The 115,514-nt window shown below is 43.3% G+C and overlaps 3 protein-coding genes and 4 long non-coding RNA genes across 10 annotated transcripts; all 7 read left to right on the top strand.

Annotated features, from left to right (window-relative positions):
• The first annotated feature begins 775 nt into the window (after nucleotides 1-775).
• Nucleotides 776-11,617, top strand: TCTN3 (tectonic family member 3). Of its 3 annotated transcripts, XM_062496831.1 has the most exons (10): nucleotides 776-891; nucleotides 965-1,083; nucleotides 2,189-2,224; nucleotides 2,561-2,635; nucleotides 2,739-2,864; nucleotides 3,998-4,093; nucleotides 4,322-4,419; nucleotides 4,993-5,158; nucleotides 5,866-6,003; nucleotides 8,926-11,617. In XM_062496831.1, the coding sequence occupies exons 1-10, from the start codon at nucleotides 831-833 to the stop codon at nucleotides 9,145-9,147; spliced, it is 1,137 nt and encodes a 378-aa protein (XP_062352815.1). In that variant the 5' UTR covers nucleotides 776-830; the 3' UTR covers nucleotides 9,148-11,617. The 3 variants fall into 3 exon arrangements, with proteins under 3 accessions (XP_062352815.1, XP_062352817.1, XP_062352816.1); XM_062496833.1 differs by having other exon boundaries at nucleotides 782-1,083; nucleotides 2,796-2,864; XM_062496832.1 differs by lacking the exon at nucleotides 2,189-2,224 and having other exon boundaries at nucleotides 782-1,083.
• A 7,707-nt stretch (nucleotides 11,618-19,324) lies between these two features.
• On the top strand, nucleotides 19,325-45,379 carry ALDH18A1 (aldehyde dehydrogenase 18 family member A1). Of its 2 annotated transcripts, none has more exons than XM_062496326.1 (18): nucleotides 19,325-19,422; nucleotides 22,100-22,223; nucleotides 24,986-25,209; nucleotides 26,686-26,835; nucleotides 26,926-27,030; nucleotides 28,336-28,488; nucleotides 29,046-29,136; nucleotides 30,781-30,905; nucleotides 32,945-33,089; nucleotides 34,164-34,237; nucleotides 34,881-34,980; nucleotides 36,066-36,286; nucleotides 38,958-39,095; nucleotides 39,205-39,400; nucleotides 39,540-39,661; nucleotides 41,934-42,120; nucleotides 42,999-43,094; nucleotides 44,002-45,379. In XM_062496326.1, the coding sequence occupies exons 2-18, from the start codon at nucleotides 22,130-22,132 to the stop codon at nucleotides 44,181-44,183; spliced, it is 2,403 nt and encodes an 800-aa protein (XP_062352310.1). In that variant the 5' UTR covers nucleotides 19,325-19,422; nucleotides 22,100-22,129; the 3' UTR covers nucleotides 44,184-45,379. The 2 variants fall into 2 exon arrangements, with proteins under 2 accessions (XP_062352310.1, XP_062352309.1); XM_062496325.1 differs by having other exon boundaries at nucleotides 28,336-28,494.
• A 2,414-nt stretch (nucleotides 45,380-47,793) lies between these two features.
• Nucleotides 47,794-72,739, top strand: MSH4 (mutS homolog 4). Its single transcript, XM_062496872.1, has 20 exons — nucleotides 47,794-48,056; nucleotides 50,020-50,184; nucleotides 50,970-51,133; nucleotides 53,081-53,191; nucleotides 53,946-54,061; nucleotides 54,694-54,867; nucleotides 57,058-57,230; nucleotides 57,995-58,062; nucleotides 60,687-60,761; nucleotides 61,163-61,227; nucleotides 61,787-61,956; nucleotides 62,769-62,905; nucleotides 63,313-63,416; nucleotides 64,253-64,377; nucleotides 65,204-65,404; nucleotides 67,609-67,727; nucleotides 68,235-68,363; nucleotides 69,805-69,979; nucleotides 71,661-71,749; nucleotides 72,093-72,739. The coding sequence occupies exons 1-20, from the start codon at nucleotides 47,801-47,803 to the stop codon at nucleotides 72,276-72,278; spliced, it is 2,802 nt and encodes a 933-aa protein (XP_062352856.1). The 5' UTR covers nucleotides 47,794-47,800; the 3' UTR covers nucleotides 72,279-72,739.
• Nucleotides 72,740-84,285: 11,546 nt separating this feature from the next.
• Nucleotides 84,286-88,712, top strand: LOC134046073 (uncharacterized). Its single transcript, XR_009933348.1, has 3 exons — nucleotides 84,286-85,001; nucleotides 85,795-85,859; nucleotides 86,459-88,712. It is a non-coding gene; the product is annotated as an uncharacterized LOC134046073 (long non-coding RNA).
• A 4,732-nt stretch (nucleotides 88,713-93,444) lies between these two features.
• Nucleotides 93,445-97,428, top strand: LOC134046068 (uncharacterized). Its single transcript, XR_009933346.1, has 3 exons — nucleotides 93,445-93,724; nucleotides 94,517-94,581; nucleotides 95,175-97,428. It is a non-coding gene; the product is annotated as an uncharacterized LOC134046068 (long non-coding RNA).
• A 4,733-nt stretch (nucleotides 97,429-102,161) lies between these two features.
• LOC134046064 (uncharacterized) lies at nucleotides 102,162-106,187 on the top strand. The gene is made up of 3 exons (XR_009933345.1): nucleotides 102,162-102,441; nucleotides 103,234-103,298; nucleotides 103,892-106,187. It is a non-coding gene; the product is annotated as an uncharacterized LOC134046064 (long non-coding RNA).
• Nucleotides 106,188-110,920: 4,733 nt separating this feature from the next.
• LOC134046069 (uncharacterized) lies at nucleotides 110,921-114,607 on the top strand. The gene is made up of 3 exons (XR_009933347.1): nucleotides 110,921-111,200; nucleotides 111,993-112,057; nucleotides 112,651-114,607. It is a non-coding gene; the product is annotated as an uncharacterized LOC134046069 (long non-coding RNA).
• Nucleotides 114,608-115,514: the final 907 nt, after the last annotated feature.

Below are 115,514 nucleotides of genomic sequence, written 5' to 3'. Positions count from 1 at the left end.
AGGACCCACAAGGATCATTGAGTCCAGCTGCTGGCCCTGCACAGGATGCCTCAGCAATCCTACCCTGTCCCTGAGAGTGTTGCCCAAATGCTTCTTGAACTCTGTCAGCCTTGGGACTGTGACCATTCTCTGAGAAGGGACTCTCACCTTTCCCTGAGGAGCCTGTTCAGTGCCCAACCACCCTCCACAGGAAGAACCTTTTCCTGATATAAGCCTCCACTGACACAGCTCCTAACAATTTCCTTGGGTCCTGTCCCTCATCACAGAGATCAGTGTCTGCCCCTCAGGAGGAAGCTGCTGGATGCAATGAGATCTCCCCTCAGTCTCTTCCAGGCTGAACAAGCCAAGTGACTTTAGCCATTCCTTGGCTTCCCCTGGAGAAGCCCTTCACCATCTTTGTAACCCTCTTTTGGATGCACTCCAATGGCTTTATGGCTTATGTTGTGGCACCCAGAAGTGCCCTTAGGGCTCAGGGTGAGGCCATACCAGCATGCAGAGCAGAGTGGAACAATTGCCTCCCCCTAGCAGCTGGTGATGCTGAGCCAGATGCACCCCAGGACACAGCTGGCCTTCTTTGTTACCAGAGCACATTGCTGAACTATTTCTCTCTCAGTATTCTCCATTCCTTAGGTGTATAAAATTATTCTGGTCAGTTGCCTTGTATGTAAGTGGTTGGACAGCCTTTTAGACAAAACTGGATCCAAAGAAGTATAGATTTGTCTCTTGTCCTTGGCCTTAGTGTTCCGCTGTAACTTTGTGATTTCTCCAAATTGTCTTTTCAGGCTGGTGATCCAATCCTAATCTACTTTGAGTCATCATCTGTATTGAGCATGCTTAGACAGCCAGTAAAAATGGGACCCAGTGGACTTTGCGTTGATGGAAATCCTGCTGGTTAGTAAAGGGGGAAGAATATTTTAGGGTGTTTTGCTTCTGTTTATCTGTTGTCATGTCTTAACTCACCCAGGCTTCCTGGACAGTAAAAGCACAAGCTGTACTCGTATTTTTGCCAACTTGAGCAAGAGCTGCATGACTGACCCTGCCCTAGATGCTGCTTCCTACTACCGTGACTTCACTGTGCTAAAGGTGCATTTCATAATTCTTGCTTTTGTTCAAAATCCTAGTTGTTTGACTTTGCATTGCCTTCCACTGGGACCTCAGGTAAGCATAAAACTGAAGGTCATCTGATATGTCATTCCTCATCTCCCAGTTGCTGAGGCCTTCTTGCTGAGAAGCCTGTTAAAAATGTCATGCATGACTAGTGATAATCCTTCAATTCAAACTACTTTCCAATAAATTTCCGTTATTAGCAAATTCTTAATGTATTTAAACTGGTACTTTATTTATAGTTCATAGTTCTTGTGGTTTATCTAAAATTCTCTTGCATTTTAAACAGATGGTTTATGAAAGTATTCCTGTCTGTTCTATCAGCTTGATCAACCAAGGAGTACGTGTTCTCAGTAAAGAATTAGGGTGGTTTTTTTACATAAAGTGTTACCTCTAAAATCATTCTGAAGGGCCCTTATTAATATTAACTCTATTTATATCCATATCAGTTTCTCTACTGTTTATCCTGACAATAAATTCGAAGCAACCAATTTATTGTTCAGGGCTATTCTTCTGGTCTTACTGAATGCTTATATGAAAATGTCTCCTCTCACCTTGCAGAATTTTTCTGGTTTTCCAAGAGAAAACCACATTGTAAATCGGAGTACTTATTAAGGCTGATGGCTCAGTTTACCTTTATACTGGAAATCTAAATCTGCTTAACTAGCAGACAATATTCTAGTGATCAGATTTAATTAATATTTTCAGGGATTTCTTTGTCACTGTTGCCAAAATTCAGTTTTTCCTTAACTGGATGCTGAAGTATTTATTTGATTGCAGAAGATGGAGTTTCTGGAATGGATCAGAGATGTGACACTTAAGAGTACCTGCATTCTGCAGGACATTAGTAGGGCCAAGCTTAAATTTGTCTTTTGGTATTTTAAAATGCCTTCTGTGGAATGTGTCTCTGATTTATAGATTACAAAATGATAACAAGTTTTCACATCTGGAATAAACAAAGTAATTTTGTCAATATAATACTCAGATTCTTTCGCAATTATTTTATGGCTCTAGTCACTTGCAAGCACAGCAATTTACTTAGCTTTTTATTGGTATTGTAAAACAGTTTGTTTATTTTCCCCAGGTCCCAATTAATGACGCTGTTATGCAGTCCGTGAAGGTCAGTCTCTGCTGCCAATGAAAAGAATTCCTGCTTCTGAAGGGAAAATGGGAATGTGCTGTGTCTGAGACTAGATTTTTCTTAATAAAAGTAGGACATTAGAGAAAAAAAAGAGCAGAAGTAAGGGTGTATTTTTAAATGAATGGGCATAGATAGGAATAAAGTCAGGGAGGGAGCCTACTTTCCTGGAAAAGATTTGGGATCTGGAGCAGTATGATGTGCCCCTAGATCACAACTACAGCAGGGAGGTGAATCTGACTTGCATGGAAAAGCAGTGAAAAAGAGTAAAAAATGCACTCTCCTTTTAAACAGTTACTAACTGTTAATATGCTCCAGGTAAATGTCACTGCAGTCTCACCACCTGGGTCTCCCCAGATGAAAGACAACACATGCACCAATGTTGTTTCTGAGGTATTGTGAATCTTCTTTAGTTTTAGAGCAGCTTAACACAAGCTTGAAGTCATCAATCACCCTATTACCTTGCCTCCTGTTATTCTCTAAATTGGACTTTCAGGTGATCTACGAGTTAGAATATAGTGGCACAAGTGGGATTCAGAGTGTTTCTGTTCAGTTCAAAGTGAGCAACATCTCTGGGAACTCCAGATCCTCTCTGCAGCAGCACTTCACTGTTCACTTCTGGGTTAGTATCCACATCATCCCTGGAATTTTACCAAGTTTGTAGTCTGTAGCTTGTGACTCATTTTTGTACAGATGAAAAAGTTAGAACAGTGTCACTGTGGTATAGTAGTAACAGAACCCTGAGGTGTAAATGTTTGAAGACAGGAAGGGAGGCACTTCTGGTCTGAAGTAAACCATGCTAGAGGAAAAATCCAGGCTCAGCATTGCACAAATTTCAAGGAGCTGATTATTTTATAACTGTATTTGCTCTTGGTTTGGTGGTTTGGGTTTAGGTGTTTTTTTGTTTGTTTTGGGGTTTTTGACGCTTTTTCAGGTTTTTTGTCTTGATTTTTTGGGGGGGGGGGGGTATTTTTTTTGTTGTTTTTGTTTAGGGTTTTGGGGGATTTTGTGTCGATTTGGGTCTTTGTTTGTTTGTTGGGGTAGAAGGGAAGAGGATGAATTAAGTCAGCAGCATGGTCTTGTGAAGGAAAGGGTTGAAGCTAGGGCTGTGTCTGATGTGTTTGGTGTTTGTGGCCGAAGTTACTAAGTTTATTCCAGGTACTTACCTAACTTTGCCTTTGCAGCAGGAAAGAAAGGTACTTTGAAGGGGGTAGAAATCTGGGAAATACTAATGTGTGTAAAGTTCACATAAATCATGCCGTAGAGACAATGTAAAATTGGGTAAGTGGTGACCTGAGGAGCTGGTGAGTGTGCAGTGCAATCTTGTTGAAGTTATGCCCAGAGGCTCATGCCGTACAACCATTTAGAAGTGGAATGGTCCACTAAGAATCAGGGTTAAGGCAGGGTTTGTTCTGCAGTTCTTTTGTAGAACTGGCCCGACAGATCTGTTCACTTCCTCAGAGAGGAATGTTGAGCAATAGCAATTCATTGTATTGAGAGCTTTCCTGGTATTATCCACATTTCAGGATACTGACATTCAGGTTTTTTTTAACCTCCTGGACTACAAATGAAATTGGCCAGGTAGGAAACAGACCTTGGAATCAAGTAGTTTTAAGTTGTGTATAATAATCAGTCATTCAAAAACAGCTTACATTTACATTTTTGAGAATGCAAATTTGATCTTTGGAGATGAATGGATGTCATGGGTGCTAATATTTTCCTCTTTTTCTGTTTCTTCCCTTTGCGACTTTGTAGACCAGGACTCTTTCTCATATGTTGCTGAGAAGTGGAAACCCTGGCTATATCACTGGAGCACCACTGTTGATTGCAAACAGTGGTGCCGTGCAACATGTATCCTTATCTGCTATGAGTTTTTGTTTATCACTGGGGTTTTTTTTTGTTGGGTTTTTTTTTGTTTGTTTGTTTGTTTTAATTTCTGGTACTACACTGTCTGGACTTCTATAGTGCCCTGATAGGGCTAAGGAGGAATACGGGGCAAGTGGATTGTTAAATACAAGATGAGTGTTGTATGTTGTCTGTTTATACTTTTGTTTGTCTTCTTGATGTGTAATCTGTCAGATGAGCATATTAAGGAGTGAAAGTGATGGAAGTTGTTCACAGTTCCTCAGACACATGGTACAATTTGGAAGGAATATGAGAACAGGCTGCAAAATCAGGTAACAACACACTCTGCAATCATCCTTTCTGACAACTGGAAGTTGTGGACTCCCTTGGCATGTTTTTCTGTAGTCTCTCATGTACTGCTGGGGAGCCAGGGTCCTTCCCTGAGGTCACCAGTGGATCTCTACAGATCTTTCATAAACTCCTGAGAGAACTTGAATATAGGAAAGATGGTGGACTCCTAGAATAATCTGAACATTGTGAAGGTCTTCTGAGACATTTTGAGGCTCTAGTGTGGCAATATGTCTTGGGCAAGAGTTGAGTTGAGGAGCGAATCTTAAAAAGTGGTTATTTTGATGATTTGGATTGTTCTTTTGACAGGGCAAGTGTAGGACCACTGAGGAGATAATACAGCTAAAGAGCTGTCAGTTTTCCTTATCATGCATTACCCTGCTATATTTTTCTTCTTCCTTACTGCAGAGAAGATTGAAACTGAATCTGTTTAATACCAATATTTCTTGACTCAGTTTAAGAGGAGAAGAAATAGTGCAAAAAAGGATGTTGGTAGTGGTTTGGGTTTTTTTTGGTCCTGGAAATCACTTTCTAAAAGGTTATTTTCTCATTTCCAGCCTATCCCCAGTACTGGAAGACAGTAACTGTAGTTACATGCAGCAGAAGTTATACAAGGCTTTTTGGGGGATGAACAGAACAGGAGACTTTGCCATAACCGGCAGTGCTCATTCAACCCAGGCAGAAGAGTGGATGACTGTTCTGATTCAGAACTGCAGTGTGCAGGTAATACGAATGCAAGAAGACCATTTGTAATTATTCTTTCTTTCGTGTCTTTGTATGGCCTTGGGGAGGTGGGGGTATCTGGACTATTTTTATATAATGATCCTATGACTCTCAGGGGTCTTCATATGTGTAAGGAGTCATTATGGTTTGTATTATTAGAGTACTTAACAAAAAAAAAAAACCTCAAAAAACTCCAACAAACCCTCATATTTCCTATCTCTTTAATCTTTTTGCTATTTAAATGGGCAAAAAGAGTAAAATACTGAATCCAGTGTTATATTACATAGTTTTCTAACAGTCTTTTGGAACTGATAGTAGCTGGTTGCTTCTTATTAATTATTATTATAATCCTTCCTTGCTTTTCCAGCATAGGGAGTATTTTTATAGGGATATTTATATCCTATTATATTACCTAATAAGGTTAAAGTTTGTGAGCCAATTGTACTGTAATGATTGTTAATCTGTGGGGGAATGTCTTAATGGAATGTGAAATCCAAGTGGTAAAGCTGAGACAAATTCTAATTGGAACTGAGATGGCGATGAGATGGATGTAGCTCCAGAATGGGTGGTTGTTCTGACCGGTGCTGAAGTGACTGATTCAGGTTCTGTGATTTGTATTATCCAAAATATTAGACTTTGACCATAATGGTCCTTTATTACTTTTAAAATACTATATTAAGTTGACTGGGGTATATTTTATTTTTCAGGCTGTGAATTGCACTTCCTGTTGTATGGTTCCTGTGACCCTGGAGGTACAGATACTGTGGACTAAAGTGGGCCTCCTGTCCAACCCACAGGCTCAAATACTGGGTGCACGGCACTTTTACCAGTGTCACCCCCTCAGGGTATGGAATTAAAAACCCTCCCTCACACACAGAGATAATTAAAGGGGCATTACAGATGATATAAGAACCAAGGAATCAAACGGTCTTGAAACTAAGTTGAGATTCATTGAATTTTAGCAGTTGTCTGGCTGCAATGGTAGCCTTTTATAGAGCAAGCTTGTTTTGTGGTCTTTTCAGTAGTTGTCCTCACTCAGTTGCATAACTGGAAAAGGTACCTTCGTTCCAACCCTAAACCACTTTCTTCCACTTAAGGACTCATCTTTAAACTTTCAGTTATGGTTGCTGTAAAGTTGTAGTTACAAACATTCAGTAACTCCATGTTAATTTAGCTGTCTCTTAAAGCCTTGATGTGGAATATGAGTTGAGTAATATTTCACAGACTCCACAGAATGCTGATCATCTGTGCAAGAAGATATTTCTGTACCTCTGTAGCTTCTGAAATCACCAGCAGGTAGCTGAGGAAGTGACTAATGCTGACAGCAGCATATTTGGAGAACTGGGGAGGAAGGCTGTAATATAGAGTATTCAAGACCAGGTTGGACAGAGTTCTGAACCAAGTCTAGTTGAAGGCACCTTTTCTCATCGCAGAAGGCTTGAACTAGGTGACCTCTAAAGGTCCCTTCCAGCCCAGACCATTCTGTATTTCTGTGACACCAGCAGGAATGTGTCAGTTCACAAGTCCACAGAGGACAGTGAGCAGTCTTTTTCAAGCATGTGTCAGTGGATCCCATTGTGATTTTTTTTTTGTTTGTTTGTTTGTTTTGTTTTGGTTTGTTTTTTTGTTTTTTTGGGGTTTTTTTTATGAATCACATAGTACTTTGGGCAGCAGATATATTTCAAGGTTTACACTTCTATGTAAGGGCTTGATGGCTGTGAGGTGTGACATGGAATGTGTCTGTCTGATCTGTTAATACTCTGAGCTTCAGACTCAGTTCTAAATGAGATTTTACACATTTGTTTGAATGCATCTCGTGGAACCTCTTTGTTCTCCCTTCTTGCAAAATACATGAAGAAAAGAGGGTAGGAAGATGTTAACCATGTAAAACTTACACTGCCCTGAGGCAAACTGATACTCCCCTCCCATGAAAATATTTTTTAGAATGGCTTCATTAACAAAATTTCTGTCTGAGAAAGAAGACTTGCATCCTAGTGGAAGTGCAGGGTGCAAATCTCTCAGGATTGGCTAATCAAGAAGAATGAGATTCAAATTTGATTTGCTTGAGCATCTGATGCTAATTATTTTAGATCTTGGAGGCATATTGCAAAGCTAATGTTAAGAAAGCAAGTTCCTGGCAGCAAAAAAGCCCCTATGCCATTAAAATCAGTACTGATTTCATCAGTGACAATCCAAAAATTAGAATTGTTAATAAAAACCTTTTAGCAAGGGACCTACTTCCTCTATAGCCAGCAGTTAGGAATTGCAGCTATTTGTAAGCATACTAGGCTGCACATTACTTTCAAATGATGTTGCTTCCCAGCTTTAGCCTACAGATTCTCTATCTGAGAACTATCCTTTAGTTCCTTTAATTATTCTTTAGAGAAACCTTTTTTTATTTAGACAACACTGCATCACTGGGAAGTTACCTAAGTAACTGACCAGAAAACACAGAACACAGGGAACCTATCCACACTATCTAATCACAGTTGTATTTGGACTTTATGAAAATACAGGACATTGTAAAATGATGTAGTGCTCTCCAAGAGCATGCTGGAAGTTGCTGATGGTTGCATTCTCTCTGATGGTTGCTGTTCAGGAGGGGTTGTGTATGGGTTTTTTTCTCTGCACTAATCTCTCTGATTTTAAGGCAGTTTTTGAAGGTCCAGACACTTAAATCAGTCATCTTGAGGCTTCATGTTGACTAGAGCGACTTGGCCTATTGTCTGTTTACTCATTGATAGGAGAACCATGATGCCTCTCTGCAGACTCCATGTAGAACCTGGACTGTGCCCAATTCATTGTTCATTTTCTTTTTTTTATTTAAGCACAGAAGTATTTTTAAATTTGCCTTGAGGATTACCACAAAAATCCCCAGTAAGAGTCACAGTATTTTTTGTCTTAAGAGTCATGAACTCTATCTTGCAAATTTTTTTAATGCTTCCTACAGAATTTTGCTCTAAAAGCAATCTTTGAAATTCTTCTCAGGGAAGTGAATGTGGTGGTAGCTTCACAAGTTGGCTTAACCTATGCAAGCACAGAAGGCATGCTGCCAGTAAATACCCTCTCAATGTTAGCATTCAGAGCTGGGGAGTGGGGCAGGGAGCAAGTTTGCTTTTTTGGCAGCAGCATGGTGTTTAATCAGCCCAAGGTAGCCATGAAACTCCACGTAGCTCAAAGAGCTAGTGTATTAGTTTTCTTGCAGCATTCTCTTAAAACAGAAAAGAACTGTGGCCTTAGAGGTTCAATCCCCTGTTTGATCTTCACTGATCTGTCTCCTTCCTGGAACAACATCCTAAAATGTGAGCAATAAATTTATTATTGTATTGGGTCCCTGCTTTAATTTATTGACATTTATTGATAGGATTGCATCTTGTGGCAGTTCTATCTGGTAGCAAGCCCTTGTCCAAAGAGCCAAGTGATCTTTTATAAAAAATAAAGCTAGTTTGCATCTGTTCTTATTACTAACTAGCTGGTATGAAGAAGGCTTACTGTAGCAGAACTAGAGTCACTACTGCCAGTTTGGAGATCTGTAGCATAGGATGCACAATAGCTACTGAGCTTTACTACACCCTCAATTTAACTGCTAAGTATCAGTTTTGGGAAAGAGAGCTTAGTCCTCTGAAAACTTAGGACACTTAATTCCTGCCGTGCCAAAGAATCATCCTTACCAGTCATCTACAGTGAGTCCCCTCAATTAGAAAATTGAGGAGGGGTATGTCTTTTGTATTAAGACTGCTAAACTCTTTTTGTTTCCCTTGTTGCAGTTTCTAAACATGAGCACGGTACCTGTGGCAACTGTTGTTACCTTCACTGACATGACAGATTGGCCAGAACCTCCACGAGGCCAGCCCCAAAGGCACTGGAAACTCCCATTTGACATCTTTTTCCCATTCAAGATAGCCCTGAATGTAGAAAGAAGTTACAGAGGTGATCTGGCTGGGTATTTATTGTTGATTCTAATAATATATGGTATTTTCTGCTTTTGAAAATAGATGGAGCCTGTATTTAAAGTTTAATTAGTGAATTAATATATTCAGGATATGATCCAGATAATGGACTTTGGTCATTAGGTTTTTATACCATGTCTGTGATACCTGCTTGCCTTCTGTTCTTGGATTAAGCCATGCGGGCAGCTTGTCCTCTCATGTCCCTGTTGTCTGTATGTGAACCATCTGTGAATGTCACTGCAGTGACATACTTGAGAAATGTAGAGATCCAGGGACATTGCATTAATGAAGGACAAGGAAGAGAAGGTTAAAGCGATTAGTTCATGTCCCCAGAAACCAAGAATGCTCTGTAAACCAAGGAGTATGGAGAGAGAAGCAAAATTCATTTAAAGCATTTTGAAACTGCTTTCAGTTAGCTCCCTGTTGGAGAATTTTTCTCCATGGAACCAACCGAACATTTAAGATACAGGATCTCTCCCGGGGGGTCTGAATTCTTATTTTATGAGTAGGCATGTGTGCTGGTCACCCCTAACCTGTCTTTGTAAGATGACAACTGCACCTCTGTGACATTTTTTTAATTTTGCTTTTCTGTGTCTTTTCAAATACAGATATTCCATTCAAATTTTCATGGTTTATTCACTGCTCACGTTAGCAACAGTGTTGCACACAGCAAAGTAATTGTAAATGCCACATATTCTGAAATAAGTTGAATTTTAGTAGTTTGTCAAAACATCTTCCTTCCTGATCTTTTTTTTTTCCCCTGGAAGAAATGGGCCTGAATAGAGTTTTTTCTAGATAAGAAACATTCTCTTGCTCCAGACAGGAACTGAACTGAAAATGATAACCACTAAAATTCTAATAGCACATCAGAGAGACTTAGTTCTGAATAGTTCTGAAGCTAAAACATTGAATATTTTAGGAAGATTTGTAGGTGTATTATGAGACTGAAGATTACTGCAATACCTTACCTCTGGCTCAGTCTCTGGGACCAGGAAATAAGTTTATTGTTTTTGAAGTTAAAGGTGATGTTCTAGTCTGCTCTCTACCATCACACAGGAAATCTGCTCAATTGTTCTAGGAAGCTGTTGGATGGAAGTATATTTTTTTTAACCAAAGATTTTATTATTTATCTTCTTCACATTATGGAAAAATATGCCCCATCTGATGCCAGATACTCTAGTGGAATCAGTAAGGGCCAAAAATGTCTGAGCCTACTTTTAATAAAATTTATTGGTTGCTTTTGTACCTATTATACTGCACATAGCAACTCTGTTGCTCCTCTTCATTACAAACCTAAAAAACAATGCAAAAATAAACTGAAAAATTTGAAATTAGTCAGGATATCAAAGGAGATAACAGAAGTAAAACAAAACTACAACCCATATAAAAGCTTCTGGGTTAATGTCACATTATCTTTGTTTTTATGGTTTATTAGCTGGGAATGAATTCCGTGCAAGTGTCTGCAGCTTCCATTGATTTCTGTTCTGTGGCAGCCTAACCAAGCTGGTGAGAACATTCAGAACTGCGTGCATTCCAGTATTACAGAGGACTGTACTGGTACACAGTACAGCAACAACCTTTGATTTTTAGACAGATGTGGCTTCTCAGCTGTGCCTGTAATACCTTTGAAAAGCTTTCTCAGAACACATTTGTAGTGTATCCCATATCCTCTCATTTCCCTAGTTTGTGAAGTTCAGGAAATTAAATTAGAGGTGACAGTGACTGAATTACAAATGGTTACTTGGAGGAACTTCCCAAATGTCACGCGTCAATGCTAACTGTGTTGGGATAGGGCTTGAATGAAAAGGATCTGGCATCCTTGTTTTTTTACCTTATTGAGGTAATTCACTGAGGTATAATCATAGAGATACTGCTTACTCTTTGGGCTGCAAATACATGAAGTTCTGTAAGAATGTATCACCTTATATTGTAATTACATGCCATTAATTACCTAACCTCAAACGTGTCCTATTTTCTAGCTGGTATTTGGCTCCTTTCACATTTTGTCATAGCAGGAAAATGAGCTGGAAAGAGCTTTGTCCATAACCTTATCCAGATTGAATTAAGGCATATTCAAATTCTAGACATGCGGCAGCAGTGCATGTGGGTTTAGAATCTGCAGTTTCCTATTGCAGTGTATTTCATGTCTACTTTGTTGAGTTTTTCCCCCCCCTCCGCCTGATCTGAAATAGTCCGTGTTGTAATTCGGTTATCAGGCAATGTTATGACAAATGTCACACACAAGGCAGACTTATATGTCAGATGTACAGGAATTGAGTGTTTGTACTCCATGTCAAAGGGCAGAGAGAAAATTCTTAACTCTTCTGCTGCCAGCATTCTAGCTGGGGCCATCTTTCCAACATCTCCCTTTTTTGAGGCAGTAGGTCTATTTTTACAGTGTCCGAGTGGAGACGATCTTTACTAAATAATTTTTAAAGTCCGTTCCAAACATACCCCTGGATTCTTTGGAATGTGTAGCTGTAGATTTCAAAGCAGGAGCAATAGTAGAAGCCGCGGGCGGGGCGGGGCGGGGCCGGAAGCGACGCGCCGCGGCGGTGACTGAGGCAGCGGGCCGGGGGAGCCGGGCCGAGCCGGGCGGGTGAGTGGGGGCACGCCGAGCCGGGCAGGGCCGAGCCCAGCTGGCCACAGCGGCCTCGGCCGTGCCCGGAGCGGCGACGTGGACTGGGCTGCGGGCTCGGGGTTGCGGCCCGGCCCGGGTGGGCGGAGGTGGCAGAAGGGAGCGCGGCGGTCCCTTCACGGAGGGCGGTCCAGTGCTGGGTCGTGCCCGCTCTTCGTCGGTGCAGCTGCTTCCCCTTCCGCGTGGAGAACCGGGAGCGGCTGCTGTGTCGCTTGTGATAGAAGGCTGAGGGCTCTGGAGGGAAAGGAGACGTGAGCTCGTCCTTACAGCTGCCGGGGTGCGCCCGCACGCCGCCGGTCTCGGGCCCCGCACGCTTTCCAGAGCCGTTCAGGTTCGCGGTCGTTTCTCGGCGGTCTCGGAGCGTTACTGCTGCGGGGAGTTACCGCAGTGTGAAATCGCAGTTTAATCCTCTGCGAGCACCAGACGAACTGGTAAGAGCTGCACGCACCTCATCCATCTGGAGACCTGCGAGAGCAGAGCTGTTACTTCTCTTGAGGTTTCTTTTTCTTGACGGTCTCTTGTGCCTTCTTAAAAGGTTTCTCCATGCCCAAAGAAAATACTTAAACCCTCCTGATAATTGCATGACAGCTAACAGTCACTCGCTAGGTTTTGACCCGACTTTGTGATAAGCCTGTGTTTTTCACATACTGTTTCTTCACAGTAGACAGAACAGGATCAGATTAGAGGTTTTTTTTTAAGTAACCTGATAGTCGTCTGAAAAGAGTAATCAAACTCTAGATAATGGAGACTTAAGCAAAGCTTACTTGGTTTAACAAAATCATTTGGCAACTGTTTCCATACTACGAAGTCAAAAGTTTTATTTTTTTCAAATGAAAACTAACTCAAATATTTTCATATGCTTATAAAAATTTTCGATGTGCTTACACTTGTGCTGACTCTGCACCCTAAAGTTGATGGATACTTGGACTGTTTACCTTCTCAGATTTGCTCTTGAGGATACTGAGAAGAAATTTACAAAGGGTTAAAATATTTTTTTCTTTTCTGTTCTGTAGTAAAGTATTAATGTTTAGTTACTTCAGAAACTATATTACTTGTTCCATATTTGTGTCAGTGAATATTTTTTGTTGTGTAAACTGCTTTGCTGATTTACTTTTTTGCTGTATTTCCTTGGCCTTTCTAAGCTACTGTTTTGTCACAGTTCTCATAAAAATAGTGTTCAATAATAAAGTAAATATCTTTCAGGCTTAGCTTCAGTAATTCTTCAGCTATTCTTATTGCATGTTGTGTTTCTGGGAATGCAAAAGCAATGATATTTTTATGTTTTTCTGCAGCATCTGGGGAAGAAAACATCTGAGAGTCACTGTGCATGATACTCTGAAAAGTCAGTTCATGATGTAGTGGAAAAAAAAAAGTAAATAGAATGGTAGAAATTATCGCTTAAGGAATGAAATGCAGAATAAAAGACCATATTATACCAGTATATTAATCCTTTCTTCATCCAAATTTGAGTACTCAGTTCTCTACTGCAGTTCTGGACTCTCCCTTGGCTATCATGCAACACTGTTTGGGCTGATGAGGGAGGTAGACGAAGAGCACTGGAGATCATTACAAATATATGAAATAGCCTTGATGTAAGGAAAGCAAGAGCATCCTATGCTGATGTATTAGTGGCAGTGTAGTCTAAGGAATTGCTGTGCTTCTTGCTGCTGCTAATACTCACCTGTATAGGTGGTTGGGTCAGTTAGTCTCTGATCAGAACATTACCATGATCAAGCTGTCTTGCCTGGGGACAGGAATTGCTGCTTTGATCAGAAGGGGTGGCAAAACCAGTGCACCTCTGGTACTAGAATTGTTCAGGAACAACTTGAGCATGACAGCAAATAGATGAATGAGGAGGTAGGTGCCCTGCAAGTCCGTAAAATCATTGGTGGTATGAAGGTGAATAACCCCAGTCTCCACAAAGCTGGAAACTAGGAGAGTATTCAGCTAGTTTTGATTGTCTTCTTGCCCTACCCATGTACTTTACCTGGGCATCTGACAGACTGCTGTTCTACCTGTGAGTTTTGTTTTACTGTATTTGCTTTCCTGAGTGATATCTGGCAGTTGTACAACCTTCATTTGATGGATGTAGGGAAACTGGAACAGAACTGGGATGCTAGTTGTATCATCTTAACAGCTGGTGGAACCTGATGTTTTGCTGCTCAGTGCACAAAACAGGTGGTGGAAGAAAGTAGCAAGACTTGATTGAGGCAAGAGTGAAGAGATGTTAGGAGGAAGGAAATGCTTGAAAGATGCTAATGAATCCTGTCCTGAGGTTTGTTAGTGGTTTAATCATGTAATCATGCTTGATTTAAATTAACCTGTCTTTATGATTCTCACTTAGAAAGTGTGGTTATAGCAGCTACTCTGTGTGATTTTTTTCTTTTTTGGTCTTTTTAATTAGCTGAAGAATAAAATATATGCACAGAGATGTACTTGTGTTTCCTGCAGTTATGTCTGGGATGCAGGTAGGTGGAATGAAGCATGTATGCCTACATAGATGGTTATTACCATCAGGATAGTTCCATGCTTTTTCTTGAACATGGAACACTCTTTCAGATTACTGAAGGTTCACTACCTTAACCTATCTGAAACCACAGGGTTATGTTGCTCACTTCTCAGTATGCTTGTGTAGTATACTGAGGTTAAGTAACTGCTAGCCATGTAGGAAATCTAGTATTCCCTGCCACTAAGGATCCTTCTATAAAAACTACTGGTTTCATGTGGCAAATTAAAGTACCAATTTATTTTGTACACATTTTCTCTTACCAGTTTGATGTCTATTTGAGTATCTGAAAAAGAAAAGCAGCTTCTCAGTATCTGCAATAGTTATGGGGAACCTGCCGCTTTTTATTTGGAAGCACAGTTTAAAGAAGTTGCACATGCTAAAAATTGGCCAGGTGAACTTAAAATGAGAGCATTTCCATTTCTTATTAATTATTCAGAATGAATCACAGAATCTTCAGACCTGGAAGGGACCCACAAGGATCAGCCAAACCCACCTCCTGCAAGTCTTGACTTACTATTAAAAAAAGCTTGTCTTAATTAAAAAAAACCCAAAAAACAACAAAACAACTGCTGTGATATACATTTAATCACCATTCTGTGTTTTTTTTTTGTGAATGATCAACATTCTGGTGGTGTCATTGGTTTTCTGCAGTTGCTAATAATCGGAGTGGGGAGGAGTAGAGAGCAGGGCTTTACATGCACTATGATGATTAAACCAAGTTCTACTTCTGGCAAAGTAAAGATCTCCAAGTAGTCTTCTAATATAGTGATGACCTTATTTTTGGGGTTTGGTTTTTTTTGTTTGAGGTTTTTTGGGGGGAGAAGGATGGGGATGATCTTGAGGTTTTGGTATTTTTTCTTCTTTCTAGGGGGATCTGGGGGAGTTAATTTTTATTGTATGGGGAGAGCGATATGTTAATGTAAGATAATTGTGAGGAGTTGGATTTTCTGTTAATTCTTGAGACACTGAAGGTTTTCCAAACATCTTGAACTCTACTTCCCACCACATGAATATTCTTCATTCTTTGTGAAGATTTCTTCACAATTTCAAGACCTTAATTTAAGATTGTTTCCTGCTCCCAGAAGGTGTTAACAATTTAAAAACCAAAACAAAAGTAAAAAATAAACAGCCCCCCAAACAAAGAAAAATAGCCCACAGAACAACTCCCTTACAACACTGTGGGAATTGATACTGTTGGAATTTATTTGAATTCTAATTGGAATATAGCAGTGGTAATACAATATAGGTGAGGACAGAAAACAGTGTAACTAGTGTTTAAGTTAAACTGGGCGACTACTGTGGATTTTGTGGTGACTTTGAAGATGAAAAACTGTAGATTTGTGGTTTCTACCATTTGCAGTGATGAGTACTTGCAGATGATGCTGAGTTGGGCAGGAGTGTTTTATCTCCTGTTGTGCAGGAAGGATCTGGACAGGCGTCATTGATGGGTCAAGGCCAGTGGTATGAGGAGGGTATCATAGTTTATGTTTGTCAATTTTAATATATTCATCTTCTGTTGTGAAATAGAATCAGGAGCAAAAGCAAAGCAGGCCTAAAACTTAAAAGGGTATAAAGAAAAACTTCTATTATCAACACAAAGAAAACAATAATAAATTCAGACTAGATCTTCAGACCAGTCCCTCCTTCCCCTTTTCACACCTTCTTAACAACATACAGAGAGACTTCAGTCAATTCCTTACTTAATCTTTTTCAATTCACTTTAGGGAGAGGAGTTTCTTCTTTTTCAGCCATGGGGAGCTTTTTTAAGAGAGGAAAAAAGCCAGTTCTCTCCTGATTTCACTTTTTTCACAAATAGCAGCCACCTGGGAATCCACAATAGTGAAACTCCCACCCTCACAGCCTTCCTAGAGCTGTGCTTCTGGGCCATGTCAAACTCATGGGGTATTATTACTTTTAAGGATGAGCTGCTCAAAAGCAAAAGTTCTTTTCTCTCTGTTCATACTTCATTCCCAGGAACAGAGATCCCCTTTTTCCATCGGGGCGAAGGATCTTCTGAACACTTAAAAGCCTCCCTACCTTGTCTTTTTCTATGGTTTATAGGAATTGTAGTGTATTACACTTTACCCCTGTAGCTTACAAAAAGATTCTTCAGCCAACCTTCATGGCATCTCCTCATTCTCCTTCCATCTAACAACTTAGCTCTTGCTTTACTGACTTTGGTGTATCCTTTCTGTTCTTTTTCCTCTCACCCAAGGAAGAATCAAAGGTCTGTAAGTCTTATCTGAGCATTGGATATAACTAAAATTTCACACAGCAGTTGCAAGGGTTGGGCCAGGCCATGCTGGAGCTGTGTCAGGATCTCAGGCCTCAGGCGGCGCTGGGGGAGGCCGGACGAAAACTGCCAAGTTCAGCCAGAGGAGAAATCGGTGACAAGCTTCTGTCTCCAAGGCTGACCTCCGGTGCCAGCTGAAGCCAGTTCCAGCTGCGGGCCGGGGGTTCTCCCTCTGCCCTGCCCAGCACACAAAGCCGTGGGAGGCTCCCCAAACCGGGCCCAGCTGCCTCCCCCCAGGCCGTGAGGGCGGCTGGGCGGGCTCGGCCACCCCAGGGCTGCTCCGAGCCGGGGCAGGGCAGGGCCCCGCCGAGCCACGGCCACACCTGGGAAGGGCGAGGATTTTAACGACGGGCTTTTCTTCTTTTTGTCTGTTGGGGCCCCTGGTTGGAAATGGGGCCCAGCAGCCTCCTGATCCCACCCCTGCCTGGCCCGGGCCGCATGGGAGGGGGCCCAGGCCAGGTTGGTGTTACCTTGTGAGAGGCCAGAAATTAAAGAGAGCTTTTCCTGGCGTTTTCTTGCTTCAAATGTGATTCACTGAGCGAACTAACGTCTCCAATTGGTTTCTCAGGCTGTCAACAACTAAACCAGCTTCCAATTGGTCCCGTCAATCCACAGAGGAAGTTCTCATGGAGAACCAGCACAGAGGGTCAAGGTGAAGTGCTGGTCCTGCCTGTGGGTGACAGCAACCCCATGGAGTGCTCCAGGCTGGGGGAAGAATGACAGGAAAACGCCCAGCAGGAAAGGACCAGGGGGTGCTGGTCGACAGCGGCTAAATATGAGCCCAGGTGACAAAGAACACCAACGGCACCTGGCTTATATAAGCCATGGTGTGGGTACATGCCCAGGGTAGTGACTATTGGCCTTTTCTGGGTACTGATGAGGCCTGCAGCTTTAATCCTGGAGTCAGTTTTGGGGCCCTTCACTGTAAGAAGGACAGTGAGGGACTAGAGTGTGTCTGGAGAGGGGAATTGAGCTGGGGAAGGATGTGGAGCACAAGTCTCCATGAGGAGCAGCTGAGGGGGTTCAGCCTGAAGAAAAGGAGGCTCAGAGGGAAACTCTGCTCTGTACAACACTGACAGGAAGATGCTGCCTGGTAGGAGTCTGGCTCCGTTCCCCAGGAGCCAGTGACAGGATGAGAGGAAATGGCCTTAAGAAGCACCAAGGGAGGATTAGGTTGGACATCAGGAAAAAAGACCTTCACAGAGTGGGTGGTCAGGCACTGGCACCCTTTCACTGCTCACAGCAGTGCTAGAGTCACCATCCCTGGGGGGATCTAAAACACCTGGCAGTGCTATCCCTGCCTCTGTTGATGTGACACTTAGGGTTGGATTAGGGCCATCCGGGGCTGCTACAGGCAGGGATTGGTGGACTTGATGGTGTTAGGCTTGTGGTTGGACTCGGTGATCTTAAAGGTGTTTTCCAAATTCCTAAATTTGTGCAGTTCACACCTACTGTGTGCAGTTCTGGCGCTATAACATAAGGAAGATACAGAGCTATTGGAGAGCATCTAAAAGAAGGCTGCAAAGATGGTGAAGGGTCTCCAGGGAAAGCCATAAGAGTAGCTGTTGAAGGCACTTGGCTTGTTCAGTCTGGAGGAGACTGAGAGGAGACATTGCACTCTGCAGCTTCCTCCCAAGGGGCAGAGGACCTCTCCTCTCCTCTCTGCGACTAGTGACAGGACCTGATGAATCCGCTGGAGCTGTGTCAAGGGGGGGGCTTAGGCTGGACATCAGGAAAAGGTTCTTGCCCCGGAGGGTGGTTGGGCACTGAAGAGGCTCACCAGGGCAGTGACCGAGCCCAAGGCGCCTTTGGACAATAGTCTCAGGCATGTGGTATGATGGTTCGGGCTGTCCTATGCAGGCCTGGAGCTGATCCCTGTGGGTCCTTTAGTGCTCAGGATATTCTGTGGTTCTAAATTACCCTGATTCTCTTAATTTAGAAGTGAATTCAGATGGGATAGGGGAGGTGAGTGGAGAGTAAAGCCAGCACTCTTGCACTTTTGAAGAGGTTTTGGCTGCAGTGGAGAAAAGAAAATGTAAACAGCCTAAGGAGGTAAAGGCACTCAGAAGATTGGCTGCAGATCCCTTTCATCTGCTGTCTGCACCAGACTGCAAACACGTGACAGCGAGGAGAATCCAGGTTAAGGGAGGCCGCTGTGGGAGATGGCTCAGCAGCCTGTGTTGTGGGTAGGGCTGTCTGGACTAGTATGGGGCCAGACCAAACAGTTGTTAATACTGCAATTTACAAAGGCCAGGATTTTGTGCTGCAACGTGGAGTGGAATTACATCATCTGCCGGTAGCGCGGGGGGAAGGAGCGCGGGCGGGGACGTGACGTGGCTGCTGCCGCCGCGGCCGCGGATTGGCTGCGGCCGAGGGCGCTCCGAGCGGGGATTGGCTGCGGCGGGTCAGCGGGGCCGCGGTGGCGGGAGCGCGCCCCTGGGTGGTGCGGGGCCGGCGCGTGCTGCTGTGCGGCCGCTCTTGCGGTGCGGAGCTGATTTACAGGCCGGGTCTGGCAGGATGGACTAACACCGAGCTCCTGCACGTACTGCCCTCTGAGGCGCTCGGTAGGGTTTCGAGGCCAGGAGGACAAGGTGCTGCTCTGCCTCGCCGGTGCTGCTGCCGTGACCGGCCTGTATCGCTGGGATGCCTTCTTGAGAGAAAGGAATCGGATGGTACTCGCTGCTTTGAATTGCCTTTTCTCTCTGCGTATACCATCTGCAGACCCCGGGTCTAGAAACCATTTATTTGAAATTTTCCTTTATTTTATTCAGTTATTCTGAGCTGACTTCCCTCGGGGAATGTTTCTCGGGTTAAAGTTTGCACGAAGAGCTGCAATCGATTTTTTTTCTCCTTGCAGAAGTTTCAGTTGCTAAGGTAATGAAACGGTTTAAATAGTAAAAGCCTCTGAATATTACAGGGGACTCAAAAGTTTCTGTTGTGGGGAAGACTTCGTAGAAATTGTGTGCGTTTCCTTTAAAGTTACCTCTTTTTCTCTGCTTAAGTATTTTGCAAGTTAGTTCTATCGATCAGAGTTTGATTTCCAGATTTTTTTGCTTGTGGAATGTCTTAACACTCAGATATTTGCCTTTATATCTAAAACTGTGAAACCAGTTTATTTAGTTTAATTTAATCAATTCACTGCAAATAATTGTTGACATGCTATGGCTGTGCAGCCAACAGACTGGGAAAGCAGTGACACTTGTTTTTCAAGGCACAATTTTTAGGATTTGAGATTGCTGATTGTTTTGGAAGGTAGCTAAGTCTCTTTACACTGATCTGAAACAGCAGCTAAATATATTGTGCTACCTAACAGCTGGTTTTATGATAATAAATACATGAAAACTAGGTTTTCTATGAGCAATAATACGAGGATAACTTTCTTTATTCAAAGAGATTATAGGAAAATAGTATTTTTAAAGGTCATGTTTGGAGACTAGTTTTCAAGAATTAGGTTTTTCTGGTAGTGAAAAAAAAAAAAAGCTAATGCTAGGAGGAATACCTGAATAATGCATTTTGATTTTTTAAAATTGCTTCTTCCAAGTAAGACAGGAAAGTTTTACTTTAAAAAAAATTTTTTTTTTAGTTATATAACTTTTTTTTGTTTGTCACTGAATGTCAGAACCATTCCAGCTATGGAAGTGGTGGAAATGTGAGTAGAATGGAAAATGGGGGTTGAAATTGACCTTAAATCCTTGATTAAGTGAGAGGAGAGAAAGGAGTTTGATTAGCCTGAAAGAAGGCCTGTAGTTTACATCATACTGTAAATTGTTCTCTGTCTGTACTTTCTGACAGCATCCATTTCCATTTCACATACTGATACCTGCTGCTGCCTTAAACTCTGTTTTATTGTTAACTTGGTCTCCTTGCCATTTCTCACAAGCTAGTTCAGAAACATGCTGTTTTCTCTAATCTTTTCCTTCAAAGGATCCACACTGTCTGATGCTTCTCACTGTTCATTTTCTGCCTGCTTCTAGTAAAGTTGTCTCGGGCAACAGAGTGCCTGTTTCTATCCCTTAAGGGGCATAGTCTGTAGAGGGAGCTGAAGGGAAATGGGCAGTTTCCACTCAGGGACTGTACTGGAAGGGGTTCTGGATAAAGAACCTGGTGTTTGCCAGCTCATGTCAGGAACTGCCGGATTTTGAGCATCTCTCTGAGACCCAGCTAGGGCCCTCTTGAGAAGACAGTGTCTGGCAGTAGAGGTCAAGGCAGGCTTCAAGGTAGAAGGCTGAAACATGAATAGTGGCAATTGTGCAACACTGGAGGCAGGCGCATGAGGTGCCTATAAGGGTTCAAAAGGGGGAATGTCTAATTAGTACTCTTCCCCTGCTTCTTTAAGCTTACCCTGTTATGAGAAAAAAACTTTGACTACTTGCTTAGTTGCATGATCTGCTCAGAGTCCTTTGTCTGCCTCACCCTGCCAGTGGCCAGTTATTGCCATTTCTGATGAGGGACATTGCAGATTAATATTATTAAAATGCCATGCAATGTAAGCTTTACTAGACAGAACAGGAGGAACATTATGTGCTGGTGGCTGCCTTGTCTAATGTAGAGATGTATATTTTGGTAAGAATTATAATGAGGAATAATATTACACTGATGCAGGGTAATGAGGCCCTTTTAAGTGTTCATGTGTGCCAGAACTGTCAGTGCTGTAAATGTCCTGGTATTTGTAATAGCAGTCTTCCAGTGCAGTTACTATAAGATCTCTTTGTCCTCTTTTCAGTGCTTTCTCTGTACCGTAGTTTGTGCAGTTTTGTTTGCCTTATTTCAATGGTGCTGGAAAATGGATTGAAAGCAAGTAAAGGAAGTGAAGTTTTGTAAAAGGGAAGGAGAGGTTTTGTAGTTTAGATACAGTCTGGGAGAGCTGTATTCTTAGCCTCATTTTGTTTCCTTGGTGAGACTAGATGCATTACTTGAACTAGACCTGTCATAGGAAATGGCTAATTGTGTATTCCTTATTTGCTGTGTATTTGCTCTAGTGAATTTTAGAGTTAGAAGAATCTTGAGTGTTTACAGGTTCAGTCAAGGAAAGCTAATGCCAAGTGATTAGAAATTGGTGTCCTTACTTGTAAGCATGGATAAGATCTTGTAATTTGATAATGCTCAGGGAAAAGTGAATGAGCATATTTCCTATATTGAATAGGGCTGAGATTCATGAGAAGTATAGTAGATGCTCTGTTGTAGGGTGTACAGAGAAATCTGTATGATACCACCTCTCTACTTTTTTCTTTTTCCTTCAGGCTTCTCCATGAAAATAATGCTACTTTTATCCATTGTGGGTACATTCACTAATAGTGTTTTCTCTCTTCAGGGAGCCATGTTTTATTCTTACCTTTAATAAAGATCTGGCAGCAGGTAGGGAAGAGGGGCTTCAGTTCTTCTATATCATAGTCCGTGTGCGTATTCTGCAAAATGGAGAGTGGGCACAAGGAAATTGTATTAAGATGGTACAGGAAAAGAGGAGTTGGACTGGACGAGGAGGGAAATACAGATAGAAGGTCGTTGATATTTAACCAGTTTTTCCACTTCCTCCCTTTGTTTTAACTTGCAGATACCCTTGATTTGCAGAAGGCATCTCAAAATGTTGTGTCGAGCTGCTCTGAGCCCTCTTGTCCGTTCCCCTGGATGGTGCTTTGTGTTACCGCCACATGCCATCGCAGCCATTTCCCGTTTATGTATGTATGAGAGAAAAGCACACGTTTCTAAAATGTTGGTCAGTATGTGTCTGGGCATGCCTATGCTCTTTCCTTTTTGTTGAAAGGAAAATCATCTCATTAACATCATTCAAAACTTAAAACCTCTGAAGTGAACTGCAGCTGAAGCTCTGCTTTCTCAATGTTGATTTCTCCCTTAACTCAGTAATATTCAGCTGGATGTCTGAGTTTGTGTATTTTTCCTTCTGACATGCATTTCAGGGAAAAAAATTAGTTGTAAAAGTACTGCTGCTGTAGAAGTTCTTTATTTCAACCTCATACATTCCTGAAAAACAAGATCTGATTATGTCTGCTCCCCCATCTGCCTTTTCAGATGTCTTGAGTAAAGTAAAGAGCAAAACTCAAATTTATGTGGATTAAATTCAAGTGGAAAGATGCATGCAGGAAACCTAAGTGTAGATACATAGGTACCCAGTAAACAGTTCTTCCCTGAAAACCTAATTTAAGAGAACCGTTCAGTGTCTGCTTGATTAGTGGTCTGAAATACAAAAGCCAAGGATAGATAAACTCCATTAGATCAAGAGAGTATCTATTAACCATTGCATGCAAGATTAATTTCCCACTGGTCTGTGTATTAACAGTTCTTTTTTATTAATAACAATATGAATTAGTTGTTAAATTCTTGAAAATTCTAAACTTTTTATTTATGAGCTACAGCTCTGTTGATTTCTGTATTTGTAATATTTCTAAATATTCCACATTTTCTGAAGTCAGTAATTTTCACAGTGCTAACTATGAGAAATTTGTTCCCAAGTATTGGCAGTATCCAGCAGTGGAGCAACTCTTGTCGCCTCATCAGTTGTGATCTAAAGCTGGAGTGGTCATTTATCACGGGGATTTTTTTTTTCCTGCTGTTTTCTGTTTGTTCTCCACATTTTTTTTTTCTGTTCTATTCCGCTTGTGTATTTTGAAATTCTGCTTCTTTACTCCTGAGAAGCAAGCCTTAAGCAGGCTACAAAGAAGAATCTGCAGTGTCAGATAGTTAAGTATGTTTGATACATGTGTCTTTCTTTATTAAGGACCTGTTAACTGTTATTTAAACTGCTAGCAGGTGTGGGATATAAAAACTGGAATGCCTTTAAGCCTACTTGTCCAAAACCTGGACTGGATGGCTATGTCAGTTCCTCTGCATATGGAGCAAGTTAATGGGCTTGCTTCTCCAGAAATGTTTTGCATGTCTAATGTGGGAGCTGATTTCACATCTCAGTCCAGTGTAAAAATAACTAAAAAGATTTATGCAGTCACAGAGCAAGATTAATGATTAGGACTTTAGTGGCGATGAATTGAATACTCTGCTTGTTCTAGAACTGTTGTCTTTTCCCTTATTGTTCTTAAAAAAGGAAATGGTTTCTTTTCAAATACTGGTTATCTCTCAACAACTACCTTCTTGTAACCTTCTAAACCCTGAAGCCAGGAGAACTGGAAATAAACTCCTTTCTGGTTATACTGTGTTGGTTAGGCTAGTGCTAAATAGTAAGGTGTAATGGTGGAAACAACAGTCAAATTGTACTCCTTTGCCCAGTCTTTCCTATGTATTGTAGATCTGTTTTAGTTTGCAAGTATTCCCTCATGAAAACTGGGGCAAATGAAATGCCTCTCTAAATTCCATTTTCTGTTTTTATATGTGACATGTTAGTGCAGCCTTATGATTCGTAACTTAAACTTTTTCTGTGTGTATAATGAGCGAAAGATGTATTAATTAAAGCATTGTTAAATTAAAAGTGTTTTTTTTTTAACGTAGCACATTATTAATTCTTGTCTTTCTCCAGTAACACCAAGAATAGTCACTTTAAGTTATAAATGAATCTATTATGTATTACAAAGCACCAAAATTACAGATACTGTACATATGAAATATAATTGGGTAACTCTGACCATGGCATAGGATTCAGTTCACTGATTTGTAAAGAAGCCTCTGCATCTTCAGATGATGTATTGGTTAGGATCAACTAGAACAGAATAGTTCGTTGTAAGACTCTTAGAGTGGTCACCTAGTCCCAGAGCCTGATGCTTCAGGACTGCCCAAAGCTAAAGCGCAGTTATGGGCATTGTCCAAATGCCTCCTGAGCACTGGCAGTCATGGAGCACAAACACGTCTTCAGGAGGCCTGTTCCAGGGCTTGAATGCCACCATGTAACTTCGAGTTCGTATGTCTGTTGTGTCCCTTCAGTTCTCCCTAGCTGAGCAATGTGCAAAAATACATGGCTTGGAGATGTGGTAAAAGCTGTGTTTCTTTTCTAACAGTCAGGCTTTCTGTGATACTTCTGACAGGAAAACTTTCTTAACTGTATCTGATGAGGCAAGGCAAAGGAGATTGTTTTTAAAACTAGTCCTTGAGATGTGAGCTATATAGGCTTTTTTACGATGTCTTTCAGTTTGGTCTTCTAGATTCCCAGAGTCAGAGCCCTGTGATGCATGAGGTATTACCCTTTTATACCTTAGGGATGGTTAGTGCTGCTCAGACACTCCAGTTTCTCACTTTGTTTTGGTGAATTGGAAGCTAGCTTCTTGTTTTCACTTACTGGGAAATGTGTATTGTGAAGGGTTAGAAGTCTGAAACACTTAAAACTGTTTTTTTTTTTCCTTTCTTTTCTGTCTTTCTTTCTTTTCTGTCTGTCTTTCTGTCTGTCTGTCTTTCTGTCTGTCTGTCTTTCTGTCTGTCTGTCTTTCTGTCTGTCTGTCTTTCTGTCTGTCTTCCTTCCTTTTTTTGTTTTTCTCCACAGATCTCCCTTGCCATAACCAAAGATTAAGGAATGAATCCATCCGTTGTTGGAGCAACATTCCATTTATCACTGTGCCACTGAGCCGTGCACATGGAAAATCATTTGCCCACCGCAGTGAGCTGAAGCATGCAAAACGGATTGTAGTAAAGCTGGGTAGTGCTGTTGTTACTCGAGGGGATGAGTGTGGCTTGGCCCTTGGGAGGCTGGCTTCTATTGTAGAGCAGGTACTTCTGTGACTGAACATTTGTGTTAACTTCAGGTACTTGGTGATGGATGCTACAGAAGATTGCTGTAAAACATGATAAAATATTGATACTCTTTGAAACAATGTGTTAACCTTTCCCTTTTCAACCCCCTATGCTGCAGTACTATAAACCATGTAACTCTGTAAATTTTTTTTTGAGGATGTGGTGGGTTGTGACTATCAGCCAAGCATCCACACAGATTTTTGTTTGCTCCCCTCACCTCTGCCCTACCACCAGTGGGATTGGGAAGAAAATGGGTAGAGCAAAAGTAAGAAAACTCATGGGTTGAAATAAAGGTAGTTTGATAAGTCCAGAAGAGTGGGAAAGAAATCAGTGATGGCAATCACCGCCTTACTCAAGCACACCAGTGCCCTGCTAGTTCTTGAGCATTGGCACCTTGGAAGACAACCTCCTGCGTTTTGCTGTTCTGCAACTCTGTTACTGTGTGGGATGTTATATGGTGTGAAAAGTCCCTTTGACCAGTTTAAGGTCAGCTGTCTGAAATGTGTCCTCTCTGAACTTTTTGCCCAGCTGCTAGCCTACCTGCTGGGATGGGACATGGTGGAACAAGGGAAGCCTTGATGGCTGTGCAAATGCTGCTCAGCATGGGGGAAAGATAAGGCTTTGATGCTGTGCAAGCACTATTTAGCAATAGGCAAAACACTGGAGTGTTATCAAAACTGTTTTGGAACTGAAATCTGAAGCGCAGTATCCTACAGACCCCCATAGAAAATGTTGACTCTGTCTTGGCCAAACCCAGTATAGAGGGTGAGATTTGCACAGTGAGATTTTTGTGCATTAAGTAAGACATGGCTGGGGCATTAGTTGTCTCTAGTGTGAAGGTGGTACTGAAGTGTGTGAACTCTGCAAAACGAGTCAACCATTCTTGATCACCTGAGCATTTGAAGAGTTCTTTCAGAGAAAAGCCTGAAACCTCATTACTTTTATGAAAAACCGATGGGATCAACTCAAGTATTACTTCTCCAAAATGAAAGGGTTGTGTTGGTGGGCGCTGGACATGTCCTTTCTGGCAAGTAAAGTTAATATAATACATTAAATTCATGTAAGACATTTAGCTTTGGGGCTATGAAAGTAATCTAGCCAGATACATGTAAGGAGGAAGTAATTGAAAGCATTACTATTGAGAGTTGGCCTCTTTACTTCTAGAATTCAAAGTTACTGTATAATGGTAGCTTTGGGAATGGATGGATTCAAGCATTTTTCTGTCACAAAAGCTGGTATTGTGAAAAGAAGGTTTATGAGAAATTATAGATTGCGTAGCTTCCAAGTGGCTAAGAAGGTGTGCAGAAATACCGTGAAGGGTGATTGCCTTTCTTTGTACATCCATAGAGAAATTAAAATGCTTGTGGTCAACAGGAATTGGTGAGCAAAAGGTTGTAGTAGCCAGGGGCTGTCTTGTTCTCACTGATCATACACTGTTTCCTTTACTTACAGGTCTCAATGCTGCAAAATCAGGGCCGAGAGATGATGATTGTCACCAGTGGGGCCGTAGCTTTTGGAAAGCAGCGGTTGCGTCATGAGATCTTGCTTTCTCAGAGTGTGAGGCAAGCACTTCATTCAGGCCAGAGTCAGCTGAAAGATATGGTGAGAGACTGATGGCACTCCTGCTTTCCCTTGAGTGTTGGGTACTACCTGTTCAAGTCACTGCCTGACAGCTGCTCTTTGTCTTTGTAGGCCATTCCAGTCTTGGAGGCCCGAGCCTGTGCAGCAGCCGGGCAGAGTGGACTAATGGCTCTGTATGAGGCTATGTTTACACAGTACAGCATCTGTGCAGCTCAGGTAAGGCATTCCTTCATGCCTAGACTGACTTGCTACTTTTGGAGCTTATTATTGTCACATAAGTGGTAGCTTATACAAGAGTGCCTTGCTAAATATTTCTGAAACAGAGTTATCTATTGTCAAGATAAAGTGAATATGCTATTTCTTTTTGGAGTTCAGGTGTGTCCTCTCTTTTATAGCAGGGAGGGTCTGTTAAGATCTCTTCACAAAAGCTGAAGTTGGTAGTCCAAAGTGAGGGTTTAAGAGCCACAAGTGACTAAATTGTGACACATTCTGTAAAGTTGATGGAAGTGTATAACTGCACTTCAGAACTTGCTGTTCATCTGCTCTTCTAACCTTTCCAACTTGTGGGTGGTGGTATCCCTGGCCTGGGTCTTATACTGAAGGCTGCAACTGCACCAGCTGAACTACTCCTAAACAGACTTTGCTTATCTTAAGATACTCTGAAAATACAGAATTGCTTTAATGGTAAGGCCTTATTTGTTTAGACACTATTAATGTTTCTAGGAGCCTAGCATGAAATCTTCTTGGAGGAACTTCTTACTGTAGTAGGGTGGAGCTGATATAGCCAAATTACTTATAATATAGTTAAAAATTGCTATAGATCATGCTGGATTGCAATCTTGTTCAAATCTGTAGACAACTATCACTCCTTTGATAAAATAATTAATTGCCTGTGCCAAAAAACTTAGCATACACATTGATGCCAAGTGCTATTGTACATTTGAGCTGTAGAGCTTTTTGCTTAGTTCTCAAATGTCCAATGGCAGAGTAAAACCAAAAAAAAAGTCTCCAGAGCAGACATTGAGGGTGTTTTTTGTCTTAAACACTAAAAGAAAGGGGTGCTATCTGCGTTCAGGGGACAAGATTGTTTCAGAATAGCGAGTTCTAGTGAGTGGAAGGAAGATTGATATAAAGCATCCCTTCTACTTGCTAGAAGTAGGAGCATTAAAGTGGGAGCTAAAACTGGAAAGGCAGCACCTTGAGCAGACTGTTGGAATTGTCTAGGGTCTTAGTAGTTATTATGATCATCTATGTTCTGATTACAATTTTATTTCCAAGTTTGTTCTTGGAATGTGTGACTTACCAGCTTGAGGTAGGCTATTACAGGCTTCAGTGGAATAAACCTGATAATATCGTGTAAAGAATATTTCTCCCTTTATTCTGTATCTTTTAAAATGTGGCTTTTGTTTCTTTAGTGACCCAAAAGGCATGACTGCTCTGTTACAATGTGTTAATATATAAGTTTGTATGATGTTCTCATAGGAAAGGTGGTAGGCCAAGTAGTTTCTTTCTTCCTTTTAGATTTTAGTCACCAATCTGGATTTCCACGATGAACAGAAGCGTCGCAACTTAAATGGAACATTGCATGAGCTTTTAAGGATGAATATTGTCCCTATAATCAACACTAACGATGCAGTTGTTCCACCTCCAGAGCCAAACAGTGATCTGCAGGGGGTAAATGTGGGTAAAGTATTGTGGGGGAAGGCAGCGGGGAGGGCCCTGCTTGCAGATGGTGCAGTGCTAATGTGTACTTGACTAATGGCATAACCAGGGACCTCTGTTTACAGCAGAGAAACAAAGATACAGAATTAGTGGGTGGACAAGAGGGTACTGGAAGACTGTGTTGACTTGTCTGTTATCTGGCATGATACAGTGTTGTGGGACGAAACCAGGCCAAATATTGTCTCCTTTACCAAAAGCAAGCATGCCTCTGGAGGTCATCTAATCCAGCAGCCCTTCTTAAAGTAGCATCACTTAGTGCCTCTTGCCATGTCACTGGGGCCTTAGGTGGAGAATGCAAGTAGTGATGACACTGCTTGTCATTTGGATACCACTTTACTGAAGCATATGTACTTTCACACAAAGATCACCTTTGAAGCTTCTGGTGGGTGTGAAAAAAGTAGCTCAGGAGGACTTGTTAATGCTAAGCTAGATTTCTTTTTTATGTTGGCACTAAATATTTATTAGTTCCTCACACTGCTCACTGCTTCTGATATGCATGTGTATTGCAGGTAATTAGCGTGAAGGATAATGACAGTCTGGCAGCACGACTGGCTGTGGAAATGAAAACTGATCTTCTGATTGTTCTTTCAGACGTAGAAGGTTTGTGAGTAATTTCATTCATTTATGATTTTAGTGAAGCACATCAGATTGTTAAATCAACCTCTTTTCCTGTTTTACTGGTCTCTTCAGCTCATCTCTTTTACAAAGACAATTGCAATGTACTACAATAGTTCCTTAAGGCCTATACCTGGTGTTGATGCTGTGGCATTAGCTAAACACTGTCTGACACACTGTTGAATCTGGGTGGGTGAGCATGCATGTGAACCTGAGACCTGTTCCAGATCCCAGAATAGCACATGTACTATGGTACTTCTGCTAGCTTCTCAGAGTTGTATGATAGTCAGGAGTAGTATGCAGGAAAAAGCTACGTGTCTTGAATCAGGAGTATAAACAAATACTATTCTATGGTAGGTTGTTTCTTCTGGCAGCAGGTTTGGTCAGTGAGTAATTGGTGTACTGCAAGTCCTGGTTATTGCTCTCCAGATACCTGGCTATTGCTAGCTCTTTCTGTCTCACTTACTTTTGGTTTACACTGCTCTAGTCTTCTGAGCTGTGCTGTTGTGACATAAGCCTGTCACCAGTGAACGTTGAACCTCCTTTTCTAGAGAGAGGAGGATAGCGGGTACAGTTTCAGATCAATGCAGTCCACATCACCTTAAGTTACATACTTTTTCATCTTCTCCAGATGGGTTTCTTTTAGTAGATCCTGGTCTTCAGCGCATGCTTGAGGCCTTGAGGAGGAAAGAGGTGTCTTTCCATAAGAACAGTTTCTTTTAGCAGATGCAGCTGGTTTTCATGGTTAATTCTAATCAAAATTACCGTCTTAGACTAACTCATAAAAGCAATAATCAAAGGATTTTGTAAAAAATCCCCCAAACCAGCACACCTGTCCTTGAAGCTTATTAATTCAATGTCACAGCTTGTTTATGGAAAGATGTCCTTTACTTCCCAACCTATCAAGGGCAGGCACAGATAGACTGCACTTGTGCTCTCTTAGTTTGTTGTGGCAGTATTTGTGCGTATATAGAATTTCTTGGAAGCGTAATGGTAGAGTTGAAGTTTAATATGTTAGTTAACCAAAGTGTCATTAAGCACCAAGTGCAGTGACATTAAATTACTTGATTTAAAAAAAATGCTAATAAGAGTATGTCTCTGTAGTGTTGTGTTCCTCCTTAGTAGAATTCAACAGTTACCCTTTTTACATGTTTCTGAATTACCTGTGTTTTCACTGTGCAACCTGTCATTCAAGAATATCATCTGAGTCTTTGGTGAGGAGGACTATTCTTCGTCTGTTCAGCTGGGGGGTTGTGTATGTAAACCCTGATTTTGAACATCTAAAAACTGCAAACTAACTAAAACTTCAACCAAATGTCATTACCTCTCAGCTTGCTTGCTGCTATTCAGCGTGTTGGTTTTGGTTTCTTTTAGGCTTTCAATAAACCTATACCTTTTGGGTCTGCCAGTTAAGAATTTTGTGCTTTTAATTCTACAAATAGAAGGGTTCAGTGAAAGTTTTGAGTTCTCCTCCTGAAGGATTCCTGCTGCAGAATTCCTCCTGCTCCTGAAGTGGAGCAAGCTTTTTAGCCTCATATTGGTTGTTTTGTTTTTTTTTTTCTTTTTCTTTTCTTCATGGGTGAACTTTGGACATGAGGGTATATAACTGATTTTTATTATTTATTTCAGGACTCTTTGACAGCCCACCAGGGTCTGATGATGCAAAGCTTATTGACATATTTTACCCAGGAGACCAGCAGTCTGTAACATTTGGAACCAAATCCCGAGTGGGAATGGGTGGCATGGAAGCCAAGGTAGAAAGCACTAGTGAAACCACATCTGTAGAGTTGTGTCTGGTTCTAGACACTGCAGTACAGGAAGGACATGGCATGCATGGCATGCTACAGTGACACCAGCAGAGAGCCATGAATATGATTAAAGAACTGGAGCACTGTCACACTGGAAGGCTGAGAACTAAGATTGTTTACACTGGAAATGAGAAGGTCTGGGTATAAGTAGCTGTAGGAAGAATTTGGAGAAGGCAGAACCAGATTCTTCTTGGTGGTATCCAGGGAATACACAAGAGGCCATGGGCACAGAAAGAAATACAAGTGACTAAATTGAAATGTAAGAATTTTACAATGAGGTAGCTGAAGCATTGGAGCAGGTTGCCAAGAGAGCCTGTGGATTCTCTGTTTGGAGATGTTTGAAACCTGACTGTATGGTGTCTTGAGCAAGTTGCTCTAGTTGACCCTGCTTTGAGCAGGCAGTTGGACTATATGATTTCCAGGGATCCTTTCTAGCCTCAGATATTCTTTGAGTACCCTGAAATGGTACATGGGTTCCTTTTGCTTTGCTTTTAGGTCCATGTGAATTGAAAAGAGCAAGTTAAGAATTACAGTCCAGTGTATTTCAAAAGATGACATTTGGAACTGTATTTTAGTGTTTTAAATTAAAATAAGAGTCAGTCCTCAGTTCTTTCTTATGTGATAATTCAAAGACTTTGGGAATCCCCGTTGCTTAAATCTGATATGGTACCTTCCTCTCCTTTGAGTTTGTACAATGTACTTCTGAAGGATATATTGGTGGAGACCAAGGTACTTGAGTTTTTGAGTGAAAGATTAGTGGAGGTGGGAGGGCTAATGTGTTTTAGTGCTGTGTACGGTCAGGTGGTCTCAGTATTCACTGCTGTGACTACGTAAACATGGGTGTGTTGTGCGACTTCAGCATATGTCTCTCAGGCAGCTGAGATACAAACTGCTGTAGTATTAATTGCTGCAGGTTTCCCTGGCACATACCTGGAAGGTTGTCTGTAAAAACCAAAGCAGATCTTGACTAAGCAGGAAAATACCAAAACAAAATTCTTCACTAGTTATGTTACTGATTATTCCCTTTTCTGAAGAATCAGTTAAGGCATACTCATAAGTATCAGAGCATGGACTGGAAGGTGGCAAAAGGAGGAGGCATTTATAACTGTGGGATGTACAAAGCTTAGTCTGAAATAATTTTCCCTTATCTGGTTTCTAGTTTAAACTATTCCAGGTATTGTAGGTAAAGCTGCCAAGGTCAGAGAGTACTTTTATTGTAAAAGTAATAATCAGTTAGAGTTACTTGGTGTCTTTTGAGTCATATAGAGGCAAATCTTGATGCAGGTGTCCTAACAAAAATTTGCTACAGTTGAGAAGGTAGGTGACATTTTTGAAAAACCATAGCATCAATAAAAAAAAATGGATGGTACCTCAAAGAACAAATCTCAATTTTCAGCATGAAATTTGAGCAATAATGAAACATCTGATAGTCCTTCGATAGCCGAGTATGATGTGGTAGGCCTGTCTGGCATTTGTGTCTTATACTGACTGTGGACTGTAGTACCAAATTGTAGAACTATATTAGGAAAGCATAGAAGTGAGTAAGCAGAGACACTTTTGCAATTACATAAATGACATGTAATTAAGTATAGTAGTGGATAATATTGCCCATACCTTGATTGGGAAAATGAATGAAGGAAACCACTGGCAGTACCTCTTCAGCAGGTAGCATATGGGATTTGAGAGAAATCATATTCTGCTCAAAAATGTGCAAAGAGGCAAATCTTAGGACCAGTCAGTGCACAGGGATTTCAAATGACCCATACTAATGAGCTAATCCTGGTGTAAACTTAACATGCTGTAGAAGGATTAAGCAAATATCAGTATTCCAACACTGAAGGTCAGAGATACCCAAAGTGTGTTAAATGCTCTTTGAAATTATAAGAGATCAGTCTGGGCATCAAAGTGGACCAAGAAGTCTTGTTGAGAGTGGTGATTCAAATAACCAGTGAAACTCTTGCAACTAGTTCTGTCCTTTCCTATAGGTGAAAGCAGCTCTGTGGGCCCTGCAAGGAGGCACTTCAGTAGTAATTGCAAATGGAACCCACCCAAAGATCTCAGGTCATGTTATCACAGATATTGTAGAAGGGAAGAAAGTTGGAACTTTTTTTTCAGAGGTAAAGCCTGCAGGTGAGTACAGAGTTAATGTGTACCTTGAGAATTGTAGAGTTAAAATTTGTCTAGAGCTGTGCAATAACTGGGAAACCACCCTCTGCTTGCAAAATGGATTTTGAAAGGTGTTTTCTAAAGTAGGGATAGAAACTGCTGAATTCTCTGCTCTTCTTCCCTCCAGCTGATAAACTGGTGCATCAGACTTTTATTTGAAGAATGCAATGAGTAGAGTAGAAGTTTTGCCTTTTATAGTCTTAAGAGTTATCATCAAGTATCCATGATTTCAGTGTGAAAATATGGATATAGAATGTGCTGCTGAACTACGGTAGTGTTTAGGTTTGTTTTTTATCATTAATTTATTTTATGACTCAGCCTTCTGATATGGTAGGTAGGAGTGTTTTCCTGCCAATGCATTGCTGGAACTGTGTAAAAATTGCTGGATAAAATCAGGCCAAAGATCCATTACCTAGCAGAATAGATACTGGAGTGATACTTTTGACTTACACTTTAAGCCAAGTGAATTTCTTTGTGTATAGTAATCCTTAATGGAATTTTTGTATAAATATGTGAAATCATCTTTGCATGCACTCAGTGTTATTGTGCTTAAGTGCCTTTTTGGTTAGCCCCACTATAATAAGTTGGTATCAACAGTAAAGCTTTTGATCTTGTGATCCCATTCCAAGTCACAAGTATGGTAAGTAGCTAAAGTCTGTCCCTGTGGACTGTCAGCTGGATACTTGAACTTTTCAAAGTTTTCCTCTTTTCTTTCAGTAGGCTACTGTGCCCTAGAGACTTAGCTATTCTGTTGTTCTTTTGCCCTTTGTCAAGTTCTTTTGATACATGCTGCACACTTGCTGTGACATGGAGGCAGAATCTTTGTGGTGATTCTTTATGTAGGGACCATAACAGTATTTCTGTGTCAGGTACAGACTTCTCTGTATTAGAATACAACATTTTTCTTAAATTTATTTGTTAAAAACTGTTACCAGGTTTCATGCTCTGAACAAAGAATTGGAAGACAAATGGGCTAGTGCTCACTTCTGCCTATGGTGTTTCTTTGTCTGCATTGCCTATTTTTGGGTTGTTTTGCAGGCCCTACTGTAGAACAGCAGGCTGAAATGGCTCGAGCTGGTGGCAGGACCTTGGCAGCTCTGCAGCCTGAGCAGGTGACAGAACAATATGGGCAAATTTTTAATACTGTGCATGTGTGGCAAGTTTTACAACACAGACTTGTAAATAAATGGGCCCCTTGGGACAGTAATCTATTATTTCTGTGCCAGATCCACTGTTTCTATTGTAGCCTGCTTAAAGATGAGAAAAGCAAAAAGATAGTGTTCCTTGGGGCTGTGAAGTAATATGGGCTTTCATGTGGGGTTTATAAAAATTTTGATTGCATCAAGTAATACACAGAATTGTGGTCAAAGCTGCTGAAGAATTGACTGGAATAACTTGCTCCATTCACACCTGTGTGGAGTTTAGCATACAACATATATGCAAAAGTGGAGCTGTAGACAATTACTACTCTGCAGCTGCGTGGGTATGATGTGGTACAGGGTACTCTTGAAGGATATGAGTTTGGTGAAGAAGACTGGGCAAGGAAAGCAAGATAATAAAAAGCAAGATAGAGGCTGATGTGGTGTTTGGTCTTCTTTTTCAATGTGATGCAGGCTGGAAAAATCAGCTGGCCAAGTATCGGGAGAGTTAAGATAGTGAGAGGATGTGGTCAGCATAAATGGGCTGTAGGAGCTATATGTCAAGCAGCATGGACTTTGAATAAGAAGTCAGTTCAGAAACTGTTTTCTGTTTCAGAGAGCAGAGATTATTTATCGTCTTGCTGACTTACTAACGGACCAGAGAGAAGAAATTCTCTTGGCAAACAAAAAGGACTTAGAGGAGGCTGAAAATAAAGGTACTGTTTCAAATCCTTCCACAGTCATACTATCATCTTGGACAACTTTGGGCCTCAAACGAGCAGAACTAGAATCTTCTGTCACCTGGGATTGGGCAATATGGCTGATACACATTACTGAATCCAGGATTTTGGGAGCTTGTCAGTGTAAACAGCTGCAGCCTCATTCATTGCATAAAACAGATGCCTTATCAGTGAAGATACTGAGGCAGTGCAAAACACCAAGTGGTGTATTCTAAAAAAAGACCAAACAAAAAACAACCGAAAAGAATGGAACAAATACCTCTGTTACTGTAATGCATAAAGTGAGTATTTTTGGGGCTGGTTAATGTAATGTTTGGTTCCTGAAGGGAAGACTATTATCTCTACACTTAAATTGATGCTCGCCAAAGCATCAGTTGTACCCCTCTGATTGGGGAATGTTCTCTTTAGGTGGTTCAGCTGAAACCTGTTCTTCTGTGTTAGACTGATGCAGTCATTGAGAAGCTGGAATTGGGATGTGTATGTGTTGTGTTGGCATAGCAAGTACATGAAAAGGACAAATCATGAATTGTAATACTCTCTGGAATGCACCACTGACCAGAGTATTTGAGGGGACATTGCTGGGTTAACTTACTGTTTGAACGTGTTCAGACTAGAAAGTTCAAGTTCTTCTTGCCCAGTCTGCACAGAAAATGCTATGCATGTGTCAGCACTGATTTAACAGTGAAACAGAAAGATGAAATTACTGCCTGGACCTTCCAGAAATACTGCAAGGTTAGCAATTTGTAAGAGACTTAGTTACGCATTCAGTGCATTAAATAGGACAAACCTTATCTTTCTGGATGATGGTGGTTTGTGCGGTTGCTTTGTATACAAAGCACTTAAACCTCATTACTTAAAAATGTGGTGCATGAAATCATCATATTTGAGGGGTTTTATTGTGACTACCAGATTTTATGCTGTGCATTTTTAATGTCAGGTAGATTACTTGCTAGGGTGTGGGAAATACCTTAATTTTCTTTATGCTCAGCACTCATTGAAGTCCCTTCTGCTTGAGCCTAGGAAGACCAATCTATCTTCAGCACAGTTTTTTCTTTTTTTAGGGAGATTAGCACTCCCTTTGTTGAAACGCCTAAGTCTGTCTACTTCAAAGCTGAACAGCCTGGCTATCGGTCTGCGTCAGATTGCAGCATCCTCGCAGGACAGCGTCGGCCGTGTAATTCGGCGAACTCGAATAGCAAAAGACCTGGAACTGGAGCAGGTGACGGTGCCCATTGGTGTCCTTCTCGTGATCTTTGAATCTCGTCCTGACTGTCTTCCACAGGTTTGTAAGGAAGGTAGATTACACTATTGGGTAGCAAGCAAGAGACTACAAAAAGTATTGTTTCAAAGGACTCTTGTTTGGATTCATCTACAACCGATTGTGTTGGCATCCCTATTTTTTATGCAGAGATGTTTTCAGAACTTGCTTCTGCAGTGTTCAGTTAATAATTTGTCTTATGCCAGGAGTAAGGCAGGTATGTTAAGGGCAAATGCCTTCCCCTGCAGCACTGTGTGGAAGTGTTCCTGTAAGTAAATGCTGTTATAAAATGCATGAAAATATGGGTGCTGAACCAATGTTGCAGAGGCAACACTGGTCTTACTTTCTAACACCCAACTACTTTACTGTGCAACTGAAGTAGATTTTAAAATGAAAGCAAAAAGATGATAAACCCTGATTAGCAACATTTTCTTCCCACAGTTATCATTAGGTATCTAAGAAGCTTGACTGAGAAGTTCTTTAACATATGAGCACAGGTGTTTGAGTAGAAAATGGTGGGTACAGCCACTTCAAGAAGGTGTGAGGCTCTGTGGAGCCAGTGGACAACTTTGTATTTCATGCCAGATTTTTGTGAGTAGTCTCTATTTCACAGTGAAAAGGAGTATGCTCTAAGAAAAGTTCATGTGAAACAAAAAAGCGCTAGTCTCCCTTGACTACCAGCTCTGTTTGTTGCAGATAACCAGTGTGGTACCTTTTTGAATTTGCGTCTGCCTTCTTGGACTTCAACCTAGATCCCTTGCCTTGCATAGCTTCCTCTCTCTCTTGACTGTATCTTAAAATTTATAGCAGACTGACTCCTGCTGGCTTCCCTGCCCTGCCCTCTCTTCCCCTGCTTTGTTTTACAGACTTAGGATAGCTTGTCTTGGTAGTTGCTTTGCTTCTTGCCCACCTCCTGTCCTCATACTCACATCAGGCTTCCTCATGAAATTTCAGAGGTTCATCTTTGATAACTGCATTTGAATTGGATCATTTCTGTCCCATCCTGTACCTGATAGTAGGAGGGTTTCTGATGGAGAGGAGCAGTTCCCTCTTCTTAGTTTACTACTGCATCTCATGCTTTGTTGGGTTAAGATTTAATAAGCTTCCATGAGCTTATACAAACAACATGTTTGCCTCTAATACTTACAGGGTGAAATTGCAAGCATCCTTCAGAGACTGTTTCGTATAGATTCCACCAAATCCAGTTGTTGCTCTGAAGTATAGTCATGTTTTACTAGTCTTTGAGACTGAACCATTTTGAAACCCCTTACCTTGTCTTCTACTTTTAATCACACAAGTTTTTGATTTTTGAGTCTTAATTCTTGGTTTTTTTTTTCTTTTCATTTTTTTCTAGCCAGGTCAAAACATTTCTTTTTATCTTATGCCTTTTTACTTAAATAAACTTATTTCTTTAGCTTTCCGTTGTGATACTGATCTGGAGGGGCAGATACTTAGAAGGTACTTTTAAAATACAATCAGATGGGTTTTTAATGTCTAGCAAAATAACTTAAAAAGACACGTGATAATTATGTAAGGCAGACTTCCCAGACAGTTATACTTCAGTGTGTTTTTCTGAAGTGTTTCTTATTTTTCAGTATTATTTTCAAATGAGGTAGAATACCAAGCATTGTGATTATTACTACCCATTTGATACTAAAAAGGGAAAGATGTATATGGCTGGTTATTTAATGAATCAGGATCTAGAGTGTGCCACCAAGGTAGCTTCTTGTTAGGTGTGAGTGTGGCTAATTTTGGCATCAACATGTCAACAACATACAATAGATATTCTAATGAGCGTAGGTTTGGTGATGACATATACGGGTGATGATAATTTTATGTATAATCTTTCCCAGAAAATAGTAATGCAGCAAAATAACTTAAAATACTGAGTTTGTTTATTCTAGAGGTTCTGGAGAGGAGGTGATTTTGTTTTCTAAAGGAGTGAATGCTTTTAAACTTTAAAGTAGGTGGAAAAATTGTGACGCCATAGTGAATGATGTTGGGATAATGAATAAAAAAAAGATACAAAAGTAAAATAGGTTTAGAAGGAGAGTTTTATTGCGTCTGACATTCTCTGAGGTAGAAAGGAATAAAAACCTCTTGCCTTGCTGGACTTAAATGGGTGAAATCTGATACCTTAAACAGAAGGGCAGCAATATATATTGATTTCTTCTGATGATAAACATGGAAGCAAAGATGATGCTGAGCCTATTGTCTCAAAATTTTTTTTCTCCACACTTAGTGTTACCTATTTATGACTGTTGTTTTAGACAGCATGATGAAAATGGTTTTCCTTCCTGTAGGAAGAATTTATTTGCCTCTCACTGCTGGAATGGTTAGGGACAAGAGACCTTGCTCCTAAAATTATTCTCCTTGGGGTAATTGCACACACAGCAGTCCAATTCATATGAAGCCCTATGTCCACAGTTTCCTCTGACTTGTTCACTATAGCCTCTCTGTGGCAACAGTGCCCTGGAAACTCAAGTTTGCTTCTGAGACTAGTACTTTTAGTTTCTGGAGTTAAATTTGCTACTTGTAATGGCTTTTCAGAGCCATGAAAAGAAAACTGTAGATTAATATTGAGTAAATCAACTGAACAAAAAATCCTGCTTTTGTGTTATTGGGTGTTACTCTGACAGAAGAAGCAGATTACATTTAAGGGGCTTTTTTTCCCCATAATAAACTCCTTTGACAGGTGTCTGCTTTGGCCATAGCCAGTGGAAATGGCTTACTACTTAAAGGAGGGAAAGAGGCAGCACATAGTAATCAAATCCTTCATCGTCTGACACAAGAAGCACTCTCTATTCATGGAGTCAGAGATGCAGTTCAACTGGTAAGTGCCTAGAGTTAAATCAGCTATTTCTTTGCTATGGTATGCATAAAAAGTGCGCGCAGAACTTGAGAGTTCAAACTGTAAACCCTTTGTATTGCAACTACCACAGGTGAACACAAGAGAGGAAGTAGAAGATCTCTGCCGTTTGGATAAGCTGATAGATCTCATCATTCCACGTGGTTCATCACAGCTAGTCAGAAATATCCAGAAAGCTGCTAAGGGAATCCCAGTGATGGGACACAGTGAAGGGATCTGTCATGTCTATGTTGACACAGACGCCAGTGTTGAGAAGGTCACACGAATTAGTAAGTTGTGGGAGGGTGACTTGAATCTCATGGGTATAATTGAACTTTGGAGCATGCAATGTAGTTATGGTAATTTATATAATATCCAAAATCTTTATTGCAAATATTATATAACCAATTATCTACTCTTAAACCTCAGTCAGAGACTCAAAGTGTGAATATCCTGCTGCCTGTAATGCTTTGGAAACTCTCTTAATTCATCGAGACTTGCTGAGAACCCCGTTGTTTGATCAGATCATAGACATGTTGAGAGTAGAACAGGTTAGTCACTCATACTTGTGTTTTGTTTTGTGTTTTTTGTCTGTTTTTTTCTAAAACTTTAGAAGCATTTGGTCTGGCTGGTGTAGCCCTGTTTACATAGCATAATATTTTAGTTACCCATATGTGTCTTTGTAAATATCAGTGAAATTTGCTTTGCCACACAGCATCAAGTGTTTCTGTAGAAATTATCTGAAAGCAGCTTATTCAGGAGAGCTACGGGCTGTTACTGGGATACCTTTGCTATATACTTCCTTGTATATAGCAAAAATAATCTTCTGCCATAAAAACATGCACATAACCCTTTCTCTACCCTTTCAAATTCAGCCAGATGCAAAGCCTCATCTTCCCAAATCTATACATTTAGCTTCTTAGCCAGGTGAATTCCCTTTTTAATCCTTTCTGAATTTGCTTCATAGTGGGTTTTAAGAATTTTCCTCTTGCATGCCCTTTATTCCCACTCATTTTCCCTCCTGGTATGTCAAAGGTTATCAAAAGGCCAGTGTACGTATTAGTTGTCTAGACACGAGCAATGTTTTTTCAGTAAAGATAGCAGAGATGCATCAGGAAGAAATAGTCATGACATAGTATGAATTACACATAAATCAAGGGTTTTCACACGGTACTGTGTATTTGACAAAATGTGCACAGGCAGTGATTAATGCACGATAGAGAGATCATAGATTTTGATGATGTTAAAAGGGTTATAGTGAAAGAAGCTGATAAGTAGTCAAGGAACAAGTTCTCAATGTTTGGGGCTTTTTAATATCTCATTTAGTTATTTCTTGGGACGGGTAGAGTGCAGGGTAGATGTTTGTATTTTAGATGGAAGGAATATGAGTACTAGTGCATTTCCACTACTAACGCTAACCCATCTTCTTGTACAGTGGGGAGGATGTTACCTCTGTCTAATCTGTCCTGACTACAAGAAACATGCAAATATTGGGCAGGATTATGCAGTTAAAGTAATGTGTAGTTGCACAAGAAAATGCTGCTTTACAGATGCCGTCTTAAAAGCCTTTTAGTAGACTTATGCCTTATTTCCCATTTGTGTTTCATTTGCATGGAATTTCTGAGCTGTATCTTTTCTAAATTATCTCTCATTGTTTAGGTGTTTTTGCAGAGGTTGATAATGTGTTAAAATCTTCTTTATAACAAATGAAAAATATCTGTGAGTTTTTTTGGTTTTGGACCCAGTAACCCCTTTGTGTCTGAGATGTGCTTCAGAGAAGGCTGGTATCAATTTATAAAGTAGAAGGATAAAAGTAATCCAAGATCTTAAAATTTCTATAGGTGTATACATGGAAGCATTTTTTTTTTTTTTGTTATTCTCTGCATTGCAGTTGCTGTCTTAAAACAAAGGCTGGCATGAATATTTTAGCTGTGTTCCTAGTACTGGCTAGGACTGTACTGGCCTTTTCTGCCTGGTGACTAAGTGATGCAATTGCTTTAAATAATTTAAATAATTTTAAATGTGTCCTGAATTAGGAGCTTGACATGGTAGGTAGCCAGCCTAGCATGTCAGTTATTGTACTTTGTAGCTAATTCACCTATTTCCCAAGTTTCCCAAAGTATAGGTGTATTTTTCTTGCACTGCCTGCATGTTGTGGATTAACTCCACTCATTGGCTAAGCACCATCCAGGTGCCTGCTTACTCTCCCCTGTTCCAAGTAGGACAGGAGGAGAATAATAGAGCAAAAGCAAGGAACTTTTTTGGTTGAAAGATAGCTTGATAAGTGAAGGAAAGAGGAAGAAGAAAGGGGACAAAGAGGAGGAAACAACCCAGTAAAAGTAAACCCCAAAACAAAACTAAAAACCCTCCAGTCCCCCAAAACACATAAAAAGCAAAGCTAATTACTTGCTGTCTGCCACAGAAAAAGCCAATACCCAGCCAATCTCTTGAGCAATGGCTACCTTCTTCAAAAACCTGCTGCCCTCAGTTTGTATTGCTGCACATGACACTATATGGCATGGAATACCCCTTTGGTCAGTTCAGGTCAGCTGCTACTTGTGTCCCCTCCCGACTTTCTGTGCACTCCCAATCTTCTTGCTAGGGGCACAGAGATGGAACAGGGGAGAACCTTGATGCTGTGCAAGCTCTGTTCAGCAGCAGCCAAAACACTGGTGTGTTTTTAACACTGTTTTAGTCAGAAGTTCAAAACATAGCACCGTGGGGACTGCTATCCATCCCATATTGAGTACAAGAAGCTATGCTTTGACCTGAAGGGCTCTGGTGTGGTCAGTAGCCACAAACAAAATGTTTCTGGTGTTGCAGGTGAAGATTCACGCTGGCCCAAAGTTTGCATCTTACTTGACATTCAGTCCTTCAGAAGTGAAATCTCTGCGCACAGAATATGGGGACTTGGAGTGCTGCATTGAGGTGGTGGACAGCGTTCAGGAGGCTGTTGAACATATCCACAAGTATGGAAGTTCCCATACGGATGTTATTATCACAGAGAATGGTTAGTGACCAGGCCCCTTCTTTAAGCTGCTGTTTTGGTATGACTGCTAATTCCTGGTATTAGTGCAACATTGTAGTAGTTTGTCTCTTGGGTCTGTGCCAGTTCAAAACCTTACTCGGGCTGTGCCAAGACAAAGGTTGACTCTCCAACCAAACCAAGTCCAGAACTTCTGAGAATCAGCTGCAGTTAAGGTCGTGTTGATCTATGTCTGGCCAGTGTGAGTCAAGTAGGCTTCTGTTTCTCTACTTCTTGCTGAGCTTAAATGCATGTCACTAAAATGCATGCATTTGATACCATAACCACTGCCACAGGACCTGGTGAATTAGTGATCTATACTGGAAATAGAGTTGCTCTTGAATGTGTCTTTTTGATGAGGGCTACTGACCTCCAAGTTCACACACTTGCATGTGGCATTTCTGCATTGTAGTTTTCAGATATTGCCTGCAATAGCATTTGAGTTTAGGATTTCTCAGTATTTGGAACAATTCCATGTTTGAGACTAATGGAGAGCTGACTATAGCTTAACTGTCTCAGTTTGAATGACAAATGCTGTTTGGGGCAGCTGTTCTTTCTCCTCAGTCATGCAACTGAATCTCTCTGACTAAACTGAATAAAGTTAGAACTAGACATCTTTTTGCTTTTTCTAATCTTTGTGAGATTATTCTAAGATTTGCAATTGTGTCTACTTGATAAGCATACTAGGAGGAAGGTAAAAATGAGCATGGCTTAGCCCAGACTGTTTAAGTACTGTCTGATAAGGTTGCCTGTGAAAGTTGTCTTGTTGTTTATGTATGTTCACTGTTTTATGCTGTGTTTATTGGAATACATGATCTGTCTGTATGTAATGAATTCTATTTTTGTCTCTGCCCCTTTCACAGAGAAAACAGCAGAGTTCTTCCTCCAGCACGTGGACAGTGCTTGTGTTTTCTGGAATGCCAGTACCCGATTCTCTGATGGCTATAGGTTTGGACTTGGTAAGAGGGAAAATATTTCAGGGTTGTGACTTCAGAATTATCTGGTGTGTGAAAAATGTGGCAGTATGAACCTTGGAAGATAGGATTAGTCTCTTATCTTACAATCTAATAAAAGGTTTTCAGGAAAGGTACTGTATGAAAAGTTGAAGCCTAGAAATTTCATCCGCACAAACATGTTTTGGATTCTTTGCAGCTCTATGCAGTTGCAGTAAAATATGCTGCATGCATATAGTGATAGAACAATGCAATACAGGATGTGAAACTGCTGAACAGCTTTCCTTTTGTTTCTCTTTCTAATGATGTTTTAAAGAATGCAATGCTTCAGTCCTGCTGGGCAGATTGAGATGCTGTCCAGTGTGCAGAGTTAAGGAATGAAGGGCAGGAACCAAACTGATTAAATAAACAGGTGCACCTACTGTGAATTGCAGAAGACAAGGGAAACATTCCTTGATGAAGTAGAAAATCAGAAGTCTCCACTACATGCTATTACTGTGCCAGCTGAAACAGTGTTCCATGTGACTAAAAAATTCCAGTTGCCCTCCAATATCTCCTTAATATGATAAAAAGGATGTAGGATCATAATCTTTACTAGTTTAGTTTTTTTCTTTTTTTAAAAAATCGTGCTCTTAGATCAGTCTAAAAGCAATGTAAGAGATACTTTTCCTTCTCTTGCGTCTTCCTTTTTGAAAGTAACTATAGCAGCCAGAAGTATAAACATTGCAATTTTTAAGGTAATAGTTAATCTCCTGGAGCTTCTCCATAAGGTAAATGGAACTGGTATTTGGAGAGGAGCAGAGATTGGCAGGTCTCTGAAAGGCAGCTTTTTTACTTAGAGGTGCAAAAACATTTAGTATGATGTGAACATCGTCAGAGGATTAACTACCTTTATCTTGGGTGTTTCCTACAGGTGCTGAAGTGGGAATTAGTACTTCACGTATCCATGCACGTGGACCAGTGGGAATTGAAGGACTCTTAACTACGAAGTGGTTGCTGAGGGGGGACAATCATGTTGTTTCTGACTTTTCAGAGCATGGGAGCATGAAGTATCTTCATGAAAGCCTCCCTCTCCCTCAGAGAAATGCCAACTAAAAACACTGGGGAGAAAACCCAGGGGTGTAATTATTTCCTGAAAATGTTGAGGCTTCAGGATAATCTCTGGTGAAGGAGTTTGTTTTTCATCTTCAGAAACATTCTCCTTGGTCATTTTGCAGTGCAATGAATTCAAAATGATCCCATCAATGAGTAATTTCCCGCCCCCCTTTCAGTTTCCTTAGAATGTATCTGCAAAGTGACCTCACTTCTCCCAAAGACAGATTTTTTTCAAATCATACAGGTAACATAAGGAAGGATTTCAGTATTGAATACGTTCCTTTTTTATTCCAGTGCTCCCTGCAGCAAATATGTTTTATGGTAGATGGAGCTTATTTTTTTTTCATGAGTTTTGTTTTATTCAGGTGTCTGTTCTGGAGAACAGACTCGGTAGTTTTGGTTTTGAGGGCTTTTTCCTTCAGTCTTAGGATCATGGCATCTTTTGAGGGCCAGAAATCTTTATGCTTAATTTCTTTGTATTTGATCATTCTTGAGATAGGGGGACAGATGTTCCAAATGTATAGTAAGCTTTTGACCAAGGAACCTTTTATATCTAATTCTTTGTATTGTTGACTAATGTAGATAAATAACATAATTGTCTGCTACATAAATTTTGTTACATATTTGTATCAAAGGTTTATTTTTCTTCAGTTTTATATAAAACTTACCCCAACAGCATTTCGATGATGGCTTGTTGAGAATGAAGCTCTCCACCTGCCCTAGTGTTTCCCGAGGTGCACTGCAGCCCCGCCACATGGGTGGTGGTCAGAGCTCCCCACCAGCTGCAGGAGCTCTTGGTTCGGTGCTGCCGGAGGGTCCTGGTGTTCTATCGCCTCATTGGGGCACCATTTCCTTTCCTGCCTGCTGCTCTCTGCTGCTGTCCTGGCGTGCATGGTGGACTCACTGTGCTTGGGATGCTGTGCTGCTGCACCCTTTCTTGGTCACAGGGGCATCACGATGGGGTGCAGGGTACATCTCCCCTCTGAGCAGATGCGAGGGCCAGTGGACATGGGTGAGGCAAGTGAGACGCCTCAGTAGGTGTGGATGGCTCCTGTCGCTGAAGGTGGCACCACATGGGGACCTCAAATCGGCATGGGAGGCCCCAGAGCAGGGTGGTGGTACTGAAACTTGCCTGCTTTGGCTTGCTGGAGAGTAGCAAGGAAGATGGCTTCAGAACCTTGTTCCTCTGAAGTGAAAGTGAGGGAAGGTTGCTGAGGGGGGAGGCCTCTAGGGGGGAGGGAGCAAAGTTGGGAATTGCAAGGAGGGGGTTTAAAGTCACTGCAGGGGAGAGAGCTGTTCAGGAGCCATTTTCTTGGAGCAGGTCAAGGGAGCGGGTTCCATCTCAACACGGTGTTAGGACTGTCCCTGGGAAGGCAGTTCCAGCACACGCCTGTGTTGTGTAAACTCTGTCTTCTGCATTGTACACTGTACCTTCCTCAGGTCTTGATGTCTCTACAGCTCTTAGTGATCACTAGGCACCTTGGTAGCCCTCCTGCAAGTCTCTGTGCATTTCCACATAAGCATAGTGTCTGTTGAGCCTTTCTTATCTTGTAATTCCATCTTAGGTGTGGAGCTGTCTGGCATCTTTCATATTGTATGTTTCTCATTGGTCATCTCTCACAGTGGTGAGCTGGGTGGCACCTTAAGTTCCACTTAGGTGAGATCTCTTTGACACAGTTGTCTCTGGAGATTGAATTCCCATGTCCATAACAGTCTTTTGTCTTAAAGCTTGGCTTCTTGCTCATCTGTCATTCTGGTGTTGATGACTCTCATCCACATCTCCCCTGATGGCTGCAGCAGTCACCACTGCACTGTCATGGCACTGTTGGACCTCTCTGCTGGTGGGTGTCATATTCCCTATGGAAGTCACTGTTGCTCATGTGCTTATCGCATCTCGCTGTCATGATGCTTGCGGTGTTGGGTGTCCATGTCACAGTTGGAGCTGCCCTGCCCGGGTGTAGCAATACTAAAGACGGGGTAGCACAGCCTCAGGGTGGTGTGGTAGTACGTTGATCTATCTAGATACTTTTGGCAAAGACCGTACACTTCATCTCTGGGCTGTAGACAGCTGGCACAGTTACCTTCATTGTCTTTTGAGGGTGACAGGCTCTGGCCTTTAGGGAGCAGTAGTTTGTGTAGTAGTGGAGTGGGCTGGGTCTTGAGTGTGCCTTGGCTTTTACAGGTGGGGCTCAATATCTAGGTTATTTTAGCTGTGTTACTGTAGAGTAAGGTAGAACTGGAAAAAGTCAATATTTGAGAGACTTTTAATTGTCATGGATTTCAAAAACAAGATGTGAATTGGAATGCTCAAACATTTTTAATGAATTTTTAAAGCCTACAGGCTTTTAGATGAGGTAGAAACTCTCTTATATGCACACTTGCCTGATGAATTCTTTGGTCAAAGCCTGGAATTTTATTTTTCAAGATTTGGAAAAAAGTTACAATAAAAAGCCTTACAAAAAAGGGTTGGTGTTGAGTGTGAGGGAATGAAAGCACTGATAAGGTTTTATTTAACTGTAAAGGTTAACAAAAAGTTTTAAAGTAATTATTGTTTTTTTGTTGTGGTTTCCTTTGCAAATACACTTCTTTTCACACAGGAAAACAAACACTGTTTAGTTGATAGAAAGTTGGTATTTTTCCATGTTCTGTAAATAAAATGGAATCGTCTTCAGAGTTTCTAGTCTCTTACAGCCTGGCACTTAATATGTGGGTGACATTGCATAGCAGCATAGAACACTTCACTTTAGATTGAAATCCTGTTAATATTATTGGAAGTTTGGTCAATGTAACTTTTTATGTCGGCTGTGATTTCTAAAGATCTTTTAAATTACAGGATAAAAAAAGGTGTGAGTATATGGAGTGTTTTATAAAGTGTGTTTAGTTACAGAGACAAAATTGTGCCTAGTCAAAATGTGAATTGAAACATTTTAGTGGTGTATGTTACATGGTGCTAATATGCAAAGCAGTGTTAGTGCTCTAAAACATTCTTACAAGCACGTGTTTGAGACAACTACAGAGGTAAACTAGTTTTGTGATTATTTCGGGGATCTTTTTGTATCCAAACTCCTGAGCAGGAAGTAAACATTACTCAAGCTCCTCCTAAAACAGTCTGAATGGTGAAGAATTGATGCGGGATGAATTACGTTTAAATGCCGTAATCCTGCTTTAAAGAGCAGAGCACTTTCCTTGCCTTCCTGGGGCCCTTCCGTATATACAATGAAACCCATTGCAGGGCCAGCAGCTCTGTGTAATGCTGTATCATTTATAGCTGCAGCTCGGAAAACTTTTACCAGCAGGGCCCATCCCGGAGAGTGGAGGTTCGGCCCCGGGCGGGCGCCCCGACAGCCGGGCCCCGAGGCGGCCATTGCCGGTGCCGAGGGCGGGGCCGGTGGCGGAAGGGGGGGGGGCGGTGGCGGAAGGGGGGGGGCCGGTGGCGGAAGGGGGGGGGCCGGTGGCAGAAGGGGGGGGGCGGTGGCGGAAGGGGGGGGCGGTGGCGGAAGGGGGGGGGGCCGGTGGCGGAAGGGGGGGGGGCCGGTGGCGGAAGGGGGGGGGGCGGTGGCGGAAGGTGGGGGGCGGTGCCGGAAGCGGGGGCCGGTGCCGGAAGCGGGGGCCGCACTATGGCGTGCGCGCGCGGGCGGTTGGCCACCTCGGAGTCTTACACAGGCCGCGACTCTTCCACGTCCCGTGTGGGCGGGCGGATGGAGCAGACGCCCCGCTACACCCTGGGGCTTCTGCAGACGCCGCACAGCTCGGAGCACACCGGGGCTTCTTGCAGCCGCGGGACGCGGCCGGGCGGCTCCAGCGGGGAAGACCTCGCAGCCGGCCGTGCTGCCGGGACCACTGCGGAGAAGTCGGCGGTTTCCGAAATGGGAGGTACGCTCGCTTGCTCGGACCTTTCTCTGTTCCGTTATTCTCTTTCTCTCTTTGCTCGTGTCGGGTTCCGAAAGAGCTGCTAAAAGCAGTGCTTACTGAGATGGAGCAGCAGCGACTAGCCGTCAGGGCGACTTTTTTCGTTTAACCGGCCAGAACAATGTAAATCGTTCCTTGCACTTCTTTAAAGAAATCTCTTATTTTCTTTAGATAGTAGTAGCTGAATTTTCTGATGGGATTAATGAACGTGTTTGAATTGCTGCGCAGGGTTTGCTACAGGACAGAACCGAAATATTGGTTATGAGTTTGGGTTTGTGTTTGATTTGTTGGTTGTTTTGGGAGGTTTGTTTTTGTTTTTTGGTTTTGCTTTTATTTTTTTGCCTGGCCTTTGAAATAGTTTTAAGAGCCTGTCGGTCTCGATGTGTGGTAAGAATATTCTGCTTCTACAATGCAATACTGCTATTTGCCACCCTTTAGAAAAATCTACTATCAAAGTCTGTATCTTGGTGCACAGCAAAAAAAGGAAAAAATGTGCTGTTTTCAGACGAGAAGCAACTATGAAAAGATTAGGAAGTAATTTTAACTCTTCCTGCAATGAATTCTGATGTCTCTGTATCCCCATTATATATAGATTAGAAATTAGATAAAATGGGTTTGGGTAATATATATGATTACTGATGAATCCTAAAAAAACCCCAAACAGAATGCTAATTAGAATAGGGCATGACTTAAATGTTGGGTTTGAGAAATACCTGTGTATGATTTGGTTCATCTGGTCTTTAAAATTACTGTTTTCCCCTTTACACCAGATTCACTGCCTTCTACAGGAAGTCTCTTCTGTCAAAATTCTGACTGAACTTATGCCAAAGTCTAAGGGAATGCTGTTTTTTAAAAAATATCAGTATGCATTGGAATGCTGATGTGTCCACTCTTTAAAAAGTCCCCAACTGAAGAGTCTGAGCTAGTGTTTTTATCACTTAGTTGCAGTCAAGATTAAAAAAACTCTTACCAAAGTCCTACCTCACCCTCCAAAAAACCCAAACAAACCCCAGAACCCCAGTACTGTAGATGTTTTTGTACCAGCCAACCTTGATAAAGAGTCATGCAGTTAAGTACTGTTTTTAGATGATCAATTAACTATTTTGTCTTGTCAGTTTTTAATGTACTATAAAAAACAGAAGCATTTGTGTTTGCATGTTTTATAACACCTGGAGTTTTTTATGTGGATCTGCTGTTTATATTTTCATTCATCTTTTTCATCTTAAAAAACAGTTAACTAAATAAAAGATGTCTTCAGTCATCTCAAGATAATTAAAAACAAGTAAATTACTCAAATAATTTATTGGAACTTAAGTGTTCAGAGACAAAGATTTTGCAGGATTTAAAAACATAGGTAGATCGTAAATACATGTATAAAAGAAGATAATGTTAGTAAATACATTGTAGATAATGATATGATTTCTGAGAGTTGATCCCCATAAATTCAAAGGGTTAGCATTCCCAAATAGTTCTTTGTCTTTTTTTAAAGGGAATGCTCAGCTTCAAAAAAAAGTTTTTCATAAACACGTGTGCAGTTTTAGGTAATGATTTTTCAAATGATGGGAAAATATGAGATAAAGTTTATTTATAGCATTCTTTCATAAATCTAGAATTCATTAGAATATGAAATGGTCCTTAGTAAAGTGATTTCTGTTGTAGTAATTCAACAATGTAAATAATTTGTTTTATTGGCACTGCACATACTCTCATTGTAGAAAATAATCATATTAATGCAAGCTTGTTTTCAAAACAGTCTTTTATTTCATTTTATACTCCAGAGAGCTTTCACAGAATGGCATTTTGTTTGGATAAATCTGTTTCTGCTAATAAAAAATGAAGTTTTGTAAGTTGTTTTTTGTATATTGTTTCCTGAATAAAAATTTGTTGTGGCTGTTTTAATAGTTTACTTATTTTTCTCTCCCCTCAGAATCCTATTTTGGGGACAAAAGTTCTTGTGTAGAAAATGCTAATACATTGAATCTCACTAGTTCTTCCTCTGTGCGAGGGCTGAATAGTACATGTATAGGAAAAACACCTCTCTCTTCTGGTAGATCTGGTTGCAGAAGCCATACCCCTCTTATAGGATATTCAGGTAAGATTAACAGCTCTTAGAGGAAACAGTTCAACTTTTCTGACATTATTTTATTAAACAGTTGAAATTTTAATGTGGTATGTTAAGATATTAAAATAAACTCAGAACAACCACAGAGGATGCTGCCAAGGAACAGTTCTCCAACCAAAAAATACTACTTTACTTACTGAGAAGATGTTTTGGTATTGCATCCTCTTGCTAGTTACTTTGTATTCATGTATGGATTATCAGCATTGTTAGAATTCAGACTTTTTTCAAATTGTCCAAAATCAAATTGTTTGTGGACATGTAGTATGGTCACTAAAGAGCCCAAATTCATGCATATCTTATAATCAGGGTTTATTTTTAGGCTTGTAATGGATTGGACATCATATATAACATAATTCTCAAGTTTCTTGATGCAAGTTTTATGTATTTTATGTTGGCATATTCAGAGGTGTAGAACACTAGTTCTTCAGGACACCTACACAGTAGCTGATGTTTTTTGATTTTGCAGTGCTTCGAATGAGCAAAATGGTGTTAGAGGGTAGTGATGCTTTGTGCCGTGTTACATGTATCTTATGTGCTCTGGTAATGCAAAAGTAATGGGACTTAAAGTTAGTTCTTTCACAGTCTGACTAATCATTATTAATTCAGTCTTTAGTGTTCTTAAAGACTGAACTGATAATGATTCTTTCATGCATGTATATATTTGTTTATCCTTGCTCTGTGGTTTGTGATGCTCCTTGATCAATCTTTCATTGTTCTGCATTGAATGTAACTGAATATATCCGACTGTTTTACAGTTACATCCTCCTCTGCAATTTCTGCTCATACTGTTGCATCAGTTATTGTAGCTGTAGTAGAAGGAAGAGGCCTTGCCAGAGGTGAAGTAGGAATGGCCAGTATAGATTTAAAAAATCCTGAGATGATATTATCACAATTTGCAGACAATACAATTTATGCCAAGGTACTTTATTGGGCTAATTATTGTGACTTACTTTCTTGAACAATGCTTAATGACTAATGGGAAATTAAATTTCTGGTGTGTGGAAGAGATTTCTCAAAAGTGGGAGTGACAAGTTCTAGAAAATGTGCTGCTAAAAAAAAAAGACTGCTATTTTACTTACTGTGCCTCAGATATTAAAGAGGAAAGAATGTTTTTCAAAAGAAAAATAGGCTTTCTGCAAAATACACTGTTGGTGGGACTGAGATACCTTGTTTTGAAGAGCATTGGGCAATATATGGTATTAGAACTTCCAAGTATTCTTCATCAGGCAAAAGTTTTGAGATCAGAGCTGCATAAATACGTATTTGTGTGTGTGATAGAGTAATGATAGTTCTGGTGTTGGTTGCATAAATATTCCATTTCAGTTTGAAATGAAACTCACTCAATTTACAGCCAGCACTGCATATTCTACATTAATTTGGTGAGTAATCTCTGGTTTATGCAGCAACAGCACTAGTGAAGCAACTTATTTCGTGGTTTTGTTGTAGTTATGCGTGCTGGAAAATAACGTGGCTTGTAGCATCTTCACAACATTCAAAGAAACAAAAGCCCTGTTAGGACAGTAAATAGCTCTGACTCAGTATATAAACAACCATCACATCTGTTTACTAAAGTCGGTCTTATATAATGTTGTACAGTGTATGTATGTTTTATAACACTGTTGTACGTTACAGTTGTTGTATAATGTACAATGTCATATAATGGATTTCTTTGTTTTATTTTTAAGCTTTGGTGCTTTTAAAGGCTGTTCTGGTCTTAACACACACAGCTACATATTGAACATTCTTTATAGCTGCCTCTCAGGCCATGGTCAGATTGTTCATTATTTACTGCCTTGCCATTATAAAATCTGGCATTTTTATTTGTTCACATACGTTCCTAATTTTTCATTTAGGTAGCTGAATTCTCTGTTCTGTGCTCATACCTGATAGTGCATTCATCATCCAGTCAAAAAAGAGAGATGCTAGTGTACAGCTACTTTTCCCCTAATGCAGGAAACGTCCTAACAGCCTAATTTCTTGCCTTAATCTCTCCCTCCTTTAACAATGTGTGAAAAAATTCCTGTTGCCAGAGGTTTATGTCCACGGAGGAGACAGAGGAGTCCTGTACCTTTTATTCTTGATCAAAGGGAGAGGCCATGGGGCATTTCCCCCTGGGGTCTCTCAAGTTGTTTGAGGACTGCAGCCTCCTTTTGATCCTAATCTCCCTGGCTGCAGAATCTTTGCCATTCCCTATTGGCTGAGATACTTGGGAGGTACAGACTTTCTGATCTGCCTGATAAATGCGCCCCTTAATATGTTCCCCCCTGTATAACATATGGTACATGACCATTAAATTTAGCTTTAAGTCCACTCTGGGTGGGGAAGTTAATATTCATAACCCTGTGAAATCTTTTAGTTCTTCTCAAAGTTCAGGAGTTGAGCATGATCTTGGCTAAGCAGCCGTCCATGTCAACTAGTAATATTTTTTGAAGTTGATGTTTTGTCCCATTACTTCCTTCTCTACAAGGTTAAAACAAAATAAAAAACTAGTCTCAATCAAAAGTTTAGTAGTATTCAGACATGTTGCATTTCTTCATCATCCACGGCACCAGTAATCTTCTGCTGCAACCCCAGAAAGATGCCATCTGTTGAAATAAGTCCTTATTGCCCACCATAGCCATGGAATATAGTTTTGGATATTTATCTCTTGCTTCAAGGACAAGCATGAATCTGTGTTCAAATCTGTTTGATTTGAACAGCAGATGAGCTCTGAATTTTGTTTGTTTTTATTTTAGTTTTGTGTATATTTAGATACACATGAATTTGAATCATTATTGTAGAAGGGCTCTGTATTTTGTTATTGCTGTTCATTATTATCTAAAATAGATATGTTTTTTTATTGAGCTATTTTGAATTTTTTGTACAGGTTATTACTAAACTCAAGATTTTAACACCACTAGAAATAATAATGTCAAACACTGCATGTGATGCAGGGAATACAACGAAATTGTTCAGTCTGGTAACAGAGCATTTCAAGGTAAGACTTAAATTCCATTCAGTGTTTTAGAGTTCTTGTTGATCATTTGTATGATGGTTGATTTGAGAGTTTTACACAACTTTTAAAATCTGAAGTGCAGACAATTTTGTTTTCTATGATTTTCAGGTCTAATACTAGAAAGGTAATGAATAAATGAAATGCAGCTCCCATGCTGCTGCTTCCAGTACTGACAATTACAGAGATAGGTATAAAGCTGATGAAAGCTGAAAGTTCTGAATTGTGGCATTGTGTAATTTGAGTAATAGTGAACCTAGGAAAGATACAGAAATTAAAAAATCAAGCATTCTTCTTTGCTTCTCCCTTGTTCTCTCAGCCTGATGAGTCAGTGGGGCTGATGTATCATGGAACAGGAGAAAGAGTGTTATCAGGGTAAAAGAGGATGAGATGTACTGGTATAAGTAATTGATGAGTATTATAGCCTAGAACCTTTAAATAAATTATTAATTGCTACCTGAATTTCTTCATGCCTGCAGAGCTGATGGCTTCTTCCTGACTGCTCTTCTACTTGCTGACCTCTCTCCTCCTTTTCTCACATGTGCATCTAATAATTCGTGCATCACACTCCTTCAGTGACATTGACCTGCTTGTGCTTATAAGCTATAATGAATACTTCTATGAGGACAGGTCACAGAATCAGTTGTTAGATTTATTGGAAACACGTGTCCCTAGAAAAATACAGAGGTCTCTCTAATGTAACTTCTAAAACTATTTGCTTTCATCCCCATCTTCACAGAATGTGACTTTTACTACTGTCCAGAGAAAATACTTCAATGAAACGAAGGGTTTGGAGTATATTGAACAATTGTGTGCATCGGAATTTAGCACCATTTTGATGGAAGTCCAATCAAAGTATGTTTGAATAAGGAAAAGCGTACTACGTCTAAATAAGTTTTTAACAAAATCATTTTATATACTCATTACATGTCTGTGTCATGTTGCAAAAGTTAGAAAATCATAGCAGAGCTGTCTTTTTTTATTTTGCCCTTCAGTGTTTCTATACATCTAGAAATGTAAATAGAAAGCCTGTTACATGGTTGGTTATTCTTTTGGGTTTTCACACTTTCTTTTTCATTCTTTCCTTAAAGATACCTCTCAGGAGCAATGATTGCCTTTCTTACTGGCCTCAGTAAGCATTTTCTATGTATCAACAATTTTAAGTGTTGCTACTCTGTGTCCAGGGTCTTCAAGTCACACTTGTGTCTGTTGAAATATGTATGTTCACAGTACCAGTGACACAGTACAGGCTGTCGAGTGTAGAGAGACTCAGACATTTTTGAATATTTGATTTGCGTGGGTATATGCTCACTAGACATGGCTTTGTGCATATTTGAAATATACTGCTTTTCCAGTGCTCTCAATCACAGGAGTTTTGCCGAGCCACAAAGTGACTAGTGTGAATGTTGCTCCTATAGTGAACTCCATTTGTGGTATTTCAATAGCAGTATTCAACATTCATAAAAGATTGTTTTTTTTTTTTCAAGATATTACTGTCTTGCAGCTGCTGCAGCTTTGCTAAAATATGTTGAATTTATTCAAAACGCCGTTTATGCTCCTAAATCACTCAAGGTGCGTTTCCAGGGGAGTGAGAAAACAGCTATGATAGATTCATCATCAGCACAAAATCTTGAACTAGTGATTAATAACAGAGATTCTCGGTAAGAATAGTTTTTCCAAGTTATGTTTTGATAAAGATGGATTTCACTGAGTTTCCTTGACATTTGTGTCAAAGAGCTAACCATTACATTTCTTTCTATATAAGAGAACTTGCATCCCATTCAGAGCTTATAAAAAAGTGTTTTGGCAGAGAAATATGTTACAATTCAGCACAAAATTTTTAGCACAGAAAATCCTAAAGTGAATTGTAGAAAGAGATGATGCATAACCATCTTGACATTGATGTGTATGTTTCATTCAGACTTCAAAATTTCATTTATGCAAAATTTGGCAGACTATGACATGAAAGGGGTATTATTTCTGCAAAGTTTCTTACGTTGGATTAAAACACCCACCTTTGACTCATTTTACCCAAGAGACATGCTTCAGCCTTGAAAGGGTGTTTTGTTTTGTTTTAGATCTAATAGTGGGAAAGAGAGGAATTTCTGTAATGATGGGAATGTGCAATGTGGTACTTGAATGCATGGTGGTTTTCCACACTGACATTGATGCTTGGGACACTTCCTTCATCGGGAGTTGGTTGCCTCGTAGGCAGAAAAAACTTCAAGGTTTGCCTTCTCCAGACTGTTGCACTTGTGGTTAGCAAGAGGAATACTTGGAACTTGTGTTTGGCTGCCTGTCGGTTTCTGAGATACACCTCTGTTTACATGTTCACCCTGATATGAAAAGGACATTGCTGATTCTCCAAGTACTGTTCACAAGAGCTTTGTCCTTGGGGAGATACAGTAGAACCACAGAATGACTTACATAGGAAGGTACTTTTGCAGCAATATTGTTCTGAAAAAATATGTTTCTGTTCCTAACTTCACAGATGGTTTTGAGAGGAAGGTGTTTTACAGGAGGAGCTGAGCAGCAGTAAATGAACTGCTTGAAGTTTCTCTAGGGGCTTTTTTAGCATTATCGATGCAGAATTTTTGCTGATCCATTGGCAAGTTTGAATCAGCCAAACATATCTATTTTTGTTACCTAGATTTTCGCCCCAAAGCCTGGTTACATATCTTTGTATTAGGTAGCAGCAAGTAAAAATGAATAGTACAGGCACACACCGGGAACACCTAAGTCAAATTTGTGTGCCAGTCTTAATTCTGGGGGGACTTGTCTCTCTTCATTGAACTGTGCAGGGTTAGAAGTCCTCAGCTGGCTAAAGATAGGCACTGTGGATACTCTCCTAAATGTAGAGTTCCACCGAAGTGTTGTCACTTAAGGGTTGCATCATACAGTAAATGCACCCTTAATACAGCTGGGTTTGAATTTCAGCCTCCCCCCCCCCCCCCACTTTTTTTTTTTTTTTTTTAAATTCTCTTGTCTCTTGCTTTGCTTTTTTATACCATGGTATTTCAGGGTGTTTCTGCTCACTCTACCTACCTGCCTACCTGTCTTCATGGTGTTTGTTTTGTGTACTTGTATCAGGTTTTTCCTATTCAAGTTCTGGTTTAAAACACTATGTTATTATGGCCCTGGTGTTTCAGGGGTCTTCTTCCAGCCAATAGCATAGAAGATTTCAGGTTTCTAAAACTGTAGAACTGTGTAGTAGATGTAAATGTTATAGATGGTTTATTTATTCTACAGAGATGCAATCACCCTTAAGTATGAAACCCTGGGATACGTAACATGCCAAAGCCACAAAGATGAAACAAATACTTAGAAATTATAAGCATGTTATTTGTCTCCGGTATTGGCTGAAATATGTTCTTTAAAAGAATAAAGCCAAAAATTATTTCTCTTGTTGACTTCTAAGTAGATTTTAAATTATTTTCAGAAATTTATTTCAAGTAAATTGTTCTGATTAGTATTTGATCTCTCTGATTATAACTTGATAATTTGCCTCCTTGTGTAGGGTTTGTTCATTTTTAGTTAGTTTAATGGAGAGGGGAAAAGTGAACTTTACCACTGCAGTAGCAATGGAATACTACTACAAAATATGAATAAAATACTAAGTACAAATGTATTTCTGTACTGATATAATTGATTAATATTATATTAAATCACATTAAATTTCCTAGCTTCCTAAACTGCTGTAGTTCATATAATAGACGTGGCAAACAGGGAGATGCTAAGCATGCCAAAGCATGCCTCAGATTTGTAGGATGCCCTTGCCTGTAAATGTCTCCTGACACTTGCCATCTCTGTTTTTGGTGTGTGTGTTCTTCATATCTATTTTATTTTCAAAGGAATGGTCACACACTTCTTGGTGTTTTAAATTACACTAAAACTCCTGGTGGAAGTCGAAGACTTAGATCTAATATCCTGGAACCTCTAGCTGATGCTGAAACAATTAACACAAGACTGGACTGTGTTCAGGAATTACTCCAAGATGAGGAGCTCTTTTTTGGTCTTCAAGCAGGTAGTAGGTTATTTTGTAACCCCAAATACTCTATTTCTTTTTAAACATTCTTTTCTAATATAGGAAAGTATGGACTGTGACTCAGTATGCTTGAAAAGTATTTTTAATGGTTTGTTAGGTGGCATAGTGAACATTTAATTTTTTTAAGTAATCTGTATTATCATAGTGATACTTTTCTCAAGTATTTTGCTTAGAAGAGTTGAATTTCTCTGATCAAGTATGTAGAAGTCTGTGAGCCAGTAGCTTTTTGAAAAAGTTGGAATTTGTCTCTTTACCACCATGGCTGGGTATGCATTATGTTTGATGTACCAGTATATATAATGCATCCATGAAAAGGCAAACACTACTTAAATCATACTTGTGTATAAATATTTTTTCCTGTTGCTTCAGAAAGCATATGGTGCAGAGAAAGGTAAAATGCAATACTAGAATTAGTCTGCCTGAAACTGGGTCATATAATCTTTATCTGTGTCACAAGAGAAATATGACTCAATCTAAGAAAAAGCCGTATTTCTGAATTGACAGGAGTCTACCCATACAATGATCACTGCATGCTTAGGTATAGTAAGTTGTAGGTATAGTTGTGACAGAATGACTCAGAAATTAGCTATTTTTAAGCTAGTTTTTAATAATGTCAATAATTTGTGACAATACAATGTAAGGAAGATATTAGCATTAGTATAGCTAAGTAACTGTGTGCTTTCAAAGAAAATGCATCTTACAGTTTCAGTTTAATTTCTGATGTGTATACTTTTGTTTTACAGTTATCTCAAAATTCCTGGATACAGAACAACTACTTTCAGTTTTGGTACAGATTCCAAAGCAGGATACAGTAGGTTTCAAAATACACCTTGGAAAATCAATTATTTGTCTATAACATGCAATATATAAATGTGATATCTATAATTCATCTTAGTTTATGCAAATGTACTTCCAGAAATGTTTACTCTTTCATCGCTCCCCACGTTTATTCTTCCTAAGTGTACATTTTATTCAGCAGTACTGAGATGAGGGGAATTATCTTCACATCAGCATAAAAGGAAAAAGCATTTAGTGACTTACAGTCCTAGACTGTTTTAGACTGTTATGTCTAAAAGCAAGATTGTTTTTTCATCAGACCTTGCCTCACATATCAGTCTATATGTTAACACATGTATAACAAATATCAAAAGGGAATAAATACCTGTAGTTCACCTGTGAATCTTGGTTGTGACCAATATTTAACTACAGTGAGCTCAAGGTTACTGAACCTCAAATTTGTTTGCTCTGAGCATATTGAAATTGTGGTGTTCAAAGTTACATTTGCCTTCTGTACTCGAGTTAGATACTTCTACCACTGCTCTTGAGGTTGATGATTCCATATGTTTATGTTTGTGTGTCAGCATCTTAGATACACACAACTCTTTTGCTTCTCAATATCTTCTCCCACGCTGATTTACCTGCTTAGCTAAAGGATTTGTCTAATTGTAGTTAACAAAATCAGGTACAGATGCAAACAGGACAGTCGTAAATGCAGATAAATCTCTTTAATGACATAGTCAAAAACCAGCATAATTACTGCTCCCAGCTTTCCTTGTAGAAATGTGTAACATAAATTCATGAGTTCGTCTGTATGACTAAAGCTGGAAAGACACAGGATACTTTTATGCATGCATAGGAGAATGTACACCAAACATTTTTACTGCAGTGTTTTCACCATTGACTGGTTCCAGTATAGCAGAGCTTACTATTCATGCAAAATACATGCTTATTCAAGTGCTAGCTCAGTTGATTTTATCAAATGCTAGATTAGGCAATTCAGTATGTTTCATTCCTACTCTCCGTAAAAATTTTCACTGTAAGCAGCAGATGAGATGCACATCTGAGAAGCCTACAGTTTCAGTTACTCAAGTGTGTGAGTGGTATGTTCAGCATGAGCATTCTCTCATCCTAAGGAAGTTGTCGATCACACAGAATCACTAGGTGGGAAGAGACCTTCAAGATCATGGAGTCCAAGCCATGCCCTAACACCTCAACTAAACCATGGCCTCAAGTGCTGCATCCAGTCTTTTTTTAAATACATCCAGGGATGGTGGCTCCACCACCTCTCCAGGCAGACAAGTTCAGTACTTTAAAAAGTAGTTTTGGAAAGGTCAGCATTTTTTTTAATAAGCACTCTCCAAGCTATGTCATGCAGTTACAAAGTAGTTAGGAAAAAGCATGAGTTTCTGGGAGGGACTTACTGTCTTTCTAAAAAAAGCATTCCTATTCATTGCTGTTCATTGATTCATTGATGTTATTTATAAATAACATCTGGCACTTCAAGGGGACTCCAAGGGACAAAAGCCTTAGACTTCAAAAACTGTACTTCCTCTGATCTTGCTGCAATGTGGTACTTGAAAAATCATGTCAATGGTGAAATCATGTACTGCCTTTGGGCTTAAGCATATCATGTACAGAAATTCACTTTTAACACCAGTTAAGTTAAAATTTCTGTAATTGCTAATGAGTCGAAGATCCGTTCCACTACCACTTTTTCATGTGTGACCACATCAGTTCTTTTGATTTCTGGTTCCTTCATGGGACCTAGACCCCGTATTTATTTAGAGAGTAGTATTCTTCCATTCATGCATTTAGCACTGTTTAGTTCTGTCTTTTACAAAAAAACCCAAATCATTATGTGACTGTAAGATAAGACGTGCTATCAGTCACAAGAGTAAAGAGATATTATATATATGAATGAAAAAAGATTTCACATGGGGTCATGCTCTTATGTTCATGTGCTTATATTTGTGTTTATCTGTGTTATTTCCTTAAAACCCTCTTGCACAGTGCATGTGTACTTCACGTGCTATGCTCTAATGTCAGCCACAGAATTCTTTATCCTGGATATAAATGGGGCATACAAAACAAGGTCAAGCCATTCTGTGAATGAAAGGTTTTAAGAACAGTCATAATTGTGAGAAAAAGTTTGAAATATTTACTGGATTTTTTTATTATCACATGTACAGATATTTAAGGATGTGCATTGTGTATTAATGAAAGAACAATCAACCAAACTGCATTATGTTGTGTTTAACAGTATTAATGGAAAAGGTGGTGTGCTTCATTATAATACATCATGTATTTGCTTTGAAAAAGTCTACAAATTGTGTAGAGCTTTACAGAGTTAAGTATACATAGAAGATGAGAAGTTTTCACAGCTTGGGCTAGCAGGGTGTTCTTAAAGTCAGTCATCAGTTCAAACAGGAAAATCTTAACTACTGATGGACAGACTATCACAGCAGGTAGTGTAAAATTTAGGTAAACATTTTTTGTGCAGACACGAAGTTGTCAAAGTGAGCTTATGAAGCATTTCAGGAATTTTTGTTAAATATATAAGCCCGTTACTGTTAAGAATATGAGTTCTACTAGTTCTCAGATACTTTTTAGAACAGTCATACAAACACCTCCAATATTCAGAAAATCTTTCAACAGGTTAAAACAGCTGAATCAAAAATAACTAATTTAATCTACCTGAAGCATACCTTAGAGCTTGTGGAGCCTCTGAAAGTAAGCGGTCTTTATTCTTCTTCTTCTTTTTTTTTTTTTAATAAATTTTGTCCTTACTTTTATGAAGTGCAGTTTATTACATTTCATAGGATATCTCAAGCTGGAAGGGATCGATAAAGTAAACAAAGAATAGAATTGCAGAACACAACATTGCCAGCATAGTCCATTGATTCCTAACACCAGTCAGCAATAGGCATTTGTGTCTGTGCTGTGAAGAGCAGGGCTCCTGCCTTTCCCTGAATAATTGATTATGTAACAAACCTTGAACAGAAACTCCTGCTCGGATTCCGCAGGCTCTTTATACAAGTGCTGATTAGCTTCACTGAATCTGAAAACTTTCAGTCCTTTAAAAAGGCTGCAAAAAGCAGTAACTGTCATATTCATATTTTAATCTTCAACAGGCTGCTTTAAGAAGCTGTAACACACAGCTGCTAAAGGCTTATTACAGTTCTCTTGAAGATACAAGGTATTTATCATAATACTTAGCTACTGTGTTAGAAACTCTCATTTCAAAAGTACCTGTAAGATAAAAGATGTTGCATCTTTGCTTGTTCATAGTTATGGGCATAGCTCAATTATTTTGCTTCAGGCTGTTTTAATTGTCAGCAAATCTAATTTTCAACTAATGAATCCAGGGATAAAAGCAAGAGAGCTAGCTGTGATAGTGGAGTTGCTGCTGAACTGAACTCCCTTAGAAATAATTCTGAAATGACAAGAGTAATGGTTTCCATGAATCTCCATAATCATGCAAAAAATCAAGTGTTATGTATTTGAAAAAAAGTATATTTGAGAAATAATTTATATCTCCCAAAGATGTGAGTAGTATTTTTAGTCAGACTTTGGTGCAGTTACAGTTCAATCTGATATGAAAATAGAAATGAAATGTAGTGTTTTGTTTTAGCAGTAGTAAGTTTAAAGATACCTTCACTGACTCGTAATACTGCTACTTGTAATTTGGGGATGATGATGTAAGTAAACAGTGTGAAGTATTATGTTTCTAATTAGTGATGCAACTGATATTGCAGATTTGGAATTATACTTGAAAAGATTACAAGTGTAATTAATGATGATACAAGATACACAAAAGGATGTCTGAGTATGAGAACCCAGAAGTGCTATGCTGTTAAGCCTAACATCAATGAATTCCTTGACATAGCTCGTAGAACATACACAGAAATTGTTGATGACATAGCAGGTATTTCCAAACTAAAATTCGTGTGTATTTGGAGTTGAACATACGTTGCACTTGACATATAGAAACTATGTATGTTTTATAATCTTCTCATACATAAAAAGTCTTTAGTGTTGGTATGAATTGATTGTCATTGATAAACAACGGAAGTTCTCCATTTCCAGAGAAAAATTCAGGTTTTTTTAAATAAAATTGAATAATTACATGGTGATTCCTGTATTCCAAACTGTTAGTCCTTGTCCTCTTAAAGTGCAAAAAAGCTGAAGTAATAGAACAGAATTACTAAACCTAGAACATTCTGCATGAAACATGTAAATATTTGTTTTAGCTTCTTCATTTAAAATATCTGAATTCTTTGTTCTTTATATTTTAAGCAGTCTTGATCTATCGGTTACCTATCTTTTAGCTAAGCTAGTAAGAGTTGGAAAATACGAACAAAATGAGTTTTAGCATGATGTGCATTACTGTGTTTCAGAACCTTCCTGTTTTTCATTATGTCAAAACAGAAGAAAAAGTTCCTTCTGGAACTGATTTCTAGTGAAAATTGTTGATTTCTAGCTCAAGGAGCATTTTAGTTTAGTCTATGGTGGGAAACCCAAAAGAGCATCAGAAATTTTAGCACCTGTCATATATAATGAAGTTCTGTTTTATTTTAATCCTATGTTCATACGTAGTGAAAGATGCAGATGGTACTGGTTTGTATTTCTGAAAGCTTCCATTAGCAGTTTCCATCTTTGTGGCAGCACAAGTGGGTGGGAGGGGGGGAGCCTGTGAATGTTTATAACGTGGGTGCAATCTTTGTATGTGGTGTGTAGGTATGATAACGCAACTTGCAGGAAAGTACAGCCTGCCAATGAAAACAAGTTTCAGCTCTGCTCGTGGATTTTTTATCCAGATGAATGCTGATTGTTCAATATTACCTAATGGCCAACTTCCTTCAGAATTTACAAAGGTATCTGCACAAATTATGTTTTAGCATAATATATTTGTATACTTTGTGATATATAATACATTATTAAAGCACACATTATACAATAAACAACAATACAAATAATTTCAGTGAAGATATTTAGAAGTAAATGAAGTTTTAATTGGGATGCTTTTATAACTACCCTATATTCAGTTCTGTTATCAAAAATGTGCATATACATGCAGTTATGTTCTGTGTAAGAATAAGGTTGTATATCTTACTAATTGTTATCTTAAATGTAATTTTCCTAAAAATGATACAGTAAAAATGAAACCGGACATTGTTTTTTCTCTTTTGTTTCCCCATATGGTTTCCAGTTTGGTTTTTAGAAGCTATTTTTCCTTCTGATAATCAAGCAAGCTCTTACTGTTGGTTTCAATTCCCCATAGATCACGAAAATTAACAACACATACAGCTTCACTTCAGCAGATTTAATAAAAATGAATGAAAGATGTCAGGAGTCCCTGAGAGAAATATATCACATGACCTACTTGTAAGACCTGTTAAAACTATTTAATGTTTGCGAAGTAGGGTTATTTTCTACAATTTTCAGCTAATTACGTGTGTTTTTAAAGCTATATTTCTGTTAAGTTATAGCTACTTACAGAAGCAGTCAAAAGCAACACTGTTCAAGTGTAGTTCCTGAGACAGAAGAATCCCCCATAAATTGAATTGTATTAAACATGATTGCAAATATATTGGCATTTATTAATAGAAGTGGTCATCGTGTAAAATTTTTATGGGTGAATTATCTGCAAAAAACGGCACAATAAATGCATTGGTTTTGTATTAGTAATGCAGAATTGTTACTTTTAGTCACTTCCTTATATTTAGAGTAGAACTGTCTATTTCTGTATCTTGTCCTTGCTGCCTGTCATGTTGCTCTCCCCTCTGATTCACAGCTTAGTAAGTGTAATGTTACCTGTCAATTGAATAGAAATTCTTTTTAGCAACCGTGTAGGGTTTGTTTAACATTAAGGTCTGAGGGAATTCGAGTCACAATGCACTAGTATGTTAATGAAGCATACTTGATTTAATAGCTATATTTTGAGCTCATTCTCCATGTGAAGCTTTCATATGAGTTGTTGGTATCTGAGGTGTGTGTCTTGTGTGTGAGCAGCAGAATGTTGGCTGAGATGATGGTACAAGATCTTAATTTACTTCCAAGAAATGTATGCATTTGCTTGCATCTGGTAGACGTGATTGGGTTTTCTGAGTGACCTTTTGTTCTCCTGTATGCAGTATGACCATGATAGTTCCTGTATTTCTGTAAGTTGTATAAAGTGACAGGATGTGCTGTGCAACAGCTAAAGCAGTGTCTTATTTCAGAATAGTGTGTAAACTGCTGAATGAGATTTATGAACACATTCATTGCCTGTACAAGCTGTCCGACATTGTGTCTATGCTGGATATGTTGCTTTCATTTGCCCATGCCTGCACTCTTTCCGATTATGGTAAGTTTCTTTTTTGATTCTCTTCTGGGGCAGAGAAAGACCCTTCTGAGGGAGAATAACCAGGCTCTTTTGTCTGGTTCCATTTCTTTTTCTGTGTCTCAGTAGTCTGTAGGTGAGTGTCTCTGGTCTGTCTTTGGCAGTTTTATGCTGATGTTGTTTCTGCTTCCATCCATCGAAATTAAATTCTGCTAGTTAGCTGCTATAAGCCTTCCCGGTCACTCTTCTCAAAATAATGACGCGTATTCTGTTCAAAAGCATGAAGTGTGTGGACATTCTCTGTTTACGCTTTTTTCTGTTCCATTAATGCTGGTGCATAAAGAGGAGCCATATGTAATCAGTTCAGAAAAGAGCTGTATTCTGACAGAAATCCATAGAGAAAGTACCAGCATCCAGTGGATATTTGTAGGCATGGTACATCCCCAAATAATCAGTATGGTAGCAAACAACAAAAATAGAAAGAATGCTACTTTCTTGTTTGCCATGCAAATACAGGGCACAAATGTAGAAGTAACAGAAGTCCATGGCCCTTATACTTTATAAAAATGCTTCAGCTCTTTGCATTTTTATTATTAGAGTCCAGCCCTGCTTACTAGGGAACAAAACCACAGAATGTTAATTTAGAAATAAAATTTTAGTTATGAGTTTCTTTTTGTAGTCTAAAATTTTGGAAGGCTTGCATGATAATCAGAATTTGAAAGTGGCTGGTAATTCTTCCCAAGAGCTCTGCTCTGGAAGAATTAACTTTTTCTCAAAACATACTAGTTTACTAATGTAAAGGTTCCCACACTAACACCTCAGTGGTTTGCATCTTTTTTTTCTCATTTAGTTCGTCCAGAATTTACCGATACTTTAGCAATCAAGCAGGGATGGCATCCCATTCTTGAAAAGATAGCTCTGGAAAAACCTGTGTCTAACAACACGTACCTGACAGAGGGCAACAATTTTGTCATTATAACAGGACCGAACATGAGTGGAAAATCAACATACCTGAAACAAATTGCTCTCTGTCAAATTATGGCACAGATTGGTGAGTAAGAATGTACAATATTAATCATCTTCTGCAGCACATCTTTTTTTCTGGTTAAAAATATTTACAGTTGAATTATTTAGCTTCCAGAATAATGTTATATCTAAATAAAATATTAACTGGTAATTTATAGTCCATTTTCTTCTACCAGCTCTTGTGTTGCTGACAGAGGCAACTGTAAGGTTTTTGATCTGCCACTGGAAACTTCTGGGGCCCCATTTGTGTATCCTGAAGCCTTCCCAGCCCACCTTCAGAGAAGCACAGTTGCATGCCCTAGTTCTTTGGAGCACCATAACCCAGTTTAGCACCTTAGGCTAGATTGATAGTGAGTTTACCAGTGTTAAGTGTGCTGGTCAGACACATGTGTTAGTCATCCAAAAGGAGCACGTGACCTTGAGCATACCTAAATTACATAGAGAAACTTGTTTCCAGACAAGTACGATTATTAGATAAATAACCAACTATTTCAAATAAAAGTAGTAACAAATACTGCAAGGTTCTATTAGTAATGTTATAAAAGGAAACCAACTATTTGTAAGGTCCAACAGACTTATTCCTATATTCAGGAATTCCTCATTGCTTTTTTCTTAAAAGTAAGTCTGGTAGCACAAGTCAAAGACCTAACTCTATAGAATGAAGCTACTTAGCAGTGGACATTAAAATGTATTCATCATTCATTTGTGGGTTCAGTCCCTGATAACTGCAAGTTATTGAGGAATCACTCTCAAAGACATGAGTTTAATATGAATAAAGCAGACTCTGAAGTTTTTGGCAAAAGGTTCTTGTTCTTTCCTGTTGGGTAAAACTACTGTGCTTTGAAGTCTGATGAAGGCAACATCATCTTGATTTTGGGAACCTTAATGTTTTTGGGGATTAGTAAATCAGTGACCACAGAAATGTAAAACAATCCTAGAGTTCATTGTTTTTTCTGCATCCCTTTAGACTCACAAGCAGGTTCAGGCATATGATTTTGTAATGGTTTCAGTGATAAGCTGTGGAGGCCCATGGGCCTGCCCCAGCTCCACCCATGGCCTTGCCCTTGAGGGATGTCCTTTTCTATTTAGAGTTCCAACAGGTACACCACCTCCATTTTACCTTGTACAAGTTCATTCATAGCCGACTGCATTCCTAACAGCCACTGAAGTGCCAGTCCATGCTGGAAAAATAAAATCCCTTTCCTGACTCAGTTTCCTGACAAGCCATGCCAAGAAAACCTCACCTTCCTTCCTACCAGCTCCAAGATGCTTCAAAAAATCTGCCCAGACAGTGGGGATTAATGGGATGGGTCTCCTCTTTGCTAAAGGGTATTTTGTGGATTTTTGTTATAATTCTGATTGTGCTGCTTATGTTTTCATGCCTTTTTGTTGCTTCAGAAGAACTGTTAGGCCTTCTTAGTAAATTCAGAAGGGGGAGTTGTGGAGGCCCTATGGGCCTGCCCTGGCTCCTCCCATGGCCTTGCCCTGGAGGGATGTCCTTTGAGTGGGCTGTGATTAGCTTATCTCAACCCTCCTGGAAGGATGCTCCTTAGGTTGGCTCACCTTTTCTTATCATGGTGAGCTATCCCACCATGCCATAGTACCCATGTTAATCCTTTGCAACCCATTGGTCTTTCCCCCTTGGTACCACCCTTGCTCTCCCCCATAAAAACCGCAGTATTTCCCCAGTTCTGAAGGGAGCAGTCGTTCCTGGCTCCCTTCACAGAGCTGCTGCATAATAAAGGAATCTCTGTGGAATTTGCCATGTGACAGTTCCCATCTCTCTGTCCCTGAGTTGGCCTGGGATAGCCTCGTAAGCAGAGCTGGAATGGCTGAGATGAAATCACTGATCAGAGCTGATCACTGGTGGCCATGGCCATCGCTTGCTGAGGCTCATCTGGCAGCTAGGAGACCAGCCAGAAGACCCCCTAGAAGGCAGCTCCTTGCAGGACTCTTTCTCTCTGGGAAGGTTGGCGGCTTCTTGGGTCTGGAGCATTGGATCTCCATGGACCCCCTAGCAGCCAACAATAAGCTTCTTTAATTATCCTATCTGTATAATAACCTTTTTCTTATAAATTAATGGTAGAACATAATCTTAAAGACTTTATAAAGTAAGAAGCATTCTCTGCTGTGCACGAAACCAAGTGTAAAAGTAATTTTTTTCCCCAGTGACCTATTCAGGCAAGTGTCACAATAATGAGACAAACTTGTATTTTACTTGCTTTGTAGGTTCTTATGTCCCAGCAGAGTATTGTTCTTTTCGAATTGCAGAGCAGATTTTTACCAGAATAGGTATGGATGATGATATTGAAACAAATGCATCAACATTCATGAAGGAAATGAAGGAGGTATGAAGTACAGTTGTCCAGGTCCAAGGGCCATTTTTACTGTTGAACTAATAGAAATTGTACTAGTATATTTCCACTGAAAGAGTGTACTTTGAAAAACAGTAAATATTCAGCCTTCATCTGTTTTATAGGAAACCAGGCATCTCTTAAATAGAAAGATATTCCAGTGTGAGTAACATTCAGTGCTTTGTTGGACAGTACTTTCAATATTGTTAGGTTTGCTTAGACTTTAAATTATCATTTGTAGGGGCCTAAGCTCTCTCAATTTCCTTTCACAAACTGATACCATTCTGAGGTTAAGTGATATGTTCATTGGAAGAGTGCTGTAGTGTGAGTCTTTGCTTGATTAGAATTGACAGCTGTTTGAATGGTTTGAAAAGGTAAAATTGCTGTATCTCAAGAGATTTTTTTTTAAATTTCTGCATTATGTTCTGTCTGAATAACAAAAACAGTCCTTTTAAAAATACACATTTATAGGAATTATAATATTTTCAATGTTTTTTCTAGATAACGTACATCATACAAAATGCTAATGATAAGTCACTCATCATTATCGATGAACTTGGCAGAGGTACCAGTGCCGAAGAAGGTATTGGCATTTGTTATGCTGCCTGTGAATATCTGTTGAATTTAAAGGTAATTCTGTTTTGAAAGAAATTTAGGCCTTAAAATTGTTTTGTCATCCTGAAAGTAAAGTATTTTCTCTGAATTTAATATGGGTCTTCCAAAGATTTCTTGGGTGAATATGGTATTTTTCATAACCAGTGAACAATAAGAATTACGGTGCTAGAGGAATGAGGTGCTGACATAAGCTGCAGTTCTGTTCACTGGCTGCTGTGATTTAACCCCAGGCTGCTGCTAAACTCCAGCCAGGTGCTCACCTACTCCCCACAGTGAGATGGGGGAGAGATCAGCAAGGTAAAAGCAGGAGAACTCGTGGGCTGAGTTCAGTGAGTGAAGGAAAGCCATGTGCAGGAGCAGAGCGAGGACTTCATTCCCGGCTTCCCAGGGCAGGCAGATGTCCGGGCGTTTCCTCACAGTGCCTGTTCCCAGGCAGGCCGAGCGACCCTCCTCCTTGCTCCCGGTTTGTGGTGTGGTGGTGCAGTATGGTGTGGGACACGCCCGGGTCAGTTTGGCTCGGCCATCCTGGCTGTCCCCCCTCCCAGCTCCAGGAACACCCCCGGGCTGCTCGCTGGTGGGGCAGGTGAGGAGCAGAACAGCCCTCGGTGCTGTGCAAGCGCTGCTCTGCAGTGGCTAGAACACGGGGGAATTGTCAGTACTGGCTTGGTCACAAACCCAAAACAGCACAACACAAGCTACTGTGGAGAAAACTAACTAGTTAATCTAAAACCCGTACCCATCTTTCCAATTTGCTTGCAAGCTTGTAACACTGTCTGGAAAGAGAATAACCCAGTCTGTTTAGTTTTGCGTATTTAGTTAAGTATTAGTTTTGCTTTATGCCTGAATGTTGAAGGTGAACCTCTACCTGGTGGTTGCCTGGTAGCTCCACACAACTTAGGAATTGGTCACAGAGGTTAGAAACTTGTTTAGAAAAGTGGAAGATAATTTTAAATGGATTGCTAAAATTCACCTCTGTTTCTAGTCATGTCATCAAGCTCAGGTGGCTGTTACAAACCTTTGGAATGTGCAGGTGTTTGTTTCTCCACGGAGTTTATTCAGAGTACTTTTGTGGGTTTTTTGGTTTGCAAAGCTCAGCTACTTTCTGTCACCTGTACTTTTGATAAAGAATTCCTTTAGAGAATTAAGCAGGCATTTGACAATCATTCCCGATACTGGTGAGGTTTTGTAAGCGTCATGTATTTTCTTGTTTCTGATATTGTTTTCATTCTATTGAAAAATGAGCAGGAGAATCCCCAGTTGGAAAAATATGTACTTGCCAATGGTAGAACGCATCCCCTAAGGATTTTCATTAGCTTTAGTAATGTAAAGACAGCTTTTCAGTGTTTTGGAGGAAAACCTGGACATCTGTGAGATTATTTAATTTTTCTTGTTTATTATTATTTATTTATGGATCATTGCCAGAATAAATCTGCTTTTTTTTTGTTTCCTTATTTAGGCATTTACACTGTTTGCTACACATTTCCTGGAACTATGTCATATAGACGCTTTATATCCCAACGTGGAAAACTACCATTTTGAAGTGCAACATGTGAGAAGCAGTGCTGGAAATAAGGAGAAAATTGCTTACACTTACTCACTTTCTAAAGGATACACAGAGGAAAAGAACTACGGTAATGTATTCCACTGTGACTTAGAGTTGGCAAAAGTTACACAAGATATTATTTCTGTCTTTAGGCATCTAACAATATTTTTTGTCATGACAGTTTTCTCTTGAGTTTGTGCCTCTCTCAAAGAGAGAGATAAAGCAACCTGCAGATGTAGAATTTGTTCCAAATCAGTGTGTTTTAAGTAACTATGTAGAGAGAGAGTAGTTTTGGGTAGTATGAAGAACTTATATGATATTTCGTAGTGAAAAAAAAAAAATCTTGATGTTGGTGTATCCTTGATTCATGTCTGTTTGAATGAGTTGAGTCATTCTGAGCACATGCTACTGGAGTTCATTTAATCTGTGCTTGCAGAAGTGAATGTCTGTTCTGTAGAGACCTCAAGATGTGTCTGCCATAAGCAGTGGTATCACTGGTTAACATCAGGTTGGCCCTTTTTGATTAGCAAAAAGGCATCAAGTTTCTTTAAAAAAGGAGAGGAATTTTACAGTATATTAGGCTAAGACAATTTTGAGAAGGTCTACAAAAGCATCAGTGTTCTCTGTAAAGTGGATTTATTTCTCTTTTAACTTTAGAATGAATTATTGTGTAGATTGTACAGATTGATTAATTATGGGTCAATAAAGAAAAGAGTGAATGACAAAGATTTAAAGAAATCTGTATGCTTACAAACACTAGATTTGGCTGTTAATTCCTTGATTTAGGTAACATTTAATCAGGAGGAAATTAGCTGCACATGACTTCTGCAAGCTATTTGGTAACCAAAGACTAGAAATTATTCCAGTTAAGCTTCAGGTAATAGGACTTAAAGCTTTTCTTGGTTGGAATTTCAGAATAAGTTTGTTTAACTTTGGCAGCGCAAGCTCAATTTTAGATGCCACACCACCGACTCTGAAGAACTGTGTGTCTAGAGAGTCATCTCTGAGAACAGGAGACCTTTAGAAACTCAGTGCTGGTGTCTTGGCTTCACCTTACTTGAGAAAAGTCACATTCTAAGGAAGGGTGCAAGGGCTCTTCATGCAGTATTAAACCACCCAATGAAACACAGACTTTCCAGGGTACAGTGTAAACAAAAAGTTAAAAAATCATGTTAGGGCAGGAAAAAAATTTACATCTCTTTCTCACCCCAAGTATCCAGAAGTTTGGCTGTTGGCAGTAAAGAAGCTGAAAAATGACATCCTTGTCCACTAGACATCTGGGCGTAATTGAGAGTGCAGTTAGCAAAAGCTTTGTATTTTCTGCCAAATTAAAAAACTGAACCGAGAAAGCTGTTGACACCATGGTGCCATTTTTTTTTTCCTTTTAGCCCCCTAATATGTCTCATTCTACCCATTTACAGTATTACCAGCAGTAACTTGATATTGAGGTGTATTTCAGAGATAGCATTAAAACAAAGTAGACATTTTATTTTGTGACTTTCCTAACCTTACTGTTTATTAACAAAAAAATCTGGAACAAATGAAAAAAACCAAAAAATAAATCCCTCAACCAAACAAAAAAACCCAAACAAACAAAACAAACAAACAAAAAAAACCACACACAAAGAGAATATATGCCAAAATTATTTTAATAAAAATTAAATCTTTACCCCTTAGGAAAACAGACTAACTTAATACTGGAAGACATAAAATGGAAGGTAGGGATAAAAATCACATTAAAAATCCTGATCTGTGTTTTATATGTTTAGGACTAAAAGCTGCAGAAGTGTCCTCCCTACCATCATCCATAATTTTGGATGCAAAGGAAATCACAAATCACATTGCAAAACAAATTTTGGTATGTAGTAGAAAATTATAATACTGTATTTTACAGTTTTTATGCAAGTAAAATGTATTTCCAGTTTCTGAAAGGATACAGGCTAAGCACTACCTATGTTTTATTAAAACAGATTTCATTAAACTTTGTATTTCTGAAACCAGTTCTGAAAGATTATACTGAAGGTCACTGTTGGCTGACAACACAAAATGGCCCTTAGGGTAAAGGAACAGTGGATGTAATGTTTGTATACAAACCAAGAATTCTGAGATCAAAAACAGGCTGATAAATAGCTAATACTAGTATTTTTATAATAGAACACAATTTATTTCATATTTTAATGCATATGTATTTTTAAGAACAGCACAGGCAGAAAAGCACTCCTGAAATGATGAAACAGAGAGCTGCATACCAGTTAGCAATGAGATTGGTTCAGACTGCCAGAAATTCTCGACTGGACCCTGACAGTTTGCGTGTATATTTGAAAGCTCTGAAGAAAAAGTATGAAGCCAGTTGTCCCACACCTGGAAAAAATGATGAGCAACAGTAACATGTAACAGAGGCTGTTGCTCTAATTTTTGCAACCGCAAGATGATTTTGTTTTCCACAGTATTAGTACTGTCTTTTCACATTCTGTTATATTTTTAATTCTTTGTCTGAATTACATTCATTAATGGAAGGCCATATCCTTTATGGGTTTCCCCCCTCCCCCAGCATACCCGCAATAAAAGCATTTGCCTTCTGTGTAGAACACAATTCTTTTTGATGATAAGATGTATAATTTTCATCATTTTAGGGTAGCACTGAAAGGAGAGGGAAGGAGTGGGGCAGAGTAATAAGGAACTCAGAATTTCAGGCGTGACACAAAAGAAAGCTCAGATTGCAAAAAGGGAAATATGTGCCCAAATTGCCTCAAAGCAGTGTTGCAGTCTGTTCTCATTCAATTGTGTCTTCTGAAAATGAGACCGTTCTATTCATTGTGCTGTGCTAAGCACTTCTCACTTCTCCCAATGCCAGGACACAGATGAAGCTTGAAGAAACTTGAAGGAATTTGGATGTGTAAAAACAAGCTGTTCTCTCTTCTCCAGAGCAAGGTGTTTGATGTTACTGGCAATAAAGGTTCTGAGTTTTCTCATACTCCTCTTGCTCAAAGTCACAGTAGGATTTCCAAAGAACCTCCTTTCCAAAGAGGCAACAATGAAACCTCTCATCATGTTCGTTGTGGTTGCACAAAAGTGCTGGGAGAGGAAGGGAACGGATAGAGGTGGTGAAATTTCCCTGAGAAAAGGGTCAGAGATCAGGGTGGTCACTGGCAGCACGGGCTGGGATTAGGACCAAAGCTGGAGCACATCAACCATTCAGCTTTCACTTTGTGTTTTATCAGGGGCTTTATGGCCCTGCCAAGAGACAAATGTTAATTGAATGAATCCCAGGCCAATCAGTGACCATAACCTGTTCTGTTTGAGCTGGTGGTTTTTAACACATTCACCAGCCACACTCTGTAATAATTAATCCGGGGGGTCCTGTTTTTCTTTCAGCCTTATATCCAACTTCCCACTCATTCTCTCTGTCCAGTGTGTTTTTTGTGCTCCTTTTTTGTCCTGTGTTCTCCCACTCTCATTCCTTCCACTATTTCACTTTCTCATATTCTTCTTTTTCTTTCAAGAAATAAATCCTTAATAATTGTTTAATAAATGTCGCTCAGTTCCTCTCCCTGTTCCATCCTGCTTTTTGTCTCCCTGCCTGCATCTTTATATTTCCTTCTTTCTTCCTCTCCTTTTCCCTTTCCCTGCACCGTGACTGTATTTTTGTCCATTTCGGTGTCCCTTTGCCTCTAACTGTGTGCATCTGCTGCCCAGTGCTGCTCCCTGACTGCACGCTCTCTTGGTGAGCCTCTGTCCTGCTGGCCGTGCCTTTTCTGTCCCCGTCCCCGTGCCGCTCCGTGCCCGTCTTTACCGTCCCGAGCACGTGGCGTGGTCGATTCCTGTCTCCCGGTCCTGGTTTCCCTTTTTGTCTCTGTGTCCCTGCGTCCTTGCTGTGTGTTTGGGACTCCGTCTTTTTGTCTGTCCTTCTCCGTGCCTCACTCGTGTTCCTGTTCTGTTCCCCGTGGCTCTGTGGTGCTCCCCGTGCCATTGTTTCCCCCGGGATCCTTGTGTCCCGTTCGCTGCCCCTGTTCTTTTTTAATCCCTCTCTCTCGTGCTGCCCATCTAGCATCCCTTTTTTGTGGTTTTGCTTTTTATTTATTTTTTTTCTCCCTTTCATCCTGCACCCCGATCTTCATTTTCTTTCCTGTGTCCTCTCTGCTGCCACTCTCTGCCTCGTGTCCTCTGTGTGTGCGGGGCTGGGGAGGAACTTCACCCTTCCTGGGGGCTGCCCCCCGTCGTCCCCCCCCCCCCCCCCCCTTTCCTTGTGCCAGCAGGGTCCCTTTTTGGGGGCATGGACCCGTGGGAAGGGTTCCCATCAAGGGCCGTGCTGCCGTCCAGGGCAGCCGGAGCGGTTCTGTGCCTTCATTTTGGGGGTGAGGAAAGAAGGCTGAGGGGGGGACGGGGTGGAGACTCGGGGGGCTCCGATGTGTTTCGGGGCAGCCCGAGGTCCCCGGCAGAGGGAGCCACGCTGCGGCGCAGGAGCAGGGGAGTGGGGAATGGGGGGGGGGGCCGTGCTGGGTGCCCTCCCCCAGAGGGACCCACGGGTGCCAGGACATTCCCAGGGAGGGGTGGCCGTAGAACACGTGGGAAAGGGGAGCAGGGGAAGGACCCGAGTGTGGTTCAGAGGGGGTGTTGGATTGGTTTGTATTTGGTTGCAGTTGGGGTTTTACATAGCTAATAGAAATACAAACCATAATAGAATAGAAAAATAAATAGAAAATAATAAAATATAAAAAATATTGTAATAATACACCAAAAAAAGGTTACATTTGTAGTATATAATATAGATAATGAAAATATCATCTAATGTTTAAATGTAAGTTGTAAATATGAGAACAGAAATGTAAAAGTTTTTAAATGGAGTTAAAATCAATGTTTCATTGGTATTATTTGGTTAGAGATGGGGGTTTTTTAGAAATAAGAGGAACAAAACTGTAAGTATGGAAATAGACAATAATCTATTTATAAATAAAATTATGTATTTATTACAGCTATAAATAGATTAATAATTGTAATAAGTGCTAACTTTAATATTGATATAGCACACCAATATATTATGCTGATAGATTACATGACCATTTTAATCTAATGGAATGACTATTATAATATTAATACATTTATTTAAAAATATTTTTTTAGATCTAATCATATAGTGACATATAAATTTATAACTATGGAAATATCAAGGTGTGTAAGTGTACATATAAATATGAAATAGAAATATAAGTATAGAACAATTTAAAAATACAAATATATTTGTGTGACTACAAATTGCAGAGATGGGTAACACATTTCTATCCAATATACAGTATATAATATAAAGAATGAAAATATATAATGTATAAATGCAAGTTGTAAATAGAAGAACAGAAATATAAAAGTGTTAAAACATAGTTTAAAATCCATGTTTCAATGGTTTTATTTGGTTAGAGGTGGGTTTCTTTATAAAGAATATCAACCAAAATAGAAATATGCAAATAGACACTATATGTTTCTATTTCTTAAATTGATTTCTAAAGAGATTTGTACTGCTAATAGATTCTATTTCTAATATGAAGATACAGTATCAATCTGTTGATACATTGTCATTTTCATCTAGTTAATCTTATATTCATAACTAAATTTATTTGTAAATCTATATAAATGTATGCAGACATCAATTTATAAATATACATATGCCAATTTGAATATGTGTAAGTATACATCTAAATATGAAATAGAAAAAAATAGAAGTACAGATGCAGTATTTAATATAAATAAAATTGTATACTGAGTGGTTGGTTTATAATGTGTAGATAATATGGATATATGAATTACACATAAGTATGCCAAATATAAATAGAAAAATGAATTCAAATATAGTTTTAAAATAAAGGGGTTTTAATTTTCTGTTTTGTTAGTGGCCGCGCTTTTCCATAAATGATATAAAAATGTGAAGATATAGAATATATAAATGTGTGTGTGTGTGTGTGTATACATATCTACACACACACATAAAATATAAATGTTAGTAATATAAAGATTTCTTAATAAAAATAATATTGTACCCATGTTGTAATTGATGCCAATATACATTAAATTCAATATCCAAAAATAGGTATTGATTATGAATATAAATTAATTATTAACAAACATATATATATATATTTATATACATATATCAAATGGGTTTGGGGTTTTTTTAAATTGTTCATGGCAGGGATTTTTTAGTTTGGGTCGGGGTTTTTTGGGGGGCATTCGTTTAGTAGGATTTTTTAAAGGGAGGGACCTCGATGTTTTTTGGCCCCTTGTCTCTCTGTGTGTGTGTGTGTGTGTGTGTGTGTGTGTGTGTGTGTGTGTGTGTGTCTGTCTCTCTGTCTGTGTGTGTCTGTCTCTCTGTCTGTGTCCCCCGTGTCCCCAAAGAGCCGCAGCCCCGGGCTGAGCTCGGCCGCAGTGCTGCCGCCTTGTGGGAAGAGATCGGTACTGCAGCCGTGCCCGGAGCCGGAGCCCTGGCAGTGCTGCCGCCTTGTGGACACAGCGCGGTACTGCAGCCGTGGCCCGAACCGGCGACCGGCTCGTCCTCGGCGCTGCTGCGGGAGGGCGGTGGGGGCGTGTGACCTTCTCAAGATGGCGGAGGGCCCAACGTGACGATGCCGTTCCACTGGGACCGATGCGACGCTCGGGACGGCGGACGCAATAGGGCCCCGGCAGAGATACGCTGGGGGGTGTGTGTGTGTTTGGGTGTGTGGGTGTGTGTGTGTGTGTGTCCTTCTTTTCCCGCCCTTTTTTTGCCGTCCTATGTAGAAGCTCGGGTGAGTGATGGCCGGGTCGCCATCTTGGGAGTGGCACGCTGCAATTTCCGCCCTTCCTGGCGCGATCTTTGTTCCTGGCAGAAGCCACTTCCGGTGGCATTGCCAGTGTTGTCGTGGTAACTGTAAAGCCCCAGATAATGGTGTCTGTTGAAGTCGCCTGCCTGAATCCGACCCCCGACGCCGATCGCGCGCTCTCCCGCCGCCTGTCCCACGAGCCATTTCCAGCACCGCTGACCAGTCTGCGCCCGTCCGCGCCGCGTAAAAGGCGACGGAAAATCGCGCCGAGAACGCGGGCTCGGTTTCGGGGCCGGATTCAGGCAGGCGAGTTCAATAGTCGCCAATGTAAGGGGCCTTCTTTTTTGCCTCCCGAAACAAAGATGGCGCCGGCACCGGAAATGGCTTCTGCCAGTATCAAAGATGGCAGCAGGAGCGGCCGGAAATTGCGTCTCGACCTTCCCAAGATGGCGACTCAACCGTCACTCGCCCGACCTTCTACATAGGGCGGCAAAAAGGGGCGGGGAAAAAAGGACCCCTCACGGGGTGTCTACTGCATTGCCTGCCCGCGACGCCGACGCCGATCCCCCCCCCCCCGGCGCGATTTTGCGCGGCGTTTCCCATCGTGCCCACACGGGCTGTGGGCTCAGCGGCGCCGCGGACGCGCGGGAGCCCGGCGGGCGCCGACAGGCAGCGGCGGGTCCGCCCCTCTCTCTGCCGGGGTCCTTCCACGGCCGCCGTCGCGGAGAGCGACTCCCGTCCCGCCGCGCTACGTCTCCGCGCCGCCCGGGTCCGCTCCCGCCCGGGGCGTTCCCATCGAGGAAGGAAGAACGGTCGCCCAGCTCCCGGAGCCATCGCCCTGCCCGCAGCCGGGAGCAGCCCGCAGGAGGAGGCAGCTGCTCTCTCTGCCGGAGAGGTGAGAGGGGCGGAAGGACGGGGCGGCGTGGGAGAGCGGGCACGGGAGAATTCCCAGGCACAATTCCAGCTCCCCACCCTTGCAGCTGGCAGCAGCCCGGTGTCCTCTGCGTGTGGCAGCAGCTGCAGCGCTGGTTTGGAGCAAGTTTCCATGGCATTTTGTTGCAAAGGTGCCCCTTCCAGCCGGGTGCCCCGGCTGGGTTCCCTGGCTGGGAGAGCCCTTGAAGTAGCCAAAGGGAGCAGCTGCTGAGAATTCCGAGCCCGCTGTTCCTGTGATTCTGGATACAGTGTTTCAGTAGTGTGTGCTTCTGTCCTATGTGCTGCTAGATGTACTTTGGAGCAAGTTGACTCTTTCATCCCTCCCCACCTGCATTCTTCCTAGGCGTACGTTTTATTCAGCAGCATTCAGATGAGAGAGAGGAGCTCTGTTCCCATCAGCATAAAAGGAGAAAGTGTGCTCACACAGACCTAAGTTGTTTGGTCAAAAAATTCTTACTTTGGTTTGGTCCAAAAAATGTTATTGCTGTGTGCAAGCTCACGGGGAGGATTTTATTCAACAGCTCTCAGTGGGACATGAAAGCTCCACTTTCCCTTTTCTTGAACAGCCTGAGACTCAATATTACTTGATACCAATTTTATTACAGGCGATTTGAACTTTTTGAAGAGCCAGAAGGATTGTTTGTGCATGCGTGTGTCACTAATATCCCTCCTCTCTCCAATGCAGGATGGGGAAAAAAGGCTGCAGAGCTTCCTGCAAGGGGCTGTAAGTGCAAATAAAGAGGTGCCAGAGGTTTAGTTGATATGAATCACTGTTTCTGAAAAGAGCCTGATGGATTTGCTGATACCAAAACCAGTAGGAATAGGAGACTGAACTCGGGCATGGGGATGGTCTCCTTGGCTTTAAAAAGCTTTAATGGCTTTAAAGGGCATTTCTATCAGACCTGGTTTATTTTTATTACCTTTCATTACATTTTAGAATAAAAAAGCCCCGCTCCATCGCTGCGGCTGTGATGTGTGACTAAAGCCCATCTTCCCTCCACTGGGAACAGGTGAGAGATGGAACTAAACCCCAAAGGATTTTCTGCTCACTGATGGCACGTGAGTTTTCTTGGGAATTCTCTGCCAAATGTGGTCAGTTGTTCTTGAATGGGGCCATGAGGGGAGTCGAACGTGCCAGCCCAGATCTGCAAACATGCAGTGCCAGAAGGAGAACCTTTGAAATGTCACCTGGGATGTGTTCCACTGACTCACAAGTGGGTGCTGTGCCCAGGTCCCCTGTCCAAATCCTGGGCGGGCAGAAGCCAGGACTGCACATTCCTTATGATATGAATTCAGGAGTTTTTTTGGGTCGGGGTCGGGGTGGGGAGGTAAATAAAAACGAGATGCCATTGAGGGAATTGCTTCTACGTGTAAATATTTTTGTCCTAAAGGAGCCCTGCCCAGTCTGACTGCTGCCCAGTGCTGCTCCCTGACTGTATGCTCCCTTGGTGAGCCTCTGTCCTGCTGGCCATGTTTTTGTTTGTTGGGTTTTGTTGTTGTTTTGTTGTTGTTTTTTTGTTGGTTTTTTGTTTTGCTTTGTTTTGTTTTGTTTTTTGTTGTTTTGGTTTGTTTTTGTTTTTGTTAGTTTTGTTTTGTTGTTTTTATTTTTTTTTTCCATTTCATCCTGCACCCCGATCTTCATTTTCTTCCCGTGTCCTCTCTGCTGCCACTCTCTCTTTCTGCCTCGTGTCCTCTGTGTGTGCGGGGCTGGGGAGGAACTTCACCCTTCCTGGGGGCTGCCCCCCGTCCCCCTCCCCCCCCCCCCCCCCCCCGTCCTTGTGCCAGCAGGGTCCCTTTTTGGGGGCATGGACCCGTGGGAAGGGTTCCCATCAAGGGCCGTGCTGCCGTCCAGGGCAGCTGGAGCGGTTCTGTGCCTTCATTTTGGGGGTGAGGGAAGAAGGCTGAGGGGGGGACGGGGTGGAGACTCGGGGGGCTCCGTTGTGTTTCGGGTCAGCCCGAGGTCCCCGGCAGAGGGAGCCACGCTGCGGCGCAGGAGCAGGGGAGTGGGGAATGGGTGGGGGGGGGGGGCCGTACTGGGTGCCCTCCCCCAGAGGGACCCACGGGTGCCAGGACATTCCCCGGGAGGGGTGGCCGTAGAATACATGAAAAATTTTTGTTTGTTTTCATTTCGTTAGAGGAAGGCTTTCTTTAGTTTTGGCTGGGGTTTATTTTGGTGCATTCATTTAGGGGGATTTCCTGAAGGGATGGATCTCGTTGTTTCATCCCCCCCCCATCCCTTGTCTGTCTGTCTGTCTGTCTGTCTGCCCGTCCCCAAAGCGCCGCAGCCCCGGGCTGAGCTCGGCGGCAGTGCTGCCGCCTTGTGGGCACAGCGCGGTACTGCAGCCGTCGCCTGTCTCGGATGCAGCCCCACAGCGAGCAGTCCGGAGCAGAAGTGTGAAAGCTGGGATCCTTTGACTTCTGCAGGGGACTTCATTTTCTTTTCCTCTTCTTCTCTTCCAGGACCGGAGAAACGGTTCCACTCCTCCCATCTTTGCCAAAAGCTGTGGTGTTTGAGGAGCCAGAGCCAAGGTGCCTTCAGCACCAGGGCTCTGCACTGGGGGGCTCCTGGTCCTGACCGCGCAGGGTTCATCTTTTCCTCCCCGCTGGGATGAAGTGTCTATGGAATCTGGGATCTGGGTGAAACTGCGGCTCTGCTGGTATCCAGGGACGTGAGGTTCCGGGGGACTGCGTTTCCCTGTGGCTTTCCAGGTCGGCAGGAGCCGGAGGAAATGGGGTGCCAGAGCCGTGCCCCATCAGGCCGTGTTTTCCTCTGAGGAACAGAGAATCCGGGCTGAGGTGAGATTGCCGGGAGTGCTTGGATGGATGAGCTGTGCGGGGAACGGGGAGCTCGGAATCGCAGCTGCTGCTGGATCCATTGCCTTAGGTCTGCTCCGTCTGTGTCTGTGCCAAGTGGGATTTGTGCTGGGGAGAGAGGTGCTGTGGGGAGCCAAAGGTGGAGTAAATCCTCTGTGGGGATGGGCAGCGAAGGACTGAGTAGCAGGGAAAGGAGAGGATTTCTAAAGGATACGACTGTTTCTGCCAAGAGCGGGGTGGAGCAGCGATGGGGGTGGTTGGGTTTGGCCTGGGCTCTGTTATTCTTGGTGCCATTTTAAAATTCTGTCGTGTGATTTACTGTCCGGGAGCTTTCGAACGAGAGCCGACAGAAATGTAGGTTAAGCCTTGGAAGTTGGGTCCACTGACTGCAGCAGCTCGCCGAGGCTGGAGGACTGGGGTGATGGCTGCTCCCAGGAAAGGTCACTTATTTATTGATGCTGTGTCACATTTCCCTCAGCCCAGAATGGCTGTGAGTTTGTGCTCTTCTCAGTGGGGGAATTGGAGAAGGTTTTGGCTGTAATTAGAAGTCGGAGAAAAATCCTGCTAAATAAAAGTCTCACCTCTGTCCCCCCTAAGTTATCCCAGTTTGTCCCAGCTTGGAGCTGCGCAGAAGTCAGGCAGGGGAAATGACATCAGGGGTACAGCTGTCAGTTCCAAGGCAGAGAGAGAAGATGTAGCAGCCAAGGGCAGGGCAGGGGAAAGGTTTCAGAAAGCATTTCTGTGGTGTAATGAATGCCAATTTCTGCTTGCCCAGGGAGAAGAGGACGAACTCCCAGCCATTCAGGCCTGACAGTCCCCTGCAGCGAGAGCATACACTGTGTGAGTTCAGGGTCGAAGACAAGGCTGAGGGAAAATCCAGGGTATTTATAAGGGATGATGAGAGGTGGGTCCAGGGTGAGAATCCAGTGGGTAAAGGGAAAAGTGGTGTAAGGGAGGAGTAATATAGGGCAGGGGCCGATAAGGTAGGATGGGTGGAACAGTGCAGTGAACATAAACCAGTGGGGGGGGGGGGGTACAAGGATACAAGAACTTTCCAGAGCTGGGAGGAGACAAGGGATGACATAACTGGGAATAGAGGCAACCAATGGGAAATGAGGGTTATAAAGCTTTACCTTAAAGCTTTGCCATAAAGAATTTTTAAAACCTTTGACAACCTTCTTAGGAGCTATTCTAAACTTAAACAAATGCCCTCCAAGGTCTGGGGCCATGGGCCAACTCCTCACCCAAAACACTGGTCTGGCTTGGCATGTCAGTCAGTCCGATTCCTACACTGGGCCTCTGCATGATATTCGCCCAGAAGCTGCCTTTCAAGGACTGAAGTGGAACAAAAAGTATAAAAGAAATGTCATTCCCAGAGGGAAAATAGTTTCATTTCTCTTGTGTCTGCTTTTTTTTTTTTTTTTTTGTTTTTACAGTTACCTCAAAATTCCCGGATCCAGAACAGCTACTCTGAGTTTTGGTAGAGATTCCAAAGCAGGATACAGTAGGTTTCAAAGTACACCTTGGAAAATCAATCGTTTGTCTGCAGCATGCAGCAGGTAGGTGTGATGTCTGTAACTGGTCTTAGTTGATGCAGAGGTACTTGGAAAAAAATGTTTAATCTTTCATCTCTCCCCACCTGCATTCTTCCTAAGTGTACTTTTTATTCAGCAGGACTCGGATGAGTGAGAGAGAGAGAGAGAGAGAGAGAGAGAGAGGAACTCTCTTCACATCAGCGTCAAAGGAAAAAGTGTTCAGCGACTTACAGTCCTAGTGACTGTTCTGTGTAAAAGCAGGATTGTTTTTCCATCAGACCTTGCGTGCCGTACCAGTCTGTGCGTTAACAGGTGTCTAAGAAAGGTCAAAAGGGAATAACTCCATGTCGTTCACTCGTGTGAATCTTGGTGGGGAGCAGAGCCGAGAGGGAAGTGCAGTGAGGGGGAGGTTACTGAAGCCCCAGTTTGTTTCCAGTGAGCGTGGTGTTGTGGTGTTCAAAGTTACAGGTGCCTGCTGGCCTGGAGCTGGATACTTCTGCCTCTGCTTTCTTTGGGGGTTGATGATTCCTTATGTTTATGTTGGTGTGCCAGACAAATTGTTAAAGGTATTTCCATCAGACCTGGTTTGAATGTGTTACCCCTTCATTTAATTAAAAGAAAAAAAGCCCCGCTCCATCACTGCTGCTGTGATGTGTGACAAAAGGCCATCTTCCCTCCACTGGGAGCAGGTGAGAGATGGAACTAAACCCCAAAGGATTTTCTGCTCACTGATGGCACGTGAGTTTTCTTGGGAATTCTCTGCCAAATCTGGTGAATTGTTCTTGAATGTGGCCATGAGGGGAGTTGAACGTGCCCGTCCAGATCTGCAAACATGCAGTGCCAGAAGGAGAAGCCTTGAAATGTAAACCGGGATTTATTCACCTGACTCACAGGTGTGTGTGCTGTGCCCAGGTCCCCTGTCCAAATCCTGGGCGGGGAGAAGCCAGGACTGCACATTCCTTGTGATAGGAATTCAGGTTTTTCTGGGGGGGGGTCGGGGTGGGGGTTAAATACAAATGAGATGCCAGGGAGGGAATGGCTCCTACGTGTAAATATATTTGCCCAAAAGGAGCCCTGCCCAGTCTGACTGCTGCCCAGTGCTGCTCCCTGACTGTACCCTCTCTTGGTGAGCCTCTGTCCCGCTGGCCGTGGTTTTGTTTTCTGGTTTTGTTTCTTTTTGTTTGTTTGGTTTTTTTTTTTTGTTTTTTTTTTATTTCATCCTGCACCCCGATCTTCATTTTCTTCCCGTGTCGTCTCTGCTGCCACTGTCCCTTTCTGCCTCGTGTCCTCTGTGTCTGGTTTATAATGTGTAGACTATATGGATATATGAATTCCACGTAAGTATGCCAAATATAAATAGAAAAATGAATTGAAATATAGTTTTAAAATAAAGGGGTTTTAATTTTCTGTTTTGTTAGAGGCCGGGCTTTTCCATAAAGGATATAAAAATGTGAAGATATAGAATATATAAATGTGTGTGTGTGTGTGTGTATATACATATATATACACACACATAAAATACAAATGTTAGTAATATAAAGATTTCTTAATAAAAATAATATTGTACCCATGTTGTAATTGATGCCAATATACATTAAATTCAATATCCAAAAATAGGTATTGATTATGAATATAAATTAATTATTAACAAACATATATTTTTTAATATATATATATATCTATATCTATATCTAATGGGTTTGGGGTTTTTTTAATTTGTTCATGGCAGGGATTTTTTAGTTTGGGTCGGGGTTTTTTGGGGGGCATTCGTTTAGTAGGATTTTTTAAAGGGAGGGACCTCGATGTTTTTTGGCCCCTTGTCTGTGTGTGTGTGTGTGTGTGTGTGTGTGTGTGTGTGTGTGTGTGTGTGTGTGTGTGTGTGTGTCTGTCTCTCTGTCTGTGTGTGTCTGTCTCTCTGTCTGTGTCCCCCGTGTCCTCAAAGAGCCGCAGCCCCGGGCTGAGCTCGGCCGCAGTGCTGCCGCCTTGTGGGAAGAGATCGGTACTGCAGCCGTGCCCGGAGCCGGAGCCCTGGCAGTGCTGCCGCCTTGTGGACACAGCGCGGTACTGCAGCCGTGCCCCGAAGCGGCGACGGGCTCCTCCTCGGCGCTGCTGCGGGAGGGCGGTGGGGGCGTGTGACCTTCTCAAGATGGCGGATGGCCCAACGTGACGATGCCGTTCCAGTGGAACTGATGCGACGCTCGGGACGGCGGACGCAATAGGGCCCCGGCAGAGATACGCTGGGGGGTGTGTGTTGGGGGGGGGGGGGGGGGGGCCGTACTGGGTGCCCTCCCCCAGAGGGACCCACGGGTGCCAGGACATTCCCCGGGAGGGGTGGCCGTAGAATACATGAAAAATTTTTGTTTGTTTTCATTTCGTTAGAGGAAGGCTTTCTTTAGTTTTGGCTGGGGTTTATTTTGGTGCATTCATTTAGGGGGATTTCCTGAAGGGATGGATCTCGTTGTTTCATCCCCCCCCCATCCCTTGTCTGTCTGTCTGTCTGTCTGTCTGCCCGTCCCCAAAGCGCCGCAGCCCCGGGCTGAGCTCGGCGGCAGTGCTGCCGCCTTGTGGGCACAGCGCGGTACTGCAGCCGTCGCCTGTCTCGGATGCAGCCCCACAGCGAGCAGTCCGGAGCAGAAGTGTGAAAGCTGGGATCCTTTGACTTCTGCAGGGGACTTCATTTTCTTTTCCTCTTCTTCTCTTCCAGGACCGGAGAAACGGTTCCACTCCTCCCATCTTTGCCAAAAGCTGTGGTGTTTGAGGAGCCAGAGCCAAGGTGCCTTCAGCACCAGGGCTCTGCACTGGGGGGCTCCTGGTCCTGACCGCGCAGGGTTCATCTTTTCCTCCCCGCTGGGATGAAGTGTCTATGGAATCTGGGATCTGGGTGAAACTGCGGCTCTGCTGGTATCCAGGGACGTGAGGTTCCGGGGGACTGCGTTTCCCTGTGGCTTTCCAGGTCGGCAGGAGCCGGAGGAAATGGGGTGCCAGAGCCGTGCCCCATCAGGCCGTGTTTTCCTCTGAGGAACAGAGAATCCGGGCTGAGGTGAGATTGCCGGGAGTGCTTGGATGGATGAGCTGTGCGGGGAACGGGGAGCTCGGAATCGCAGCTGCTGCTGGATCCATTGCCTTAGGTCTGCTCCGTCTGTGTCTGTGCCAAGTGGGATTTGTGCTGGGGAGAGAGGTGCTGTGGGGAGCCAAAGGTGGAGTAAATCCTCTGTGGGGATGGGCAGCGAAGGACTGAGTAGCAGGGAAAGGAGAGGATTTCTAAAGGATACGACTGTTTCTGCCAAGAGCGGGGTGGAGCAGCGATGGGGGTGGTTGGGTTTGGCCTGGGCTCTGTTATTCTTGGTGCCATTTTAAAATTCTGTCGTGTGATTTACTGTCCGGGAGCTTTCGAACGAGAGCCGACAGAAATGTAGGTTAAGCCTTGGAAGTTGGGTCCACTGACTGCAGCAGCTCGCCGAGGCTGGAGGACTGGGGTGATGGCTGCTCCCAGGAAAGGTCACTTATTTATTGATGCTGTGTCACATTTCCCTCAGCCCAGAATGGCTGTGAGTTTGTGCTCTTCTCAGTGGGGGAATTGGAGAAGGTTTTGGCTGTAATTAGAAGTGGGAGAAAAATCCTGCTAAATAAAAGTCTCACCTCTGTCCCCCCTAAGTTATCCCAGTTTGTCCCAGCTTGGAGCTGCGCAGAAGTCAGGCAGGGGAAATGACATCAGGGGTACAGCTGTCAGTTCCAAGGCAGAGAGAGAAGATGTAGCAGCCAAGGGCAGGGCAGGGGAAAGGTTTCAGAAAGCATTTCTGTGGTGTAATGAATGCCAATTTCTGCTTGCCCAGGGAGAAGAGGACGAACTCCCAGCCATTCAGGCCTGACAGTCCCCTGCAGCGAGAGCATACACTGTGTGAGTTCAGGGTCGAAGACAAGGCTGAGGGAAAATCCAGGGTATTTATAAGGGATGATGAGAGGTGGGTCCAGGGTGAGAATCCAGTGGGTAAAGGGAAAAGTGGTGTAAGGGAGGAGTAATATAGGGCAGGGGCCGATAAGGTAGGATGGGTGGAACAGTGCAGTGAACATAAACCAGTGGGGGGGGGGGGGGGTACAAGGATACAAGAACTTTCCAGAGCTGGGAGGAGACAAGGGATGACATAACTGGGAATAGAGGCAACCAATGGGAAATGAGGGTTATAAAGCTTTACCTTAAAGCTTTGCCATAAAGAATTTTTAAAACCTTTGACAACCTTCTTAGGAGCTATTCTAAACTTAAACAAATGCCCTCCAAGGTCTGGGGCCATGGGCCAACTCCTCACCCAAAACACTGGTCTGGCTTGGCATGTCAGTCAGTCCGATTCCTACACTGGGCCTCTGCATGATATTCGCCCAGAAGCTGCCTTTCAAGGACTGAAGTGGAACAAAAAGTATAAAAGAAATGTCATTCCCAGAGGGAAAATAGTTTCATTTCTCTTGTGTCTGCTTTTTTTTTTTTTTTTTTTGTTTTTACAGTTACCTCAAAATTCCCGGATCCAGAACAGCTACTCTGAGTTTTGGTAGAGATTCCAAAGCAGGATACAGTAGGTTTCAAAGTACACCTTGGAAAATCAATCGTTTGTCTGCAGCATGCAGCAGGTAGGTGTGATGTCTGTAACTGGTCTTAGTTGATGCAGAGGTACTTGGAAAAAAATGTTTAATCTTTCATCTCTCCCCACCTGCATTCTTCCTAAGTGTACTTTTTATTCAGCAGGACTCGGATGAGTGAGAGAGAGAGAGAGAGAGAGAGAGAGAGAGAGGAACTCTCTTCACATCAGCGTCAAAGGAAAAAGTGTTCAGCGACTTACAGTCCTAGTGACTGTTCTGTGTAAAAGCAGGATTGTTTTTCCATCAGACCTTGCGTGCCGTACCAGTCTGTGCGTTAACAGGTGTCTAAGAAAGGTCAAAAGGGAATAACTCCATGTCGTTCACTCGTGTGAATCTTGGTGGGGAGCAGAGCCGAGAGGGAAGTGCAGTGAGGGGGAGGTTACTGAAGCCCCAGTTTGTTTCCAGTGAGCGTGGTGTTGTGGTGTTCAAAGTTACAGGTGCCTGCTGGCCTGGAGCTGGATACTTCTGCCTCTGCTTTCTTTGGGGGTTGATGATTCCTTATGTTTATGTTGGTGTGCCAGACAAATTGTTAAAGGTATTTCCATCAGACCTGGTTTGAATGTGTTACCCCTTCATTTAATTAAAAGAAAAAAAGCCCCGCTCCATCACTGCTGCTGTGATGTGTGACAAAAGGCCATCTTCCCTCCACTGGGAGCAGGTGAGAGATGGAACTAAACCCCAAAGGATTTTCTGCTCACTGATGGCACGTGAGTTTTCTTGGGAATTCTCTGCCAAATCTGGTGAATTGTTTTTGAATGTGGCCATGAGGGGAGTTGAACGTGCCCGTCCAGATCTGCAAACATGCAGTGCCAGAAGGAGAAGCCTTGAAATGTAAACCGGGATTTATTCACCTGACTCACAGGTGTGTGTGCTGTGCCCAGGTCCCCTGTCCAAATCCTGGGCGGGGAGAAGCCAGGACTGCACATTCCTTGTGATAGGAATTCAGGTTTTTCTGGGGGGGGGTCGGGGTGGGGGTTAAATACAAATGAGATGCCAGGGAGGGAATGGCTCCTACGTGTAAATATATTTGCCCAAAAGGAGCCCTGCCCAGTCTGACTGCTGCCCAGTGCTGCTCCCTGACTGTACCCTCTCTTGGTGAGCCTCTGTCCCGCTGGCCGTGGTTTTGTTTTCTGGTTTTGTTTCTTTTTGTTTGTTTGGTTTTTTTTTTTGTTTTTTTTTTATTTCATCCTGCACCCCGATCTTCATTTTCTTCCCGTGTCGTCTCTGCTGCCACTGTCCCTTTCTGCCTCGTGTCCTCTGTGTCTGGTTTATAATGTGTAGACTATATGGATATATGAATTCCACGTAAGTATGCCAAATATAAATAGAAAAATGAATTGAAATATAGTTTTAAAATAAAGGGGTTTTAATTTTCTGTTTTGTTAGAGGCCGGGCTTTTCCATAAAGGATATAAAAATGTGAAGATATAGAATATATAAATGTGTGTGTGTGTGTGTGTATATACATATATATACACACACATAAAATACAAATGTTAGTAATATAAAGATTTCTTAATAAAAATAATATTGTACCCATGTTGTAATTGATGCCAATATACATTAAATTCAATATCCAAAAATAGGTATTGATTATGAATATAAATTAATTATTAACAAACATATATTTTTTAATATATATATATATCTATATCTATATCTAATGGGTTTGGGGTTTTTTTAATTTGTTCATGGCAGGGATTTTTTAGTTTGGGTCGGGGTTTTTTGGGGGGCATTCGTTTAGTAGGATTTTTTAAAGGGAGGGACCTCGATGTTTTTTGGCCCCTTGTCTGTGTGTGTGTGTGTGTGTGTGTGTGTGTGTGTGTGTGTGTCTGTCTCTCTGTCTGTGTGTGTCTGTCTCTCTGTCTGTGTGTGTCTGTCTCTCTGTCTGTGTCCCCCGTGTCCTCAAAGAGCCGCAGCCCCGGGCTGAGCTCGGCCGCAGTGCTGCCGCCTTGTGGGAAGAGATCGGTACTGCAGCCGTGCCCGGAGCCGGAGCCCTGGCAGTGCTGCCGCCTTGTGGACACAGCGCGGTACTGCAGCCGTGCCCCGAAGCGGCGACGGGCTCCTCCTCGGCGCTGCTGCGGGAGGGCGGTGGGGGCGTGTGACCTTCTCAAGATGGCGGATGGCCCAACGTGACGATGCCGTTCCAGTGGAACTGATGCGACGCTCGGGACGGCGGACGCAATAGGGCCCCGGCAGAGATACGCTGGGGGGTGTGTGTGTGTGTGTGTGTGGGGGGGGGTGTGTCCTTCTTTTCCCGCCCTTTTTTTTTGCCGTCCTATGTAGAAGGTCGGGTGAGTGATGGCCAGGTCGCCATCTTGGGAGTGGCACGCTGCAATTTCCGCCCTTCCTGGCGCCAAATTTGGTCCTGGCAGAAGCCACTTCCGGTGGCGTTGCCACCGTTGTTGTGGTAACTGTAAAGCCCCAGATAATGGTGTCTGTTGTAGTTGCCTGCCTGAATCCGACCCCCGACGCCGATCGCGCGCTCTCCCGCCGCCTGTCCCACGAGCCATTTCCAGCACCGCTGACCAGTCCGCGCCCGTCCGCGCCGCGTAAAAGGCGACGGAAAATCGCGCCGAGAACGCGGGATCGGTTTCGGGGCCGGATTCAGGCAGGCGAGTTCAATAGTCGCCAATGTAGGGGGCCTTCTTTTTTGCCTCCCGAAACAAAGATGGCGCCGGCACCGGAAATGGCTTCTGCCAGTATCAAAGATGGCGGCAGGAGCGGGCGGAAATTGCGTCTCGACCTTCCCAAGATGGCGACTCAACCGTCACTCGCCCGACCTTCTACATAGGGCGGCAAAAAGGGGCGGGGAAAAAAAGGACCCCTCACGGGGTGTCTACTGCATTGCCTGCCCGCGACGCCGACGCCGATCCCCCCCCCCCCCCCCCGGCGCGATTTTGCGCGGCGTTTCCCATCGTGCCCACACGGGCTGTGGGCTCAGCGGCGCCGCGGACACGCGGGAGCCCGGCGGGCGCCGACAGGCAGCGGCGGGTCCGCCCCTCTCTCTGCCGGGGTCCTTCCACGGCCGCCGTCGCGGAGAGCGACTCCCGTCCCGCCGCGCTACGTCTCCGCGCCGCCCGGGTCCGCTCCCGCCCGGGGCGTTCCCATCGACGAAGGAAGAGCGGTCGCCCAGCTCCCGGAGCCATCGCCCTACCCGCAGCCGGGAGCAGCCCGCAGGAGGAGGCAGCTGCTCTCTCTGCCGGAGAGGTGAGAGGGGCGGAAGGACGGGGCGGCGTGGGAGAGCGGGCACGGGAGAATTCCCAGGCACAATTCCAGCTCCCCACCCTTGCAGCTGGCAGCAGCCCGGTGTCCTCTGCGTGTGGCAGCAGCTGCAGCGCTGGTTTGGAGCAAGCTTCCATGGCATTTTGTTGCAAAGGTGCCCCTTCCAGCCGGGTGCCCCGGCTGGGTTCCCTGGCTGGGAGAGCCCTTGAAGTAGCCAAAGGGAGCAGCTGCTGAGAATTCCGAGCCCGCTGTTCCTGTGATTCTGGATACAGTGTTTCAATAGTGTGTGCTTCTATCCTATGTGCTGCTAGATGTACTTTGGAACAAGTTGACTCTTTCATCCCTCCCCACCTGCATTCTTCCTAGGTGTACGTTTAATTCAGCAGCATTCAGATGAGAGAGAGGAGCTCTGTTCCCATCAGCATAAAAGGAAAAAGTGTGCTCACACAGACCTAAGTTGTTTGGTCAAAATATTCTTACTTTGCTTTGGTCCAAAACATGTTATTACTGTGTGCAAGCTCATGGGGAAGATTTTATACAACAGCTCTCAGTGGGACATGAAAGCTCCACTTTCCCTTTTCTTGAACAGCCTGAGACCCAATATTACTTGATATCAATTTTATTACAGGCGTTTGGAACTTTTTGAAGAGCCAGAAGGATTGTTTGTGCATACGTGTGTCACTAATATCCCTCCTCTCTCCAATGCAGGATGGGGGGGGGGGGAAAGGGCTGCAGAGCTTCCTGCAAGGGGCTGTAAGTGCAAATAAAGAGGAGCCAGAGGTTTAGTTGATATGAATCACTGTTTCTGAAAAGAGCCTGATGGATTTGCTGATACCAAAACCAGTAGGAATAGGAGACTGAACTCGGGCATGGGGATGGTCTCCTTGGCTTTAAAAAGCTTTAATGGCTTTAAAGGGCATTTCTATCAGACCTGGTTTATTTTTATTACCTTTCATTACATTTTAGAATAAAAAAGCCCCGCTCCATCGCTGCGGCTGTGATGTGTGACTAAAGGCCATCTTCCCTCCACTGGGAACAGGTGAGAGATGGAACTAAACCCCAAAGGATTTTCTGCTCACTGATGGCACGTGAGTTTTCTTGGGAATTCTCTGCCAAATGTGGTCAGTTGTTCTTGAATGGGGCCATGAGGGGAGTTGAACGTGCCAGCCCAGATCTGCAAACATGCAGTGCCAGAAGGAGAACCCTTGAAGTGTCACCTGGGATGTGTTCCCCTGACTCACTAGTGGGTGCTGTGCCCAGGTCCCCTGTCCAAATCCTGGGCGGGCAGAAGCCAGGACTGCCCATTGCTCGTGATATGAATTCAGTTTTGGGGAGGTTAAATACAAATGAGATGCCAGGGAGGGAATGGCTTCTAACTGTAAATATTTTTGTCCTAGAGGAGCCCTGCCCAGTCTGACTGCTGCCCAGTGCTGCTCCCTGACTGCACGCTCTCTTGGTGAGCCTCTGTCCTGCTGGCCGTGCCTTTTCTGTCCCCGTGCCGCTCCGTGCCCGTCTTTACCCTCCCGAGCACATGGCGTGGTCGATTCCTGTCTCCCGGTCCTGGTTTCCCTTTTTGTCTCTGTGTCCCTGCGTCCTTGCTGTGTGTTTGGGACTCCTTCTTTTTGTCTGTCCTTCTCCGTGCCTCACTCGTGTTCCCGTTCTGTTCCCTGTGGTTCTGTGGTGCTCCCCGTGCCATTGTTTCCCCCGGGATCCTTGTGTCCCGTTCGCTGCCCCTGTTCTTTTTTAATCCCTCTCTCGTGCTGCCCATCTAGCATCCCTTTTTTGTGGTTTTGTTTTCTATTTTTTTTTCCTCCATTTCATCCTGCACCCCGATCTTCATTTTCTTTCCTGTGTCCTCTCTGCTGCCACTCTCTGCCTCGTGTCCTCTGTGTGTGCGGGGCTGGGGAGGAACTTCAGCCCTCCTGGGGGCTGCACCCCCCCCCCCCCCTTTTCCTTGTGCCAGCAGGGTCCCTTTTTGGGGGCATGGACCCGTGGGGAGGGTTCCCATCAAGGGCCGTGCTGCCGTCCAGGGCAGCTGGAGCGGTTCTGTGCCTTCATTTTGGGGGTGAGGAAAGAAGGCTGAGGGGGGGACGGGGTGGAGACTCGGGGGGCTCCGATGTGTTTCGGGTCAGCCCGAGGTCCCCGGCAGAGGGAGCCACGCTGCGGCGCAGGAGCAGGGGAGTGGGGAATGGGGGGGGGCCGTGCTGGGTGCCCTCCCCCAGAGGGACCCACGGGTGCCAGGACATTCCCAGGGAGGGGTGGCCGTAGAATACATGAAAAATAGCAATATAAAAAAAAGACCTAAATCTCGTTGAAAAGAAGTATTTGATTGGTTTTTATTTGGTTAGAGCCAGGGGTTTTATATAGGTTATATAAGTCTAAAATATACGGAATGCAATAGAAAAAGAAATTTTAAAAGTATTTGTATAAATATAAAATATAAACACAGAAGTTACACATCTCTATAAAATACAGAGTCTATAATATAAATAAAGCAAATATTATCAAAATACATAATGTATAAATATAAGTTGTAAAAGATGAAACTAGAAATATAAAAAGATTTAACTATGGTTTAAAATAAATGTTTTATTGGTTTTTAATTGGTTAGGGGCAGGGTGTTGAAGAAATAATATAAGCAACAGATAAATATCCAAATAAAATAAGGACAAATGGTATAAGCCATAGATAAATATACAAATGTACAATAAAATACAGACATGAAATTAGAAATGCATCTATAAATATATGTAAGTATAAATCTATATAGAATCAGAAAAGTATTTATGTAGTATTTATGTAGTATTTAATACAATTAATATTGAATCTATTCTTATAGTATAATATATACGTAATATAAATGTATAAATTACAGATATAAATATGAAAAATGCAAGTAGAAAAATATATTTGAATATAGTATAAAACAAAGTGGTTTGTTGGTTTCCATATGGTTAGAAGCGCAGCTTTTTAATGAATGATATTAAACATAAAAGCATACAAATATGTTAAATATCAAGATATAGATATACATAAAATAAATAGTAGTAGTAGAAAGATAGATAATAAAAAGTAAAAACAATGTCTTGTCTATATTTTGCACCATATTAGAATATAAATGAAATTGAATATATAAAGATATGTGTAGACTATGATTATATATATAAAATAAATAATAGCAAATAGATACATATATATATATCTCAATATATATATATCTAAAGGGTTTTGTTTGTTTTCGTTTCATTAGAGGAAGGCATTCTTTAGTTTCGGCTGGGGTTTATTTTGGTGCATTCATTCAGGGGGATTTCCCGAAGGGATGGATCTCGTTGTTTCATCCCCCCCCCCCATCCCTTGTCTGTGTGTCTGTCTGTCTGTCCGTCCCCAAAGCGCCGCAGCCCCGGGCTGAGCTCGGCGGCAGTGCTGCCGCCTTGTGGGCACAGCGCGGTACTGCAGCCGTCGCCTGTCTCGGATGCAGCCCCACAGCGAGCAGTCCGGAGCAGAAGTGTGAAAGCTGGGATCCTTTGACTTCTGCAGGGGGGCTTCATTTTCTTTTCCTCTTCTTCTCTTCCAGGACCGGAGAAACGGTTCCACTCCTCCCATCTTTGCCAAAAGCTGTGGTGTTTGAGGAGCCAGAGCCAAGGTGCCTTCAGCGCCAGGACTCTGCACTGGAGGGCTCCCGGTCCTGACCGCGCAGGGTTCCCCTTTTCCTCCCCGCTGGGATGAAGTGTCTATGGAATCTGGGATCTGAGTGAAACTGCGGCCCTGCTGGTATCCAGGGACGTGAGGTTCCGGGGGACTGCGTTTCCCTGTGGCTTTCCAGGTCGGCAGGAGCCGGAGGAAATGGGGTGCCAGAGCCGTGCCCCATCAGGCCGTGTTTGCCTCTGAGGAACAGAGAGTCCGGGCTGAGGTGAGATTGCCAGGAGTGCTTGGATGGATGAGCTGTGCGGGGAACGGGGAGCTCGGAATCGCAGCTGCTGCTGGATCCATTGCCTTAGGTCTGCTCCGTCTGTGTCTGTGCCAAGTGGGATTTGTGCTGGGGAGAGAGGTGCTGTGGGGAGCCAAAGGTGGAGTAAATCCTCTGTGGGGATGGGCAGCGAAGGACTGAGTAGCAGGGAAAGGAGAGGATTTCTAAAGGATACGACTGTTTCTGCCAAGAGCGGGGTGGAGCAGCGATGGGGGTGGTTGGGTTTGGCCTGGGCTCTGTTATTCTTGGTGCCATTTTAAAATTCTGTCGTGTGATTTACTGTCCGGGAGCTTTCGAACGAGAGCCGACAGAAATGTAGGTTAAGCCTTGGAAGTTGGGTCCACTGACTGCAGCAGCTCGCCGAGGCTGGAGGACTGGGGTGATGGCTGCTCCCAGGAAAGGTCACTTATTTATTGATGCTGTGTCACATTTCCCTCAGCCCAGAATGGCTGTGAGTTTGTGCTCTTCTCAGTGGGGGATTGGAGAAGGTTTTGGCTGTAATTAGAAGTCGGAGAAAAATCCTGCTAAATAAAAATCTCACCTCTGTCCCCCCTAAGTTATCCCAGTTTGTCCCAGCTTGGAGCTGCGCAGAAGTCAGGCAGGGGAAATGACATCAGGGGTACAGCTGTCAGTTCCAAGGCAGAGAGAGAAGATGTAGCAGCCAAGGGCAGGGCAGGGGAAAGGTTTCAGAAAGCATTTCTGTGGTGTAATGAATGCCAATTTCTGCTTGCCCAGGGAGAAGAGGACGAACTCCCAGCCATTCAGGCCTGACAGTCCCCTGCAGCGAGAGCATACACTGTGTGAGTTCAGGGTCGAAGACAAGGCTGAGGGAAAATCCAGGGTATTTATAAGGGATGATGAGAGGTGGGTCCAGGGTGAGAATCCAGTGGGTAAAGGGAAAAGTGGTGTAAGGGAGGAGTAATATAGGGCAGGGGCCGATAAGGTAGGATGGGTGGAACAGTGCAGTGAACATAAACCAGTGGGGGGGGGGTACAAGGATACAAGAACTTTCCAGAGCTGGGAGGAGACAAGGGATGACATAACTGGGAATAGAGGCAACCAATGGGAAATGAGGGTTATAAAGCTTTACCTTAAAGCTTTGCCATAAAGAATTTTTAAAACCTTTGACAACCTTCTTAGGAGCTATTCTAAACTTAAACAAATGCCCTCCAAGGTCTGGGGCCATGGGCCAACTCCTCACCCAAAACACTGGTCTGGCTTGGCATGTCAGTCAGTCCGATTCCTACACTGGGCCTCTGCATGATATTCGCCCAGAAGCTGCCTTTCAAGGACTGAAGTGGAACAAAAAGTATAAAAGAAATGTCATTCCCAGAGGGAAAATAGTTTCATTTCTCTTGTGTCTGCTTTTTTTTTTTTTTGTTTGTTTTTACAGTTACCTCAAAATTCCCGGATCCAGAACAGCTACTCTGAGTTTTGGTAGAGATTCCAAAGCAGGATACAGTAGGTTTCAAAGTACACCTTGGAAAATCAATCGTTTGTCTGCAGCATGCAGCAGGTAGGTGTGATGTCTGTAACTGGTCTTAGTTGATGCAGAGGTACTTGGAAAAAAATGTTTAATCTTTCATCTCTCCCCACCTGCATTCTTCCTAAGTGTACTTTTTATTCAGCAGGACTCGGATGAGTGAGAGAGAGAGAGAGAGAGAGAGAGAGAGAGAGAGAGAGAGAGAGGAACTCTCTTCACATCAGCGTCAAAGGAAAAAGTGTTCAGCGACTTACAGTCCTAGTGACTGTTCTGTGTAAAAGCAGGATTGTTTTTCCATCAGACCTTGCGTGCCGTACCAGTCTGTGCGTTAACAGGTGTCTAAGAAAGGTCAAAAGGGAATAACTCCATGTCGTTCACTCGTGTGAATCTTGGTGGGGAGCAGAGCCGAGAGGGAAGTGCAGTGAGGGGGAGGTTACTGAAGCCCCAGTTTGTTTCCAGTGAGCGTGGTGTTGTGGTGTTCAAAGTTACAGGTGCCTGCTGGCCTGGAGCTGGATACTTCTGCCTCTGCTTTCTTTGGGGGTTGATGATTCCTTATGTTTATGTTGGTGTGCCAGACAAATTGTTAAAGGTATTTCCATCAGACCTGGTTTGAATGTGTTACCCCTTCATTTAATTAAAAGAAAAAAAGCCCCGCTCCATCACTGCTGCTGTGATGTGTGACAAAAGGCCATCTTCCCTCCACTGGGAGCAGGTGAGAGATGGAACTAAACCCCAAAGGATTTTCTGCTCACTGATGGCACGTGAGTTTTCTTGGGAATTCTCTGCCAAATCTGGTGAATTGTTTTTGAATGTGGCCATGAGGGGAGTTGAACGTGCCCGTCCAGATCTGCAAACATGCAGTGCCAGAAGGAGAAGCCTTGAAATGTAAACCGGGATTTATTCACCTGACTCACAGGTGTGTGTGCTGTGCCCAGGTCCCCTGTCCAAATCCTGGGCGGGGAGAAGCCAGGACTGCACATTCCTTGTGATAGGAATTCAGGTTTTTCTGGGGGGGGGTCGGGGTGGGGGTTAAATACAAATGAGATGCCAGGGAGGGAATGGCTCCTACGTGTAAATATATTTGCCCAAAAGGAGCCCTGCCCAGTCTGACTGCTGCCCAGTGCTGCTCCCTGACTGTACCCTCTCTTGGTGAGCCTCTGTCCCGCTGGCCGTGGTTTTGTTTTCTGGTTTTGTTTCTTTTTGTTTGTTTGGTTTTTTTTTTTGTTTTTTTTTTATTTCATCCTGCACCCCGATCTTCATTTTCTTCCCGTGTCGTCTCTGCTGCCACTGTCCCTTTCTGCCTCGTGTCCTCTGTGTCTGGTTTATAATGTGTAGACTATATGGATATATGAATTCCACGTAAGTATGCCAAATATAAATAGAAAAATGAATTGAAATATAGTTTTAAAATAAAGGGGTTTTAATTTTCTGTTTTGTTAGAGGCCGGGCTTTTCCATAAAGGATATAAAAATGTGAAGATATAGAATATATAAATGTGTGTGTGTGTGTGTGTATATACATATATATACACACACATAAAATACAAATGTTAGTAATATAAAGATTTCTTAATAAAAATAATATTGTACCCATGTTGTAATTGATGCCAATATACATTAAATTCAATATCCAAAAATAGGTATTGATTATGAATATAAATTAATTATTAACAAACATATATTTTTTAATATATATATATATCTATATCTATATCTAATGGGTTTGGGGTTTTTTTAATTTGTTCATGGCAGGGATTTTTTAGTTTGGGTCGGGGTTTTTTGGGGGGCATTCGTTTAGTAGGATTTTTTAAAGGGAGGGACCTCGATGTTTTTTGGCCCCTTGTCTGTGTGTGTGTGTGTGTGTGTGTGTGTGTCTGTCTCTCTGTCTGTGTGTGTCTGTCTCTCTGTCTGTGTGTGTCTGTCTCTCTGTCTGTGTCCCCCGTGTCCTCAAAGAGCCGCAGCCCCGGGCTGAGCTCGGCCGCAGTGCTGCCGCCTTGTGGGAAGAGATCGGTACTGCAGCCGTGCCCGGAGCCGGAGCCCTGGCAGTGCTGCCGCCTTGTGGACACAGCGCGGTACTGCAGCCGTGCCCCGAAGCGGCGACGGGCTCCTCCTCGGCGCTGCTGCGGGAGGGCGGTGGGGGCGTGTGACCTTCTCAAGATGGCGGATGGCCCAACGTGACGATGCCGTTCCAGTGGAACTGATGCGACGCTCGGGACGGCGGACGCAATAGGGCCCCGGCAGAGATACGCTGGGGGGTGTGTGTGTGTGTGTGTGTGTGGGGGGGTGTGTCCTTCTTTTCCCGCCCTTTTTTTTTGCCGTCCTATGTAGAAGGTCGGGTGAGTGATGGCCAGGTCGCCATCTTGGGAGTGGCACGCTGCAATTTCCGCCCTTCCTGGCGCCAAATTTGGTCCTGGCAGAAGCCACTTCCGGTGGCGTTGCCACCGTTGTTGTGGTAACTGTAAAGCCCCAGATAATGGTGTCTGTTGTAGTTGCCTGCCTGAATCCGACCCCCGACGCCGATCGCGCGCTCTCCCGCCGCCTGTCCCACGAGCCATTTCCAGCACCGCTGACCAGTCCGCGCCCGTCCGCGCCGCGTAAAAGGCGACGGAAAATCGCGCCGAGAACGCGGGATCGGTTTCGGGGCCGGATTCAGGCAGGCGAGTTCAATAGTCGCCAATGTAGGGGGCCTTCTTTTTTGCCTCCCGAAACAAAGATGGCGCCGGCACCGGAAATGGCTTCTGCCAGTATCAAAGATGGCGGCAGGAGCGGGCGGAAATTGCGTCTCGACCTTCCCAAGATGGCGACTCAACCGTCACTCGCCCGACCTTCTACATAGGGCGGCAAAAAGGGGCGGGGAAAAAAAGGACCCCTCACGGGGTGTCTACTGCATTGCCTGCCCGCGACGCCGACGCCGATTCCCCCCCCCCCCCCCCCGGCGCGATTTTGCGCGGCGTTTCCCATCGTGCCCACACGGGCTGTGGGCTCAGCGGCGCCGCGGACACGCGGGAGCCCGGCGGGCGCCGACAGGCAGCGGCGGGTCCGCCCCTCTCTCTGCCGGGGTCCTTCCACGGCCGCCGTCGCGGAGAGCGACTCCCGTCCCGCCGCGCTACGTCTCCGCGCCGCCCGGGTCCGCTCCCGCCCGGGGCGTTCCCATCGACGAAGGAAGAGCGGTCGCCCAGCTCCCGGAGCCATCGCCCTACCCGCAGCCGGGAGCAGCCCGCAGGAGGAGGCAGCTGCTCTCTCTGCCGGAGAGGTGAGAGGGGCGGAAGGACGGGGCGGCGTGGGAGAGCGGGCACGGGAGAATTCCCAGGCACAATTCCAGCTCCCCACCCTTGCAGCTGGCAGCAGCCCGGTGTCCTCTGCGTGTGGCAGCAGCTGCAGCGCTGGTTTGGAGCAAGCTTCCATGGCATTTTGTTGCAAAGGTGCCCCTTCCAGCCGGGTGCCCCGGCTGGGTTCCCTGGCTGGGAGAGCCCTTGAAGTAGCCAAAGGGAGCAGCTGCTGAGAATTCCGAGCCCGCTGTTCCTGTGATTCTGGATACAGTGTTTCAATAGTGTGTGCTTCTATCCTATGTGCTGCTAGATGTACTTTGGAACAAGTTGACTCTTTCATCCCTCCCCACCTGCATTCTTCCTAGGTGTACGTTTAATTCAGCAGCATTCAGATGAGAGAGAGGAGCTCTGTTCCCATCAGCATAAAAGGAAAAAGTGTGCTCACACAGACCTAAGTTGTTTGGTCAAAATATTCTTACTTTGCTTTGGTCCAAAACATGTTATTACTGTGTGCAAGCTCATGGGGAAGATTTTATACAACAGCTCTCAGTGGGACATGAAAGCTCCACTTTCCCTTTTCTTGAACAGCCTGAGACCCAATATTACTTGATATCAATTTTATTACAGGCGTTTGGAACTTTTTGAAGAGCCAGAAGGATTGTTTGTGCATACGTGTGTCACTAATATCCCTCCTCTCTCCAATGCAGGATGGGGGGGGGGGGAAAGGGCTGCAGAGCTTCCTGCAAGGGGCTGTAAGTGCAAATAAAGAGGAGCCAGAGGTTTAGTTGATATGAATCACTGTTTCTGAAAAGAGCCTGATGGATTTGCTGATACCAAAACCAGTAGGAATAGGAGACTGAACTCGGGCATGGGGATGGTCTCCTTGGCTTTAAAAAGCTTTAATGGCTTTAAAGGGCATTTCTATCAGACCTGGTTTATTTTTATTACCTTTCATTACATTTTAGAATAAAAAAGCCCCGCTCCATCGCTGCGGCTGTGATGTGTGACTAAAGGCCATCTTCCCTCCACTGGGAACAGGTGAGAGATGGAACTAAACCCCAAAGGATTTTCTGCTCACTGATGGCACGTGAGTTTTCTTGGGAATTCTCTGCCAAATGTGGTCAGTTGTTCTTGAATGGGGCCATGAGGGGAGTTGAACGTGCCAGCCCAGATCTGCAAACATGCAGTGCCAGAAGGAGAACCCTTGAAGTGTCACCTGGGATGTGTTCCCCTGACTCACTAGTGGGTGCTGTGCCCAGGTCCCCTGTCCAAATCCTGGGCGGGCAGAAGCCAGGACTGCCCATTGCTCGTGATATGAATTCAGTTTTGGGGAGGTTAAATACAAATGAGATGCCAGGGAGGGAATGGCTTCTAACTGTAAATATTTTTGTCCTAGAGGAGCCCTGCCCAGTCTGACTGCTGCCCAGTGCTGCTCCCTGACTGCACGCTCTCTTGGTGAGCCTCTGTCCTGCTGGCCGTGCCTTTTCTGTCCCCGTGCCGCTCCGTGCCCGTCTTTACCCTCCCGAGCACATGGCGTGGTCGATTCCTGTCTCCCGGTCCTGGTTTCCCTTTTTGTCTCTGTGTCCCTGCGTCCTTGCTGTGTGTTTGGGACTCCTTCTTTTTGTCTGTCCTTCTCCGTGCCTCACTCGTGTTCCCGTTCTGTTCCCTGTGGTTCTGTGGTGCTCCCCGTGCCATTGTTTCCCCCGGGATCCTTGTGTCCCGTTCGCTGCCCCTGTTCTTTTTTAATCCCTCTCTCGTGCTGCCCATCTAGCATCCCTTTTTTGTGGTTTTGTTTTCTATTTTTTTTTCCTCCATTTCATCCTGCACCCCGATCTTCATTTTCTTTCCTGTGTCCTCTCTGCTGCCACTCTCTGCCTCGTGTCCTCTGTGTGTGCGGGGCTGGGGAGGAACTTCAGCCCTCCTGGGGGCTGCACCCCCCCCCCCCCCTTTTCCTTGTGCCAGCAGGGTCCCTTTTTGGGGGCATGGACCCGTGGGGAGGGTTCCCATCAAGGGCCGTGCTGCCGTCCAGGGCAGCTGGAGCGGTTCTGTGCCTTCATTTTGGGGGTGAGGAAAGAAGGCTGAGGGGGGGACGGGGTGGAGACTCGGGGGGCTCCGATGTGTTTCGGGTCAGCCCGAGGTCCCCGGCAGAGGGAGCCACGCTGCGGCGCAGGAGCAGGGGAGTGGGGAATGGGGGGGGGCCGTGCTGGGTGCCCTCCCCCAGAGGGACCCACGGGTGCCAGGACATTCCCAGGGAGGGGTGGCCGTAGAATACATGAAAAATAGCAATATAAAAAAAAGACCTAAATCTCGTTGAAAAGAAGTATTTGATTGGTTTTTATTTGGTTAGAGCCAGGGGTTTTATATAGGTTATATAAGTCTAAAATATACGGAATGCAATAGAAAAAGAAATTTTAAAAGTATTTGTATAAATATAAAATATAAACACAGAAGTTACACATCTCTATAAAATACAGAGTCTATAATATAAATAAAGCAAATATTATCAAAATACATAATGTATAAATATAAGTTGTAAAAGATGAAACTAGAAATATAAAAAGATTTAACTATGGTTTAAAATAAATGTTTTATTGGTTTTTAATTGGTTAGGGGCAGGGTGTTGAAGAAATAATATAAGCAACAGATAAATATCCAAATAAAATAAGGACAAATGGTATAAGCCATAGATAAATATACAAATGTACAATAAAATACAGACATGAAATTAGAAATGCATCTATAAATATATGTAAGTATAAATCTATATAGAATCAGAAAAGTATTTATGTAGTATTTATGTAGTATTTAATACAATTAATATTGAATCTATTCTTATAGTATAATATATACGTAATATAAATGTATAAATTACAGATATAAATATGAAAAATGCAAGTAGAAAAATATATTTGAATATAGTATAAAACAAAGTGGTTTGTTGGTTTCCATATGGTTAGAAGCGCAGCTTTTTAATGAATGATATTAAACATAAAAGCATACAAATATGTTAAATATCAAGATATAGATATACATAAAATAAATAGTAGTAGTAGAAAGATAGATAATAAAAAGTAAAAACAATGTCTTGTCTATATTTTGCACCATATTAGAATATAAATGAAATTGAATATATAAAGATATGTGTAGACTATGATTATATATATAAAATAAATAATAGCAAATAGATACATATATATATATCTCAATATATATATATCTAAAGGGTTTTGTTTGTTTTCGTTTCATTAGAGGAAGGCATTCTTTAGTTTCGGCTGGGGTTTATTTTGGTGCATTCATTCAGGGGGATTTCCCGAAGGGATGGATCTCGTTGTTTCATCCCCCCCCCCCATCCCTTGTCTGTGTGTCTGTCTGTCTGTCCGTCCCCAAAGCGCCGCAGCCCCGGGCTGAGCTCGGCGGCAGTGCTGCCGCCTTGTGGGCACAGCGCGGTACTGCAGCCGTCGCCTGTCTCGGATGCAGCCCCACAGCGAGCAGTCCGGAGCAGAAGTGTGAAAGCTGGGATCCTTTGACTTCTGCAGGGGGGCTTCATTTTCTTTTCCTCTTCTTCTCTTCCAGGACCGGAGAAACGGTTCCACTCCTCCCATCTTTGCCAAAAGCTGTGGTGTTTGAGGAGCCAGAGCCAAGGTGCCTTCAGCGCCAGGACTCTGCACTGGAGGGCTCCCGGTCCTGACCGCGCAGGGTTCCCCTTTTCCTCCCCGCTGGGATGAAGTGTCTATGGAATCTGGGATCTGAGTGAAACTGCGGCCCTGCTGGTATCCAGGGACGTGAGGTTCCGGGGGACTGCGTTTCCCTGTGGCTTTCCAGGTCGGCAGGAGCCGGAGGAAATGGGGTGCCAGAGCCGTGCCCCATCAGGCCGTGTTTGCCTCTGAGGAACAGAGAGTCCGGGCTGAGGTGAGATTGCCAGGAGTGCTTGGATGGATGAGCTGTGCGGGGAACGGGGAGCTCGGAATCGCAGCTGCTGCTGGATCCATTGCCTTAGGTCTGCTCCGTCTGTGTCTGTGCCAAGTGGGATTTGTGCTGGGGAGAGAGGTGCTGTGGGGAGCCAAAGGTGGAGTAAATCCTCTGTGGGGATGGGCAGCGAAGGACTGAGTAGCAGGGAAAGGAGAGGATTTCTAAAGGATACGACTGTTTCTGCCAAGAGCGGGGTGGAGCAGCGATGGGGGTGGTTGGGTTTGGCCTGGGCTCTGTTATTCTTGGTGCCATTTTAAAATTCTGTCGTGTGATTTACTGTCCGGGAGCTTTCGAACGAGAGCCGACAGAAATGTAGGTTAAGCCTTGGAAGTTGGGTCCACTGACTGCAGCAGCTCGCCGAGGCTGGAGGACTGGGGTGATGGCTGCTCCCAGGAAAGGTCACTTATTTATTGATGCTGTGTCACATTTCCCTCAGCCCAGAATGGCTGTGAGTTTGTGCTCTTCTCAGTGGGGGATTGGAGAAGGTTTTGGCTGTAATTAGAAGTCGGAGAAAAATCCTGCTAAATAAAAATCTCACCTCTGTCCCCCCTAAGTTATCCCAGTTTGTCCCAGCTTGGAGCTGCGCAGAAGTCAGGCAGGGGAAATGACATCAGGGGTACAGCTGTCAGTTCCAAGGCAGAGAGAGAAGATGTAGCAGCCAAGGGCAGGGCAGGGGAAAGGTTTCAGAAAGCATTTCTGTGGTGTAATGAATGCCAATTTCTGCTTGCCCAGGGAGAAGAGGACGAACTCCCAGCCATTCAGGCCTGACAGTCCCCTGCAGCGAGAGCATACACTGTGTGAGTTCAGGGTCGAAGACAAGGCTGAGGGAAAATCCAGGGTATTTATAAGGGATGATGAGAGGTGGGTCCAGGGTGAGAATCCAGTGGGTAAAGGGAAAAGTGGTGTAAGGGAGGAGTAATATAGGGCAGGGGCCGATAAGGTAGGATGGGTGGAACAGTGCAGTGAACATAAACCAGTGGGGGGGGGGTACAAGGATACAAGAACTTTCCAGAGCTGGGAGGAGACAAGGGATGACATAACTGGGAATAGAGGCAACCAATGGGAAATGAGGGTTATAAAGCTTTACCTTAAAGCTTTGCCATAAAGAATTTTTAAAACCTTTGACAACCTTCTTAGGAGCTATTCTAAACTTAAACAAATGCCCTCCAAGGTCTGGGGCCATGGGCCAACTCCTCACCCAAAACACTGGTCTGGCTTGGCATGTCAGTCAGTCCGATTCCTACACTGGGCCTCTGCATGATATTCGCCCAGAAGCTGCCTTTCAAGGACTGAAGTGGAACAAAAAGTATAAAAGAAATGTCATTCCCAGAGGGAAAATAGTTTCATTTCTCTTGTGTCTGCTTTTTTTTTTTTTTGTTTGTTTTTACAGTTACCTCAAAATTCCCGGATCCAGAACAGCTACTCTGAGTTTTGGTAGAGATTCCAAAGCAGGATACAGTAGGTTTCAAAGTACACCTTGGAAAATCAATCGTTTGTCTGCAGCATGCAGCAGGTAGGTGTGATGTCTGTAACTGGTCTTAGTTGATGCAGAGGTACTTGGAAAAAAATGTTTAATCTTTCATCTCTCCCCACCTGCATTCTTCCTAAGTGTACTTTTTATTCAGCAGGACTCGGATGAGTGAGAGAGAGAGAGAGAGAGAGAGAGAGAGAGAGAGAGAGAGAGAGAGGAACTCTCTTCACATCAGCGTCAAAGGAAAAAGTGTTCAGCGACTTACAGTCCTAGTGACTGTTCTGTGTAAAAGCAGGATTGTTTTTCCATCAGACCTTGCGTGCCGTACCAGTCTGTGCGTTAACAGGTGTCTAAGAAAGGTCAAAAGGGAATAACTCCATGTCGTTCACTCGTGTGAATCTTGGTGGGGAGCAGAGCCGAGAGGGAAGTGCAGTGAGGGGGAGGTTACTGAAGCCCCAGTTTGTTTCCAGTGAGCGTGGTGTTGTGGTGTTCAAAGTTACAGGTGCCTGCTGGCCTGGAGCTGGATACTTCTGCCTCTGCTTTCTTTGGGGGTTGATGATTCCTTATGTTTATGTTGGTGTGCCAGACAAATTGTTAAAGGTATTTCCATCAGACCTGGTTTGAATGTGTTACCCCTTCATTTAATTAAAAGAAAAAAAGCCCCGCTCCATCACTGCTGCTGTGATGTGTGACAAAAGGCCATCTTCCCTCCACTGGGAGCAGGTGAGAGATGGAACTAAACCCCAAAGGATTTTCTGCTCACTGATGGCACGTGAGTTTTCTTGGGAATTCTCTGCCAAATCTGGTGAATTGTTTTTGAATGTGGCCATGAGGGGAGTTGAACGTGCCCGTCCAGATCTGCAAACATGCAGTGCCAGAAGGAGAAGCCTTGAAATGTAAACCGGGATTTATTCACCTGACTCACAGGTGTGTGTGCTGTGCCCAGGTCCCCTGTCCAAATCCTGGGCGGGGAGAAGCCAGGACTGCACATTCCTTGTGATAGGAATTCAGGTTTTTCTGGGGGGGGGTCGGGGTGGGGGTTAAATACAAATGAGATGCCAGGGAGGGAATGGCTCCTACGTGTAAATATATTTGCCCAAAAGGAGCCCTGCCCAGTCTGACTGCTGCCCAGTGCTGCTCCCTGACTGTACCCTCTCTTGGTGAGCCTCTGTCCCGCTGGCCGTGGTTTTGTTTTCTGGTTTTGTTTCTTTTTGTTTGTTTGGTTTTTTTTTTTGTTTTTTTTTTATTTCATCCTGCACCCCGATCTTCATTTTCTTCCCGTGTCGTCTCTGCTGCCACTGTCCCTTTCTGCCTCGTGTCCTCTGTGTCTGGTTTATAATGTGTAGACTATATGGATATATGAATTCCACGTAAGTATGCCAAATATAAATAGAAAAATGAATTGAAATATAGTTTTAAAATAAAGGGGTTTTAATTTTCTGTTTTGTTAGAGGCCGGGCTTTTCCATAAAGGATATAAAAATGTGAAGATATAGAATATATAAATGTGTGTGTGTGTGTGTGTATATACATATATATACACACACATAAAATACAAATGTTAGTAATATAAAGATTTCTTAATAAAAATAATATTGTACCCATGTTGTAATTGATGCCAATATACATTAAATTCAATATCCAAAAATAGGTATTGATTATGAATATAAATTAATTATTAACAAACATATATTTTTTAATATATATATATATCTATATCTATATCTAATGGGTTTGGGGTTTTTTTAATTTGTTCATGGCAGGGATTTTTTAGTTTGGGTCGGGGTTTTTTGGGGGGCATTCGTTTAGTAGGATTTTTTAAAGGGAGGGACCTCGATGTTTTTTGGCCCCTTGTCTGTGTGTGTGTGTGTGTGTGTGTGTGTGTGTGTGTGTGTGTGTGTGTCTGTCTCTCTGTCTGTGTGTGTCTGTCTCTCTGTCTGTGTGTGTCTGTCTCTCTGTCTGTGTGTGTCTGTCTCTCTGTCTGTGTCCCCCGTGTCCTCAAAGAGCCGCAGCCCCGGGCTGAGCTCGGCCGCAGTGCTGCCGCCTTGTGGGAAGAGATCGGTACTGCAGCCGTGCCCGGAGCCGGAGCCCTGGCAGTGCTGCCGCCTTGTGGACACAGCGCGGTACTGCAGCCGTGCCCCGAAGCGGCGACGGGCTCCTCCTCGGCGCTGCTGCGGGAGGGCGGTGGGGGCGTGTGACCTTCTCAAGATGGCGGATGGCCCAACGTGACGATGCCGTTCCAGTGGAACTGATGCGACGCTCGGGACGGCGGACGCAATAGGGCCCCGGCAGAGATACGCTGGGGGGTGTGTGTGTGTGTGTGTGTGTGGGGGGGTGTGTCCTTCTTTTCCCGCCCTTTTTTTTTGCCGTCCTATGTAGAAGGTCGGGTGAGTGATGGCCAGGTCGCCATCTTGGGAGTGGCACGCTGCAATTTCCGCCCTTCCTGGCGCCAAATTTGGTCCTGGCAGAAGCCACTTCCGGTGGCGTTGCCACCGTTGTTGTGGTAACTGTAAAGCCCCAGATAATGGTGTCTGTTGTAGTTGCCTGCCTGAATCCGACCCCCGACGCCGATCGCGCGCTCTCCCGCCGCCTGTCCCACGAGCCATTTCCAGCACCGCTGACCAGTCCGCGCCCGTCCGCGCCGCGTAAAAGGCGACGGAAAATCGCGCCGAGAACGCGGGATCGGTTTCGGGGCCGGATTCAGGCAGGCGAGTTCAATAGTCGCCAATGTAGGGGGCCTTCTTTTTTGCCTCCCGAAACAAAGATGGCGCCGGCACCGGAAATGGCTTCTGCCAGTATCAAAGATGGCGGCAGGAGCGGGCGGAAATTGCGTCTCGACCTTCCCAAGATGGCGACTCAACCGTCACTCGCCCGACCTTCTACATAGGGCGGCAAAAAGGGGCGGGGAAAAAAAGGACCCCTCACGGGGTGTCTACTGCATTGCCTGCCCGCGACGCCGACGCCGATCCCCCCCCCCCCCCCCCCGGCGCGATTTTGCGCGGCGTTTCCCATCGTGCCCACACGGGCTGTGGGCTCAGCGGCGCCGCGGACACGCGGGAGCCCGGCGGGCGCCGACAGGCAGCGGCGGGTCCGCCCCTCTCTCTGCCGGGGTCCTTCCACGGCCGCCGTCGCGGAGAGCGACTCCCGTCCCGCCGCGCTACGTCTCCGCGCCGCCCGGGTCCGCTCCCGCCCGGGGCGTTCCCATCGACGAAGGAAGAGCGGTCGCCCAGCTCCCGGAGCCATCGCCCTACCCGCAGCCGGGAGCAGCCCGCAGGAGGAGGCAGCTGCTCTCTCTGCCGGAGAGGTGAGAGGGGCGGAAGGACGGGGCGGCGTGGGAGAGCGGGCACGGGAGAATTCCCAGGCACAATTCCAGCTCCCCACCCTTGCAGCTGGCAGCAGCCCGGTGTCCTCTGCGTGTGGCAGCAGCTGCAGCGCTGGTTTGGAGCAAGCTTCCATGGCATTTTGTTGCAAAGGTGCCCCTTCCAGCCGGGTGCCCCGGCTGGGTTCCCTGGCTGGGAGAGCCCTTGAAGTAGCCAAAGGGAGCAGCTGCTGAGAATTCCGAGCCCGCTGTTCCTGTGATTCTGGATACAGTGTTTCAATAGTGTGTGCTTCTATCCTATGTGCTGCTAGATGTACTTTGGAACAAGTTGACTCTTTCATCCCTCCCCACCTGCATTCTTCCTAGGTGTACGTTTAATTCAGCAGCATTCAGATGAGAGAGAGGAGCTCTGTTCCCATCAGCATAAAAGGAAAAAGTGTGCTCACACAGACCTAAGTTGTTTGGTCAAAATATTCTTACTTTGCTTTGGTCCAAAACATGTTATTACTGTGTGCAAGCTCATGGGGAAGATTTTATACAACAGCTCTCAGTGGGACATGAAAGCTCCACTTTCCCTTTTCTTGAACAGCCTGAGACCCAATATTACTTGATATCAATTTTATTACAGGCGTTTGGAACTTTTTGAAGAGCCAGAAGGATTGTTTGTGCATACGTGTGTCACTAATATCCCTCCTCTCTCCAATGCAGGATGGGGGGGGGGGGAAAGGGCTGCAGAGCTTCCTGCAAGGGGCTGTAAGTGCAAATAAAGAGGAGCCAGAGGTTTAGTTGATATGAATCACTGTTTCTGAAAAGAGCCTGATGGATTTGCTGATACCAAAACCAGTAGGAATAGGAGACTGAACTCGGGCATGGGGATGGTCTCCTTGGCTTTAAAAAGCTTTAATGGCTTTAAAGGGCATTTCTATCAGACCTGGTTTATTTTTATTACCTTTCATTACATTTTAGAATAAAAAAGCCCCGCTCCATCGCTGCGGCTGTGATGTGTGACTAAAGGCCATCTTCCCTCCACTGGGAACAGGTGAGAGATGGAACTAAACCCCAAAGGATTTTCTGCTCACTGATGGCACGTGAGTTTTCTTGGGAATTCTCTGCCAAATGTGGTCAGTTGTTCTTGAATGGGGCCATGAGGGGAGTTGAACGTGCCAGCCCAGATCTGCAAACATGCAGTGCCAGAAGGAGAACCCTTGAAGTGTCACCTGGGATGTGTTCCCCTGACTCACTAGTGGGTGCTGTGCCCAGGTCCCCTGTCCAAATCCTGGGCGGGCAGAAGCCAGGACTGCCCATTGCTCGTGATATGAATTCAGTTTTGGGGAGGTTAAATACAAATGAGATGCCAGGGAGGGAATGGCTTCTAACTGTAAATATTTTTGTCCTAGAGGAGCCCTGCCCAGTCTGACTGCTGCCCAGTGCTGCTCCCTGACTGCACGCTCTCTTGGTGAGCCTCTGTCCTGCTGGCCGTGCCTTTTCTGTCCCCGTGCCGCTCCGTGCCCGTCTTTACCCTCCCGAGCACATGGCGTGGTCGATTCCTGTCTCCCGGTCCTGGTTTCCCTTTTTGTCTCTGTGTCCCTGCGTCCTTGCTGTGTGTTTGGGACTCCTTCTTTTTGTCTGTCCTTCTCCGTGCCTCACTCGTGTTCCCGTTCTGTTCCCTGTGGTTCTGTGGTGCTCCCCGTGCCATTGTTTCCCCCGGGATCCTTGTGTCCCGTTCGCTGCCCCTGTTCTTTTTTAATCCCTCTCTCGTGCTGCCCATCTAGCATCCCTTTTTTGTGGTTTTGTTTTCTATTTTTTTTTCCTCCATTTCATCCTGCACCCCGATCTTCATTTTCTTTCCTGTGTCCTCTCTGCTGCCACTCTCTGCCTCGTGTCCTCTGTGTGTGCGGGGCTGGGGAGGAACTTCAGCCCTCCTGGGGGCTGCACCCCCCCCCCCCCCTTTTCCTTGTGCCAGCAGGGTCCCTTTTTGGGGGCATGGACCCGTGGGGAGGGTTCCCATCAAGGGCCGTGCTGCCGTCCAGGGCAGCTGGAGCGGTTCTGTGCCTTCATTTTGGGGGTGAGGAAAGAAGGCTGAGGGGGGGACGGGGTGGAGACTCGGGGGGCTCCGATGTGTTTCGGGTCAGCCCGAGGTCCCCGGCAGAGGGAGCCACGCTGCGGCGCAGGAGCAGGGGAGTGGGGAATGGGGGGGGGCCGTGCTGGGTGCCCTCCCCCAGAGGGACCCACGGGTGCCAGGACATTCCCAGGGAGGGGTGGCCGTAGAATACATGAAAAATAGCAATATAAAAAAAAGACCTAAATCTCGTTGAAAAGAAGTATTTGATTGGTTTTTATTTGGTTAGAGCCAGGGGTTTTATATAGGTTATATAAGTCTAAAATATACGGAATGCAATAGAAAAAGAAATTTTAAAAGTATTTGTATAAATATAAAATATAAACACAGAAGTTACACATCTCTATAAAATACAGAGTCTATAATATAAATAAAGCAAATATTATCAAAATACATAATGTATAAATATAAGTTGTAAAAGATGAAACTAGAAATATAAAAAGATTTAACTATGGTTTAAAATAAATGTTTTATTGGTTTTTAATTGGTTAGGGGCAGGGTGTTGAAGAAATAATATAAGCAACAGATAAATATCCAAATAAAATAAGGACAAATGGTATAAGCCATAGATAAATATACAAATGTACAATAAAATACAGACATGAAATTAGAAATGCATCTATAAATATATGTAAGTATAAATCTATATAGAATCAGAAAAGTATTTATGTAGTATTTATGTAGTATTTAATACAATTAATATTGAATCTATTCTTATAGTATAATATATACGTAATATAAATGTATAAATTACAGATATAAATATGAAAAATGCAAGTAGAAAAATATATTTGAATATAGTATAAAACAAAGTGGTTTGTTGGTTTCCATATGGTTAGAAGCGCAGCTTTTTAATGAATGATATTAAACATAAAAGCATACAAATATGTTAAATATCAAGATATAGATATACATAAAATAAATAGTAGTAGTAGAAAGATAGATAATAAAAAGTAAAAACAATGTCTTGTCTATATTTTGCACCATATTAGAATATAAATGAAATTGAATATATAAAGATATGTGTAGACTATGATTATATATATAAAATAAATAATAGCAAATAGATACATATATATATATCTCAATATATATATATCTAAAGGGTTTTGTTTGTTTTCGTTTCATTAGAGGAAGGCATTCTTTAGTTTCGGCTGGGGTTTATTTTGGTGCATTCATTCAGGGGGATTTCCCGAAGGGATGGATCTCGTTGTTTCATCCCCCCCCCCCATCCCTTGTCTGTGTGTCTGTCTGTCTGTCCGTCCCCAAAGCGCCGCAGCCCCGGGCTGAGCTCGGCGGCAGTGCTGCCGCCTTGTGGGCACAGCGCGGTACTGCAGCCGTCGCCTGTCTCGGATGCAGCCCCACAGCGAGCAGTCCGGAGCAGAAGTGTGAAAGCTGGGATCCTTTGACTTCTGCAGGGGGGCTTCATTTTCTTTTCCTCTTCTTCTCTTCCAGGACCGGAGAAACGGTTCCACTCCTCCCATCTTTGCCAAAAGCTGTGGTGTTTGAGGAGCCAGAGCCAAGGTGCCTTCAGCGCCAGGACTCTGCACTGGAGGGCTCCCGGTCCTGACCGCGCAGGGTTCCCCTTTTCCTCCCCGCTGGGATGAAGTGTCTATGGAATCTGGGATCTGAGTGAAACTGCGGCCCTGCTGGTATCCAGGGACGTGAGGTTCCGGGGGACTGCGTTTCCCTGTGGCTTTCCAGGTCGGCAGGAGCCGGAGGAAATGGGGTGCCAGAGCCGTGCCCCATCAGGCCGTGTTTGCCTCTGAGGAACAGAGAGTCCGGGCTGAGGTGAGATTGCCAGGAGTGCTTGGATGGATGAGCTGTGCGGGGAACGGGGAGCTCGGAATCGCAGCTGCTGCTGGATCCATTGCCTTAGGTCTGCTCCGTCTGTGTCTGTGCCAAGTGGGATTTGTGCTGGGGAGAGAGGTGCTGTGGGGAGCCAAAGGTGGAGTAAATCCTCTGTGGGGATGGGCAGCGAAGGACTGAGTAGCAGGGAAAGGAGAGGATTTCTAAAGGATACGACTGTTTCTGCCAAGAGCGGGGTGGAGCAGCGATGGGGGTGGTTGGGTTTGGCCTGGGCTCTGTTATTCTTGGTGCCATTTTAAAATTCTGTCGTGTGATTTACTGTCCGGGAGCTTTCGAACGAGAGCCGACAGAAATGTAGGTTAAGCCTTGGAAGTTGGGTCCACTGACTGCAGCAGCTCGCCGAGGCTGGAGGACTGGGGTGATGGCTGCTCCCAGGAAAGGTCACTTATTTATTGATGCTGTGTCACATTTCCCTCAGCCCAGAATGGCTGTGAGTTTGTGCTCTTCTCAGTGGGGGATTGGAGAAGGTTTTGGCTGTAATTAGAAGTCGGAGAAAAATCCTGCTAAATAAAAATCTCACCTCTGTCCCCCCTAAGTTATCCCAGTTTGTCCCAGCTTGGAGCTGCGCAGAAGTCAGGCAGGGGAAATGACATCAGGGGTACAGCTGTCAGTTCCAAGGCAGAGAGAGAAGATGTAGCAGCCAAGGGCAGGGCAGGGGAAAGGTTTCAGAAAGCATTTCTGTGGTGTAATGAATGCCAATTTCTGCTTGCCCAGGGAGAAGAGGACGAACTCCCAGCCATTCAGGCCTGACAGTCCCCTGCAGCGAGAGCATACACTGTGTGAGTTCAGGGTCGAAGACAAGGCTGAGGGAAAATCCAGGGTATTTATAAGGGATGATGAGAGGTGGGTCCAGGGTGAGAATCCAGTGGGTAAAGGGAAAAGTGGTGTAAGGGAGGAGTAATATAGGGCAGGGGCCGATAAGGTAGGATGGGTGGAACAGTGCAGTGAACATAAACCAGTGGGGGGGGGGTACAAGGATACAAGAACTTTCCAGAGCTGGGAGGAGACAAGGGATGACATAACTGGGAATAGAGGCAACCAATGGGAAATGAGGGTTATAAAGCTTTACCTTAAAGCTTTGCCATAAAGAATTTTTAAAACCTTTGACAACCTTCTTAGGAGCTATTCTAAACTTAAACAAATGCCCTCCAAGGTCTGGGGCCATGGGCCAACTCCTCACCCAAAACACTGGTCTGGCTTGGCATGTCAGTCAGTCCGATTCCTACACTGGGCCTCTGCATGATATTCGCCCAGAAGCTGCCTTTCAAGGACTGAAGTGGAACAAAAAGTATAAAAGAAATGTCATTCCCAGAGGGAAAATAGTTTCATTTCTCTTGTGTCTGCTTTTTTTTTTTTTTGTTTGTTTTTACAGTTACCTCAAAATTCCCGGATCCAGAACAGCTACTCTGAGTTTTGGTAGAGATTCCAAAGCAGGATACAGTAGGTTTCAAAGTACACCTTGGAAAATCAATCGTTTGTCTGCAGCATGCAGCAGGTAGGTGTGATGTCTGTAACTGGTCTTAGTTGATGCAGAGGTACTTGGAAAAAAATGTTTAATCTTTCATCTCTCCCCACCTGCATTCTTCCTAAGTGTACTTTTTATTCAGCAGGACTCGGATGAGTGAGAGAGAGAGAGAGAGAGAGAGAGAGAGAGAGAGAGAGAGAGAGAGGAACTCTCTTCACATCAGCGTCAAAGGAAAAAGTGTTCAGCGACTTACAGTCCTAGTGACTGTTCTGTGTAAAAGCAGGATTGTTTTTCCATCAGACCTTGCGTGCCGTACCAGTCTGTGCGTTAACAGGTGTCTAAGAAAGGTCAAAAGGGAATAACTCCATGTCGTTCACTCGTGTGAATCTTGGTGGGGAGCAGAGCCGAGAGGGAAGTGCAGTGAGGGGGAGGTTACTGAAGCCCCAGTTTGTTTCCAGTGAGCGTGGTGTTGTGGTGTTCAAAGTTACAGGTGCCTGCTGGCCTGGAGCTGGATACTTCTGCCTCTGCTTTCTTTGGGGGTTGATGATTCCTTATGTTTATGTTGGTGTGCCAGACAAATTGTTAAAGGTATTTCCATCAGACCTGGTTTGAATGTGTTACCCCTTCATTTAATTAAAAGAAAAAAAGCCCCGCTCCATCACTGCTGCTGTGATGTGTGACAAAAGGCCATCTTCCCTCCACTGGGAGCAGGTGAGAGATGGAACTAAACCCCAAAGGATTTTCTGCTCACTGATGGCACGTGAGTTTTCTTGGGAATTCTCTGCCAAATCTGGTGAATTGTTTTTGAATGTGGCCATGAGGGGAGTTGAACGTGCCCGTCCAGATCTGCAAACATGCAGTGCCAGAAGGAGAAGCCTTGAAATGTAAACCGGGATTTATTCACCTGACTCACAGGTGTGTGTGCTGTGCCCAGGTCCCCTGTCCAAATCCTGGGCGGGGAGAAGCCAGGACTGCACATTCCTTGTGATAGGAATTCAGGTTTTTCTGGGGGGGGGTCGGGGTGGGGGTTAAATACAAATGAGATGCCAGGGAGGGAATGGCTCCTACGTGTAAATATATTTGCCCAAAAGGAGCCCTGCCCAGTCTGACTGCTGCCCAGTGCTGCTCCCTGACTGTACCCTCTCTTGGTGAGCCTCTGTCCCGCTGGCCGTGGTTTTGTTTTCTGGTTTTGTTTCTTTTTGTTTGTTTGGTTTTTTTTTTTGTTTTTTTTTTATTTCATCCTGCACCCCGATCTTCATTTTCTTCCCGTGTCGTCTCTGCTGCCACTGTCCCTTTCTGCCTCGTGTCCTCTGTGTCTGGTTTATAATGTGTAGACTATATGGATATATGAATTCCACGTAAGTATGCCAAATATAAATAGAAAAATGAATTGAAATATAGTTTTAAAATAAAGGGGTTTTAATTTTCTGTTTTGTTAGAGGCCGGGCTTTTCCATAAAGGATATAAAAATGTGAAGATATAGAATATATAAATGTGTGTGTGTGTGTGTGTATATACATATATATACACACACATAAAATACAAATGTTAGTAATATAAAGATTTCTTAATAAAAATAATATTGTACCCATGTTGTAATTGATGCCAATATACATTAAATTCAATATCCAAAAATAGGTATTGATTATGAATATAAATTAATTATTAACAAACATATATTTTTTAATATATATATATATCTATATCTATATCTAATGGGTTTGGGGTTTTTTTAATTTGTTCATGGCAGGGATTTTTTAGTTTGGGTCGGGGTTTTTTGGGGGGCATTCGTTTAGTAGGATTTTTTAAAGGGAGGGACCTCGATGTTTTTTGGCCCCTTGTCTGTGTGTGTGTGTGTGTGTGTGTGTGTGTGTGTGTGTGTGTGTGTGTCTGTCTCTCTGTCTGTGTGTGTCTGTCTCTCTGTCTGTGTCCCCCGTGTCCTCAAAGAGCCGCAGCCCCGGGCTGAGCTCGGCCGCAGTGCTGCCGCCTTGTGGGAAGAGATCGGTACTGCAGCCGTGCCCGGAGCCGGAGCCCTGGCAGTGCTGCCGCCTTGTGGACACAGCGCGGTACTGCAGCCGTGCCCCGAAGCGGCGACGGGCTCCTCCTCGGCGCTGCTGCGGGAGGGCGGTGGGGGCGTGTGACCTTCTCAAGATGGCGGATGGCCCAACGTGACGATGCCGTTCCAGTGGAACTGATGCGACGCTCGGGACGGCGGACGCAATAGGGCCCCGGCAGAGATACGCTGGGGGGTGTGTGTGTGTGTGTGTGTGTGTGGGGGGGTGTGTCCTTCTTTTCCCGCCCTTTTTTTTTGCCGTCCTATGTAGAAGGTCGGGTGAGTGATGGCCAGGTCGCCATCTTGGGAGTGGCACGCTGCAATTTCCGCCCTTCCTGGCGCCAAATTTGGTCCTGGCAGAAGCCACTTCCGGTGGCGTTGCCACCGTTGTTGTGGTAACTGTAAAGCCCCAGATAATGGTGTCTGTTGTAGTTGCCTGCCTGAATCCGACCCCCGACGCCGATCGCGCGCTCTCCCGCCGCCTGTCCCACGAGCCATTTCCAGCACCGCTGACCAGTCCGCGCCCGTCCGCGCCGCGTAAAAGGCGACGGAAAATCGCGCCGAGAACGCGGGATCGGTTTCGGGGCCGGATTCAGGCAGGCGAGTTCAATAGTCGCCAATGTAGGGGGCCTTCTTTTTTGCCTCCCGAAACAAAGATGGCGCCGGCACCGGAAATGGCTTCTGCCAGTATCAAAGATGGCGGCAGGAGCGGGCGGAA

This window comes from Cinclus cinclus, chromosome 7 (genome assembly GCF_963662255.1).
Source record: "Cinclus cinclus chromosome 7, bCinCin1.1, whole genome shotgun sequence".
NCBI lineage: Eukaryota > Metazoa > Chordata > Aves > Passeriformes > Cinclidae > Cinclus > Cinclus cinclus.
Note: the sequence above shows the minus strand (reverse complement) of the source record. Positions and strands in the feature narration are given on the sequence as shown.

Coding starts and splice junctions, on each gene's coding strand:
- TCTN3 (XM_062496831.1), top strand. CDS start 831: ATGCTTAGACAGCCAGTAAAAATGGGACCCAGTGGACTTTGCGTTGAT. Junction 2,865..3,997: donor ACTTCACTGTTCACTTCTGG/GTTAGTATCCAC, acceptor GCGACTTTGTAG/ACCAGGACTCTTTCTCATAT. Junction 4,094..4,321: donor ACAGTGGTGCCGTGCAACAT/GTATCCTTATCT, acceptor GTAATCTGTCAG/ATGAGCATATTAAGGAGTGA.
- MSH4 (XM_062496872.1), top strand. CDS start 47,801: ATGGCGTGCGCGCGCGGGCGGTTGGCCACCTCGGAGTCTTACACAGGC. Junction 57,231..57,994: donor CTTTTTTGGTCTTCAAGCAG/GTAGTAGGTTAT, acceptor TTTGTTTTACAG/TTATCTCAAAATTCCTGGAT. Junction 65,405..67,608: donor TCAAATTATGGCACAGATTG/GTGAGTAAGAAT, acceptor CTTGCTTTGTAG/GTTCTTATGTCCCAGCAGAG.
- ALDH18A1 (XM_062496325.1), top strand. CDS start 22,130: ATGTTGTGTCGAGCTGCTCTGAGCCCTCTTGTCCGTTCCCCTGGATGG. Junction 30,906..32,944: donor TGGGTGGCATGGAAGCCAAG/GTAGAAAGCACT, acceptor CCTTTCCTATAG/GTGAAAGCAGCTCTGTGGGC. Junction 34,981..36,065: donor AGAGGAGGCTGAAAATAAAG/GTACTGTTTCAA, acceptor TTCTTTTTTTAG/GGAGATTAGCACTCCCTTTG.